Raw genomic sequence first — 103,438 nt, forward strand, 5'->3', positions numbered from 1 at the left:
TATATGGTCATATATGGGAGTCTCCTGTGCTGAAGAATGGAAGGATTTCTCTCCTTTGAAGCAAAGATGTTACCTCCCTGTAACGGAGTCCTAATAAGGCCAGGAGGCCCAGTGGGGCGTGCACTCAGTATCATCTCTCAATGGGAAGGCCTTTCAGTCCAATTCCTCACCTAAGGATGTATTTAACTTCACCATGGGTTTGCAAGTCCATGCACCCTTCTTATGGGGAGAAGGGGGAAATAAGATTAGAATGTGGTTTATGCCCCTCCTGTAGTTGGTAAGAGAGCCTGGGTCCTCCCACTCCACTGGGCTCCAAAACAGGACCTCTGAGGTTGAGAAGTGTCCAGCACCCTAGAGTGCCCTTAGAGATACCCTCCATGGGTCACTTTCTGACATGTCTCTTTCCATGCTCCAAGTCCAGGATAAGATAACAAAAGAAAAAAGGACAACAAAACTTTCTGCTCCTACTGGGCTCAGCATGCAGTCCTGTTCTTCACAGGGATTCTTTTTCAATACCTTTGTCCAGGAACTCTCCCTGCAGGTCTCTCCTCCCCAGCCTCCTTCTTCCAAGCTGGGTGGCTCCCTTTTAAGCTACCTATTCAGTAGGAGCATGCTCTGCAGGCAGGAGGGGTGGGACTCTTTTTTTTGTTTGTTTGTTTTTTACCACCCTTGGACCACTGTGTTGTTTGTATACCACATCACACTTACAAAAGGATAAGACATTTGATCTTAGGTGGATGGGAAGAGGGAACAGTCAACAATATTAAAATTTACTCCAAAGATTAACAAATTATAGGTCTTGAAACCAAAAGCACATTAGATTGTAGTTATTTGACTCAACTATTAGACATTATTTTGTTTTTATTTGGTAGATGAAATGGAATATTTTTATGCCATATCCACTTGTTCAGGCTTGATCAAGTCCTGAATTATAATCTCATTCCACCTCTGTCATTTCTAACCCATCTTTTTCTTTAACATAAGTCACAGGATGCAATGCTTTATCAGAATAAGAATCTGTGCGAGTTTCTACATTAATTCTAATGCGGTTTTCTGTCTCTTCAAACTTATTTTTTTTTACATTTTGGAATAAGAGCGTCCTGGCTCCTAACTGGATTCCCTTGGTGTTTTGCTGTAAATAATCCTCTGAAGCAGTCTCCACTTTTGGATCATTTTGTAAGACTAACACTGGAGTACTGGATTTACTGAAGCAGTAGCCCATGGTGTAATTACAAGGCAAATCAGAGGAACATTCAAGGAACCATCTTGCAGGTCAAAGGACTGGGTTAGTAAGGACGATTTGCTTCATCCTGATTGTTATAAACATCCTATGCAGAATATTAGAAAAAAAGAAGATAAACTATAAGGAAAAAATATAATGAATACAGGAACTCAGTTAACAAATTAACACCTAGAATAGAAATCTGCTTCTCAGCTGATATTAACGTTATGCTGTTCAAAATATCGATTCACTTATTTTGTTGTAAGCAGAAGAGTTCTGACATACAGTAAATAGGAACTTACAACTGGTATATATGTGATACCCACCTTACATCTTATGTACAATAAAAATTTAATCATCTAAACTAAAGGCATATTTTTAAATTGATTTAATTAAACTATGACAAACCCCTGTATTGACTTCTTAAATGGATTTACACCAGTCAGATATCGATTTGGCTTACATCAGTAAGGGACTGTAGCAGGTTCAACTCACTGCACAGCACTCATGCTGGCCAGTCTTGGGAATTAGCTTTCACTGTCCAAAAGTGCCCTCTTCTGGTCCATGTCTCACCTGCTGTTACCTAACAAAACAAAAAAGCAGTCGTGTAGCACTTTAAAGACTAACAAAATAATTTCTTTGATGATGAGTTTTTGTGGGGCAGACCCACTTCTGCAGATTGGGAGGTAGTGGTGTACTGGAAATGTCATGATGGTTTTATAACACAGAAATCCAAAAAGAAAAAGAAAAAGAAAAAAAACTGACAAATCAGATACATAGGACAGAAGCTGGGGTGAGGAGGAGGGGAGAGAACTACTAACTGTAAGTGTCCTGCCTGAGAGCACTACAAATATCAAAGACGGGGAAGCTCTCTTTGTAATGCATGAGGTAATTGCTATCTCTATTAAGACCAAGCCTCAAAGTACAGAATGTGAATACACATAAACCAATCAGTGAGCATTTCAACAGAGTGGGCCATACTGTTAAAGACATGAGAATATGTGTCTTACAACAAAGGCTACATCTACACTAGCCCCAAACTTCAAAATGGCCACGCAAATGGCCATTTCAAAGTTTACTAATGAAGCACTGAAATACATATTCAGCGCTTTATTAGCATGCGGGCAGCCACAGCACTTTAAAATTGACACGCCTCGCCGCCACACAGCTCGTCTCGACAGGGCTCCTTTTCGAAAGGACCCCTCCTACTTCGAAGTCCCCTTATTCCCATCTGCTCATGGGAATAAGGGGACTTCGAAGTAGGTGGGGTCCTTTCGAAAAGGAGCCCCGTCAGGAGGAGCTGTGCGGCGGTGAGGCGCGTCACTTTCGAAGTGCCGCGGCCACCCGCATGCTAATGAAGCGCTGAATATGCATTTCAGCACTTCATTAGTAAACTTCGAAATGGCCATTTGCGTGGCCATTTTGAAGTTTGGGGCACGTGTAGACATGGTCAAAGAGACTTTAACAGCAGATTACAAAGAGAGATATCTGAACTGCAATTCATGCTCAAATTCAATACTTTGAGGCTTGGTCTTAATAGAGATAGCAATTAACCTCACACATTCCAAAGACAGCTTCCCAATCTTTGATATTCATAGTGATCTCAGGCAAAACACTTACAAATAGTAATTCTCTCCCCTCCTCTTGCTCTTTTACCCCTCTCTTTCTGTCCTGTGTATCTGATTTGTCAGTTTTTATTTATTTATGGATCGCTGGGTGCATCTACACTAGGAACTAACTTCAAAGTTAACTATGAAGTTAGGCAGTACTTTGAAGTAGCCAGCAGAGGGGTCTACACATGTTCCCTTACTTCAAAGTTAACTTCAAAGTAGGGAGCCCAACTTTGAAGTCCTGACTCCATTCCCAGGAATGGAGTAGTGCCCTACTTTGAAGTTTAACTGTGAAGTAGGGTGTGTGTAGATGCTCAGCTTCAAAGTTGCTTACTTTGAAGTCGTACTTCGAAGTAAGCAACTTCGAAGTTATTTTTGTAGTGTAGACACAGCCTCTGTGTTATAAAACTGTCATACCGTTTCCAGTACTGCACTATCTCCAGATCCGAAGAAGTAGGTCTGCTCCATGAAAGCTCATCTAATAAATTATTTTGTTAGTCTTAAAAGTGCTAAATGACTGCTAGTTTGTTTTGTTAGGATACAGACTAACACGCCTATCTCTCTGTTGCTGTTACCTGTCCCTTCACAATTTCCACCACACTGGGACCCACATACCTCCCAGACCATGGTGTCAGTTCCCCGACTACTGCCCCATGACAGTATCCACATTCTAGAGTCCTCCCCACCTGTCCTCTGAGGAGTTTATTACCTTCTTAATGTTGACCCCATATGTAAGAGGACATCCTGTCAATCTTCTACCACTAATGCTATTTGCTTATCTGTGTAGGTTCTTATTTATTTATATTTAATTTTTAATACAATTATTTTTAGGTCATGCTGCTTTCCCTAGTGAGGGTCGCAGTGGTAGAATGGAGAGCAGGGAGGACTAGGCCTCCTTTACCTCTGCAACAGTTTCCAGTGCCTCCTGGGGGGATTCCGCAGTGTTCTCCAGCCAGATGGGAAATATAATCCCTCCAGCATGTCCTGGGTCAGCCTTGAGCCTCTGACCAGTGGAAGTGCCTTGTAGAGTCCCAACAGAAACCTCCCAGGTGGCATCCTTATCAGGTGCCTGAACCATCTCAACCAGCTCCTCTCAATCAGAAGGAATAGCAGCTCTACTCTGAGGGCCTCCCGAATAGCTGAGCTTCTCATTGTATCTTGGGACCTGCAGAGAACTTAATTTCCATTATTTGTATCAGCAACACTGTGTGTGTGTGGTGTGGACAAGATGTCAGGTGGGCATTCCACATACATACACACACATAAGGCTTTTGGTGCCCTAACATGACTAATACAACAACAAACCCCAGCAACTTTAAAATAATAATTCACCTACAAAAAGCTTGTTTACATGTCTTCATCATTCTGGAAAGCATACCTTCAGTCCTTTCCAAACAGTCTTTTCAATAGATGTCTTTTGCAGATCACCTACAAAAGTTGCTAAACTGGGGCTTTTTGGATCAATGTGGGGAGCAAACTCAAATCAAATGGTATCACATCTCATAGAACTGGAAGGGACCTCAGGAAGCCATTGAGTCCAGTCCCCTGCCCTCTTGGCAGGAATAAGCAGCATCGCCCCCCTTTTTTTGTCCCTATTTTGCCCCAGATCTCTAAATGGCCTCCCTCAAGGATTGGGCTCATAACCCTGGGTTTAGCAGGCCAATGCTCGAACTACTGAGCTAGCCCTCCCACCATGAATGCCTTCTGAAAATATAAAGTGTGCACATGCAGAGGTATTTATCTCTTCTCTCCAGTTAGTGGGGTCTAGACTTTGTATGAAAAATCTCTCTCTCTCACTCTCTCAGTTCAATCTTCATATAGGAAGGCACGGTCAAAACCATCACTATGTTTCATCTCCTCTAAAAACAAAAGCATCTCCTGTAAACTGATGCCCTACCTAAACTCAATTCTATCCTCTAGCTTCTCTACCTTCTCAGATCACAACTAATCACACAATTTTGACTGCATCTTTCCCTCTCTTTCGAAAGTGCGGTCAGCGGTTCTTCAAACAAAACAAAAAAAAATCACCTCTCTGCATAGTGCCTATTTTCCACTTCCTCACATTTTGATTGGTGCAGAGAAAATGCTTTCTATTAGCATTATTTCTTTAAGAGACACTCAATTGATTTCACTTAGAAAAAAATGAAAAATACAAGACTAAAGCCCAAATATTTTCCCCTACAAATTAATTTTTCATGGTAAAGAATTTGGAGCAAGTGTATGAAATCCTGTCCTGTAATTTCTTTTCTATTTCAGAGACTAAATAAAGTGTTGGATAATACAGATTTTCTTATCAGACAATTTCTGCTACAGATGATGGCTGACCTGTCACAAGCGAAAACAATGAGAGGAGACGCTTCCTGGTACTGCCTGGAGGATTCTTGAGGTTTAGTCGCTTTGGCTTCCCCAATGCTTGGTGGGTGGAGTAGCAAGCTTTTCAAAGATGCTGTTAGCTTCTAATCCCCTGGAGGGGTGATTTTTGTCTAAATATAGGTATGTGTTTGTGCAGATGCTCAGTAGTGGCTAGTGGCAGACAGTTTGCCCACAGAGCCTCCTGGATACCAATTCCCTGTTCTAAAACCTGCTGAAGAAAGAAATTGAGCAGGTAAGTCTTTCCTATTCTTCCTCAGCTCAGCTCTTGTAATCTCCAAAGAGGTCTCTGTCAGGAGCTCTGCCTCCATGCTTTTCTGGACAATGGCACACATTAATGGTGCCAGAGATCCCAGGGAAATCACAAATCTTCGTGTCCCTTAACATTTGTGAGGGTAGGGGGCAGGGCTCAACAGCCCCAGGGAGCCTGGGACTCATTTCCAACTTAAGTCTAATGTTACTAAAAGTTCGTGTGTTGGGGATTTGGAAGAGATTTTTCTCCCAGTGTATTTGGGGAATGGTTAGTTTGATCTCCTTTCTCTGCAAGATCAGAGAAGGCCATGGCTGGAGATGGGACATTGGGTGAGGAGGGCCAGGGCCCTGAGACGGTCTTGAGCATTCTCTTTCTCACAAGGGAGGAACATGAACCACTGGCTAAGGGAGGCTAGTCCCTGGCTCACCCCTTCTGCCTTCCACCCCACCACTAGAGCCACTCTCCCAATGACTCCCTGCCCTTATCTCAGGTTAGCAGCTCAGCCCTTCAGAGGGCTGGGAGGATTGGTGGCACAGCCACAGCCCCTGCAGTCCTGGAGGGCCAGAAGGACAGGAGGTGCATCTCCCAGCTCCCTCCGGTCCTGGAATACCAAAAGGGCAAATGCACAGCACCAGGACTGTAGCACAGGAGATGCCACCAAATGGGAGGAGGTTAGTCAAATAGAAATTAAAAGGTACAGTGACTAGAGTAAAATCCCTGCAAGCTGCATGGAAACTTTTTTCAAGGACAACATAATAGAGATCCAACTTAAATGTATGCCCCAATTTAAAAAAACATAGTAAAAGACCTAAAAAAGAACCACCATGACTTAACAAACATGTACAAGAAGCCATGAGAGATAAAAAGGCATCTTTTAAAAAGTGGAAGTCCAATCCACGTGAGGTAAATAGAAAGGAACATAAACACTGCCAAATTAAGTGTAAAACTGTAATAAGAAAAGTTAAAAAAGATTTTGAGGAACAACTAGCCAAAAGCCCAAAGTAATAGCAAAATGCTTTTTAAGTACATGAGAAGCAGGAAGCCTGCTAAAGAACCAGTGGGACCCCTGTACAATCGAGATACAAAAGGAGGAATCAAGGATGATAAAGCCATTGCAGAGACACTGAACGATTTCTTTGCTTCAGTCTTCATGGCTGAGGATGCTAGGGAGATTCCCAAACCTGCACCGTCCTTTGTGGATGATGAGTCTGAGGAACTGTCCCGGACTGAAGTGTCATTACAGGAGTGTAATGACCTCTGCCTGTGGCAGTTGCCCCTTTTAGGTGGCTCGGGCTGCCACAGCTTTCCCCTCCATGTCCGTCTGACCCTGGGTCCTTATCCCTTTTAAGGGACAGCTGGAGACAAGCCCACAGGTAGGAAGCCCGGCCCTCAGTTCAGGGCGGGGCAGCAGGCAGACAAGCAGTTTAGAGGCCTGGCCCTTGGTTCAGGGCGGGGCAGCAGGCGAAAGAATGGTTTGGAAGCCCAGCCCTCGGTTCAGAGCAGGGCTGCCCGTAAGCAAACAGTTTGGAAGCCCAGTGCTTAGTTCAGGGCAGGGCTGCAGGTAAGCAGCTAGCCACCAAACAGGGTGGCTTGGGAGAGGCAAGGGGCTGCCCCTCCAGGGAGGTGAGGTAGGGGGACGCAGGCCCTCCCACTCCACAGCACCCCGGCCCAGGTCCCTAATGATTGCTCTCACCCTGAGCTTGGTAGTGGGGATCCAGACCACAACACACCACCATGGGCTCAGGGGAGCGTTCCCCAGGCTACTTTTTACCTTGACCTCCATCAGCACTAGGTACCAGTTGGCTTGGTCGACAGGTCGCGGCTGGTGGGTCTCTTCCAGGTAGGTAGCCCTTGGCAGGTCTGGCCAGTCGGACATCTCAATGTCATTCGGGTAGTCCACAAGAGGCAGGACCATGCTCCCCTGGGACCCCAGGTAACTGGCCATGGTCAGTCTCTCCAGCCCTGGCAGGGCCTCGGGGGAGGGGGCCCACTGCAGGTGTGAGGGCCCCGGTAGATCAGGGAAATCAGGGTTTTGGCCCAAAGGCAGGCTTGGCTGCAGCTGCCCAGGCTTGTCTGGGTAGCTGGGAGGCAGCTCTCTCCATCTGGCTAGTCAGCAGCGGGTCCCCAGGTCCTGGCACCCAGGAGCCTGGTCAGAGCTCTCTGCCCTGCTTGGAGGCCAGGCCTTTAATGAGCCTCGAGCCCCGCCCCAGCCCTTCTGGCCCCAGGTACCGCCCTCTGAGTGGCAGGGCACAATTGTTCTGGCTCAGGGCCCGCCCACTAGGGTCCCTGAGTGGCCTCCTCCGCCTCTGAGTCAGAGGAGAGGCCACAGCACCTCACTACAAGGAGATTTTGGAACAAATAGGAAAACTTAACAAATCACGAGCACCAGGTAGCATTCACCCAAGGGTTCTGAAAGAACTCAAATGTGAAATTGCAGAATTGTTAACTGTGATTTGTAACCTATCCTTTAAATCAGCTTCTGTACCGAAGGACTAGAAGACAGCTAACATAATGCCGATATTTAAAAAGGGCTCTAGAGGCGACCCTGGCAATTACAGACCCAACCCCTCAAAAGCAGATAACCCAAAGGTGCAGAGAGATCATTCTCGGGTTTCTTCCCTGGGGGACAGCTGAGGTTCAAGGGCCACATGATGTCCCCTTAAGTTTTTAAATTACTAAAACAACAGACTGCCTGCAGAGAAAAGACCAGAGGAAGAGCCATGCTGGGTCAGGCCAATAGTCCATCTAGTCCATTAACCTGTATTCCAAAAGTGATCAATGTCAGATGCACCCTCCACTGCCTTCTTACCACCTACCTACTTTTGCTCCACAGGCACAGTTCAATCCATTCACTCTGGCTGTGTCTACACTATAGCCCCCTTTTGAAAGGATGGCTTTCAAAACTTAACGTCAAAAGACAGCCTTTCAAAATGGAGCATCCACACAGGTAAACAGGGACCAAAGGTTCAACCCACCCTTCTGAATGGCCCCCGCCGCACTTTTGAAAGAGGGAGTCCACTTGTCCCAGGGTGCCCTTGTGAAAGTACAGGGACGGGAAGTGCCATGGGCAGGATCACATGGCGGATGAGCCCTTCTGGGGCCGCTGCCTGCCATCCCTTTAAAGGGCACCCCTCCACCCCCACCACACAAGCCTCAGCCTGCACCCACTGAAGGCCAGCTACCTGTCCCCAGGCACGCAGACCTACGGAGAGCAGAGGCAGCACCCTGCACCCCCATGTACCCCGAGCAGCTGTCCCCCCCTCATTGAGGCCATGGCTGGCACGCTGGCTGTGGTCCTGGCCGCTGTGCACCAGCAGCTCCAGGTGGCCACCCAACTAGCCACCCTCCTGAAGGCCATCCCCAGAGCACGACATCCCCACCCGGTCCCCCGGGTCACCTGCCGTTTGTGTGGCTTCCCCACAAGCAGTGACTGTGGTACTGGCTGGTGCTGGAGAACTGGGGTGACGACCAGTGGCTACAGAACTTCAGGATGACCAAGGGGACATTCCTGGAGCTGTGCTACTGGCCCTCCAGCACCACGACACGTGCATGAGGCTGGCACTCCCACTCCACAAAAGGGGGGTCATCGCCCTCTAGAAACAGGCCACCCTGGACAGTCACCAATCTGTCAGCCACGAGTTCAGGGTGGGCAGGGCCACTGTCCGGCCCATCCTCAATGAAGTAAACCACACCCATTTCACACCCCCACCACAAGCAGGGGTTGGGGGCACCCCAGCTAAGGGCACCGTCGGGGTCTGGGGGAGCAGCTCCCCGCAGGGAGAGTGGCAGGGATGGGGGCCCCAGGGAGGCCTGCCCTGCAGGGGACAGGGACAGGAACAAGGACGGGCATGGGCAGGCACGCTGTACCCTGCCCCACACTCACAAGCACACCCCCTCCATGCCCTGTAAGTCGTCCAGGCCATCAACAGGGTCCTCTTTCAGCAGCTGATCTGTGTCAGGGACCTGGATGATGCCATCTGGGGGTTCGATGAGTTGGGCTTCCCGAATTGCTTTGGGGCCCTGGACAGTACACTTACTGCCATCCAGACCCTGGAGCACAGAGTCGGGGCCTATGTGAACTACAAGGGCTATCACACCATGGTCCTGCAGGTGATCATCAATGCCAACAGTGAGTCCAAAGACATCTGCGTGGGCTGGTTTGGCTGTGCCCATGATGCCAGGGTGTTCCAGAACTTGGGGCTGGGCCACCACATGGCCAAGGGGACATTCATCCCCCAGCAGGAGCTCCCCATTGGGGACACCACAATGTCACCCTACATCATGGTGGATGTGGCCTACCCCCTGCAGGACTGGCTGATGAGGCCATACACGGGACACACACAGCCTAGCCAGGACATTTTCAATGAATGGCTGAACTGGGCCTGCAATACTGTTGAGCGAGCATTCAGCTGCTTGAAGGGGTGCTTCTGATGCCTCCACACCAGGCTTGAGGTGGGCCTCCACAGCGTCCCGGCAGTGGTTGGGGCATGCTGCACCTTGCACAACTTGGTGGAGGCAAAGCACGAGCCATTTGTGCAGGGGTGGGCCATTGAGGCTAGGCACAGGTACAAGCAGCCCCCTGCCACCACATGCCCAGCAGGACGGGGTGTGGATATGGGAGGCCCTGCACCAGGCCTTCAAGCTGGGACCGAAGTAACCCCCACACCCTGCACACACACCTCACAACCACCCCCATGCACATGCACCCCCAGCACCACCTCCACACATGCACAGGGGACTTGGGTTAAATTGCACAATAAACCTTTTAATTTCACGTGACAGCAGTCTGTGCCTGTGCCAACTGCAGGGCACTATATACAGGAGGGGAACTGCAAACAGGGGGCTGAGGGGAACTATATACAGGGGCTTTGTGGCCCCGGGCGGGTGCCCTCCAAGCCCCGGGAGGGCCAAGAATCAGGGCAAGGGGCCCTACTTGTTGACAGGAGTCATGGGCTGGGATCCCTGTTGCCTGTGCCCACCCCCTCTCTTGCCATGTCCAGGGGCCCCGTCAGGGCTGGGCCAGGAGTGGCATCATGGGGAGATAGGGGCACAGCTGGGGCAATGCCCCTGCGGGCTCCAAGGGGTCAGCACAAGGGGAGCGAGGGGCTGGGGGAGTGGCCTCTTCCTGGCCAGCCCTGGCCAGCAGCATACGAGCCAGCTGTACAAGGCCGGCCAGAGGCAGGTGGGTCGGGACCAGGGCGACGAGATGGGGCTCGTGCAGGGGGTTGCCGCAAGCCAGTCCCAGCCCTGCCACTCCATGGTGAGCCACTCCCGCAGCACGTCGGTAAGGTGCCACAGGACTGCAATGTGGGCAGCGTCCCCTGCTTCCTCCTCCCCGTCCGAGTGGCACCAGTGGATGGCCTGGCAGCAGCCCCACATATTCCCTGCTCAGGGTCCGCACCACTCCCCCTCACCCTTGATGGTAGGGCTGGTTTGGCTGCTGGCTGCAGGAGATGCAGGGACAGAAGGGAAGAGGAAACAGGCCATTAGTCCCAGATGCAGGACCCCTTGCCCCTGCCCACTCACCCCATCCTGGGGGCCCTGCAAAGCCCATGTCCCAGGGTTCCCCACATGGGTGCCAAGGGCACAGACTCCCCCCACTGCCCCCCAGTCCCTCTATAGGCAGCCAGTCCATGGTGCCAGACTGGCCATGTGGTGCTGAGTGCCACTTGTCAGCCCCCCAGGGCCCGGGGAGCATAGCTGTCCAGGGTCTACATGCAGTGGGGCTGGGGGCCATGTGGGAGGCCTGCAAGCCACCCCAGGTGGAACCCAACCCCCACCTTGGACCCTACCTGTGGGTCCCTCCAGGAAGTCAGGTGAGGCACAGGCAGATGGGGCCTGGCTAGATGGCCTGGACTGGATGTCGATGATGAGGGTCCCCTCTCTTCAGCCCTTGTCATTGCTGGTGGGGTCAGGTCCCCATGCTGTCCAAGGGTGTCTGGTGCTGGCTGCCAGTCCTGGGCATTCTTTGCCTTCTGTGGTCATCTCTGGCTTGGTGTCGAGCTTGGCTGTGTGCAGCATGATGACTGGGGGTCCAGGCTCTTTGGGCCCCAGGAAGCAGTGGAGCTCCTTATAGGAGGGGCAGCTTGTGGGCACTGCCTCCAATGGCCCAGCCACGTCCGGGCCTTGCCATAGCCCTGCCAGAGCTCCTTCACCTTTCATCAGACCTGGTCTTGGGTGCAGTAGGGGTGGCCCTGGCCGTTCAAGCCCTTTGACATCTACTCAAAGCTCATGGTGTTGTGGCACCGGACCCTTGTTTGGTGGAGGGCCTCCTCATCCTCCCATAGGGAGAGGAGGTCCTGAAGCTTAGCCTCCATCCAGGAGGGGGCCCAGTGCTTTGGGGCCTGGCTTGCCTCCTGGGAGGGCTCTCTGCTGTCCTTGGGGGGCCCCTGGGGTGGGCAGGGGTCCAGGTGGCTGGGCATGGGGCTGGGAAGGGCAAGGGGATGACTCTGAAGCATTGCAAGAGCCGGTAGCTGGAAAGCAGCCCATGCTCCCTGCTGCCTGCATGCTCTCAGCTTCCTGCCTAGGGTTTGTGGGAGCCTGCGTCTTTATGCTTAGAGTGGTGCTGCCACCTGCCAGCTGATTGCCACCAAGGAGAACTCCCTCTTTTGAAATAGACATCTGCAGAGCATCTACACTTGCTCTCTTTTGAAGTGGGTCACTTTTCCCACCACGGGAACAGAAGACCAACTTCAACGGAAGTCCTTTGTTCTTTCAATGTTACTTTTTGAAAGATCGTGGGGTGTATGTAGACGCTCCACAGGTTATTTCTAAAGAAGGCCGTCTTCTGACCTCGATTGTGAATATACTTGCTAGCGTAGACGCAGCCTCTGTGTTTTGCGCCTCCTGTTCTGTTGCACCCACTCTTGCTTTGATACCTTTTTTCAGTATTGATCCTCTAATGGTACAGTGGACAGTACCATATGACCCACGCACCTATGTGTGGTTAACTGTCCCATGTAGTGGCACTTAGCTCATGTCACAGAGAAATAAAAAGTGTCCTCTACAGCCTAAAATGCCAGCCTGCTGGCCTTTAGCTCAAGCTGTAACAGTGCCTGCTCTGCGCTCCACAGCTCCTAGGTTTGAGCCTACCTCCGAGAGCAGTTATGCACCCACTAGCTAAGATAAATGTCAAACAAAGGAGATCAGTAGGGCACAACCAGAGCTGTGGTCTAAGCTACATGTGTGCATTGCAAATGCTCTCAGGATGTCGATTTTGTGCCAGGTTGGCTGTTTTTGGGGTGGGGTCTGTATCCCCAATACTACCCTCTGGAGCACTAACAGGACCCATCGCTCCCCTGCCTCCGGGGCAACAATCTGAGCAGACATGCGACTTTCATGGCTCTTAGAGGATTTGTCCTCGGAGCTGAACCGCAACTTCAGCAGGGCGTGCGCTGGCCAGGGCGCCGCGGCAACGGAATCCGCCCTGCGGTAGAAAAGCCCTTGGCCGTTCCCTGCTGCCCCCAGGTGCTGGCGTGCGGCCCGCTGCGCGCGCCCCGAGCCTGAATCAAGCGCGGGGGGGAGCTAAGCCTGGCCGTCCCCGGGCATGAGCGGGCCCGGGTAAGGGAACTGACCAGCGCTGCTCCTGGGCTGCTCCGCGCCGCCCGCACCTCTGCCCGCTTCCCGCACGAGCCCCCAGCCCCAGCGCGTGCGAGGCGGCGAGGGGAGGAGACCAGCGCGCGCCGCGCAGTTCCAGGTGTGCGCGAGCGACGGTTGGGGGGGGCGGGGGGGGGCGGAGCACACAGCTCAGAACGGGCAGGGGGCGGGGCGGGGCCGGGAGAGGAGCGAGGGGGTTAATGCAGCAGGTAACGAGACGCGCAGTTGGTGGGGGGGCGGCGCCGGGGGCGGCTGCAGGGAGCCCGGGGCAGGTGGGGGGCGCTGAGCAGTACCCCTCCCCCCGCCGCTGCGCCCTGGCCCGGTTGGCGGCGGGGGTCAAGTCGACTTGGCCGACTGGGCGCCGCGGCGGGTAAGTGGCCGGGGGCGGCGGAGTCCGGCCAGAGCCGAGGGAGCCGCCGCCATGAGCGCCGGGAAGTCCCCGGTCCGCAGAAGGAGGAGAGCGGCGTGTGCCCCGCAGGTACAGACGCCCCCTCGCCGGGGAGCCGGGCTCATCCTCTCCCTGCCCTGCCCTGCCCGGCCAGGGAGACCCCCTTCCCCCAGTGCCCTCCCCAGCGTGCTCCAGCGCCGCCTGGGGGGCGAGACCGGGGCTAGCCCCGCAATCACCATGGTGACGGCTTGCTGCCGGCTGGCAGGCGGAGGGGAAGGAGAGACGTTGGGCTTTGTCTGAGGGCCCTTCGCCTGCGTGTGGCTTCCTCGGTTGTCCGAAAACACGGGTCGTCCGGTTGCATTCCCTGTCCTGCCCGCCGCCGTGCAGCCCTGCCGCGCGCTTTCTGCTCGTGAAGTCATGATCAGACCTCCACCAGCTTGGCAGAGTGTCAGAAGTTACCAGCCCAGGCACCCAAGCTGCTCGCTCACCGTCAGGGAGGTCAGGGTAGAAAATTCTATGTGCTGTTTAACTCCCAGTTCCTCCCCGCACCTCCACCCTCAGGACCCACTACTGCACAGGCAAAGATAGTTGTAAAAGGGACAGAGAGGTAGTCTGTATTCTATCAAAACAAAACAGCAGTCGTGTAGCACTTTAAAGACTACCGCAGTTTATTAGTGTCAGAGAAGTAGCCGAGTTAGTCTTCATCTACAAAAACAAGAAGTCCTGTGGCACCTTATAGACTAACAGATATTTTGGAACGTAAGCTTTGTGGGACAAAGTGTGTCTTTGCCCACGAAAGCTTATGTTCCAAAAATCTGTTAGTCTATAAGGTGTCACCAGACCTCTTTTTGTTTTTGAACAATTTATTAGGTGATGAGCTTTCATGGGACACAGAAGTGGGTCTGTCTCATGAAAGCTCATCAGCTAATAAATTATTTTGTTAGTCTTTAAAGTGCTACATGACTGCTTTTTTGTTTTGATAGTTCTACAAGGTAATGCCGTAAAGGTCTTCAGATGTATGTATTTTCTCAGGAGAGTTCATTGAATGTTTCCCACAGTGAATCAGTCAGCAAGATGCCTTAAGGGGCTGTGACAGCATCACGTTTTTAAAGGTCAAATAGATGTGAGATAGTTGACTTGTAAAGGCAAATATATTCAGGTTCCATTACATCCCAAATCTGTTAGTTTTCAAAAGTACCTTTTAAGAGAGCAAGGCTATTTTTGCTTTTTTTGGGAGGGGGGTGGAACCAATGATTTTTTTTTTTAAATTTATTACCAACAGAGAATAACCCTTATGGAGTATTTTGTACCTAACATCTTTCATTGTAATCTGTGATAAAATACTATTATTTTACTGTAGGCAACTGATTTTTTTGTGTGCCCATTGCTAGGCAATCAGGGTGCATTTGCATTGTCTGTGATCTACAGAAGTGAGCACACTTTTTCCTTGCTTCCCCCCACTTTTTGTCCCCGCAGTTAGTAGCCCTCCACTTGTCTAATGTCATGAAAACTGATGGAAATTTTGATTATGTTCATATGAAAAATTCCTCTTTCCGCATGTGTAAGAATATAAGTGTATAGAATGTGTAAACTTTATTAATCACTAGATAAATATATTTATAAAAACAGTGACATATTGCAACATTTTTATTGAGATGGATGAGCCTGAGACCCAGCAGCCAGTTGTGCTGCGCCCCCCCTTACAAAATTTCATGTCCCCCAGAGAGGGCTCAGCCCCACTTTGCACACCCAGATCTACAGTATGTCTTGAGATTTCTTTCAAACATGACCACTTTGCTTTTAACTGAAACATTTTGTCCATCATGTTTATGTCACAATCCTTTTTCTTTTAAATTACTGAGGAAATCATGTGTAATGGGAGCAGGATGAGACCCTAAATTACTACCATTTGTTCTATTTTTATTTTCCATTTGTCTTAAAACTGTTTTGAACGTGTTGTGAGCTTTTTCCCTTTCTTTATGACAAGAACTTTCCTAATGCTTTCAGTATGACTCTGTAGAGTCATATTTGTCTTTTTATAAAATTATAATAATTTGTCCAATACTGCCTCAAATAGTTTATCATCTATTTTGTGATTCTTGGGTTTTACTGTTAATCATTCATTATTAAAGCACTACCATGATAAACAATTTTATTAAGTCCAATGAGGCTTCAGAGCAATGGTCTCTCCTTTGAAGTGTTTAAAGTCTAAATGAAAAGACAGTTTTGATTTTTCAGGGCTAGATCCAATGGCTATTTCAGGACTAATCCAGCTGGTAGGAGCAACTGCAGAAGGTGGCACTTTTTGACTTTTAGAGAACGTTTTACATTTTTTGAATGGACCTTCTTTGTTCAGTCAGTCTGTCTGCTCTAAACTCCTTCTCACATCTCTTCAGTTTACTCTTAACTACCCTCTTCTTCCCTGTCCCATCCTCCTCAGCAAAATTTCCTTCCCTTTTCTTTCCATTTAGCTTACCCCACAGACGGTAACTTCTTTAAACGGTTGTAAAACTAAAACAGTATGTCTTCTGCCATCACATTGTTTAGTTTGCTTATGTGATATGCTTTTCACTGTGTGTATCTCTGGCTGTCTTTTTATTTTTTTTACATTTGGCACAGCTGATAGGAGCATGTCACTTCATTGTGCAGGAGGCTCCATTCTCGCAAATACTTAAACACATCAAAGTCAGTGGGATTACAGTAACCCCTCAGTTTAGTGGATCCTGATATAACAGACTTCAGAAATAATGGATGCTGTCTGTCAGCCTCCCCCGCCTTTCCCCAAATAAATTATGGAGACTCACCAGAGCCACCACCAGGACTGGAGGAGCTGCGGGAGCAGCGGCAGCTCTCCTCCCCCAGCCTCATGTGCACGGAGCATGTTGGTGCCCAGCCACTGCTGCCTGCAATGGTGCTGAGCAGCAGCCATGGTAAAGGAGGCTGCTGCCCACATTCTACCTTCATGCGGGTGGCTTGGAGCCAGGTGCTGGAGGAGTCGCAGCACTGAGAGCTGCAGAAGGTGGAAGGAGCCAGGCCAGCATTCAGCTCCTCTCCTGGTAATTGGGAGAGGGAGATGGAGGTGTGAGGGGAAGAATGGGGTAGGAAGGGTGAAGGGAAGTGGGGATGCGGGGGGGCAGAGGACAGGAGTGAGTGATGGTCTGGGAAGGTCAGTGCATCATCATACTGTATAACCATTTGGATATAATGGACTTCTGGCATTAACGGACACCTTTCCCCCTTATTAGTCCATTAAATCGAGGGTTTACTGTATTCGCTAGTAAAGTTATATGCTTGTGGAAATGTTTGCAGAATCAGGGCATATATTTGATATGCACCCATCTTTGTGCATATGATGGGAGTTTTAGCTCAGTAATCAATCTTTTGGTTCTACAACAGGAATGTTTCTCTCCAGTGACTGACCAGTGGATATTTTCAGGATTCTATTTTGGGTGTACTGATTTGTTTTCCCCTTAGTCTGATGCTTTTAGGTATCATTTATACATGAACTATATCTAACTTGTCAGCTCTGGCCCTCCCTTCTTCTGGGGCCCCACTCTTTAAATACCCCTCTGACACTCCCCCCGCCTTGCATCTGATGAAGTGGGTCTTTGCCCATGAAAGCTTATGCTGCAAAATATCTGTTAGTCTATAAGGTGCACAAGACTTCTTGTTATATCCAACTTTTTGTTTCTTTATTGTTTTAGGACAGCAGTTGATTGCTTTTATTGCTTAATATGGACAAAATATATATGCTAACAAGAATTTTTGCTTTCAAACTGAATTCTTTGTTTTCTGCATTAAGGACCTGACCCAGTTCCCACTGAAGTCAGTGGAAATACTCCCATTGATTTCACTGGTGTTGGATCAAGCCCTGATGCCCATTTCTGCAATTTTTGGATTTAATTCCAACTCGTATGTTTTACGTATTAAATCAGTAATTAGAATGTGTGGTTTTTAATGTTTGTCTTTTTTGTCCTTGTTACTAAATCGTTGATGTTATAATTCAGTTATTTGTGGGTTTGAGTATTGTCATGGATTTCTTGAAATATTTTCCACTTTTTCCTTTCAGTATCCAGTCTGTCCAGAAGTACGAAGCTTATTTTTATTATATTCTTTTATTACTCCTTTATTCAGGTCGTGCCTAAACCTAACCCATAGAATTAGGTTAAATGTAAGGGTTTTCTTAATATTTACATTCACTCTTCAATGGGATTTTGTTTATTCTTATTGCAGTTTACTCTCAGCTTCAGATTTGAGTCTTAGTGCTTCTGTGCTACTAGTTTTCTGAATGAAAATATCACACCTTTGTATTGTGGGGCCCTGATAGTATACATTTTGTCTTTTAAAAATGTTTTCTAAAAATTAATTCCATTAATTGTTAAATGCATTTTTAGGTTTTGTCTAAAACTTTTTATATTTGCTTTTTTTGTTTGATATTTTGTTATAACAGTTGGTGGGTAACATTATGAATAATTAAATTGATGCCAATATCAGAGTCAGTTGAAATATAGTCTTCCCCACTTTTGCTTTTTAAACTTGTCAAAGAAATGGAAAAGCTGTATGTTGTACAGATAAGTCCCCCTCCACCAGCCAGCGGAGCAAGAGACTAGTAACAAAATCTAGGTTATCGTAGTTTAGTGGGTTGTAGAACAATTCCACTAGACTAACCTAAAACCTTTTGTTTGTTTTTGTAGAAATGACATAGACAAAATCTTTAGCTTCTCTGGTGCGTTTCTCAGATGATGAACAGTGTTTGTTCAGGATGTTGTTACATGTGCAGTGTTAAGTACCTTAAGGAGAAAAATTGTTATTAAGTATCTGCAGGAGTATGTCTTCTCCCATTTTCAGAGGTCACAGTTCATGACTGCATGCTGAAATACCATTCCACTGAAATATTTTTACACTGTTTTTTCATTCCCCAAAAGGTAAAAACAAAAGAACACCATAGAAGGGATCCAGCATTTGACAGTGGGAAATCTTTTAAATTGGAAGAAAAGGCTAGGAGCAAAGACAAAGTCATCCATCAACTGAATTTAAAGGTTGTTTTATTTTTCTACTTTTTGCTTTGGTGGCAGTTTGTAAGGAACAGGAATTCTAAGAATTGAATATAATGAAATAACTCAGTGCTGACATTAATTTTTTAAATGAGTGTCCCGGGCCATGTCTACACTAGCCCCAAACTTCGAAATGGCACGCAAATGGCCATTTTGAAGTTTACTAATGAAGCGCTGAAATGCATATGAGCTCATGGGAATAAGGGGACTTTGAAGTAGACGGGGTCCTTTCAAAAAGGAGCCCCGTTGGGACAAGCCGCGCGGTGGCGAGGCGCGTCAATTTCGAAGCACCGTGGCCTCCCGCATGCTAATGAAGTGCTGAATATGCATTTCAGCGCTTTATTAGTAAACTTCGAAATGGCCATTTGCGTGGCCATTTCAAAGTTTGGGGCTAGTGTAGACATAGCCCCGCTCTGTAGAGCTAGAAAGCTTTTTCTCACTGAACACAGTTATATAACCAAATCAATCAAGGTGTGATATTCTGACTTTGTTGCATCATTTACGACATAGCATTTTGTCCTGTATGTGATAAAGTTATGTCAGTAAAACTTCTCATGCTTAACTATTGATGGATCTTCACAAAACAAAAACATAATATCAAAACAAAAAAGCAGTCAACTAGCACTTTAAAGACTAACAAATAATTTATTAGGTGAGCTTTCGTGGGACAGACCTACTTCTTCAGACCATAGCCATACCAGAACAGATTCATTATTTAAGGCACAGAGAACCAAAAATAATAATCAACGTAGACAAATCAGAAAAAAAATTATCAAGGTGAGCAAATAATCAGAGAGTAGAGGGACAGAAGCGGGGGGTGGACATCAAGAATTAGATTAAGCCAAGTACGCAGATGAGCCCCTATAATAACCCAGAAAATTCCCATCCTGGTTCAAATCACGTGTTAATGTGTCAAATTTGAATATAAAAGAGAGTTCAGCAGCCTCTCTTTCAAGAGCGTTGTGAAAAGTCCTCTTCAGTAAGACGCAAACATTTAAGTCATTAACAGAATGGCCCACTCCATTAAAATGCTGGCTGACTGGTTTGTGAATCAGGAGTGTTTTGATGTCTGTTTTGTGCCCATTAACTCTTTTGTCTAAGAGAGTTTGAAGTCTGTGCAATATACAAAGCATCTGGGCATTGTTGGCACATGGTGGCATATATGATGTTAGCTGAGGAACATGAGAATGTGCCCGTGATTCTGTGAAAAACCTAGTTAAGTTCAGTGGTGGTAACTCCAGAACAGATACGTGGACAAAGCTGGCAGCTGGCTTGCAACAAAGCCCGCACGTTTGTATCTGCACTCGCTGGCAGCAGCAGGGAAGGCACAGCAAGATGGTCCCAACTCATGCTTCTCTTGAGCCATGTTGCTCTGCTTCCTGCTGGGGAGTTTGGGGGCAGTCCCATTCATTTCCTAGAGTGGCGTGGCTGGAGAACAGCATGATCTGGAGATCCCTTGCCTGCCCCACCACCGCTGGTGGGGAGAGGGATGCGTGGACTTCTGCTGCCTGTGATGGTCCTTCATCCCCACTACTTCTTGAACTGGATGCTGGCTGGCCCCTCCTGCCTTGGGAGAGGCATGTGTGCCCTTGGCCACAAACATATCACCCTTGTTTATAGATCATTATCCTTATTCATGAACCATCAAGTTTCTGTACTACCCTTAGTTTACATCTACACAGCAAAGTTATTCTAAAACAACAGCCATTATTTCAAAATAACTTTGTGAGCATCTACACTATGCACATGCTATTTCAAAATTAATTCAAAATAGCAGGCATGTTATTTCAAATTTCACAAACCTCATTGCAATGCCTATTTTGAAGTAGCTATTTTGAAATGGGCTCTATTGAGACATTGACTAACGCTATTTCAGACTAAGCCATAATATCATCCCATGGCACTATTTTGAAATAGGCACTATATGTCTGGACATGCTATTTTGAAAGTGTTGGGTGCTATTTGGGAATGCATCCTTGTGTGCAGTTGTTATTCTAAAATAAGCTATTTTGGACTAGCTATTTTGGAATAATGGTGCTATGTAGGTGTAGCTCTAAAGACCCTCACTTGTCATAAGTAAAATAGTTTATACTTCATATTTCTAACTTCAAATACAGGAATGATACATGCGCATAATACAATATACACATTCAACAAATTACAAGTGTTCCAATGATACCTTACATGAAATAGTTTGTTTAAAGCAGGCATATTTATAGTCATGTGCTTTATGGAAGTATGCATATGGATAGCCCTGTGACACACATCGCAGAGAGAGGACAACCAAAGAAGCTGTGAAGCTGCTAATGAAAGGAAAACAACTAGGATCGATAAGAGAAATACACAGAAACATGTTGCTTAATTTCACAGTGGAAATTAGGAGCGTGTTTCTCCACTGCCTTTCACCTTGTATAGTCATTTACAGCTGTGCAAAATGCTTCTAGTACAAATTAATGAAAATTTTGGGCTTATCACTGTCTGACTATGCACTCACTTTAATGTAAATAAATATTTCTTCTGTGAAATGCCTCCAGTTTGTCTTCTAAGATTAAGTAAAACGTCTTTGTTCTTTCTGGTCCTCGTAGATTGACGATCTGAAGAAGAAAAAACATGATTTAGAGCAACATGTTATGCAACTGCTTGATAGTAAGCAGGTGGTGGAGACGCAGGTGGACAGTTTGACCAGTAAGAATGAGTATCTGTGTAAAGAACTTTCTGTAGTTGACAAACTAGCTGAACAGCTGGAAAAAGAAAAAGAATTAGTGTTGGATACTGCTGACCAGGAGCTTGAGGAGGCAAAGGTATTTATTTCTAAATGACTTATGTATGTTTTATAGGGTGGTGTTTCTTAAACTATATTCCACGGAACACTTCTGTTCCACGAACAGCTCGTAGGTGTGCCATAAACATTTGGAAAAAGTACGTTGATGGTATATTTTTTTCTGTTATTAAAACCAGACATAATATTACTTCTTCATTGCTATGATACCTGATTAAATTATAGTAAACTCTTTCATATCTGAGAGTCCCAGGACCAGGAGGTTGCTGGGTATTCAAATATTCTGGATAATAGAGATGTATACATAGCAGTGCCTAACACTAAATTTAAAAAAAAAAAGATTAGATATTAAGAAACAAACAAAAAATTATGCAGAGTACTTTATTTACTAACAACAGTAGTATTGTAAATTGTACTGTTTTTACTGTATTTATTTGTATTTACTTTCACTTATGAAAAAATATAATTAAAATTTACTTACGGTTAAAAAGGCAGTTATTTGAGAGTTCCAGATGATAGAATGCTGGATATGAAAGAGTTTACTTTACTTCATTGTGTTTCTGCTGTATATTTTGCTGTTGTTTTTTTTGTGTGATGAAGTCATTTTGAAGAAAATTTTCATAGGTGATCCGCATAAGAAATATTATTGTTTGGTGTTCTGTGGTCTCAAAAAGCTTAAGAAACGCTGTTATAGGGGAGCCAGTAAGCTTACAAAATTTAACCTTTTAAGCTGAAGCTTAATAGCCGTAGTCAAAAGGTAATGATTTTTGTTTGCTTTAAGTTCAAATAGTAATTAATAGTAAAGTAATTTTAAAATGTAAACATTAATAAAGGGGAGAGGGAGTAATGGGTAATAAAGATTACTCTAAAATGATAAGTCTTGAATAAGGCTCCCAATAATGGGTTAGACTGAGGCTACATCTACACTTAGAAAAAACTTCGAAATGGCCATGCTAATGGCCAAATCGAAGAATACCAATGAGGCACTGAAAGGAATATTCAGTGCTTCATTAACATGCCATGTTTTTGCTCTCATGTGGCTCATCCACATGGGGGTCCTTTTCAAAAGGACCCTGCAAACGTCATCATCATCAATAACTGTGGGCTCAGCGCCTGTTGGTGTCTGATGCCTCTCTCGCTATTTCCTTCTATCTTTCCCTATCCAGTGCAGAGGGGCTTAGTTTCTGTAGACTAGCTCCGCACCAATCTATCCATTCTCTGTGGGGTCTGCCTCTCCTATTCGAACCATTCATTATGCCGAATACTAGGGTCTTGATTTTTCATTTGTCGTTCATTCTGCAAATATGTCCAAATAGTTGTAGCTTCCATTTTATAACCTTCTGCAGCAGGTTCTCTTTCAGCTGTATCTTCCCATATAATTCCTCATTGGTGACCTTCTGCATCCATCCTATTTTCAGAATCTTTCTATAACAACTCCTTTTGAACGCCAGTATTCTTCTTTTTGAATCTTTCATTATCACCCATGTCTCGCATCCGTACAAAGTGCTGCTGAATACACGTTTTCAAGATGCCCAGCTTCGTTCTTAAGCTAATTGCTTTGCTTTTCCAGATCTTATCCAAATCCCCTTATTTCCATCAGCTGAATATTCATTTCAACACCTCATTACTATTCTTCAATTTGGCCATTAGCATGGCCATTTCAAAGTTTTTGCTGAGTGTAGACATGGCCTGAATGTCCAAGGACAAGGAATTTTGTTTAAATTAGGGATGAAAGGTCAAGAGGAGGCTGCAACTTAGCTCTGATTTGTGAAAGTACAGCTATATCTGTTAAGACTGTCTAGCCCAATATGTCACATTTGGGCAATACTACTATAGAGCCCAACATATCAAAAACTGGCTTCTCTGACCTCAAAATTACAAAAAAAAAAAAAAAATCCAGTGCAATATCAGAATCCTTTGCTTTCCCTAAATAAATTATTCAGGTATATGCTTGAACTTTTTGAGAGTGTGCATTTTGAATTTATTCAGCAGACGAGGAAAGAGTGCCATTTCAGTCAACTGTAGATGAGTGAGAGAGACTACTAGCATTCTATGGCTTGTTGAATTTATTAAAAAGAGAGCCAGGTCCTCGCATGAAGTAAGTTATTAGAGCTCAACTGAAATAAGAGGCAGTGTCAACTTATGCAAACTGGAGATCTATCCTAGGGTTAACATTTAGAGAATGAGCTTTTACGAGTTAGTAAATTATGATATATTCCCATATATCAAATTAAATTTTGGGCCCATCCACATAAATGGGAGAAGAGTAGCTCAAATGGGAGAAGACATCCGAACTAGAAAATCCCTGAAGGTCCCAGTTGTGCATCATATCCATGTGAGCAGACCCTTGTGTTTGCAACAAGTCCTGCTGGGCTCAGAGATATTTTGGGTGCATATAGGATGACCATATTTCCCTATGCCAAATATGGGAGACTGGGGAGTGGGGGTGGGGCTCTCTGGCTGCGTCTGCCAAGCAAGTGCAGTTCCCTGGCTGCCCTGTGCCAGGGGGCACTGAAACAGGGCTGCCACCCCCCAGGGGAATTCCCTGGTTGTGGGGGCACTTGCCCTCCTGAATGGGGGAGAAGGCTTCACCAGCTGCCCCATGCAGCCGGGCTCTGGGAATGCTGCAGGGATGCTTTCTGGCTCCAGCGGTGGCTGCACTGTGGGGGCTGCCGCCTTGTGGAGGGGAAGGAGATAGGGTGCTCCCTGGCTGCTGGGGGTGGCTGCGACTCTCGGCTGCCTCACACCTCAGAGTGCTGGGAATGGGGCTGCTGCCCCATGCCTCCAAGCTCCAGGAACAGGGCTGCTGCCCTGTGCAGGACCTCCCAGCTGCCCCATGCCTCAGGGCACTGGCAGTGGGGCTGCCGCCCTGCCGGGGGGGCTTCCTGGTTGCAGATGTTGGCTGCCCCAGGCCTCAGGACACTGGCAATGGGGCTGCCACCCCACAGGAGTGCTCCATGGCTGCCCCATGCCTTGGGGTGCCAGCAAGTGTGCTGCCACCCTGCAGGAGAGCTCTCCAGCTGCAGGAGCTCCCTGGCTGCAGAGAGGGCTACCCCACAGGGTGGGGGTGGGGCTAGGTGGGAGAATGTCCTGGGGTGGGGATTGGGCTGCTTCCCCATAGTGGTCTCCCTGGCTGCAGGAGCAGCTGCCCCACAGAGGGGCTGCCATGCACTGCTGGGGCACCAAGTCCCCCTTAAAATCTTGGTGGGGAGATGGACAAACCACATTACCCTACCCCCCAACATACCCTGCTTATGCAGGGCCTCTGGCTCACTCTCCTGCTGCTGCTGCCTGTACTGACGCATCAATACATGCTGCATATGCTGTCAGGGCAGCTCCTGACTGATTTTACCTGCAGCTGCACCAACTTAGGGAAAGGGCAGCTGCAGGTAGTGAATATATGGGACAATTAGCCTTTTCTTTTTTTTTTTTTTCCTTAAAAAAAAAGTATGACATCTGCCTAAAATACAGGAACATCCCAATGAAAATGGGACAAATGGTCACCTTAGGTGCACATGCCCTTAAAAGAGTGTGTCTTTGTGGACCTGATTGCAAGACTGAGGCTGTGATGACTGTAAAATGGCTAGTATGAACATTTTGTGGTGAGTCCTGGGAGGAAGAAAGTAACATACATTCTTGCCATTTGTTTTCAATGGCCACTCCTGTGCTAAAATGTTTGAGGGATGAAAGTTCTGGTAGTTGAAGTTGAAAAGTACTTTTGAGTTTTTCAGCGAGAATGGCTTTTGATTTTAGAATGATGAAAAAAATCACACTTTGCATATGGGTAGTAAATTTATTGTGATATGTTTGCACTATGCAGAGGAAAGGCAGGCTGTGCTATGCACATGTGGTTAATGTAACTATATGCTTATTTTCTTAGTCCACTGGTTTAAAAAAATATTGAAAACACACATCTGGTAAAAGGGGATCCTGCACTTTTCCTGCTCACCCAGATACACACTGCTCCTCCTTTGTTCTGATTCTGTACAATTTATGCATGCAAAATTCTAAATAACTGCATGGTTGTGTTTTACTTAACGCTTCTATGGTTCATCTTAAGTAGTGTGTCTCCAGCCCAACAAACCTGGAAGACTTCCAACTAAATGCTTCAAAATCATAAGAAAGCTGGGCAAAAATGCTGTATTTTTCACATCACTACCTGTAAATAAATAAATGTAATTGTTATTACTTTTTATTCTAGACTCAAATTAGATGCCAGCAAAACAGTATTAGAAAGTTGGAACACACAATCAAAATACTTAGATCTGTAAGTTAAATATGTGTTCTTAGTATTTTTGAAGTTATGCATTTGTGAAGTTTGGCCTTGGCTGTCAGTTCAATCTTTGATGGGGCCTTTCAAGGTTCTATGGCAGGTTAGATTTGAAAAAAAAAAATCTGTCAGGGATGGTGTTAGGTCCTACTGTGAGTGCAGGGGTCGGGACATGATGACCTCACAAGGTTCCTTCCAGTTCTATGAGAGAGGTATTTCAAAGAGCAATTAATGCTAGTGTAAGTGCACTTGTCTTTTTGTTTTTACTGGTTCAGTAAAATAGATTATGGAGAATATTTCCATTTTGTTGCATATTTGTAAATCTCATTCTTTAAGTAGGTTGTAATATATCCTTTATGTTTCAACTCACTTGAACTTTTTGTTACTGGTTTATGAGATGCTCATTTAACTTTTAAATAAAATCCAAATTTTGACTGCTCTGAATACCCGTAAACAGAATTCTGCATGTATATTTGAAATACACACAGACAGTATTTTACCCTTTAGATATTGATTTAATATTCTGTTTTCCCAAATATTAACCACAACATTGAACAATGACATTTGGAAATGTATACAAACATATAAAAGTTCAATACATTTTTATCATCAAGAAAAATTTCTGGGTTACAAAATGTATGTATATAACTTGCTTCCAGATTAAATCGGTGTAATTAGTAGACTCCTTCATTTAACTGGGAAGTAATTTTTTGAAATGTTTAAGATTACATAGACCTCTTATTGTACTATGTATAAAGCTTCTTCACAAGTTTCCATCTTTATAGTATAAACTTTTGGTAATTACACTTGCTTCTTAGACCCCAAACCTTTAATGAAATTCCTTTGGAAGGACCCCTTTCCAGATCTCGCTGTTGGATTAGGCCTTTAGTGACTTTGATCCTGTGAACAGGAGTTGTAGGAATTAAGACATCCTGAACAATGGGACCCCATGAAACATTTTCTGTGATCTTGTCATTTAATATTGGCAAGCAGAATAGCCATTTTGTGTTGTTACAGTTGTGCTAAATTGAGACGTATTTATAGCACATGTATCTATGTACTTGTGTGATAAAATTAACTCATATTGAAATGGCTTTTTCTCAGTTAACCAAAACACAGGAACGGTGCATACATTTTATTTCATGAATATTCAAAAAAATTTAAAGGTAACTCATAAAACTAAACATTTAATTTATCATTCAACAGCAATGAGAGCACATTTAAAACAACCTTTTTAGGCCTTCTTACCTGCTTTGTTTCTTTTCCTTTAGAAAATCAGGTCTTGTCTGCCCTATTTTTCCTGAAGGAATCTGTGGATGACTGAAAATTTAATAGTTTTATAATAACAAAGACTCTAATCATGTCAAACTGGAGTGAAAAAGAAAGTAATTCATTTTGGCTGTGTCTACACTACCTCCCTACTTCGAAGGGAGGATGGTAAGTAGGGTGTTGGGAGTTTACTAATGAAGTGCTCCGGTACATATGCAGGACTTCATTAAGCAAATTCCACCCCCGTGGCAGCTCCGAAGTTGCCCAGGTACTTCGAAGTACCAGCAAGTGAGCCGTGGCTACATGCGAGGTGATACTTTGCAGTTTAATAGTTCAAATTCCCTTTGCTCCTCAAAATTTTGAGGAGCGAAGGGACTTTGAAGTTACCCAGGCAGTTCGAAGTACCGACAGGTTAGCTGTGGCTACACGCGAGCCGACACTTTGAAGTTTAACACTTCGGACTTGCCGCGGGGGAGAATTAGCTTAATGAAGTGCTGCATATGCAACGCAGCACTTCATTAATAATCTCCCGACACCCTACTTACCATCCTCCCTTCAAAGTAGGGAGGTAGTATAGACAAGCCCATTCTGTTTAACATCTATTTAAATTTAAATTCTTTAGAAGCACTTAGGCGAAAAGATGTTGTTCAAGACTCAGCACCCCTGCCTGCAGTCTGCATCTGAGATCTCCAGATACTCTCTCTCTGTTCTAGAGAGGATGTTACTTGATGTTTCTGATCTTTTTTACACTAAAAAAGGCAGGAAAAAATATGTAGATGTTTACACATTATTAAGAAATAAGCAACAACCTATACAGTTTTTCTTTGTGCTTCGTCGTCGTCGTCGTCATCGTCATCAACAGCCACCACCATGGGCTCAGTGCTCATTGCTGTCTGATGCCTCTCTCACTATTTCCTTCCATCTTTCCCTGTCCAGTGCGGATTGGCTTAGTTTCTATAGACTAGCTCCACACCAATCTACTATATCATCTACCCATTCTCTGTGGGATGTGCCTCTCCTGTTCAGATCATCCATTATGCCGAGCCAACTTATCGACCCAACCCTGATCGCTCAATTGGTGCCGCGGATCTTGTTTATCCGTGTGATATCCAAGCCGGCATGTTTTATCAGTTAGTCATGCTGACATCAGATTTCATTTATATTGTTGTTTTATGATCAGCACATCGATACTCATCTGACCAACTCTCCTCCTTTATCCAGGTTTGGAACTGTCATGGAACTCCGAGAGGCTTCATAAGTACCTGTCTCCAGTTTACTGTGACCTTCAAAATTCACCATCTGTTACCCACACCAGACATGATATCCTCATGTTTTCCCTTGTTGCAGTAGTGTTTATTAGACGGTAGTGTCTAATCATTATAATAGTTTAATGGTGCTGCCTCTTAGTTAATCATCACTTCCCCATTTTGTCTTGGAGTTTATTTAGCTCAGGATATATTACCTTTTAAGCAGGAAGCATTCTCAAGTTGCCATCTAAGTGTACAGTCTTTGTTGTAGTTAATATGCTGAAAGTTTCAAAGTTCTTTGTAAAAGGAGAAGTAGTTAAGGGAAAAGATGGAGGAAACTAAATAACTGAACTTCCTGTTAGATCAACTGTAGAATGACTTACTCGTATTTTGGAAAATGTCTAAAAATGTGAAAGTGCAAATATTTAGGGCTTCAAGAATAATAAATCCACATTTAGTTTAAAACAAGCAGTTATTTCACTTTAGTCTTTTGAAGAGTATGTTTATCTACCTAATGTTGAAAAATAAGTTCATTAAATTTTTAAATGTTATATTTTAATTAACATTTTTCATTTTGGCACTTAAAAGGTTATTTTAGAAACAGAAACAGAAAAGCTGTTAGGGAAGTCTCCTTCAAGACTCGATACCTTTATCAAGACATTGGAGGAGGACCGAGATTATTATAAAAGTGAAGCTGAGAATTTGAGGAAGATGTTTCGAAACACGTCAAGTCCTAAACACAGCCCTACTCGGAGCAGCATTTCAAAACATTCTTCATCTATCCATGTAAGCTTTGCATATATTATAATAGTGATGCATTTATTTTGTACTGAAATCCATAACGCCAAACTTTGCTCAAAATCCATGTTCAGTAATAAGATAGTCTACTAGTTATGAACATGGATGTCAACCTGAGGCAATTCCCATGTAGCTAAGCACTGCTTTGTTCTAGATTTACACTTTCTTAAATGCTTCTAAAGGCTTACTGTGATTACATTTAAGTACTTCCAAAGGTGTTTAATAAAAATAGTTTTCTGATAGTTAGACAATTACTTGCTCAAAACAAAGCAAATCAAGCCTTTTAGTTCCGTGGTATAAAATGAATAGAGAGTACTCAGCCAGATTGATCTGAAACTGAGTTTTTGCATATGAAGTATTTCCAGTCTCCATTTAATGTTGTTTAATATGTAACATTTATAGAAATGCATATGCATCTAGGTTGATTGTGTTGAACCTGTTTGCTGAACTTTATACTTTGTGTTTTGTAATAGTAGTAGTTTCAATGCATAAGTTAATGGAAATGTGTACAAATTTTGTTTCTAATCATTACACTTTTTTATATTCTTTAAGGGAATGAGTTCAGATCCAGAAATTATGAAAATATTCAGAGAACGTGAAGAACTTAAGTCAATGCTGGAAAAATATGAGCGTCACATGGCAGAAATTCAGGGTAACATCAAGGTTCTAACAGCTGAGAGAGACAGAATCGCCATTCTTTATGACCGGGTAATTGTATTCACAGGAGACATTGGAAAAGTATGAGCAACACTTTAAAGGAAAAAAAAAATAGTCTTGCATTAGAAATTCTGGTCTCATCTACTCTGAAATATTTTATGGTTGAAGTTTTCGGGCTATGACATCATTACCCACAACATTGTTGAGATGCACTTATAGTCACATCTTGTGATTAAAGCTGGTCAGATTTTTTTTTAACATTGACATTTTGAAAAAATCAGAAACTCAAATATTTCTGCTAAAAGTGACTGGGGCATGTCACTTCAACATCTTATGGCAGTTGTAATTTGTGCTTCTGTACTCTTTTATAGGCCAAGCTTCCTGTTCAAACTGTATTTCTCATAAGGTACCATAGTCTTTGTTGAAGAGAGCTGTTGATGCATCATTGTAATGTTCAGATGCTTAATTTTTCCAATGAAAAAATCTAAATTCTCATCAGATATTTTTTGCCAAACACTGAGCAAACAATCCAATATCTGTTAAAGTTTTGATGGAAAATTTTTGAGCAGCCTTACTTGTAAAGTAGATAGCCCATAGTACAGTGCTTTATCTGTTTGTACATTTCCAATATAATGTGTTTAAAAATAACAGGCACAGGAAGAAATATCCCGACTTCGCCGAGATATTATCAAATCCCCCAAGACTCCTAAAACTACTGTGACAGCCCAGGCTATCTTAAGGCGTGTTGAGGCAGAAAGGGATACAATTCTTTCTGACTTCCGAAGGATGACAACCGAACGAGATAGCCTTAGGGAGAGGTTAAAGGTTTGATTTTTATTCTAATGAATATGTGGTTATTACTAAATATAGGTAGTGAACTTTAAAAGTAACATTTTGTATGCATTTTTTGCTTTTGTATGAAACAGATTGCCCAGGAGACTGCATTTAATGAGAAGGCACACCTGGAACAGAGAATTGAAGAGCTGGAATCAACAGTTCAAAATGTAAGGAAAAATATCTTGTTTAAATAGAGAATTGTTTTTAATGTCATAAAATTGACATTAGTTGTTTATGGGTGCCATTTCAGAAGGGCAGGAGGCCAATGACCATAGGTATCGGGACAACTGCACTTGCTCGTCTTTCCTTTCTCCTGTGTCTCAGGGAGAGCAAGGAAAGTACATGGCTTGCCTGCATGCCTCTCATTCCTGTCTAATGAGGGGAGGGAGCATCGGGGTAATTCATGCAAGCCATGCACTGTTGTTTTACTCCCCAGTAGTCATGGAACCCAGAAGAAGAGTAAGCAGCACCCCTTTGCTCTCCTGAATGGTACTGTTGTTGCTGTTAAAGGTCTGCAGGTATAGTGTTAGGGCCAGCTTTTCTAAAGGTGTATATGAGTTAACTGAGTGTTCCTGAATAGTTAATTTGACTGTTTAAGTGAGTAAAGTGAGGCTTGAGCCCTTAATTTATAAATGAAAAAACATTAATCAAGGAAATATACATATTAAATATTTTGTTTCAGAGATTATAATGTTTGAAGTAAAAACATCAATTCGTCCACATTTAAGAATGTAATGGAAGCTTGTATTGCTCTCAAAGTGAGATTCTAATATACCAGTAACTGAATATGACTTACCAGAAAGGCTTAAATTCAGCCAGAGCCCCCAGAGCTGAGCTCTGATAATATTTTCAAACCCAGAACTTAGGGGTCTTTGGGCTTCAGCCCTATGGGAGATCTTGGGGGTAGGGGAATGGTTTCTGGGAAATAATCATTGACAATTTAAGCCATGATTATAAGTTTAAATAATTGTTCTGTACCTTGTATCTCCTTGGGAATCCCTTTGGTTAAGGGACACCCTTTTCTTTCTGCATCTCACCTGATAAACATGGAAGTTGGTACTTCAATATTCAGATCCGGTAATTTTAATGTTGAGAGAGCTGCTGAATGTACAGGGGTCTTATTGATTTGCTCTCAAATAGTTTGATGATTGATCAGAGTAACTGAGCCTACGTCAGCGGCTGATATAAGATTTTTAGCTATGCCAATTGCATAGATAAAATTGACTTTTCAGCCATCAACTTCTGTGTCAGTCTTCACCAAAGAAGGCCGATGGGAGCATTCGTCCCATCAACCTTCCTTAATCCTCACGGCTTGTGAAGAGTTACAGGGTAGAAGTTGACCCCAGAAAGCTCCTGAGTGGTCAATCTTCCACAGTAATGTAGATGGCAGCTTAGTGTGTCAATAAACTAGGGGAGAGGAGAAGGTAAAGAATTTGTAATTTTATTTTTTTCCCTTCTGTAACCCTTCTAGTAGATGGAGGCAGTAGCAGTCAGGGCCAGGTTCAATATCTGTGGGTTCCTTTCCATCTATACAACAAAGAACCAGGTTCAGCCCCCAGCCAGTGACCTGGACAAGTTAGACACCACATCCCAGGAGTCTCTGAGAGACAATATTTCCCCATTTGCAAACACCGGGGCTGACAGTAAAAAAAGAAACTTTTAGTGAAAGAGGGAAGTCCTCTCCCTGACCAGACTCTCTACCCCAACCTCACTGCTGCATCTTCCCTTCCTTCCAGATCTCCCAACTTCAGTCCTCTCCTGCACCCTCTCTCCTAGCTAGACACCACACCCACAGCTCGTTCCTGCACCCTCCCAACCTTCCAAATACCCCACCCTTAGCCTGCTCTCACTAGCCTTCCTTCTGACCAGACATCCACTCCAGCACCCTACCTCCCATCCAGACCAGTATCCCCACCCTCATCCCTATCCCACTCCCTGGCAGTCCCCTCTCACATGCTGAACCCCTCCTTTTTTGGCCTCTCCCCAGATCATGGAGGGTTCATAAAATCTACTAACCTGGGACCCCAAAAGAGTTAATCTGGCCTATGGGACACTCTGAAGCTTGATCCTCCATACTCCCTCACTCCCCCACCCCTGCCAGAGTGGTTTGTAACCCAACAGCAGCACCAGGGGAGTGAGGTATTTCAGCTGGAGGGGCCACATCAGTGAGTGTTGAGGGGATTTTTGTTTGGTTTTGGGAGAGGTTTCCTCTTGCTTACGTGGCCCTGATTGATTTTCTGTAGATCGGTGGCCCCCAACCCAAAAAAGTTCCCTCACCCTGCCATAAATAAAAGTAAAGTTGAAACCCTTTTTTGTCATAAATTACCATTTTTTAATTTAAAACAAAGTTTGGTAAACTAACATGATAAAGTTTAACTGCTTAATCTGTTTAATTATTTGTATTTTTATTAGTCTTCCTTTCTTACTAGTTACATAGGCCCCCTTATGTTATAGCTCCAATACTGTAATATGAATAATGTAATACTTAAGGTATTTAGAGCATAACAAAGGCATTTTGCCACCATGGAGAGGTTGGCTGGTGGTCCACAGGAAGGTTTGCATTGAGTGGGATAGGCCATGGGACAAAAGTTTAAGAACCACTGTCCTACAACTTCTTGCATTCCCCAGTAGCTGTCAGGGTAATTCTTTCAGACACTCCATGCGTTTCTTAGAATGTTAAATCTTTCAGTAGATCAGAGCGGATGATTTCTTTACATTTTAAGGTGAAGATTTTTACTAAACAAACTGTTTAAAAAATGACAATCTGATTTGAATGTAGGTTTGCAAGAAATCCAAATTGAGATTCTGGAATTATGCTTTGTTTCTGAGTTGAAGGACTAGAGGAATAGCTTAATAAAGCTTAAAATGGAACCTTATGCTCTGCAATAATCTCTCTTGGGGGTGGGGGCTACATCTACACTGGACATAAAAGTTGACTGCTGAATAGCAATTTTAGCTATGCCAGTTGCGTAGCTAAAGTTGATTTTACTGCAGTTGACTTCTATGTCTGTCTGCACAGCGGAAGGTTGATGAGAGTGTTTCTCACTTTGACCTTCCTTATTCCTCTCCTCTTGTGAGGAGTATGGGGTTGATTTGGATGCCTGGGAATGTCATTTCACACATGCACAAAATCAAACCTTGGAAATTCAACTGTGAGCAGGTTGATCTTCCGCGGTATTGTGGCTCTAGCCTATGTGTCTTTGCTCAGAAGAGAGCTATGTCCAGCATTTTTGATGCAGTGATTTTACCGCAGTATGATTCTCTGACTCATTATCATAATCATTTTACAATATGTTGTGTTACATCATCGTGCTCCATGATTTTTAACTTCTTCAGGTATGATAATAACTTCTATGGATGGGCATAGTCACCAAACCAAAACTTCCACTAACAAAACAACCTACAACTTTTACACTTTCTTTCTATGATCTGTCTCAAGCAAATAGTATAGTTTTGCCAGTACTACTCTGTCTCTGGTACAGAGATATACTACAAGAAAGATAAGACACATACTGCAGTTTCTTTTCATTGGTCAGTGGGCTTTGAATCAGTTCCTGAACATAGAAGATGTTATGGAGATCTGCCTTTCAGATAAAAGATGTACAGTACAAATCAGAGTAGAATCAGAAGAATTATTATTTAAAATACATATTTTTGTATTTTTTAATGTCTAGTTGTTTTACTTCTATAGCTTGACAGTGAACGTTTGGAGCAAATATCAAAAATAGCACTGATGAAGGAAACCATAGATTCTGTTGAAATGGAGATGAAAATATTGGCAAGACGGACACTTGATTCAGAAAGTGAACTCAGCAGACAAAAGGCAGAATGTGCTTCACTAAGGTACATAAAAACTACAGCAATTATAAAATAAGCATATATCCACTATTTTTAAAGTTATTCTCTTGATTTAAAGGAGCTCACGACACAGAATTCTTATGAGGGGCCCTCAGTTTTGTAATTAACTTTCCTCCATTCCCTAGCCTTCACTTTGGTGTGATATAACATAGATGCATTTGCCTTCAGAGCATGCTGCAAGGTATATTTATTTTCTCGGGCTTTTCTGAAAGATGAAGTTTGATGGGGATTGTGGTATATGTGGGATTAAGAATTTTTCGAGGAGTTTTTAAGGATTAAGTTTTTTTGTTTGGATAATATTGGATCAGAAACTAATTTTATTTGTTTTGTAACTCCTTTAAGACCTGTGTTTTACTTTTGTAAATCAAAGTAAATACAAAAACAAACGTATTTCATATAAAAGCTAGGTTTTCAGTCTCCTCAAACTATCCTCTCTCTGTCCTTGAGAGATACTCCAAGAGTAAATTATATTGGAGTTTCTTGCAAGACTAGAGCTGCGAGCCTGACTGGAGCTTGTAGCCAATTCTAAGCCACTAGTAGTGGGATGAGGCATGAACCACATTTAGGAGTGGACTAGTGAAGATGACAAGTTATGTAGCATGTATCCGAGGGAGGAAAGATCAACGAACAAGAAGGATGTACAGAGATGTGGTGAGGAAGACTACAAAGTGGCCCAGAATCACATTCAGGGTAGAGTGGAACCCATTGAAAGGAAAGAAACTGTGATTCTTTTCCAAGAGGGTAAAATAACTAATTCCCTTAAACATAGTTCAAATATATGTTTAATGTTACTCTTCTTTATAAGTAATTGCTGTAGTTGCCGCGGTTACAAATAGATTTGTGATGGACAGGGAACCTGCTCCACAGAATTGTGAATGTGAGAGTGGAGCTGGCCCTTGAAATATACTCTTTTAAGATGTGGGCCATATTATGAAAAATTTGAGAAACCCTCCCCTAAATTTACTGCAACTTCCTGTTAATCTTAGTTTTCTGAGCATGAGAAAAATCTGTGTTCTTTACCTGAATTTCAGTTATTTTTAAGATTGTTCTTGTTACACCTCCAAAGTAGCACAATAGCTCTTTCTACTTCCAAAGCACAATATAAGTGGGTATATAAACAATGCTTAGAAAATGCCTAAAACTGGTATGGGTAAAGTTATAAACTGCCATAAATCATGAGCAAGGTGCATTGACATTGCTTATAGTAGTAGTAGCATCCTTCAGTCTGCCTAGACTATGGATCGCGCCCTTTACAGTTTCAATTGAGGACTTCATTTACAGCGTCTACTGTGACTACGAAGGCCCACACGAGAGTGACAGTCCTTGCTGCATCTCTTGCAGATGTGGTGGGTGTCTGGCAAGTCCTCAGTGTACTTTCTGTGCGCTCGCTTCTCCTCTGCTAGCTGTCTGATCTTCAACTCGCCCTTCTGAAGGCCCTTGTGTAACCCCTGCCTCCATCTGCTGCGGTCGTCTGCTAGTTCTTCTCAATTGTCCAGCTCGATGTCTACCTCTCTGAGGTCTCTCTTGCAGACATCTTTGTAGCGCAACTGGGGGCGTCCGGGAGGTCTTTTGCCAGAGGCTAGCTCACCATACAGGATGTCTTTTGGAATCCTTCCATCATTCATCCTGTGGACGTGGCCAAGACAGCAGAGCCGACGCTGCCTGAGGAGGGTGTGCATGGTGGGGATTCCAGCTTGTTCAAGGACGGCGGTGTTGGTCACTCTGTCCTTCCATGATATTCCAAGGATGCACCTGAGGCAGCGCAAGTGGAAGACGTTCAGCCTCTTTTCCTGGTGGGCATACAGGGTCCAAGTCTCGCTGCCATAAAGGAGGGTGCTGAGGATGCAGGCTCTGTAGACTTGCATTTTCGTGTGAGTGTACAGCTTGTTGTTATTCCACACTCTCTTGCTGAGTCTGGACGGAGTTGTGGCTGGTTTTCCGATCCTCCTATTTAGCTCAGTGTCCAACGACAGGGTGTCAGTGGTGGTGGACCCGAGATAAATGAACTCGTGGATGACCTCTAACGTATAGTTGTCAATGCTGATTGATGGGGAGTCAGCAACATCCTGACCGAGTACGTTTGTCTTCTTTAGGCTGATGGTAAGCCCAAAGTCCTTGCACGCTTTGGAGAACCGTTCCAGCAGTTTTTGAAGCTGGTCTTCTGTCTGAGACACTACAGCAGCATCGTCTGCGAACAGCATCTCTCTGATGAGGACTTCCCGCACCTTAGACTTAGCTTTCAGCCTTGCAAGGTTAAACAGTTTCCCATCAGATCTTGTGTGCAGCAAGATGCCCTCTGTTGAAGATCCAAAGGCATGCTTCAGGAGGAGTGTGAAGAAGATCCCGAGCAAGGTCGGAGCAAGCACGCATCCTTGTTTGACGCCGCTCCTGATTCTGGAAGCATCCGATAATGCGCCGTCATATTGGATGGTTCCTCTCATGTCTTCGTGGAACGACTGGATCATCTTGAGTAACCGTGGAGGACAGCCTATCTTGTGGAGCAGTTTGAACAGACCATCCCTGCTGACCAAGTCAAAGGCCTTGGTCAGGTCGATGAAGGTTATGTAGAGTGGCTTCCTCTGCTCCCTGCACTTCTCCTGCAGCTGCCTCAGAGAGAAGACCACGTCAACGGGATGATTCCAGTCATTGAAAAGAAGTGTGCTGCACTCCTGGAGTACAAACGCTCACCGAGCCAGAGTACCCAGCAAGCACTTAGAGCGGCCAGAAGAACAGTACAGCAGACAGCCAGGCGCTGTGCCAACAACCACTGGCTCTAGCTATGCAGCAGCATCCAGACCTGTGCTGACTTTGCTAATCTCAGAGGAATGTACGAGGGTATGAAGAAGGCATTAGGACCCACCCAGAACAAGATGGCACCTCTGAAATCCAAATCTGGTGAAGTCATCGCTGACAAAGCCAAACAGATGGAGCGCTGGGTTGAGCACTACTCCGAGCTGTACTCACGTGAGAACGTTGTGGTTGACGCAACGCTCGATGCCGTCAAGCTCCTACCAGTAATGGATGAACTGGATCAAGAACCGACTGTGGATGAACTGAAGAGAGCCATTCACAGCATTGCAGCAGGAAAGGCGCCTGGCCAGGATGGTATACCACCAGAGGTAATCAAGTATGCCGCGGACACGTTCCTGGAACCCCTACATGAGCTACTGTGCCTGTGCTGGAAAGAGGATGAGGTTCCACAGGATATGCGCGACACTAACATTGTAACGTTGTATAAGAGCAAAGGAGACAGAAGTGACTGCAACAACTACCGTGGAATCTCCCTCCTAAGCGTCACTGGTAAACTGTTCGCTCGTGTCATCCTTGGCAGACTCCAGAAGATTGCTGAGAGGGTGTACCCCGAATCGCAGTGCAGATTCCGCACAGAGAGGTCTACCGTTGACATGGTCTTCTCTCTAAGGCAACTGCAGGAGAAGTGCAGGGAGCAGAGGAAGCCACTCTACATAGCCTTCATTGACCTGACCAAGGCCTTTGACTTGGTCAGCAGGGATGGTCTGTTCAAACTGCTCCACAAGATAGGCTGTCCTCCACGGTTACTCAAGATGATCCAGTCGTTCCACGAAGACATGAGAGGAACCATCCAATATGACGGCGCATTATCGGATGCTTTCAGAATCAGGAGTGGCATCAAACAAGGATGCGTGCTTGCTCCGACCTTGCTCGGGATCTTCTTCGCACTCCTCCTGAAGCATGCCTTTGGATCTTCAACAGAGGGCATCTTGCTGCACACAAGATCTGATGGGAAACTGTTTAACCTTGCAAGGCTGAAAGCTAAGTCTAAGGTGCGGGAAGTCCTCATCAGAGAGATGCTGTTCGCAGACGATGTTGCTGTAGTGTCTCAAACAGAAGACCAGCTTCAAAAACTGCTGGATCGGTTCTCCAAAGCGTGCAAGGACTTTGGGCTTACCATCAGCCTAAAGAAGACAAACGTACTCGGTCAGGGTGTTGCTGACTCCCCATCAATCAGCATTGACAACTATACGTTAGAGGTCGTCCACGAGTTCATTTACCTCGGGTCCACCATCACTGACACCCTGTCGTTGGACACTGAGCTAAATAGGAGGATCGGAAAACCGGCCACAACTCCGTCCAGACTCAGCAAGAGAGTGTGGAATAACAACAAGCTGTACACTCACACGAAAATGCAAGTCTACAGAGCCTGCATCCTCAGCACCCTCCTTTATGGCAGCGAGACTTGGACCCTGTATGCCCACCAGGAAAAGAGGCTGAAAGTCTTCCACTTGCGCTGCCTCAGGCGCATCCTTGGAATATCATGGAAGGACAGAGTGAACAACACCGCCGTCCTTGAACAAGCTGGAATCCCAACCATGCACACCCTCCTCCGGCAGCGTCGGCTCCGCTGTCTTGGCCACGCCCACAGGATGAATGATGGAAGGATTCCAAAAGACATCCTGTATGGTGAGCTAGCCTCTGGCAAAAGACCTCCTGGATGCCCCCAGTTGCGTTACAAAGATGTCTGCAAGAGAGACCTCAGAGAGGTAGACATCGAGCTGGACAACTGAGAAGAACTAGCAGATGACCGCAGCAGATGGAGGCAGGGGTTACACAAGGGCCTTCAGAAGGGCGAGATGAAGATCAGACAGCTAGCAGAGGAGAAGCGAGCGCACAGAAAGTACACTAAGGACTTGCCAGACACCCACCACATCTGCAAGAGATGCAGCAAGGACTGTCACTCCTTGTGTGGGCCTTCGTAGTCACAGTAGACGCTGTAAATGAAGTCCTCAATTGAAACTATAAAGGGCGCGATCCATAGTCTAGGCAGACTGAAGGATGCCTACTACTACTATAAGCAATGTCAATGCACCTTGCTCATGATTTATGGCAGTTTATAACTTTACCCATACCAGTTTTAGGCATTTTCTAAGCAGAGCTTTTCGCTGATTAAAAGCTTTTTAATCTTATTCTAATCCTTTGAACTGTTTGTTCTCTAGAAACCCCTCTAATTCTGGGGGATTTTGGGCAGGTATGGATTAGCCTTCATAATTAAAGGTAGACTAAGATACATGTAGGTGTAATATGTGAGATGACTTGAAATATCTCAGAAATTTCTGATTTACTTCAGCATTTGTGGTGACATTACAAAATGTGAGAAAAGCCATATTAATATAGCGTGTTTGCATTAAAGCTGTCGCTCTTGATACTTCTACAGCTTATTAAATGAAAAGACAGAACAGAGTCTTTCAGAGACACAGCGACATCTTGCTAAAAAAAAGTATGAATTACAGCTTACCCAGGAGAAAATTATGGTTTTGGATGAAAAAATTGGTGAGTTATATGTTAGTTAAAATTAAAGGTAGCATTGCTTTCTCTCTCCCTCACTTCTTCCACATTATGTAAAATTAATGTTTACTCAAATTTTATCTTATATTAAAGTGTTCTAGTAGTAGAGAGGCAAACAGTTAATTAATCACCAGAAATCCAGAATTAAAATGGTTTTATATTTTATGGTTAGATGAAAACACATGGGAACCTCAAAATGCTATTCTTGTCAAGTTCATCAACAAAGCAAATAACCATATTAATTAAGCCGATCTTGGACCGGGAAAAAAACTCATTCTAAAAACTGAAAATAAGTTCAATAAAGTTGTTTCATATAAAATGCTCATACTGTTAGGGTATGTCTACACTACCAGGTTCTGTTGCCCCAAACTTCCTTTTGGCGACAGAACTGAGAGCATCCAACACCCTGTAATGGGACTTTTGTTGGGAGAAACACTCAGTTTTGGCAACAAAATCTTCTACCTGTTGTGGGAGACTTTTTTTTTTTCTTTTCCCCTCTTTTTGCAGATAATAAAGAGACAGTGTAATCACCTGTTGTTTGGTTTGCATACAAACTGGCCTCCTCCAGTATCCCACAGTGCCTGCACTGATGGCTCTGCTCAGTGTGTTGATCTCTGCTGCCCCTCAGGCATGCACTCCTCCCATTTCAAAGCTCTGGGAAATATCTGACAGCTGAGTGAACTGCTCCATTTGGATATCAAACAAATCATTGGAATGCTCTTCTTCTGCCCTGCACTAGGAATACAGGGGCAGGCAGACCCCTGCTGCAGGGGGAGGTGGACAGATTTCTGTGATCCTTTGCCATTCCTTAGCACAGAGAGCTCACAGACCTAGTCATGTTTCTGTTCTCCGCATCTGAGGATGCTGTGGGAAAACTCTGAAGGAATTCCAAGATACACAGGCTCAGCTCTGCCTTCCCACAACACTGTATGGTGGGATACATACCCACCGGGCATTGCTCAAACAGTCAGTGATGATTCTCCCCTCCCTCTGCTCTGCGGCCCAAATGTGGACATGATCTGTTGTTTACAGAGAACAAATCTGAATGCTCTCTGTCGATTTTTGTGTTTCAGCTTTTAGGTGGCAACATAAGTTTTGTCAACAAAATTTGGTAGTGTAGACATACGTACTGTTGAACAGTAAGTTTTGTTACCCATCTGATTTGTTTGGACTCATCAGTAATATTTGTCTAACCAAATCAGGTAGAGCTGTCAGCATCCAGGGCCGGGTTCAACATCTAGAGATTCCTCTTCATTCATCCAACACAGAACCAGCTTGAGCCTCCTTCCAGTAACCTTGGAAATTCACACAATGCTTCTGGGTGCCTCTGAGAGGCAGTGCTCCCCACTCACAAGCACAGAGTCTAAAGTGTAGAAAATAAACTTTTAAGAAAAAGGAAGGGAAGTAACTTAGAATTGATTATGGGAAAACACCACAAACAAAGTTCTTAAACGAAACCATGAGCAGAAGTCCCACCACAAGTAAGTTGGGCAATATCCTTTTCTTCTCAGGTTTTTAAGTCCAGCAACATAAATGTCCCTTTCACATGCCCAACCTTTCTCTGCCCCCCACTCACAGTTGCTGCCTTTGGTCAGGGCAGACCCAGTATTCAGAGATGCATCTTCAGGATTCACCTCCCATCCTGAGTAGGAAAGGTAAAGAAACATCTTACTCACTCGACTGGTCATTTGCCATACACCTGCTCACTACTCTCCGTTGATGCCCTGTTGGCCACTTGTTATGCTGTTCCCATTCTCCTGCTCCTTCCAGTCACTCTGCTACCGCTTCTACTGGCCAGCAGGTTGTACTGGCTTGTGGTAGATCTCTGGACAAAACCCAGTGATTTCAGCTCTTGGCCCAAAGCACAGTCCAGCCACAAGAAATTTCAGTATAAAGTAAAATGAAGTAAAATTAAAATAATAAGACTCCTTATGGAGCCTATTTTAGCTCTGTCATTGAACCAGTGTTACAGCTCATACCTGGAGGACATGTAGCCTGCTGACTCAGAGATCTGCGCTCCCCATTCATCTTTACAGAAATCTGTCAGGGGATCCCTTGTCTATCTGAAAGTGGACAGTGTCTCTCTCCTTTGTGGTTGCTGGGATATGAGTGACCTATCCCTGCCCAAACCAAAATTCTGGGGACAACAAATGGGGTGAAAAAAACCCTCAGATACAGGAGTGACAGTCAAGTCCTAAAAATGAGGGAAACTGAAGGGGATATAGTGCACAGAAGTCCTGACAACATTCATTGTTTGTGTGTCAAAAACATTACTACTTTCTTAACTACTAGAACTTTTGATACTTTCTCACAATACACCAAAGCAGAGTGCATATTATAATTTGCACTCTGCTTTGCCTCTGTTTTAAATCTATTCCTAGGCACTTTGATTTCCACTACTGAGTTGTTGTTGTCTTATTGGTCTTAATATTTGCAATTAAAACATCTAAAAGTGTGTAAGTTTGCATTTGAGTCTTTAATAACTTAGGCCCTGATCCAGCAAATCACTCAAGCATGGGCTTTGAGTATGTTAGTAGTCCCATCGTCATTAGTATGATCATTTCTGTGTCCTGTATTATGTTTAACAGTTTTGTTGGCAATGAGCCTTAGTTGTGTTCTCTTGTGGTTTGGTAGTATATCAAACTATGTGAAATGGAAAATGATTAAACACTGTTGATAAAAATGAGCTTTTATGATTTATATTTGCAGATAACTTTTCAACACAAAATCTTGCACAACAAGAAGAAATCCGTATTCTCAAAGAAACTGTTGCTGAGCTTGATGCAGAAAAGGACTCTTTACAAGACTATGTGGATGAAAAAACTGAAAAAATTGCTTCCTTTCAAGAAACCGTGGCAATTAAAGTATGTTCTTGCATGCAAATTTCTCTATAATTTATTATTGATTTGTTAGTGTTACAACATTTTTCACAATAGTTATATATGCAAATGATCCTTTAGGTCACCTCATCACTGGGATCCTCAGAATTGCTCCCTGCCAAATTCTGCTCCCCATTAAAGTCTACTAAAAACTCACACTAACATAAAAGCAACTGACTTAGGCAGTATCTGTAGTGTTTTGTACAGCCTGATTTTGAAAATGACTTTCACCACTTTTTGGGTGACAAACTAAACTATCAGGCTAATAAGTTTAGCATTCTGAAATTTCTTCTTTAAATTCAGATTTAATTTTCTCTAGGGCCAAATTATCTAACACAACCAAATTGGAGATGGAGATGTAGTTACAACTTCATTATCCCTTGAAATGGTTACAGTGTATTTCCAGTTTGTAGCACAAATGGGCTCTTCACAGGGCTCAAGCATTCAACATTTGTCCTGAGGATGTGTCTTTTACTACAGTCCAAGGGGTGGTTTCAACCCAGGTAGATATATGTGTGCTAGCATTGCTAAAAGTAGTAGTGTGGGTGTGACAGCAAACAGCTTGTGCCACTCTCACAGCAGGTGACTTCCAACAGCTCTCCCTTCTCCCCCCTGCAAGGTAGGGACCTGTCTCTTAAAGTACTTGGAAAGTGGAGAGCTAACACTGCCCCTACCAAAACCACATCAAAGAGGAAGCATTCCCTACTTCATCCACCACACTGGTACCAACCATGCCGCAGCTTAGTACCTTTGAATTGGCAGGGACCTCTGATACCAGCAGTATTATTACAGCCCTAGATCCCATGTGGCAAGTTGTAAAAAGGAGTGCAGGCAGAAGATTGGTGCTGGGGTGGAAAAAACAGTAACACAAAAAAGTGCTCAGAACGGAGCAACTCTGCAGTAAAAAAGGCAACAGTCTGGTACCGCCACAATTCTCTGTATCACCTCTCACACAGATACATCAATCAGTACCATGATGTCAACAATTCCTTGTTCCAAAGCATCTGAAAATTGCCCTGGTACCAGAATTACCTCTTTTCAGTGTCAATGCTGTTTCACAACACTGCTTTGCTACCACTCAATCCACTAACAGAGCTGCTTCTCCTTTCTCTGTGGAGGAGGATGAAGAGGAAGAAGGGGAGACTTTCTCCTCCCAGCACTCTTCACCTATGCAAGGCAGCAGGTGCACCCTAAACCTCCACTAGGGTCTGAATTGTAAGGGTTGTATGATCACCCCTAGGAACCACCACTTGTTCCATTCGTACCTCGAACATTTTGGGACCCACAGACAACTTATAGACAGTTTTATCCCAAACCCCAAAAGAGACACCGTGGAGATACATTGGCACTGTTCACCAAGAATCCACAGTGCCCTCAGCTGCCCCTCCCAAGCAGAGCATTGAGGAGACGAAACAAGTTTTAACTCAGGTGGGGGTTCATGCCACCTTCACTTCAGTCTCGCCAGATGAGACTATTATTCCCCTTATGCCTGCTGATGGAGATGATTTCAGGATTTCTAGGAGCTCTTCAAAAGAATAGTTGAAGTGCTCCAGGTAATCCTGGAGGAGGTCTTTAAGTCATGTCACAATCTCATTAACATGCTTCACATGTTCACCTTCTCCAGAAATATCCTTCCAATTAACTCAGCAATCATAGAACCTGCAAAAAACATCTGGCAGCCCCTCACTACCATTCTACCCACATTTATGAGAGTGGACAAGAAAAACACTACATCCTTTCAAATGGGGTAGAATTCCTTTTCACACATCCTCGGACAAATTCATTTGTAACCAGAGCAGTTAATAAATGGGGGAAAGAACATTACTCCAGAACCACCCCTTATTATGAAGGGTGGGAAAGACTGGACTTATTCAGCAGCATGGCCTATTCATCAGTCACACTACTCTCCCAGATCACCAGTTGTGAACCCCATATGGCAAAGTGTGATCATATAAACAATTACAGATTTTGTGACTTTGTTGAATTCATACCAGAGGACAAAAGAGAACAGTTTATACTATTCATTTCTGAGGGTCACTTCTTGGTTAAAACTATCTTCCAGCTCTCTTTGGACTTGCTGATACAGCAGCAAGGACCAATACCACTTCCATAGTACAGTAAACTTGTTCATATGTGGCATTCTATCATCCAGAACTCTCCAATAACCAGCATTTTAATAAGTAAACTTGAGATACATTTTCCATAAGTTTCAATATAGTGAAAGTAAATACAAATTAATACAGCAAGTACAGTATAAATGTACAGTGTGCAATACTACTGTTGGTAAATAAAGTACTCTGCATACATTTGTTTGTTTCTTAATATCTAATCTTGTTTTTCTTTAGTGTTAGATATGCCTATCTATTATCCAGAATATTTGAATATCCAGCACCCTTCTGTTCCGGGGTGGCTGGAGATGAAAGAGTTTACTGTAATATGCTAGGGCTTCTTGGCTTCATCTGTCAAACTGCTCAGGGAGGTCCAAGTTATAGTAGAGGACCATCCATTTAAGGATCCAAAACAGTTTGCTGCCAAGACCAATGAGTAATTCTATTAATTGAAAGATTCAAGGTTCACACTCAGGTCTGTTGGTGTGTGTGTGTGTATGTATATATATATATATATATATATATATATATATATATATATATATATATATATATACCTGCAACAAAATGCAAACAAGGCAGGGTTTGTATGTTCTAGCATCCCCTATAAGCCCCAATATATACAGCAGTCCAGACAGCCTGCTAACCAGAGGCATCAACAGATACTGCCCAGACACAGACCAAGATCCTCCCTACCACTGCATCTTAACAATAAACCTGTAAACAGCAGATTTGAAGGTTTGGTTGAGGTTTTGCCAGACACAAGCTTTTGCTGTGAACACTACCTCCCATGAACTGTCCCTTTATTGATCATCTAATACTATTCTATGCAAACTGGCAAACCACCTCTTCCAGCAGATGAGTATTGAAAATCATCAAGACCAGCTGTGCTATCCAATTCCTCATCATCCCTCCTACCCACGCTCCCTTCTTGTTCTTCATCATGGACCCTGGCCACAAGCCCCTCCTGAGACAGGAGTTGCAGCTTCTATACAATTGGCATGGTAGAGTCAGTTCTGCTACATCACAGAGGGAAGGGCTTCTGTTTTCATTATTTTTTAATCCAAAAGAAGTATGAAGGATAGAAATCCATTTGCAATGTCAGGAAGCTAAACAAATTCATCAGCATACAATGATTCAGGATAGTTACATTACATAGAATCATTTTAACCTGAGAATAGGGGGATTGGTTCACAGTTCTCAACCTGCAAGACTCATATTTTCACATTCACTGTACATGCTATGCATAAGGAATTTTTTTTGTTTGTACTGGAACAGAAACATTTGTAACACACACTACTACCCTTTGACCTCTTCATGCCCCCCTGTATGTTTTCTAAAATCTGTGCTGTGGTGGCAGCTCTTCTTTGCAAGGATGGGGTCATGATATATGTCTGCTTAAACAACTGTCTATTCAAGGCTCACCCTTGGGCAGATGCCATTGAAGCCATGCACCAGACAATGTCATTCTTCTCCAGTTCTTATCTACAAAATGTTCAGAAGTCCACACTAGCAATAGACCAGAAGCTGGAATTCATAGGACCATAGCTAAGTTCTCTAGAAGCAACTACACACAGTTTGCAGTGCCTTTGCACACTTCATGCCTTAGATCAATACAAAAATATACAGACAGACAATGTAGCCTATATGTTCCACATAAACAGGAAGGAGTGTGATCCCACTCCTTATGCGGGGAAGCCATAAAACTCTGGACCTGGTGCACACAACACAAAATCACCATATCTGATCTTTATCTTTCAGAGTCTCAGAATATGATGACTGACACATTAAGTTGAAGGTTCTTGACTATGATTGGGAAATCAATACCGTTTCTAAGCAGAGACTTTCCAAATGGATTTTGGGTTGCATTTAGCTCTGTTACCAATAGCATGACATACAGCACCCCCATCCCTCCCAACAGAGATTAGAACACACTCCATAAGATCTGTAGCTACATCAGTTGTCCTGCTGCATAATGTGCCTGTTACCAACATATGCAATGCAGCTACTTGGCCATCTCATCACAGATTCATTCAACAATACATCATTGGCTGGGAAAAATGGCATTATCATCCATTCAGACCTTACTCCAAAGTCCCTCCTTTCCCCTGAAGGGTAGTGCTCTACAGTTGCCTAAAGTTGAGCCTCTACAGCGACTCCACTCAGAAAAAGAAGAAGAGAGGATTACTTGTGCAGTAACTGAGGTTCTTTGAGATGTGAGTCCCTGTGGATGCTTCGCTACTTGTCTTCCTCCTCTCTATTTGAGTTCTAATTAAATCCTCTGTGCTAGATAAGGAACCGGAGTGGGGAAAACAATCGCCTAAAATGAAGAACGCACCAGGATTGCACATCTCAAAGAAACTTAAGTTAGTGCATAAAGTGGGGCTAGTACAGCTTGCAATGAAACCCATACCACCACCTCTACACTTTTACTTCTAGAAGTGCTAATCACTGGTGAAGCACTCATGGGTACGTCTGGATTATAGTCACATACACTCAGATTTATGTAACCAAGGTTGTGTCTACACTAGCTCCCAACTTCGAAAGGAGCATGGTAAGTAGGGTGTTGGGAGATTACTAATGAAGTGCTGTGGTGCATGTGCAGCACTTCATTAAGGTAATTCTCCCCTGTGGCAACTTTGAAGTGGCAAACTTCAACGTGCCGGCTTCTGTGCTAGCCATGGCTGCATGCAATTTTGAGGAGTAAAGGGACTTTGAAGTACCCACGGGTTAGCTGCGGCTACACACAAGCCAGCACTTTGAAGTTTGCTGCTTCATTACTAATCTCCTGCCACCATATTTACAATGCTCCCTTCAAAGTTGGGAGCAAGTATGGACACAGCCCAAGTGTTCTATATTTATCTATTTTAGCTTTTCTTCTAACTCTTTCCAGCAGACTAGTCATTTTGTTTCTCTCTTCTAAACTCCTTCCAGTTTTGCACTCTTCATTACCAAAAAGATGACTGATGAGCTGAAAACTTTTTCTGCTTTGTTTGTATCTTCTTAGCAGTCACTCGATAATGAGTAGGACATCTTCATGTCACCCTCCTATTTGTGAGTCTGTTGATGGCTGATCAGCCCAATTCTGGAGCTGCAGATTTTAGGGGGTTGGTAGCTGTTGGAGGGGGTGGGGCAGTTTTTGGTGCTCTTTTCTTCTCCTCCACCTCTCCTCGTCTGCACTGTGGCAGGACCTCTCAGATTGTGCCACCCCCTCATGGATTACCATTCTCCACTGGGGACGGTCTTGAGTAAAGTTCTCCCAATTGTCGACGCCCGTGCTGCACTTTTTCATGTGTGCCTTCAGCATGTCTTTGTATTGCTTACGCTGGCCCCCAACACTCCTCTGTCCTTCCTCCAATTCAGAAAACAGAATCTGTTTTGGGAGGCGCAGATCAGATATCAGATCCACGTGACCAGTACAACGAAGTTGTTGAATGATAATGGCTTCAGTGCTGGTCATGTTCAACTCTTCCAGGATTCTAGTGTTCATGTGCCTATCCTCCCAAGAGAGACTTAGGATTCTCCTGAGGCAGTGTAGATGATATTGTTCAAGTGCCTTCAAATGACACTTGTGTGTTGTCCAGGTTTCACAGGCATACAGTGGCACAGGAACAACCACAGTACAGTATACAAGGAGTTTTGTCTTGGGCTAGATGTCCCAGTTCTCAAAGACACTTTGCCTCAGGCGGGCGAAAGCAGAGCTTGCACGGCTCAGATGATGCTGGATTTCCACATCAATGTCGACTTTAGTGGAGAGATGATTTCCAAGGTATGGGAAGTGCTCCACATTTTCCAGTCGTTCTCTGTTGACTTCAATAGAAGGTGCTTGAGATTGGTGGAGAACCTTGGTCTTTCTGATGCTCAGTGTTAGACCAATATTGTCATATGCTTCAACAAAGACACTTAAGATGGTCTGAAGGGCTGTGGGGGAGAGAGCAGTAACCATATTCTCATCTGTATACTGGAGCTCCCTGATCGAGGTTGTGGTGTTCTTGCTTTTCCTCCATCTCCCATAAACTGGGGCTTTATTTATTCATTCTAAAATTGCATTGCCCTTTTTTTATTGCAGTTGGGTCTGAATGACAATGTCCTTGCATACTAAGGGGTTGTCCACATAAGAGAGTTTCATTGGTTTAATGTAAGATAAACTGGTGGAGACCTCTGTGTGGATACTTTCTTTTTTCAGTTTAAGAGTATTCAATTTAAATTAAATTATCTGAATATTCTGAACTCTTAAATCAGAAAAAACTTGTCTACACAGGGATTTGCACCAGTTTTAACTCAGTCATTTTAAGGATGCTCTGTACCTTGCTGAATGGCCCAAAAGCTAGCAGCATAGCCAGGATAGGCAACAACTTTCCTGATATAAAAAGCTTTAAAAAAATAATTTTTCTTTCATTTTTCTTCTCTTTGTGGTTAATGGGCCCCCTGAATCATGAATGAATTTGTGCCAGTTAATCAGCAGGCCAAATCATCCTGTTTTGCTCCAATGGGAGAAAGGATCCTCATTCAGTCTTGGGTCTTCTTCCTCACCTTACCTCTGCTGTTTTTTATAGCGTTCCTCCAAAAGGCAGCAAAACAAAATAGATTTTATTCTCACAGGTATCCCTGCTTTGCTGTCAGCAGAATTAAATGGCAGCAGTAAAAGGCAACAATCTAGTTAGTTTTCGTTTAGCTGTATTATAGGAAAGATATGGGAAGATAGAACTAATCCTTAGCAGTCCAAGGAAGACAGCACTGTGTCTGTTAGCATTGGGTTCCTATTCAGGAGATTATCTTTGTAACCATGAATTGAAGTCCTATTAAAAAAAAAAAAAACACTTAGATTCTGCAGAAGTTAACATGATTGGTTCCTCCACTCCCCAGTGGCAGGTAGGTAATTAAACTTTTATATGTTCTGGCCATAGTTATTTACTGCCTTTAAATGAAAGTACTGTATAATATTGGCTCAGTGATTCTCTATACAATGGATGGTGAAGTTTTGCAAAATCAGAATGAGCTTTTAAGTTTCAATATAAACAATTAATCAAGCAGTGAATTATTGGAGAGCCTAGTGAGCCAGAAGAAGAGCAGTATTTCTGATTTTGCTCAATCCTTTTCATTTATTAACTGAGGAGAAACAAGTTTTACTGAACTTTTTATTTCTTTTCAAGGAAGAGACAATTTCAGGTTTAAAGGATCTAATTTCTGAAATGGAGCAATCATCAAAGTAAGTCTCAGATTCCAAGTACAGCATCATAGAAGTTTTAGTTTTATGTGAAAATATTGCATTGTTAAGCTATATACTGAAATTTAAATGTTAACAAATTATTTCCAGTTTATTGTCTTATTATATGTCATTTTTTATGTTATAACTGCTTTTGCTTAATATTTATTTATAAACTCTTTAGCTCCTTGAAAGCTACCAGTCTTGTTTGGTTAATTATTATTGTTATATTTAAATACTTATATCCCTATCATATCTGCTGCATAGACAGTCTACTGAAGCTCTCTGCATCTGTGAAGAGGATATCAACAGATTGCGTCAACAACTGGATGAAGCCAACGATGAACTTGCTCAGAATGGCAGGGAGAGAGAATCATTAGCTCAAGAGAATGACAGGTTACAGGAGCAACTTCATAGAGTTAAGAAGGAAAATCAGGTATATCTATGTACGAAATCCTAGACTGAAAGGTAAAAATGCATATTTCCCAAAGTGTTGCCTGTAATTTATGTGCTATTCATATGCAAAAAAAAAAAAAAAATTCAGACCTGCTAACTGTTTTCTAATGTTAGCTCTTATATTATCATGCCCTGTTTTCTCCTATACATCAGCTACCTTCGGGAAGTGATGAGAAATAAGCTTCTAGGTCCAGGGTTCTCATATTTTTTCATAGTGTGGATTACAGTGTGTGTCTTCAGGGGTCACTACACCAATTTCTTATATGGAAAACTAATACTAAGAAAGTATTTAAGATTTAATATAAAGTAATATTTTAGCTGTCCTTTCAAGGTGACAAGTGTTCTTCAAGTGCTTATTCATGTTGATTCCAAGTAGGTGTGCATATGCCGCATTCACGATCATCAGAAGGCTTTTCCCTTAGCACCACCCACTGGGTGAACTGTGTACCCCCTTGGAGTGGCATCTCCATGGAGTTCAGTATATCATCATGCTGGCCCTTCCCCTGACCTTTCCCATCTTTAGTTCCTTCTTACTGCCATGAAGGTCATTGCAGTAGTGTTTATCTTACTCATCAAATGCTCCCTTAGAGCATTGGTTGGTTCCATAGTTGTTTCAAGTTTCTGTTTGTTGGTTAGAAGTATATGTTTTGGTTTGGTACCAGAGTTCTACCCCTTCCTTTTCCTCTACTTGGCTCCAGGGCATGACTCAGGAACAGGGGATTTAGCTGTGTGGGACTTGTAGCAAGCCTGTGCCAACAAGCAATCCCCACAGCAGTGTTTGAAGTGCCTTGGAGAAAGGCATCAAACATCTGTAAAATTTGCAGGTCATTTCTACTAAGGACTAAGAAAAAATTGGATTTTAGATTATAACAAATCTTAATGCTCTCTGATTGTAAATTCTGGGTCCAAGTGAATAGGTGTGGAGCACCTGGTGTCAGTGCACAAAACGGCACTGAAGAAGCAGCCAACGGTTCCTCAACACCACAGATTTCCTGGCATTGCTGCCATTCACCAGTGCCAGATAAGTGGAAGAAGACTGAGAAGGGCCTTGCATGAATCAGGACATCTCAGCTTTCTGAGCCAACAGGAGCGCTCAGCATGCAAAACTCAGAGGCCAGGGCCATTGACATCAGTTCCCATTGTGGTTCTGTCAGTTCCAGCACCTAGTCTGCTTGTGGCAGCCAAGGTCAGGTGGAGGATTGGACTTTCCATCCACCCCTCACACTTTGGAAGCTACCTCATTGAGATGATAGTGCTGCAAACCCAAGCAGTTCAGGACAAGCCTCCAATTATGCCATACCCTGTGCTATCAAGAGGGAAGCTGGGTACACTACTCCATTTCTGTAGGAGCCTGTCCCGCTCTCCATCACGTTCCTGGTCACAGCCAGTACCCCAGTGTGGGTAGAATGGCACCATTCTCTGACACTGACAGAGCAGTGTCAATTCCTGGCTCCAGTCAAGCATCAAAGATAATCCCCATCTGTGCACCATTTACCCATTCAACGGGGTCAGCACCTCCATTGTCTTCCAGATCCAGCTGGGGTCCTTGGTATCAAGGTGGAATCAGTTTACTGTTGTTCTCATAGACACAGGAGTGATAGGGCCACTTCATTAGCAACTCCAGATGCAATGGCCCTTCTGGACTGCTTTCCAGGGGCTTACAATCATTAGTCTTGGAATCTAGAATTTCCCAATCACATAAGGAGCAACAGGCCCCTTGGTATCAGAGGCAGCACTATCCTGCACAGTCACATAGGCATTCTCTCCAGTGGCACAGGGGCCAGTCCAAACAGTCACCACCACAACCACTAATAACCCACTGGCACACCCAGCCAAATGCCAGGACATCACAGACCTCAGAGGGCCAAGAGGACCCTGTCTGACCTGGAAGATCATCATCCTTGTCACAAGATGGGGCAATAGTGGCAACCTTGCCTTCAGGGCCCTCCTTCAATAGATCACAAGCCAATCAGGACCTCTTCTGCAAGGCAGCCCACAATATGGGGCTGTAGACAGAGGAGGTGACTGAACCTGAGGAACCTATGGTAGACATTCTCACACCAGAAGGTCAGCCTATGCTAGCCCTGCCACTGATAAGAACTATTCAGAGCAACGCTAAAACGCACTGCCAGACCGCTGCATCAATCACTCCCATTGTGAGGAAGGGTTGAGCAAAATCACTTTGTCTCTTCAAAGGGATGTGAGTGCTTATTTTCACATCCCCACCATGCTCACTGGTGGTCATTGCTGTTAATGAAAAAGAAGGGCCAGGACAAAAGGGAATGTCTCTGAAGTCAAAGGAGTCCAAGAGGTTAGACCTTTTCAGCAGAAAGCTCTATTTGACCAGAGGCTTACAGCTTAGGATCACTAATTAAATCACAAGTAGGCTATCCTGAGCAGGATGGGCCTCTATGTTGAAGTTCAAAGACCTCATCCCACCAGTGTCCAGGGCCAAATTTGCAGCTATCTATAAAGACAAAATGGTAGCAAGAATTTTCCTTCAAGCCTCCTTGGATGCAGCGACTCAGCTGCCCAGACACTCTCATTGGGCATATTCATGAGAAGAGGGGCATGGTTATAATCCATCTGGTCTTCCCCCCAGAGGAGACATTGCAGGACCTTCCATTTGAAGGCACAGGCCTGCTTTGGGGCCAGACTAATTCTAAGTTGAAATGTATACACCAGCACCCCAGAGAAAGCAGTTTTTTTAGCCTCAGCCTCAACATCAACAATTGTACCCACTGTGCTCTAGGTAGGAATTTTATAGGAGCTCCAGATGAAAACCAGTACAGTGCCAGTCAGGGCAAGGATGTGGCCCTAAAAAGCCTTCTTCAGAACCCAAACAAAGGTTTTGAGGGTACACATGAAGAGGGTGTATCCACCACAACTCTGGATCCTCTCTTAAAATTCTTGAACTGCCTATCCCACTTCTACCATGCCTGATCCCAGATAACATCAGTGGGTTTATTGCACGGTAGAAGTGGAATATTCTTTCCAGTTTTGTTCCTTCCCTCTCGCCCATCCCCCTTCCCCATCCCTCTTCAGGGACCCTCCTTATTCAGGAGGTTAAATTGCTCTGCAACAAAGGGCCAGTGGAGGTGGTTCCTCAGAACCAGAGCAGTAAGGGATTCTGCTCTAGTTATTTCCTAATCTGCATGACAAAGTATGATCTCAGGCTCATCTTGGACCCTTGTGGACTCAATAAATTGATGTAAATGCTGGAAGTTCCACATGGTCTCCCTGAGCATAATTATCCCTTCCCTGGATCTGATGGATATGCTACCCTTGACACGAAAGATGCATACTTCCATATATCCATTCTTCCTCAGCATAGACACTTCCTGTGCATTGTTATCAAAAGGAGACATTTCCAATTCACAGTACTACTATGCAACCAGTGCACCATGTCCCGGGTGTTCATCAAGGCTGCATCTACACTGAGCTGTAGTGCTAACAGCTTGATGTAAATGAGTGTCTCAAAAATGTAAATGGCTGCTTGTTTGCATATTCACAGGGATTATTTGCATATTCACATAGTAGTAGAGGCTGCTGCTTCCACAAAACAAGCAGTGTAGACATGATTCTGCCAGCAAAAACCTCCTTTGTCAGCAGCCCCTTATCCCTGATTTTTTTCAGGGCAAAAGGGGCTGTCCACAAAGGGGGGTTTTGCCAGCAGAATCACATCTACACTGCTTGTTTTCTGGCATCAGAGGCTGCTGCCAGCAGGGTGATCTCCCATGAATATGCAAATTAGATTGCTCATTTACATCAAGCTGCCAGCACTACAGCTCAGTGTAGATGCAGCCCAAGTGTGTGTCTTTGGTAGCAGCCTTCCTTCGCTGGAGGGGCAGGCAGGTATTCGAGGGTGGATTGATTTAAATCAAGGCTATTAAATCATTGATTTAAATCATGATTTGAGCCACAAAAATCACAGCAGAAAAGTTTGAGTTTAAAATATTTTGCATCTGTTAACCATAAAAATCTGTGCATCAAAGCAATATTTACCTTCTTGTAGAATGAAATAAGGAACTAAAGATATAAGAATATGTTTAACCTTGTGGAAAAAACTATTTTCACAGATTCTACACCAAAAATTTGCAAAGTGTCAGAATGAACTTGATGATATGAAGTTGAAAGTGCAGGATTCAAGCACAGATATTGCCACACTGAAGAGCACATTGAATTCTATTGTAAGTATTTGCATTTAGCTGAGACAGCAAAAACTACACAGGTAACAAAAGCTAAGTTGTGGCTTTAATTCTTTTATATTAGTCAAGCAAGGGAGAAGTGTGCCAATTTTGTGGGTTCATAAAATGGGGTACTAGATGATAGTTCAGGGTGGGTAATTTTTGATGAGGGGAGCACTCCAAGATTTTGGCAAGTGGTCAAAGGCTACACTTTTCAATGAAGGTGGGGTGGGGTGGGGTCTGGGATGGAGTTTGGGTGCAGAAGGGAGCTCATGCTAAGAGACTGGGGTATGGAAGAGGGTGTGAGATCTGGGATGGAGTTTGGGTGAAGGAAGGGCTTATGGCCTTGGGCAGGATATTGGGGTGCAGGGTTTGGGAGGGAGTATGACTGCAGGAAAGGATTCTGGCCTGGAAGAGAGGTGCAGGATGGAGTGTTGGGTTTGAGAGGCAGTTAGGGTGGAGTTTCGGATGTAGGCTCTGGTCAGAAGGCACTTATCTAAGCAGCTTCTGGCTAGCTGTACTCTCAAGCAGGCTGAGAAATTGGGCTACACTTCCCCAACCCCCAGCCACATCTCTCAGCTCCCATTGGTGAGAAACTGGCCAATAGGATCTGAAAGATTTTGTTGGGGGTAGGGAGTAGTGTGCAAAGCCCTGCCCCAGCAGTACAGAGAGCAATAAAGAGTGGGCCAGATAAAAAGGCTTGGTGGGCCGGAATTAGCCCACAGGCTGTATCTTGCCCATCTCTTTGATACAAGAACTGGGTGTCTCATCTCCAGGTCATTGATGTAACGCCAGATTGGATCAATAATGACTGAAATGTATCATGAATCATTTGTTTGCTACCATGGTGTTCTTTGTCTTCATTGATTTGGGAGGTAGCTATACACAACAGAGTGGGCACACAACTCCCATTAATAGTTGCTGAAACTTCCAGGAAGTGGTCACAATTCACCAGATTTATTTTCAGTAAGAACTATTCCAAGTAGATTTCAATCTACTATATATTTGTGAGAGGTTTTTTTTTTCTGTCCATCCATTTGTCCGTTTCTCTGTACAAGATCTTCTTCTAAATGGTAATTACAAGGACCACCAAATTAGCTATACAGCTGCCTCTTATTATAATTGAAAGCAACGGAAGGGTTGGTTGTGCCTGGAAAATGGGATGTACCTGAAGTGGGACTGCTTCTCATAACATGGAAAGGGAAGACTCTGCTATATAATAACCATATGGGGACAGCAGGGGACATGTGATGGAAAGCAGGGACAGTTATACTGTACAGTGACCCGGGGGAGGGGGAAGAGGATGCAAGAAAGTGGGTTGGTAGTGATAGGATAATGGGATGTGCCCAGAATGGGATTGCTTCTCATAAAGCCCCACAGGAAAGAAACAGAATTACCAGGCAGATGAAGGGGCTGGCTGGGTGCATGCACCCTTCCTCTGGCGGTGCCTGCTGGAGCTGCACTAGCCATGGAAAGATGTATGATTTTTATCTGGCTGCAAGCTGCTATAGAGGGCTGGAGTAGTCCTCTCTCCCTGGGGGGGCAGCTTGCATAATGAATCCCTCATCACAAAACCCACCTCAAAGCAATGATTTAAATGAAGAAAAACAAAAATTAATTGAGTGAAGAACCCAAGCAAGACTGGTTGAATCTTTTAGTAGTGTCTGTAAATGTTAGAACTTGTAATTTAATGGTATTTCTAGGATTTAGTACACAGAGTTGACATTCACTTATCTTCAAGAACATTAAATTATTCCAATCATTTATGTGCCTGGACTGGAATTTTTAATTTAAAATATGAATTAAGAATATCGCTATATTGAAAAAATTAATTTTAATCATTTAACTTAAAATGTGGATAATAGATAAGCCCATGTAAGAAGATACAAAACATTCTACCTCTTAAGAAATGTTTTATTTGATGTTCAGTCTGAAAGGGCAGACTTCTTTGTGTCATCCCTGTACACTATGCTTTCTATTTATTTTGTCTGTCTTAAAGCATAAGATCAATTTTTTTAAAAATTCAGATTCTGTATTTTAGGAGAGAGAGAACCGTGAACTTTCAGAGAACTACCGCAGGGCCAATGAACAGGCAGAAAGCTGGGAAGCAAAATTCCACCAAGCGGAGGGAGATTGCAGCTCTGTCAGACTGATGCTCCTCAATACAGAGTCTGAGAGCCACAGGCTGAAAGAAAGAATGCAGTCCCTTGAAATCGAGATTGAGCAAGTAAGTTGGCATAGTATCCTCATAGATCACCTTAATCTAAACCTTGCCTGGTAATATCTTAACTCTACAGTTGTTTAAAAATTTCTTGCAATACCTTCTACAGCACAGGATGATAGAGAACAAAATTTTATGAAGAATACTGGACTGTGGTGCATCTTATAGCAGCATGGGTTGGAATTACGTTAGCCACTGAATTAGGAGGCCGTTGATGGAATTTAGACTCTTAAATGCCTAATTCCTATTTGAAAATGAAATTTAGGCTTGTGAATCAGTTAGGATTGCAGTGCTGAGCACAACACCATCTAAATACTTTTAACATTGTGGGACCAAATGTTTGGGGTACCCAGTAAAAGTAGGAAAACCTCAGTTTCACTAAAACTGGCCAGAACACTGTCACTGCCTCTTTAAATTGGAATATACCTGGTAAAACAAGATGTGCTTTCCCTAAACAAGAATGTCAGTGAGAAAACCCATGGTTGTCACCTTGGAAGTGCTGCTTTGGGCTGATTTACTTTTGGTCACTTCCATAGAATACCTCATGTTACAAGTGACAGCAATTGTAAGTATTATTCACAATTTCTGAGAACTTGTTGATTGTTTTCCTTCTCAGTCTCTGTTTTCTGTACATAGAAAGAGAGGATTTATTTTATTGTTCAGAAAAGTAGTTCTGTTCTGAAACTAAAAATATTGACCTGAAAGCAAAATTATGAAGATCATCCACTCCACAGGCATTGCAAAATCCCGAATGGATTCCAAAATGTCTGTGACAATTTTATGATCAGAAACGAGAAAGAAGAGGTGTGGAAAGTTTTATTTTAAAACTTACTCAAGATTATTTCCAAAGTTATAAGTTTTACAAAAGAATGCACAAAGATTTTTTTTTTTCCCCTTCGAAGGTTTCTCAAAAACAGTATGGATTGTTTTCCAACTCTCAGATTTTTGGATAATGTTAAATAAGTTTCAGTACAAGTTGTTATTTAACTTAGGCAATTTGGTTTTGGCAGCACTTATCAACTGAAAAAGCCTACAAGTCACAGATTTCTACCTTAAACAAGTCTCTTATGAAAATGGAAGAGGAGCTTCAGAACGTGCAACTAGAGAAAGTCTCTGTACTTGCAGATCTCACGTCTACACGAGAGCTATGTATGAAATTAGATTCTAGCAAAGAACTATTAAATCGGCAGTTAAACTCTACAGCACAAGAAGTAGAAAGGGTATGTTAAATAATATATACTGGAAGAACAGCCTACATGTGCAAATTATTAAGTTTCAATTTATGAGAGAGATTTTTTTTTTTTGGTACTTTGGGTCTGAATTTTCAACAGGATTGGCAATGATGAAACATACCTCAAAGGGGCCTTTGAGCTGTCTTAAGATGGATACCTCAGAAATCAAGGAAGCTAAAATTACTAGTCACTTCTGACAATCTTCAAAAGCTTCAGATTGGTTAAGGTCTGAAGAACATGACTGCTTACTCATACTCTCAAATATTTTGAGTATAATTCTTTCTCTGTCATTCCCTGTTTCAATCTTTATATTTCTTTTGTCTGTCCTCCCTACACAGCTAGATCCTTCCTCTTTTCTTTCCTTGACTTCCAGCCTTACACTTTATCTTTCCCTGCCTCTATAACGGACCTGCTACTTTGACATTAACATTGAGAGTTCTGGTAATGCCTTTGTTGGGCAGTTGGGCAGTCGTTTTAGTCAAATCTTGCGTATTCTGTGGGCTTTTCATCTCATCAATATGCAGTTCTAATAGGTGAAGCCACCGCCTTCTTTCGTACAAAGACCTGGGGCAGGTATCAAGAAATACAAGTTTATATCTAAGTTTGATAGTCAGCATATTTCTGCATAAGTGCATCTTGTGAATGTTTTTGGACTCCCCACCCCTCAAAAGATCAAACAGGACACTCAGGCATGATATGCAGAGGAAGCCTTAAACTGTATGACAGGGATAGTCAGTTATTTTTTTGGACAACATCTGGACTCCAGAGAGAAATAATACAAAACAAAACAATATGATAAGTAAATAAAAAGCTTCTAGAGTTCATTCAAACCTAAACAAAAAAGCAGTCCAGTAGCATTTTAAAGACTAACAAAATAAATGCTACTGGACTGCTTTTTTGTTTTGAGAGTATATAGACTAACATGGTTATCTCTTTGTTACTTATCTGGCAGTCTAGGTTAGTAGAGCCCCATGCAGATACAAAATTTGTATCTGTATCTGGTCTGAAATATTTTGTTCAGTCCACAAAAATGGTCCATGGATATTATGCAATATCCATGAATTTGCATGACTCTGTGAATTATGCCCATGATCTGCCCGTTGACTACCTCCTCTATACAGGGTCTGACTGAAGCTGTCTGAAATGCAATGTGAGATTACCAGACTTGCTGGATACTTTCCATGCGCTCATCAGATAGGCTAGCTGTCAGTGATCGTGGAGAGGGAGGAGGGTTGCAGAAAAGAAGGAAGCACTTTGAATATATATTAGATATATTTTAATATATTCTGGGAAGGGTGTTTTTTTAAGGACTAAAGTTGGGAAGCTGTCTCTAGTTTTGCACATTATTCAGGTATGCTTTACCCAAAACTATTTGTACTCTCCCACACAAGCCCCTACTTTCTATAGCATTCCATTAAACAAATCAGCAACAAACTGAAAATTCTATGGTAGCATGAAGTATATTCAAAATTAGACATTTTATATGAATTAAAGTTGTTATTAATAATACTGTTGTTATAGCATTCCTCGTTTCCTCATGTTCCAGTATGCCGTTTACCATTTATTTCAACTTTATATGGCTTCCAAACTTTAAATTTTCAACATACTGCAAATATTTATATTGACCCCTGTAGAACTGTAATCTGAAAATCATTGAAGGGAGAAAGAATTGGAGTTTTTGATTGCTGGGTAGTAGAAAGTTGGCCATCTGAAGGATGATTTAGGTTTCAGCTGCCAGCCTGCAATCTGAAATTGACATAGTACATTAAAAAATGGTCGATGGGCTAAATAGATATAAATGGAAAACCTGTAAATCTTTGTCTTTCAGCTGCAGAGTGAATGGGAGTCTTCTCGGTCTGAAGTAGAACTCCTCAGAAAACAGCTAGCTAATGAGAGGATCTCTATGAAAAACCTGGAATCTTTGCTGGCATCTAACCGAGAGAAAGAATTTCAGTCTCAGATGTCCAAACAAGAAAAGGAATCTGAAATTCAGCTCCTTAAAGAGCAGCTTTCTCTGGCTGAGAATAAACTGTGAGTAACTACTTGATTTTCTGAATAGAAGTGATTTTTGTCTGAGTTCAGACATACATACATGTATTGATTATTTACTTGCATTTTTGAGCAGTTAGAGAATGTGAATAATTGAAGAAGTCAAAGAGTTGATCCCTCCTTTTGATTCAGCAGCTGTACCATATGTTTCCCCTTTAGTTTTTTAGTTGAGCTCTTGTTTTAAACTGTTAATGTGAACTGCACTCCAGTGCTGCCCTTGATGACTCAAGTTGTGTATATTGATGTAACTAGCAGGTTCTAATAGCCCATTTTTTCTTAATCACATGACAGTTTTGTGTCTTTTACAGTGCTATCCAGAGTCGAGATTTTGCCCAGCTCAGAAATACAACAACTCAACTAGAATCTGAGCTAGATATCACCAAAAGGCAGCTGGGGACAGAGCGGTTTGAAAGGCAAGTGTATGTTTTCATACTACTCTTAATTCCCTGCATTATTTTAGATGAAGTATAATACAGTTAGGCCGTGTCTACACTACAAAAATAACTTTGAAGTTGCTTATTTCGAAGTACAACTTTGAAGTAACAGACTTCAAAATTGAGTGTCTACACACACACTACTTTGAAATTTAACTCAAAGGATGGAATAAGGACTTCAAAGCTGGGCTCCCTTACTTTGAAGTTAACTTCGAAGTAAGGGAAAACTTGTGTAGGTTCTCTGCGGGCTACTTCAAAGTTAGTTCCTAGTGTAGATGCACACTTAGAGTAATAATTGAGAAGAGAAATGGTCAGGTATTTAAGGTTCTACTGGGAGATGTGGGTTCAGTGCCTTTTTGATGCCACAGTATAATTAATTAATGTAATGCCCCTCTGCAAATTACATTGGACAAATTGAACAGTCTGCATGTCAAAAGATGAATGTTATTGATGATGAATGATGTTGCTATAATCCAACATCAGGAATTGGAATACACATAAACCTATAGGGGAACACTTTAACCTCCCTGGACATTCAATAAAGGATTTGAAAGTAGCCATTCATCTGAAAACGCTTTTACCACAAAGTTACAGAAGGAGCCATCTGAACTGGAATTCATATGCAAGTTTGACACATTTAACCTTGTGCTTAACACAGATCTCAATTGTCTTAGTGCCTTAGAAAGGTAATTTCCCCACATTTTGATATTTTCAGAATTGACACCCATCCCACTTAACTTCTTCCACTAGTCCTATTAAGGACAGGTGACTCCTCCCTAACTTTTTTTTCTCCTCCTCTTTCCTTCCCCCACTCTCTGCTATATAAACCTTGGATTCTTCTTATCTACTCCAATATCGAGTGGGTCTTACCCGTGAAAGCTCATGACTTAATAAATAAATTTGTTTGTGCTATAAGGTGCTATAGGGCTGCTTGTTTTTGTGATACTCTTAACTTTACCAAATTATATTCTCTGCTATAACAGAACAACCCCCTCTTGGCACAAGAGCCAATTTTCTTTGGCACACAGTATGAGCTCAGCACCCCCCCCACCTCCTCCTCCCATGTAGCTCACCACAGCGGTGCCCTGCTGGGGTCAGCAGCAGCTGCCCGCTTGAGGCTAGCAGGGACTGTAGTGCCCCGGGCTGCCTGCGGCTGCCCACCAGAGGCTGGCCAGGGCTCTGTGCCCTGGGCCATTGGTGGCTGCCCACCCGGCTCTGTGCTCTGGGCTGCCGACAGCTGCCCACCTGGGGCTTTGTGCCCCTGGCTGCCCTTCCTGCCCAGGGTTGACCTGCAGGGGCCAGCAGTAGCTGTCTACTTGGGGCTGGCAGTGGCTCTAGGCTCCTGGCTTCTGGGGATCCCCAGCCGAGGCCACTAGTAACTCCATATCCCTGGCTGCAGGGGCTCCCCAGCTGGAGCTGGAGGCAGCTCTGCACTTTGGGCCTCCAGGGTTCCCCAGCCAGGGCCAGTGATGCCTTTCTGCCCAGGGCTGGCTGTAGCTCCGCACCCCTGGTCTCTGGGGCACCCTGCCTGGGGCCAATGGTGGCTCCCTGTCTGAAGCCAACAGATGGACAGACAGACACAGGTGTCTAAAATATATATACAAATATCAAAATATCCTGATTTTTGTTACAACAGAACGTTTCAGTTTTATAATATTTTTCATAGTCCATAAAATTAAGTGGTTTTCAAAGGAATGTGTTAGAAATACCTGTGGCATTGTCCATTGGGAATTGGAACAGCTATAATGCACTCTTGCAGAACCCTGAAGAGTACAAGAAAGAAAACATTGGCTAAGAGAGGTATTGGGATTACCCTCACTGTTTGGGAATTCTTAGCTTTGGCAACCACCGGAGAAGTGCAAAAGAATCTTCTGCTTAGTATTTCTTCTATGATATATTTCTAAGAGTGCAGAAGAGTCTGTCTTTAGGGCATTGGATATGTGTCCTAGCCTTGTGCATTATAGAAGAACCCTGTTTATCAGATCTAACTGGGTATCGGTGCCAAATCAGATAATCAAAATTCTTCTGGTGAAGTCCCTGTGGATGCTCCACTGTTTGTGAGGGGTGATCCCTGGAGCTGCAGTTCAGAGCTTTCCATAGCAGTTGACAGTTGGGCTGCAGACATTTGGTGCCTCTAGAGGCAGCCCAACCTGCCCCTTCAATTTCTCTTCAACCACCTCTCTACCCTCAGGCTTGTTCCTCACACTTACTTGATACTTAATTGCTTTCACTTATGGGCTAGTGCCCTTAGTTGACCAACTGATACAACTTCAAAAAGAAAAACAAGACCATTCCCTTCCAACTACTTAGCTGCCTGCTTAATTCCGTTCCCCACCCCCACCCCCGCTTCACTCCCCCAGCTAGGAAAACAAAGAAGCAGTCAAGTAGCACTTTAAAGACTAACAAAATAATTTATTGGGTGAGCTTTCGTGGGACAGACCCACTTTTTCAGTGGGTCTGTCCCACGAAAGCTCACCTCATAAATTATTTTGTTAGTCTCTAAAGTGCTACTTGACTGCTTTTTGTTTTGATAGTGTATAGACTAGCACGGCTTCCTCTCTGTTACTATTCCCCCCGCCCCCCCCATAGGGTTTCTTTTTTTTTTTTTTGAAGGGTAAGGAAGACAAAAGGAGGCACCCAAGCCTTCACAACACCTGACCATGCCCAGCCCTCAGGGTTTTAAAAAGTGCTTTACAATGTAAGGAACTCATGCCAGCATTAGATGGGCATGATTCTTGCATAAGATGTTTGGGGGAGGCACATGTCCCCCAGAAATGTGATGCTTGCAGGAACCTCATGGCCAGGGCCAGAAAGGACAGTGAACTGTGGCTCCATGTGATCATTTTTGAAAGGGAACTGCAGCCCTCACACTAGCCTGAACTAACTGTGAAACACAGAGACTTAAAACACAGGTCTGTGTCACCATTTCGCCAGAAGCAGCACAGGACAACTGTCACTTGTCAGATCACTGCCTTGGAAGCCTTCCTTCAGGCTGACCACTGGGGATGTACTGCATGCATCAGGGAAACCAGCAGTAAAATCCTAATCAGATGTCGCTGTTGCCCCAACCTGCACCAATTTGGGGTCAACATGCTTGTCAGCAGCACCGGAAGGGCTGGGCTGGCAGACCACAGAACTGCACAAACCAGCCCCACATCTTTCAGGGCTGAGAGGAAGAACAGAACTGCCCCGCCCCCGACCCTCTGCAGAGCTGTATATGATCAAGGCAGTATTTTTCTTCTTCACAGCTGTCTTTTCCAACTACAGCTCATCAGTTTCAACAATCATCTATCCTCAATGGTACTGAGTGGTAGTATCCACCTCCCTACTGCCCCCTCCGGTGGACACTGTGGCGCTGTTGGGAACCCCGCAGATGCCAGCCCAGGAGCACATCTGTCTCACCAAGGAGGCTCCCTTTTCGCTTTTCTAGCCCACCCTTCCATAGTTTCAGAGGAGGACGTAGAGGGTCAAATCCTGGATGGTGATAGTGTTATACAAGAGAGGCAGGCATCTGAGGACAATTCATCTTCATCCCTCAATGAGGCTGTGACACCAGAAGCATCAAATTCTGTCAATAACCTAAATCAGTCCCAAGAACTCTTTAACAGAGTAGCCGCTAGCCAGGAGATTCAACTCCAGAAAGTAAAAGAGAGACATGATTGCCTCTTAAAGAATATTCGTCTGTCCTCTCAAAGGAAGATCACTCTCCATCTTGAGCCGCGTCTACACGAGCCGGCTACTTTGAAGTAACCACGCCAACTTCGAAATAGCACCCTCCACGTCTACACATGGCGAGCGCTATTTTGAAGTTGAAATCGACGTAAGGCGGCGAGACGTCGAAGTCGCTATCCCCATCAGGAGATGGGAATAGCGCCCTACTTCGACGTTGAACGTTGAAGTAGGGCACGTGTAGGCGATCCACGTCCCGCAACGTCGAAAGAGCAGGGTCCGCCATGGCGGCCATCAGCTGAGGGGTAGAGACGCTCTCTCCAGCCCCTGAGCTCTATGGTCGCCGCGTGCAGCAGCCCCTTAAAGCTCCCCTCCGCCTGCTTTCCTGTGCAGGAAGCTGAGAGCGCATGCAGGCGGCAGCACAGCCACGCGGCCAGCCTGCACATCCTCCCAGAGTCCCAACCTACCACCCCCACAGCAATGGCAGCCAGCCAGCCCCCCAAGCGCCCCCCAGGGCACCCCCCCCAAGGGGAGCCAGGGCTCCCAGCCAGCCAGCCAGCCCAGGAAGAGGCAGCGGGGCCCCTCCTGGATGGAGGCAGAGAGCCGGGACCTGCTGGGGCTCTGGGGCAAGGAGGAGGTGCTCCAGGTAATTGGGACCAAGAGGCAGAACACAGGTGCGTTCGCTCAGCTGGCCGCGGGCCTGGTTGCCCGGGGTCACCCTGCCCACACTCCTGACCATGTCAGGAGTAAGGTTAAGGAACTGCGGCAGGGTTACGCCTGGGCCCAGGATGTGGCCAGCCGATCTGGGGCCGCCCCTGCCACTTGCCCCTTTTACAGGGAGCTCAGGGTCATCCTGGGCCCCCGGTACACTTCCTCCCCCTGCAGCCACTCTTGACACCTCGGCCGACGAGCCCCAGCAGGCCCCGGAGATGGAGTCTGCCCCGGAGGCAAGCCCTGCACCCCAGGAGCCCACCCCTGGGATGCCGGAGGAGGAGGAGGGGGAATCCTCCTCCAGCGACTGGGGGCTGCGGATTGCCATCCCATCCCGGAGCTCCAGCAGGGCGTCCGCCCAGAGGGTGTCCCCCAACCGTGGGAGCGGACCGTCAGGTATGTACCCCGCCCCCCCCCCCCCCCGGTGCACACCCCCGGGGTTAAGGGACGGGGACAAGAGACATGACCAGGGCCCTCCACATGCCCAGATGACCATGGCCCCTAGGACAGCAGTGGCATGTCCCTCAGAAGAGTGCATTAGCCCCTGCCCCCCAGCAGGACAGCACCATGCCCCATCCCTGGGGATGGGGGGAGCGGAACCTAGGGTCCCCGGGGTGGGGGGACACCCATCAGCAGCAGCAGCATCTCCTGGGGACGGGGATGGGGAACCAGCAGCAGAGGGGTGGGGGGACAAGGGCCACGGACAAGGGCCACAGACTAGGGCCCACACTAATGGTTGTCTCCACTCTTCTTCCCCTGTGTTCCGCACCTGCACCATCAGAGGGCCCGGAGAGTGCCGGCGAGGTGTCAGTGGTCCCGGAGAGCCCACCGGGGCCATCCCAGCAGGCCAGCTCCTCGGCGGAGCAATGACCAGCCCCAGGACGAGGCCGACGGCGGAGCCACCACCAGAAGATGGCCGCGGACCCCCAGCTGCTCGCGACCCTCCGGCGTCAGCTGGAGGTGTCAGAGCGGCGCCTGCGGGTGGAGGAGTGGCGGCTCGAGCTGCAAGAGCAAGCACTGGCCTGGCACCAGGAGGCATGGGGGGCCTTCATGCACACATTCGCGCGCATAGCGGAACACCTGGCCCCCCATGCCGCTCTGCCCGCCGCTCCAACCGCCGTCCGCCACCCTGGGGCCTGCAGTCGAGGGGGACCTGGGGCCTGCTGACACCCGCCGGCCGTATCTGCCAGTTCACCCGGCCCCCACCCAGCCTCGGCCAGGGCTCCGGCCGAGGCGAGAGTCACGCCCTCCAACCCCAGGCGCCGGACAGTAGGGGTGCGGGGCCGAGGACGTGGCCCCCCGTCCGCCTTTGTACATATCCCCCATTATTTGTATATAGTTTGTGTTGGACCCCTGTTTTGTTATGGTACCTGCCCCCCCCATGTAAATAGTTCCCCCCTTTTGTTATCTATATATATATATTGTTGTATTAACAATAAGACATTTCACTGTTTGGTTTAAAAAAACAGGTCCATTTATTTGCAAGAAAAGTTGGGGGGGGGTGCTCTTGGGTGGTCTGTGGTGTGGGCATGGGGGCAGGGAGTGTTGTGGAGGATGGGGCGGGTGCAGTGGGTGGCCCGCCAGCGTTCACCCCGCAGCCTCATTAAATGGGCCTTCAGGGCCTCCCGGACCCGGATCCCCTCGGGGTCGACCTGGCGACTGGGGGCAGTGGGTGGCTGCACGTCGGCCCTGCCAGCCTCCACAGCCCAGCCGTGGAAGAAGGCCTCTCCCTTCCTCTCCACCAGGTTGTGGAGTGCGCTGCACGCGCCCACAACCTGGGGGATGTTGGGGAGGCCTGCATCCAGGCAGGTGAGGAGACGCCTCCAGTGCCCTTTGAGGCGGCCGAAAGTGCTCACGACCACCTGGCGCGCATGGCTCAAGCACATGTTGAACCGCTCCTGGCTGGCTGTGAGATGGCCCGTGTAAGGGTGCATGAGCCAGGGCCGGAGGGGGTACGCCGCGTCTGCGATGACGCAGAGGGGCATGGTGGTGTCCCCCACAGGGATCTCATGCTGGGGGATGTGGGTCCCCACCTCCAGCCAGCGGCACAGGCCCGAATTTCTGAATACCCGGGCATCGTGGGTGCTGCCAGGCCAGCCAACATAAATGTCCAGGAAGCGGCCCCGGCTGTCCACGAAGGCCTGGAGGACCACCGAATAGTATCCCTTCCTGTTGAGGAAGCATCCTTCGCTGTGCTCCGGGGCACGGATGGGGATATGGGTCCCATCCAGATCCCCAAAGCAATTTGGGAAGCCCAGGCTGGCAAACCCCACGATGGCAGCATCGGGGTCCCCAAGCCGCACAAGCCTGTGGAGGAGCAGGGCAATGATTGCGCGGACAACCTGCAGGGGAAGGACATGAGCGAGCACCAGTGAGGGATGTGCAGGGTGTGTCTGGCCCTCCACCCCAGGGCTCCCCCCTCCCAGGGCTCCCCCCCCGCCGGGTCCTCTTACCTCCATGAGGACAGCCCCGACGGTGGCCTTGCCCACGCCAAACGGCTGCCCTACAGATCGGTAGCTGTCTGGAGTAGCCAGCTTCCAGACAGCAATGCCGACCTGTTTCTCGACCATGAGGGCCCGTCTCATGGAGGTGTCCTGGTGCCGTAAGGCAGGGGTGAGCCACTGGCAGAGCTCCAGAAAAGTCTGCCGGCTCATGCAGAAATTCTGGAGCCAGCGGTCGTCGTCCCACTCGCCGAGCACCAGCCGCTTCCACCAGTCGGTGCTCGTGGGGTAGCTCCACAGCCGGCGGCGGGGGGGCACGGAGGGCAGCAAGGTCTGGGGCTGCTTCCTCTTCCCCTGGGGGCAGCTCCTTTTCTGCGAAAAAAAGGTGGTCAGCTGCCTCCTGCATAGCACTGAGCAGGGCAAGCACTGCTCCTGCAGGGGCGGGTGTGTGGACCTCTGGCGGCTGCTGCTGCTGCTGGGGGTCCATACTGCTTTGACGAGGTGTGCATGCCTGTGGCTCTGCAGACCGCGTGCTGTGCAGGCTGAGTGTGTCTGGGAGGGGCCCTTTAAGGGAGTGGCTAGCTGTTGCTCTGGAAGTGCTAGTCCGCCCTGTGACCCTGTCTGCAGCTGTTCCTGGCACCCTTATTTCAATGTGGGCCGCTTTGGCGTGTGGATGCTCCCCTGCAGCGCCTACTTCAATGTAGTGCTGCCCAACGTCAACGTTGAACGTCGACGGCACCAGCCCTGGAGGATGTGTAGACACTATTCATCGAAATAGCTTATTTTGATGTCGCTACATCGAAATAAGCTATTTCGATGTAGCATCCCCGTGTAGACATAGCTTTGATGATGCAGTAATGGAAGTATCTGATGACATTTGGCAGACAGCCGCCTCAATACAGCCTATTTGCAAAAGCTGTTAAAAAAAGTACTTTTGTCCCTCCCAAGGACCTGGAGTTTCTCTTTTCCCACCCCCAGCTGAACTCACTGGTGGTGGATGCAGTGAATCAATGCTCCAAAGCCCCCCAGATGAGATGTGCAAACAATGACAAGGTATAGGTAATCCGTCATGTCCAACAATGACGTCTTGAGCTTGCGCAGGCTCATCGGTTGTGGACTCGCATGTGACTGAGGAGTCCCAGCTTTGAATGGCATGGGCATTCACAGTGGGGGCGAGGAAATTATCCTGGCTCTGTTGGTGCAGCTGCTGCTGTTGCTTTCTATTTCTCACGACCGTCAGTGAGGCATACACGTCACTGCTCTTCAAAGTTGTCATGCGCATGTTGTACGAGAGCACACCAGCCTGTTTGGTCTTTTGCATGCTGCTCTAGCTGATCTGGTTTTAAACCAGCATGAGCTGTGTTGGCCTTCACACAGTCCTTATACCTCTTGCAAGGCCTACCTTGATTTCTTTTGCCCTGCAAGAGTTCACTGTAGAGGAGCTGTGTAGGGATTCTCGACTCCTCCATTCGTATGACATCCTGTCCAGCGAAGCTGGGCTTTCAGAATCATGGCTTTGATGCTCGTGGTTCCTGCTCTGTCCAGGACTTCCAGGTTCATAACTCTGTCTTGCCATCGAATGTGCAGTATTGACCTCAGGCTGTGTGTGTGGAAGTGCTCCAGCAGTTTTATGTGTTTTCTGTACAAGGTCCAGGTTTCACAGCCATACAGGAGACTGGTCAGGCCTACAGCCTTGTACGCTTTCAGTTTAGTGGATTGTCAGATACTGTGCTGATTCAACACTTGTGCACTCAGACGTCCTAGTGCCCAGCTGGCCTGGCAGATTGTGGTATTGATTTCTTTATCAAGGGAGCCATCATTGGCTATCACACTGCCAAGGTACTTGAACTCCTCTACTGTTTTATCTCTGAAGCGGGGAGAGCAGCAGATCCTGGAGCAGGTTGGAACAGTACCTCCGTCTTTCCTAGGCTGATGGTCAAACCAAAGAGGCGAGTGGCTTCAGCAGCCGTGTTGACGATGAGCTGGAGATCAGGTTCCGTGTGTGCCGTAAGTGCACAGTCGTCAGCAAAAAGGGCTTCAAGGATGAGCCTCTCCAGCATCTTGGTTTTAGCATTCAGACGACGAAGGTTGAAAAGTGACCCATCAACTCTGTATTTTAAGTAGACTCCACGGTCCAGGTCCCTAACTGTGTGGCTGAGGACGCATGTGAAAGAGGTTGAATAATACTTGGGCCAGCACGCACCCTTGTTTCACATCATTGGATATCCCAAATGGATGTGAGGACTCACCATTTGAAAGAACAAAGCCAGTCATGTCATTGTGGAACAGGCGTATGAAGTTAACGAATCTTCTCAGGCAGCCAAGTTTTGACAGGATAATCCACAGGGCTTCTCTGTTGATGGTGTCAAACGCCTTGGTCAGGTCTATTAAGACAGCGTACAGATCCAAGTTCTGCTCTGTGCACTTTTTCTGGACCTGGAGAACAGCAAAGATCATGTCAATGGTGCTGCAGCCTGGGCAAAAACCACACCGTGCCTCTAGTAGGTTCTCCTCTGAGATGCTGGTGATCAGACAGTTGAAGATGGCTCGAGCCAAGATCTTCCCAGCAGTACAGAGAAGGGAGATGCCCTGGTAATTTCCACAGTCAGCTTTTTTGCCTTTGTTCTTGAAGAGTGAGATGATTGTGGCATCTTTAAAGTCTTTGGGCATGTCTTCTTCTTCCCAGATGCTGATCAAGATGTTGTGGAAGGCTTCAAGTTACACTGGTCCTGCCGCACTGAAAATTTCAGCAGGGATACCGTCCATCCCAGGAGCTTTGCCAGCGCTGGTCTGGCTGATTGCCTTTTTGACCTCATCCATTGTAGGGGGCAGGTCAAGACTGCCTATTGTGGGTTTCTGAGGGGTCTGGTCTAGGGCCACAGGGTCGACAATGGAGGGTCTGTTGAGAAGGTAGCTGAAGTGCTCTCTCCACCTACTGTTGATGCTGTTCTTCTCCCACAGAAGGGTCATGCCGTCTGCAGACAGGAGAGGTGTGGTACTTGGCTTTGAAGGTCCATATATAGCTTTGATAGCACTGAAGAACATCTTGGAGTTCTTGGCGTCAGCATAGTACTGGACTTAATCAGCTTTACTCTCCCACAACTCATCTTGCATTTTGCGAAGTGCTGTTTGTGCCTGGCTCTGGAGGTGTTTGAAACAATCACGTTTGGAGATTGAGGGCTATCGTTTTGCCATAGCAGTAATGTGTTCTGTTTTTCCTCTAAGATCTTCATGATGGCTTCATCATTTTCATCAAACCGGTCTTGGTGAACTCTCTTTTTCAGTCCTAGTGTTGACTTGGCTGACTCCGTCACCAGGGTTTTGAACTGGTCCCACTTCTATTTTGGGTCTTCAGTCAGAGGTCCATGGGACATCAGCACTTATCAAGGCAGGCTGCAAATTTCTCATGATGTCTAGTATGTTGCAGCTTCCTGATGTTGAAGAAAGGTCTGACAACCTTGAGCTTCTTGCGGTGCAGTGGTGTGATGTGCAGCATAAGGACTGATCTGACAAGTCTATGATCAGTCCAGCACTCAGCTCCCCGCATGGCCCTGGTGATCTTAACATTTTGAATGTCCCGCCTGCGACTGATGACATAGTCAATCAGGTGCCACTGTTTTGATCTCGGCCTTGTATTTATTGTCTTGCCTGAAGAGAGTGTTGGTAATCGTCAGGTTGTTTTCTGCACACCTGCTCAACAGAAGGCGGTCACTGGCATTCATGTTACCAACACCATGATGCCCCAGCACCCCTTTCCAGCTCCTACAGTCCTTGCCAACCCTGGCGTTGAAGTCACTCAACAGGAGAAGCTTGTCACTAGGAGGAGTTTCTTTCACAAGATGGTCATGGTCCTCATAGAAACTTTCTTTTGCTTCGTCACTGCTAGTCAGTGTGAGGGCGTAAGTGCTGATGACTGTAACATGGCGAGAGGTGTTGAGGGAGAAGCAGAGCTTTGATCACTCACTGATGCAAGTTGGTAGGTCAGGAAGCTGGTGCAGAAGTGATGTCTTGATGGCAAGTCCCACTCTGTGGATTCTGTCTTCATTTTCTGTCCTGCCTTTCCAGAAGAAGGTGTAACCTCCTTTTGGTTCGCAGATGGATCCTTCCTCTGCCAGTCTGGTCTCACTCAGGGCAGCTATGTCAATGTTATAACGTGCCAGTTCTCTTGCTATAAGGGCCGTTCTTCTCTCAGGCCTCACAGCATTCTCCCTGTCCAAGAGGGTCTGAACGTTCGGTGCTGCAATAGCATCTTTCTTTTCGCTGTTTTTCGACCGCTGGGAGGGTAAAACTGCCAGCTGCGGCATGCTGGCCATTTTGGTTGGGACAAGCAATTTTTGGGACACCTTTTCTAGTCCCCTCCCTCATTTTGAGGGTGAGCAGTGCTGTTCCTAAAAAGGCCTGCTCAGTCGCCTGGGATGCTGCCCAACTCCTCTGTCGTCCCAGGGTCAGAGTCAAGCGATCAAAGTCCACAGGCTGCCTACGTGCAGGTTTGGAGCTATGACTCCCAGTGGTCACCTCCCCCTGTTGCTTCACCATCACCGTAGGACTTTGAGGTAGACAGAAGTGATGAGAATGTGCAAAGAACCTGTGCGGCAGAACATTTAAAGTGGAAAGCCGTCACACAGGGGCAGTTCCATTCTCTCGACCTCAGAAGCCTGGTTCCAGTGGTACAAAAAGTCGTCACGACTGGGACATCCTAGGTTGCAGTGGATGGCCATGCCGTCTTTGGTGCCTTGTCATGCCCTTCGCTCTCCACAGAGCATTGCAGAACCGCCTTCCTGGTCATTGGATCTTGCTGTTGATTTCATCCGCCCAGTCCATCGGGGCCGACTGTGCATGCTGAGATAGGCAATTCCCTATCTTACCACAGGTTTCAGACCTGCAAGCTACCCTCACCTGGTTTAGCCCGCCTGTCGAAGCAGGTTATCAGAGTGTGGTTGCTGTATGTTACAGCTTCTTGGAGCCACAGGTGAGAGCTGGGTGCCAGGTGGGGACCAAAGGTGCACGAACCGCCCCAAAGAAACACAAGTCCCTACATCAAAGATGCTACCCCTCTCTGGACACCCCATACACAGTGACAAGGAGTACAAAGCATACTTACCAAACCCATGATTCAATGCATTCTGGGACTTAGTGACTTCCCTAATCATGAACCCATTGTCAACCCATACATACATGTCTTCAATTGCTAAGCCACATGGCAGCCGCTATTAATGTTGTCCAGTATGTGCGTCTCCATTTCTGTGTGATGCAACGTTGGCTGACTTCTGTCTACAAACATTCCTGACACTCTTGGGAAGCAAGTCATCATTCCAGCACACGTACTAGACTCCCTCAAATGGTGGACTTCACACCACAACCTCCTTGTGGGAGTTCCCTTCCTGCAGCTTGAAGCATCAGTACAGATTACCACAGATGCCTCACTTATAGGATAGGGAGTGCACATCCAACAGCACAAAGTCCAGGTCAGATAGTCAAAGCATATAACTATGTTACACATCAACCTCCTCAAGTTTCAAGCGGTCAGAAAACTGCATGCAGACACTTTGCTTCTGCCATTGCAAACCAAACTGTATGGATCCTAATGAACAACACAACCACTATGTTCTACACAAACAGGCACAGTGGTGCTCATACTCAATCCCTCTGTGCTGAAGCCTTCTGTCCCTGGAGCTAGTGCATCCAAGGTGGAGTTGAGCTCAAGGCATCATATCTACCTGGAGTCAAGAATGTCATTGCAGGTACTTTGAGTCAGTTTTACCCCAGACCATGAATGGGAACTGCACCCAGTGGTTATGGAGTTCATCATCTGCATGTGGAGGTAACCAGCGATAGACCTTTTTGCAACCAGAGACAATTCCATGGCCCTCCCTTTCTCCCCTCTATTCGGAGTTTTCAGTTACTTGGGCATAGATGAGGAACTGAAGGTGGGGGGTCGGGCTGTCATGCAAGGCACCAACTGTCAGCAGCATGAGGTGCTTCCTATGCATGTGCAGCCCAGTTGTCAACTGCTATGAAAAACTCTGAATTGCAGCACTGGGGATCACCTGTCACCAAAGGTGGAGTGCCCATGGCGGAACCCACCTCAAAGAACAGTTGTTACTGCCCAAGATGAGTAGCTTCCTTTTTTAATAATCCAGAGAATGGGAAAGTGCAAGGCCACAGCACTATCCAGTGGCTACAGAACAGATTATCTGCCTTTAGACCTGAGTGAACTGGTTGTTCAGAAACACAGAGCCTGATAATGGAGGGTCAGATAAACAGGATTCAACTGCATTTCTGTCTACAACTTTCTGGTTTAGACATTGAGTTCTATCCATTGAGCTGTACTGCCTCAACATTTGTATACCTTTTCATTGCACTGCATACTGTAACATAAGACTACTTTGGGTCTAAAGTAGAGTCTTACGGAGAGGCTTTGTTTCTTAACTGGTAATAGCTCTTTTAAAATTAACATTTTGATTTAGGGAACGTGCTGTACAAGAGCTTCGTCGACAGAGTCTGACTACTTCATACCAATTAAGTTCTACTCTACGGACATCATCGCCTGAACGTTCCCTCCATCGATCTCCTGATTGGACTCTGGACAGGTCCTTGGAAGGGTAAGTCATTCAAGAACATCCTGATTCATGGTGAGATAAGTGTACAGATTTAAAACTGAACTTTTGGGAGACTGAAGACGTATCATGGATCTGTTTCCACTCGTGGCTGAAATATACAGAATTTCACTACTGTAAAAACTGGTATGAGTGAAAGGAGAATCAGGCCCAAAGTGTCCACTAATGATAATAAAATTTTGTATTCAAGTAATATCATGCATACACTGCATATATGTATGCTCTGTAATTGCTATGGTTATAACATGGGAAGTACTGTAAAGACTTTCCTAATAATCTTAAATCAACCCCTTGTCCAAATTTTTGGCATAAAATAATTGACCTTGCAAAAAACTGGTCCTCTCTGTAACCCTTTCTGTACCTTTTCCAAATCCAAATATATCTTTTTCTTTCATAAGGGGCAACCAAACATGCATGCAGTATTCAAGATGTGACATACTATGACTACAGTAGAACCCTGAGATAAGCGCATTCAACTTGTGTGTATCTCGGGTTACTCGATTTAGAGCGGCAGGGAGCTGGCACCTAGCTCCAGGTTGCAAGGTGGCAGCTCACCATCACTCTGAGGAGCGGGGAAACTGACCAGCTGCTGCACTTATCAGTTTCCCAACTCCTATTAGGGGCAGCAGCCGAGAGCATTACTCTTGAGTCATCTTGACAACTTTCTTTTCCTTTCCTACCACCAACCACAAGCAGCTGTCCTAAATGGTAGTTCCTGAATCTCAATTTTAAAAAAAAAAATTGCAGGAAGGGATATTGTTTGTCCAATATGAATGTCATTAAGATTTTGATTTTGGAGTCTGCTTCTTTCTTAAGCACTAAGAAGTAGAAGGAATCTTTCTCTTCCCTTTTCTAATTGGACATGTCCTACAACCCTTTTTAGGATGAGTACCTAAGAATATATGTTAAATCCCAGTGAAATCAAGAAGATTCAAGCACATGCTCCAAGTCAAGCATGTGATTATATGCTTTCCTGAATCAAGGCCTCCAATGTGTTTATGAAACTATGGGGTAGTGTCTTTCTTAATGTATGGTTGTGAGTAGTTGGCATATATAAACTATAATTAGGCTTGGAAAGATAAGATTTAATTGGTTAATGACAATAAACATTGATTTACCACACACATACAATGAAAAAAATGTTTCCATCTGATAATGTACAACAGTGGTCACCAACCTTTTCATGCCCAAGATCACTACCTAAATTTAAGAGCAACTTAAGATCAACCTTGTCCCTTCCTCAAAGCCCTTCCTCACTCACTCCGTCCCTCCTCTTTCAATTGCTGGCTGTCCCCCAACAGTGGTAAATGTCACTAGAAAGGACAGAGCTTAGCTAGAGCTCTCAACATTTTCTCCAATGCAAATTAATATTGGGAAGTTTTTACAAGCTTTTCTGAAGAATTGTAGGTGCTCCCGCCATCACAGATTATCCTATGTTGATATTTTCATTACAGTAACTGTATATGAATTGTTGAGCTTCTAGAGGGCTGCTAAGGGTTACCCCCAGGTAAAATCTGAAATGGTTCCTGATTTATATGCTGCCAGATCTAAAACAACTTGGTCTTAGCAAAGCCACCTGCTGGGGACTGTCGTTTCCCAGGCTTGCCTTATTGCCTCCCTTCTCCCATTCTGCAGCCTCAGAATCCTTTTTGAGGAAAGAAAGCATATTGAAAGTGGAAGTCTTTCTGGGCAGACACAAAAATCACACAAACATCCAGGAAGGTTTTTTAGGAATCTGGGAATATTTGGTCAAAGATATTCTACCCAAATGTAATTTGAGGAGTTCCAAAGAAAGAAGAAATCCCTGGTGTTCAGAAAGTGTAGTGGTGGATATAAGTGACACCTGGGGGATTCACAGGGGGCCAAATAAGAAAAAATGTTATAATTGTTGGTAAATCACACAGAAAAGCAAGAGAGGGGGGTGAGGGGTGGAGAAGTAAGTGTTAGAATAATCAGACATCAAAGTATGTAAAAGAGTCCTTTTAATGGGTCAGGTAATTGCTGTCCGTATTCAAACCAAGTGTTAATGTGTCAAATTTGAATATGAATGTTAGTTCCGAACATTCTCTCTGTAGACGGTTGTTAAAGTCTCTTTTCTGGAAAACCCATTCAGAACACATGCCAACAATTATAATAATTTTTCTGATTTGTGAACCTTGATAAAAGTTTTTGGACCTCTGTGCTTTATATATTGAGTCTGTTCTTGTAGGGCTGTAGATCTGAAGAAGTGGGTCTGTCCCACGAAAGCTCATCACCTAATAAATTATTTTGTTCGTCTTTAAAGTGCTACTTGACTGCTTTTTTGTTTTGATAGGATCCAGAAATGTATTGTTTTTGTCAGTAGTGTCTCAAAGAAACTCTAAGGCTGAGTCTACACTATGAGATAAAAGCAAATTTAAGGCATTTGTACCGAGTGCCTGTCTTCACTATAAATACCATTAGCTTGGTTTATGGAGTGCTAAAATTGATATAACATCGATACATCCTCAGAACCTGGTGGGTATAGCATTCAGGTCGAATCTAAAATCCCAAATGAAGGGTAGCATGGAAGCTCCATGTCTTTAAATCAATTTCTTAGCCTCCAGAGATGTACCATATGTGCCTCACAATGCTCCACTATTCTCCACTCTGGCCTTTTCCATCTTCACTGCACAGGAATTAGGCAACAGGAAGACAGTTTCAATTCGGCACCTGGAAGCTTGTAGCTGTAGCATCATGCTTGTATGAGAGGCTGAAAAACTTCTTTCTTTGCTGTTAGCACAGCTGGGTGTGGGTCTCTGGTTCTGTGTCTACCTCTGCCAGCTGTCTTTTTTTTTCTGTGCTGCCTGGCACCAGCCGCTGCCGCCGCCGCCCCTGCCCCCACACCACCTGGCAGCTAGGGCTGTGAGTGGGGGTCATGCTTGTATGATAGGACAAGAAACTTCTTTTCAGCTGTTTACGTTTTGTCCTGTCCCCAACACCCCCTCCTTTCTCTCCCTCAGAGGTGCCACACAGTCTGGAACTTTCCCTCACCCTGCCGCATCACATGGCTTGACCCCAAACCAATAAAAGGACATGCTGAACATGCTGCCAGGCACCTTGCGCTTGGTGAGCGTCCTGGAGGGTCAAATAAGATACCTGGGGGCTGGCAGCTATTCGAGGCCTTGCAGCTGACCAGGGGAGAAGTCTCTCTTGGGGGCTGGCTGCTATCTGGGGACCTTGCAGCCAACTAGGGGGTGGGGAAGTCTCCCTTGGTGGCTAAGGTATTCAGGGGCTAGCTGCTATTTGAGGGATGTCTTCCTCAGCGGATAGGAAGTGCCATCGAAAGCTGAGAGGGCAGACACTCAGTATGGGCTTGATGCAAAGGCCATTGAAGTCAATGTATTAGGTCTACAATTACCACAGTTAACTAAGTAAGGCTTGTAGCGACCAAAGGAACCAGAACATTGCAGGTCTCAGGGAAACGTGGCGTCCCACAATACACTGCTGCAACAGTCGATGTTTGACTTGTGTGTGGCAGCAATAAGTCAAATTTGTGGGGAGCATGTGGGAAGGTGAGGATGCTCTCATTTGAATTTATAAAAACCAGCGTTAAAAAATCGATTTTAGTAGTCAATTTTAGCTCATAGTGTAGATGCAGTCTGAGGTTTCAGGTAACAGGTGTAATTACATGGTTTAGGACTTGTTTTGTATGGTTGCCAACTTATTTTCTCCTTTGTAACTTGCATGAGATGTCTTTCTTCCCAGTTCCTAAACTTCCGGGAAATTCAGATAAGTGTCCTGTAATTCAAAAATTCTAAAGGAGACATCTTTTCTTGCCCAGTAGGATATAAAACCAAAACTAAAATCCTTCTGCAAATTGGAGCACAAATCAATCCCTCTTCCCTTAACTAACTCGATCCAAGTAAATCAAACAAACCCATCATGGTATTTGGTCATTATTGCAGGGGAAGATACAGTTCTTTCTTCAGGGTTATTTACATATAAAAGTTCCACTGGTATAAGTTACTGAATTAATTTAAATTAATATAAACAACAGTAAACCAGTTTGTTTGCCACTTCAGCCTTTCTACTGATTTAATTAAATTATTTGTAAAATTGTTTTAGCTAGACAAAAGGGTGTGCATACAAAATCCTCAGTTCCCAAAGGAATATACTTCCTCAGCAGTTTTTCCTCTTTCCTTTTGTTTTTTGGGACTTGAAAGTAGTAATTAGATCATTGTTCCTTGCCCAGTTCTTTGAAAACTTAAACTGGAGGGAACAGAAGCCACGGTAGTTGAGACTAAATTGAAGGAGTTAAAAAATAATGTAAAATATGTGTCCTGATCAAATTAATAATGAGATATTATAGAAACAAAATATACCAAGGTTATTAAAAACCAGCAAAGTAGAAAAATTGCTTACGGTGGTTCATACAGGTACAATTAGAAATTAATAAAACTGTTTTCCATCTGTAAGATCATCTTATACAATAAAATAGTCCAACAGAAGCAATGGAATCCCATTTATTATTTGAATATTCATAACTGGACAAATCATTGGCCATTATCGACACAATTCACCATTAAAAAGAGATGCCCTTTTTCATAGTTAAAATCTGGTTCTATGATACCTAAAATATATTGGTAGCCAACACCAATGCTGACATTATCAACGCTGTTCTTTCATTCTGCTTACCTTCCTGCTTTCCTGCCTCTCAGGAAAACAGAGTAATTGGACTGTGAATTGGTTGGTGACTAAATGAACCCATTAATGTCTGTAAATCAGACAATAATTGGCTTCTCTCTTATTTTTTCATCTTCATCTCTCCTTTTCTCCTATCTTGTTTTCATAATATTTAGTGCATTTGTCTCATGAATTTCCATTCCCCCTAAAATGGTACTCTGTTTCTTTCAAGTGATCCCAAATGCTGTGTACCTACTCTCCAGTTCAGGAAATAGGAAAGAAAATTATAGCCTGATTTGTCAGCGATGGTGGGCAAGTCCATAGTCGTCTTTGACTTCAGTAGGTATTTTGGGTGCTCCTTGCTTCTGAAAATTAGGCTATTAATGCCTAAGCCTGTGTACATGGAATCCCTGCTGAAGTGAATGGGCACTACACACAAAGAGGTCTTGCAGGATTAAGCAAGTATAGCTTACACATGTAGACTTCTGAATAGATTTCTATATTAAGTGACTACAAACAAACTTCACACTTGTTCTTCTCTTGTAGGAATTCAACATTCCGGGACTTCTAACCTTACTCGGGATGATGTGAAAAGAATCAGCGCATTCTCTAGAAAGCTGCAGGTTTAAAAATGAACTCAGGGATTGTTAAACAATTTTTTTTTCCCTGTTGACTGCTAAATTACGTTAAATATACTTACTGAATGTAAGAGAACATATACTCTGAATTTTTGTTTTTAGTCAATGGAAAGAAATCATTCCATATTTTGTATTTTTATATAACTAATCTTTATTATTTAGTGCCATATCACAGTGACCCATTTCAGGAAGCAAGGACAAATGCACACAGCTGCATCTGTATGGTGACAGAAAGCAAAGGAAGCGTTTGTATGTTCCACTATTAAAAATGTATGCTGTAGTAGTGAAAATGAAGAAGAGTGTAACAATACAAAACTTTAAAAGTGCATCTATTTGCAATTCCAAATATCTGTTGTAAATTGGATTGTGTTTTTGCCCAAGTTATGCTGTGTTTTTATGTAAAAGCTTTCTCTTCAAGATGAGGCACATTCTTCTCTTAAGTCTTTAGTTTTTCATTTTGATACCAAGTTTTATTCACTTTTATTTTAAATCTAGTAAATCTTTACCCATCTGAGAAAATAAGTATGTCAACAGTATGATTGGGAGGAATATTTAATGAATGAGCATATTATAAATGTGCTAAAGCGCTTATTAAAGTGTATTAATGAAGATAAATGTTATTTGTAAAGATATCTGTATTTAAAATTAACTTCCTTAAAATTTCACAGAAAACTAATACAAATCATAGGGGTTAGGTGATGTTTGTTAAGCCACATCAGATTCTTGCACACTTCAGATGTGAGGGGAAGGCTTGATAGGTTTTATTAAACTCATCCAAGTAATTTTATAAACCTGTTGCTACATATGGAGTTTATGTAACTTTCAAAGGCTTGGTAAAGCTTTCTCCCTGATATAACCTGGTAGTGTTCATTACCATTTTTATAAATAGAAACAGTGAAAAATAATGCCAGTTATTTTCTATTTTGTCCTTTCTTTTAATTTTTATGGGGACTTCTTCACCCTTGGGGCCACAGTAACACAGGGAAACATTTTGAATTTGTTTTTTTTATACATAATCTGCCTTTTCTTTGGGGGCAAGGAGAATCAAGTCATTCTATTGGTTTACTGTGATGGGTATTATATACATATACATGTCCTTCCTCTGGTATGTGTTACATACATATTCATATATGCATCACTTGTGGCGACTTTCAAATGCCACTCGTTTCTCTGAAACCTGCTGGTATGTGTAGCACAGATCAAAGCTTTTGCAGTAAAAGAAAGCATTATTTTAAAACTTATAAAAATATTTGAGTAATAATGTGCACAAACAATTCCTTGTAAGGTGCTCTGTGCAGCAGATCGGTGTTAGTTTTTGAAGCTAATTCTTAGTACCTTTATTTAAGTAACAAGGGCCACGTCTACACTACCAGATAAATTCGAATTTAAGCCAGTGAGCTCAATTGTACCAAGTGACTGTCTTCACTGTAAATACCACTAGCCCGATGTAGAGAGCTCTAATATAGATATCATACCATTGTTGAAACTGGCTGGGTGTAGTGTTAAGTTCGAAATTAAAAGTTCCAATGAAGGCTGGTGTGGAAGCATTATGTCTTTAAATCAAATTCATTAGTCTCCAGAGGCTGAGTGGCACTGCTGCACCTGGCTCCCAGCTCCCCGCCGCTTGCAGGGTCCAAGAAGCTGAGTGGCACTGCTGCACTTGGCTCCCCACTGCGTCTGACTCCTAGCTCCAGTAGGCCAGGCGCAGCAGCACTGGCCATTTTCCCAGCTCCCCCAACCTGCGGGAACCCAGGAGCCAAGCAGCAGGGCCCGGGGGAGGTGCAAAATGCGGGGCTGAGGAAACTGTGGGTTAGGTTTCCACAATGCTCTGCTGCAACAGTCAATGTTCGGTCATTCAGTGTGGCAGCACGAGCTCGACTTTGTGGGGAAGTGAGGATACTCTAAATCCTATTTCTAAAACCCAGTGTTATAAAATCAAATTTATCTGGTAGTGTGGATGTAGCCTATGGTGTTTCCCAACCTTTTCCAGACAGGGACCCATTCTGACCATTCAGGAAGAGTTGGTGACCCAAAGCAGTTCAAAAATGGGTGGGAAGGGGCAGAGCCATAACTAGCTAATTTTGCACCCGAAGCAAGAATATAAAATTGAGTCCCTCATGTTTATATATTCATACTAGTTATTTCATAGAAAAGGAGAAAATACATTAATAACAAAATAATAACACATTTATTGTAGTTAATCTGAGTTGTGATGGGGTAAAGACACTCATCCCGAAACAACTCCCCCTGTCTAAAACCCCACACTGGGAGGCTGGAGGTGGAGTCACACTCAGTAGCAGATTTAAGGGTGACAGTTCTGAAACAAACAAATTTCAAAAATCAGATGGAGAGAGAAATCTCTGAGCTGCAATTTATTTGCAAATTTGACTCCATTAACCAGGGATTAAACAGAGACTGGGAGTGCCTCGCACCTTACAAACAGAGTTTCTCTGCCCTAGGTGTTAACAGCTCCACTTTAGACTGACAATGAACCATATCCCCCCTTGTTCCCCCAATCTTATCTGACCTGCTTTTTCCTCTCTTCATACCTATTACTATAATGGGCCTTTTCCACCCTGACAGAATAGACCTTGTCAGCTCTGGCCCTCCCTTTTACTGGAACCTCACTTGTTAAATACCCCTCTGAAACCAACCCCCGCCCCCACTCATGCATCTGATGAAGTGGGTCTTTGCCCATGAAAGCTTATGCTCCAAAATATCTTAGTCTATAAGGTGCCACAGGACTTCTTGTTGTTCACTCAGGGGCTGGAGGGGGCTGAGTCACAAAGAACCCCAGCCAGTGTCGGGGGCGGGGCTTACCCCCAGCGCCTGGAAGCCAGCCAGGACAGAGTCCTGGCCAACTATCACCAGTCATGGGAACCCTGGTTGTCGGGGGGACCCTGACCCCCTGCAGTTGGAAGCCGACTGTGGCAGAACCGTGGCTGGTAAGTGCCAGCTGCAGGAACCTGGCCAGGGGCACAGGAACCATGGCTGGGGGCAGGGCAACCCCAACCTCCTGCAGAGGCTAGAAGCTGGCTGGGACACAGAGCCCTGACCAGCTCTCAGCACCCCTGCTCCCAAGCTTAAGCATCCCAACCCCCCCACCTACCTCATCTGAACTGGGCACTGCTCCTTCTCTGGCTCTCTGCCCTATACCTTTTTCCCACGCAGGCAGGCAGGCAGTTCCCTGCCCTGCCCTGCCCTGCAGCACTGAAATGGTGTTCAGTTTAATTGACTGATTTAACTGCCTGACAGCTGTTAAACTAAGAAGTTGAGTACCACTTCAGCGTGAATGGTTCCTTAAGGGCCACCTGTGGAGCTGCCCAGCCCAGACAGTGACCCTTTTCAAATGTAATTGCAATCCATGTTTTGGTTGTGACCCATAGGTTGGGAAACCCTTAGCAACATGAGTAGTCTCACTAACATTACTGTCGCTATCGGTGTGAATAAGGGCTATGGGATCAGATCTTGCTATTAGCCTTTTGCTCATTGGGCTGTTAATAGGCTAGGAATTCTGCACACAGCTGCAGAATAAGAGAGAGAGCAGGAATAATCTGTGCCACTCAGCAGTGAGGCTGCAGTTTGATTTAAAAAACATAATTGATGGTGGTTTGAAGGTAATCTGAATATCCTTTTCTGTGAGACTAGTGTCTATAATTTAGGCCATGAAGAGAGAGATGTTAAATAATAAAAGTTTTCCTCAAGAACATATATATAATATACAAAGGTCCACCCCAAGACACATAATTTTTTAAAGTATGTATGTTAATGGAAACAATGCTGCGTGGGTATGTAGAAAAATCAGTTAATTGTTGTACTATCCAAAAAAAGACTACAAGCTCAGAATTATTTTAAGAAACTTGTTGATATTGCCTTTTAAATGAGAACTGATTAGGGAATTAAGGGAATACTGCTTCCAGATAACAATATTAGATTTGATACTTCCATAATGCTCAGGGCTGACCTTTGTTTAGAAAACACTAAGTAAACCTGAATTTGATACTCCCTTATACACAGAACTCTTATTACAATACAGAATGTACATAGAGACAGACCTAGAGATCTCTGAGGTGAAGTGGACTGGCCTGGAGAAACATAACGGAAGACTGCCTTTCATCATGGATTTGGGAGTGGTTTAGGCTTGGTTTCCAGGAGAATTTAGTTGCTCTATGTTTGTTGAATGTTAGAAATTAATTAAAGTATTGAAATGAGAGAGCTTTGACAAGATCTATCGGCTGGTAGTGGCACCATCGCTGCATTTAATGGAAACTGAGATCAAAGAATGAAAGGGAGGAGCGGAGAAAAAAATGTACCTGAGAAGTAAACTGAATTTGCTTTAGTTTGTGAATCATCAATGTAACATAAACAAAAATCTCCAACTGACATTCTTATTCAGCTGTGAGGGGAGATGAGGGGATTTGGACCATATTAATTCACTGAGCAGTGTATGCTATAACAATATATTCTGTAATTCTTCAGACTGTTATTTCATTCTAGTATGTTAACCTTTTTGCTTTAATTCCTAAGTGAAAACTGTGTAATGAATGAAATCAGGACAGAGTTTATCGTTTTCTCCTACTTCTAGCAGCAGCTTTTAATCATTTTAATAATTTATCTCTTTTCACCTCTTAAAAATAGGCAAGTATGGTAAACATATCCACATTGAAATGTTTATATAACATTTTGCAATGGTTTATCTTTCCTTATACTGTGGGATCTTGGTGGCAGGGCAGTTTTCTTCTTATTTTATTATAGTATTTTTAAATATAAAATAATCCATTGATTTATGATTTGCTTCTGGTTAGTATATTTGACATTTAGGCACACTAACTACTGTAATGTTTTTATGCTGTCAAATGATTTTTTCATTTTTTTATTTGCAAATAATCTGATGAGTAATTTGTACATATCTGAATTTGAGAATCTAATTTTGTTTTCTAGAATGAATAAAATCATACTAAATCCATTGAAGTTTTATTTAACTGTTCTCAACTATTTATGCAATGCTATAAAGGTTGCATATGTGTAACAAAACATACTGAAGTATTTAAAATTAAATTTTTGAAATATGTGATCATCAGTCATTCTCGGTTCATCTGTGGTTAATTTATCCAGTGATTTGTGTTTAACTGGATTCTGCTTACTCAACGTTGTGAACACACTTTCAGGGTAAGCCAACAGAAGTTTTTTTTATGTAAACGTCACTTACTAGTAACAGGAATCACAGTAGCAGTAGAGTGCTTCAGTTACTCTCTCACATTAGGCCACAAAACAAATAAAGGAGTCCTGTAGCAGCTTAAAGACTAATCATTTTATTAGGTAATGAGCTTTCGTGGGTGTCTTATTACCTAATAAAAGGGTTAGTCTTTAAAGTGCTACAGGACAGCTTGCTTTGTTTTGTGACGATACAGACTAACACTCTACCTCTCTGAGACATTAGGCTATGTCACATGCTTCATCTGTGTTCCTTTGTCAGAGGAAAGTGACTTATGCAAAACACTGTTCCCTTTATTTTTATAGTTCCAATAACTCAGCAGGAGAAATTCATAACGCTTGCTGGACAGAAACCATTTCATCATGTTTTTTAACGATTCCTGCTAGCAGCCTCTTATTAAGTGCAGGGAATTATAGACCAGTCAGCCTAACTTCTGTACTCGGAAAGGTGATGGAGCAAATAATTAGGCAGTCAGTTTGCAAACATCCAGAAGAGAAAAAGGTGATAAGTAATAGTATAGATTTGCTAAGAACAAATTGTGTGAGTGATTGGGATGGTGTTCACTCATTGCTAAGTATGATCACCATCCATGGGAGCTGTAGATCCTCAGGTGGCTGATAAGATCTGACCTTGAACCACAAGTTCTATTACAGTGAGCACGTGTGTTTCCAGATACGACAGGAGGATGTTGATCATGACTGAAATCCAGTCTCTCTTTCCTCCTGAGCCTCTTGTCCTCAGTTTGTCAGTGGACAAGTTAAAAATACAGGGGACCAACATGTATTACTTCTCTCCATTTTGAGCGATCCTGGGAAAGTGTCTCCAAAGTGTGTGTGTCAATATTACATTTCTTTAAGTTATTCTCAGTAAGTTTTTTATAATGCTTCCGTTGGTCTCCTACGTTTTGGTACCCTTCTTTCATTTGACAGAACAGGACCCTTTTTTGGGAAGCGATGGTTTGGCATCTGGACAATGTAACCAGTCCAACAGAGCCTTGCATGGTGACAAATATCAGAGAGGTAGCTGTGTTAGTCTGTATCTTCGAGAACAGCTGATGAAGCAGGTCTTTGCCTATGAAAGCTTATGCTCCAAAATATGTTAGTCTATAAGGTGCCACAGGACTTCTTGTTGCAGAACAACAGAGTTCTTCTTCGAGTGTCCCCGTGGGTGCTCCACAATAGGTGACGGGCTTGCCTGGCGCCGCAGATCAGATCTTCCAAGCAGTTTCTGCCGGACCGCGCATGCGCTGGCGCGCGCCGCTCCCTTGCACACTCCTGGCCATGTGCGCGATCCGGTCCCCGCCAGTTCCTCTTAACCGCCGTCGGCTGCAGACGGAATCCGACTAGGCTAAGGCCAAATAGCGTATTCAACGACTTTATCTGTTTTTCTTTCAAAGTTTTTCAGATACTTAGGCTACTACGAGTTAGCCGGTTGTTATTTTGCAAAAAAAAAAAAAAAAAGAACAAACAACAACAAACAAACTACGAGCGGGACAGCTTCAGCCAGTCCCAGTAACAAGCGCCGGAGGCCAGGAGCTACGGCCATCAGCCCTCCTGCTGAGGCAGGCCATCGGATGGGGAAAACAGCACAAAGAAGGTGCTAAGTACCCACTTAACAAAACTCAAAGACTCACCAACAACGTCCTCTTCAGGCTTTAAAAAATGTGAGTCCTGCCGAGAGGCGATGCCAGTGTCCGATGGGCACAGTCTATGCATAAGGTGCCTGGGGGAGTCCCATGTGGCACAAAAATGCGCCTTCTGTGCTAAATTAACAACCAGAGCACGGAGAGACAGGGAGATGCGCATTAAAATGCTGCTTCTTGATAAGGCCCTCCAGCCAGATGTGCTGGAGCGGCCGCAGCAGGAGGGACCCTCCGGGGCCCTTAAAAGGAAAGCTGCCTCCCTCACTCCATCAGCGCAGAAACGGAGGAAAGTCTCTCCAGCCCGATCCCTGCCGGCAGCAACAGTGAGCGGGACGGGAGGAGCACGCAGCCCCCAGCCGCAGCAACAGCTGATCGGCGGCGGCATGGAGAGCCACGTGGAAACGGCTCAGCCTCCGATGATCAGCCAGCCGCCCCGCACCGCAGGCAGGGCGGCGGCTAAACAAGCGCCGGTACCGGCGGCACCGCAGGCAGCGGCACCGACCCCGAGGGAACCGGCGGTGCAGAGCGCGCAGGCACGTAGCCTGCAGGTGCAGAAGGACACCGCACGTGCGGCACCGCCTTCGAGCGTGCCTAGCACGGTGCCGACGGGGCCGGGATCCCCCGCGCGTCAGGGGGCAGAGTCACCTCCTCCAGGGAGGGGGAAGGCTGCACACAAGAGGAGGCATTGCAGCCCCTCTCTGGACAGGGCTGTGGAGCTGCTTTCTCACAGCCCTCCGCTTACGTTGCAGACTCCAACCAGAAGGCAGGGGTCCCCCCTAGCCTACCCGGAGCCCCCTTCTCCATTTTTACAACCAGCCTCGCCATGGCTGGCACCACCTTCACCATTCCTCGGGTTTGAACCACTGGACTATTATGCGAAGTCGCTCTCTCCAGTGTCTCGACGATCTCCCTCCCCCAGACGCAGAGGGTACACACCAAGGGAGTGGTCTAGGTCACCCTCACAAGAACAGTGCCTATACTGCCATGGTCGCCCCTACCACGCGGGGCATAGACACCATCGGCAATCTACTAGGGACAGATCCCCACAAACTATCTCGTACCCCCGAGGGCAATCGCGACCGGGGACAGAGACTCAAGCATCTCAAGGGGGACTGGTCATGGAACCCCGAGATTTTCCCTCGCAAACCTCTAGCGAGAGGGTGTACCATCACCAGCAGGAACCGGAAGGGTCCCAGAGAGATGTACCCCAGCGGTTCCTCACTCTCTTCCCCGGACGAGGCTACGGCCCTGGGGGACGTCCATCCTACGGACGATCTCAAACAGTTTCAGGAGCTGTTTAAGAGGGTGGCCTTCACGCAAGGCATCCAGACAGCAGAGGTGCAAGAGAAACACCATAAGCTCCTCAAAAATTTGAGACCTCCGGCCTCTTCCAGAGTAGCAATACCGCTTGATGAAGCGATCTTGGAGTCCGCCACTACGATATGGCAGACCCCTGCAACTATTCCGCCTGTCCAAAAGAGAGCGGATAAGAAATACTTCATGCCGGCGAAGGGCATGGAGTTCCTGTTTAGCCACCCACAGCCAAACTCCCTGGTGGTGGAGTCCTCGCAACAAAGATCAAAAACATCTCAATTTAAAACAGGGGGAACGGACAAAGATGCCAAGAAGCTAGAGCTGTTCGGCAGAAAGGTCTACTCCTCCTCCACTTTAACGTTACGAATGGCAAATTACGCAGCGCACTTGGCGAACCATAATTTTGACAACTATTCCAGGTTAACTTCCCTCATGGACTCGCTTCCAGAGGACAAAAAGCCGGTCCTCAAGGCCATAGTGCAAGAAGGCTACGCGGCTGCGAGGATGGGAGTTCAGATTGCTTTGGACGTTGCGGACACGGCAGCACGTTCCACAGCAACCGCAGTGGTGATGCGAAGGGAGTCCTGGCTCCAGACCTCGGGTATACCGAGGGATCTGCAGGCGAAGATAGTTGACCTTCCCTTCGACTCGCAGAAGCTGTTTGCTGAATCAACTGACTCGGTCCTTCATTCCAGTAAAGATTCAAGAGCCATACTCAGGACCCTGGGGATTTACACCCCTCCATACACAAAGAAAAGGTACTACCCTCAGCAAAGGCGGTACCAGTACCAGCAACAGCGCCCCCAGTATCACAGGGGTTACGAGCAAGGGCGACATCAACAGCACCAGCAGTACAGAACTCCCAGGCGACGCTCACAACAGAGCCGGGCGTCCTCGGGGCGGGGCCAAAGGCCACAAGTTTGACATACAGATCCAGGGCTGCGCCATCACTACCATCGCACAAGGTCATCCGAAGCAGCTGTTTCACCATCGCCTCCGACCATTCTACGACCAGTGGCAAAGGATCACCACAGACAAATGGGTGCTGGAGATCATAGCCACGGGGTACGCCATCCCCTTCCAGTCGCTCCCACCGTCACGACCTCCACCCAAGCCCCACCTCCAGGAGGCCTCCCAGGTAGCAAGGCTCAGGCAGGAGGTGGACCATCTCATGCTCATAGGGGCGGTGGAAAGAGTGCCGGAGCAACTGCACGGGAAAGGGTTCTACTCCAGGTATTTCCTCACGGAGAAAAAGACAGGAGGCTGGAGGCCCATCTTAGACCTTCGCGGTCTCAACAGGTACCTGCGCAAGCAACGTTTTCGGATGACCACGATCGCCTCCATCCTTACCGCTCTGGACGATGGAGACTGGTTCGCAGCCCTCGATTTACAAGACGCGAATTTTCACATAACTATCCATCCGGCTCACCGGCGATTCCTCCGGTTCATGGTAGGCAAAGAACATTTTCAATACAAGGTCCTACCGTTTGGCCTCTCCTCGGCCCCCAGAGTCTTCACCAAGACCTTGGCAGTGGTGTCAGCCTACCTGCACAGACAGGGGGTATTTATTTTCCCGTATCTGGACGACTGCCTACTCAAAGGGGCCTCGAAAGGAGAGGTTCTGCGCATGATATGCGTCACAGCAAACACGTTCTCCTCACTTGGCCTGGTTATCAATCTGGCAAAATCACAAATAGACCCCACACAGGACATAGAGTTCATAGGGGCTCGCATAAACTCGGTTGCAGCGAGAGTATACCTACCAGAGGCTCGCTTTCGAGCCATCGGTTCCCTCGTGCAAGTCATCACCTTCAGCCCTACGGTGCCGGTCTTGACGTGCCTGCAGCTGCTGGGCCACATGGCAGCGGCGACGTTTGTAGTGCAGAACGCCAGGTTACACATGCGCAGCATGCAGCACTGGCTGGCGAGTGTATACAAACCGGCAGTACACACCGTTCACAGGGTGGTGTCGCCCACAGCCGGGGTGCGCAAATCACTGCAATGGTGGGTAAACCCCAGGAACTTGCTAACAGGGGTACCCTTCCACCAGCCGCAAATATCGGTTTTTCTCACTACAGATGCCTCCCTCATAGGGTGGGGAGCGCACATGGGCGAAGAGGTGACTCAAGGACTGTGGTCACCCACGGAACAGTCACTACACATCAACGTACTGGAGCTCAGAGCAGTGTTCAACGCCTGCAAACACTTTCGAGACCACATACAAGGCAAAGTCGTCGGGATCAGTACAGATAATACCTCCACCATGTTTTATATAAACAGGCAAGGAGGAGCTCGATCCCGTGCCTTATGCGCGGAAGCAATCCGCTTATGGAACTGGTGCATCGCCCAAGATATAATCTTGAAAGCCTCATACTTGCCGGGTGCGCACAACGTGAAGGCAGACCAGCTGAGCAGGCGTTTTGCGCTCACACACGAGTGGCAGATCCGTCCCGATCTGCTACGGCCGATTTTCCACACATGGGGTTTTCCCCAAATCGATCTGTTTGCCACTCAGCACAACAAGCAGTGCCCACGATTCTGCTCCAGGGCAGGACTGGGATGGGGGTCCCTGGGGGACGCGTTCGCGATCCCGTGGGGGGGCCCCCTGCTTTATGCGTTTCCTCCCACAGTGCTGATCCACAAAGTTTTGCAAAAAGCCAGGAGGGAAAGAACCCGGATGATCCTGATAGTCCCAACGTGGGATCGCCAACAATGGTTCCCCCTACTCCTGCGCATGTCGGACCGTCCACCGATGCCTCTTCCGGTGGCGCCGGATCTGCTCACGTAAGCCCAGGGGTCCATAGTGCATCTGCACCCTCACAGCCTGCGACTGCAAGCGTGGTTAATCCATGGCTCAGCTCCCTAGAGAGCACATGCACAGTGGGAGTACAGCAAGTCCTAGAAAGTAGCAGGAGGACTTCCACTAGGAAGACCTACAAACAAAAATGGACTCGCTTCATGGCTTGGTGTTCTACCAAGCAGCTGGCCCCCCTTTCGGTGCCTATACCTACAATTCTAGAGTATTTACTGGACCTCAAGAGAGGAGGACTCTCGCTATCCTCGTTAAAGGTCCACCTTGCCGCCATCTCGGCGTTCAGACATGAGGAGGAAGGGCACACAGTGTTCGCCCACCCTATGGTTACCAGGTTCCTCAAAGGGTTGATAAACCTCTACCCCCCTCGGAAACCGATTCCACCTTCGTGGAACTTGGACCTGGTGCTTACCACACTGATGGGACCACCATTCGAGCCCTTGGCCACGGTTCCCCTCCGCCTCCTTACAATTAAGACGACCTTTCTTCTCGCAATTACGTCAGCTCGTAGGGTGAGCGAGCTCGCGGCAGTCATGGCAACGCCACCCTGCACTGTTTTTTCCAAGGAGGCGGTAACCATACGGCTGCATCCAGCCTTTGTCCCCAAAGTTTCTTCCGAGTTTCACATCAACGAACCTATTGTTCTACCCTCGTTTTATCCAAAACCTCATAACTCCAACGAAGAGGCGCGCCTACACCTCCTGGACGTGAGGAGGGCGCTAGCCTTCTATGTAGACAGGACCAAGTCCTTCCGGAAAACGGATAGACTCCTAGTCTCCCTCGCTCCCAAATCGAAAGGAGAGGGTCTCTCCTCGCATAGAATCTCAAAGCACATTGTATCCTGCATAAAAATGTGCTACGAGCTCAGAAAGACTCCTTTATCGGCCACTCCCAGGGCTCATTCCACCAGGGTGGTGGCGGCATCAACAGCCTTTTTCAAGGGCGTTGCGTTAAAAGACATTTGCAGAGCGGCGACCTGGTCATCCTACGACACCTTCGCCAAACATTACGCCCTTCACACGGTATTCCAAGAGGATACCCGTCTCTCTGCAGCAGTCCTCTTGGGGACAAGCTGCACATAATCCGATTACCCACCTCCTATCTTGGGTTACTGCTGGGTAGTCACCTATTGTGGAGCACCCACGGGGACACTCGAAGAAGAAAGAGAAGTTACTCACAGTAGTAACGGTGGTTCTTCGAGATGTGTCCCCGTGGGTGCTCCACTACCCGCCCATCCTCCCCGCTTCGGATCTCTGTTAGTGTTTTGCAGGGGCACCCGAGGCGGTTGGTCGAGGAACTGGCGGGGACCGGATCGCGCACATGGCCAGGAGCGCGCAAGGGAGCGGCGCGCGCCGGCGCATGCGCGGTCCGGCAGAAACTGCTTGGAAGATCCGATCTGCGGCGCCGGGCAAGCCCGTCACTTATTGTGGAGCACCCACGGGGACACATCTCGAAGAACCACCGTTACTACGGTGAGTAACTTCTCTTTGTTGATGGATGATCGTTGCCTCAATACTGGTGATCTTTGCCTCTTCCAGAACACTAATGTTGGTGCATTAGTCTTCCCATTTGATTTTCAAGAAGCTTGATGTCTGCTCGACTATCATGATATTCAAAAACCCTGTGCCATAAACAAGCAACAGCTGCACTAGCATAGCTCTGACATTTCTGCATCAATATCTAACTTGGATAAGAGATGACTTCCATAGTAGAGGCAATGGTCAATATCTCCAGTATCTCTCCATTGATTTTAATAGATGGAGCGTATGGTATCTCATCTGGAGAGGGCTGATGGAGCACTTTAATCTTCTTGATGTTGAGCATGAAACTAAGACATATGTAAACATCGTCAAACACGTTCAGGATAGTTTGAAGATCTTCCTCAGAGTGGGCAAAAACTGGGCTGTCATCAACGTACTGCAGTCTCCCAATAGATGTTGTGGAATGATGGAAATAAAAAATACAAACATGGTTCAGGCAGTGATGCAGCCTTGTTTGATTCCTGTTTGGACTTTGCAAGATTCACTCTGGAAACCAGTACTATTCAGAACAGTCACATTCATGTTGTCATGAAGTAACTTTACCAATTTTGAAAGTACAATCCATAGGGCACTATGCTTCACTGAATCAAAGCTTTACTTAGATTAATGAAAACCATATACAGTGGTCGGGTTTGCTCCCAACACTTTTCTTGCAGCTGCTGTGCTGTGAAGATCATATCCCCAAACCTCAACATGGTTGGAAACCACTCTGTGACTCTGGTAACATTTCTTCTGACGGGCAGAAAGTGAGTTGCAGGGATCCGTGCCACAACTTTGCCTGCAGTGGCCAGGAGAGAGATACCATGATAGTTGCCACAGTCCACTTTATCCCCTTTCTTGAGGGGTTACAATCCGGGTGTACCTCATTTCACTTGGTATTTCCTCCTTTATCCAGATTTTAAGGATGAGTAGATAAAGCTGCCAAATTAGTTCTGATCCACCATCTTTAAAGATTTCAGCTGGGCTCCCATCTGGACCTGCGGCATTGTTGTTCTTCATCTACTTAATAGCATGATGTGCCTCATGCAATTTGGGAGGGTCATTAAGCTCATCCAAAGGAGGTTGTTGGGGGATTTGCCCAAAGGCTCCATCTACAACCATGGAGTTATTAAAAAGAACTTCAAAGTGTTCTTTCCAGTGAAAATTGATGACTTGATTGTCTTTCAGAAGTGTGGTTCTATCCTTAAAGGGAAGGGGATTCATGCCATAATAAGCTGGCCCATAGACAGCCTTAATGGCACTGAAGAAACCACATGCTGTGGACACCCATGAGATGTTGGAGTCCTTGCACTTTCTCAGTCTACCATTTGTTCCTCAGTTCTTTTTACATTGGACATCCACCTTCACCATTTATGTAATTCTTCCAAGCTCAAAATGCCATTCTCTTCTCATTGATGAGTTCCTCAGTTTCAGCATCATTCTTGTCAAACCATTCCTGATGTTTTCTGGTTTGATAGCCCATGGTTTCCTTACAGGCATTGATGATTACTGCTTTCAGCTGGCTCTAGAGTTCCTTGATATCTTCTGGAAACTATGATGGAAGCTTTTCTTCTAAGACTCCTTGGAAGTGGTCATGCTTTATGGGATCCTTCAGCTTGTGCCTGACTTGCTTCTTTTATAGCATTCATTTGGGGGCAGTCTTAATTTTTATTATGGATCAAATGAGGTGATAAACAGTCCAGCAATCATCGGCACTTGTCTTTGTTCTTGCAAGAAGTATGTCTCTGCGAAGTTGGGCACAAGCTATGTTGTTGTTAAGAAGATGCCAGTGCTTTGACCTTGGATGTCTCCCAGACGTTTTGAACTTGTCCTTTTCTCTGGAAAAAAAAAAGTGTTTTGCAATGATAAGTTTGTGTTCAGCTCACTTGATCAAAAGCAGAATTCCATTTGATTTACTTTTCCCAACTCCTTCTTTCCCAGTTGTTCCTTTCTACGGATCCCTGTCTCACCCAGCATGTGCACTGAAATTCACCAGAAGAACGATCTTATCTTCTTCAGCAAGAGGCATCCCTGTGGGTGCTTCATTTATGGTTTTGTGTGTCTTGGTGCCCAGACTGGAAAATTTGCTAGCAGTTCCTGTGTGAGCCTTGCATGTGCACGATTGAATTTTGGAACAGCAAGTGCACAGCCTGTACCCTCAGTTCCTTCTCAACCACCCCAGCCCGAGATGGAGCTCTGCAGTCCTACGAGATAAGAGGATTTAGTTAGTTAGCCTTTAAAGTTAGCATTTAGCATTAGTTGATTTTTACAGTTCCAGTTTTTCATTCATGTTAAAAAAAAAAAAAAAAAAAAAAAAAAAAAGTTGTTCCCTCAGTAGCATGCCGGGATCTCCATGCTTTAAGCACTGTTCTACATTAACGAATGCCATGCCTGTCTCCAATGGACACTTGGAGTGTGTACCCTGACCTGGAAGTTCCATGTTGCTCAAAAGTGCCCTCACTTCAGCAAGCTTAAGGCCAGGGCTCACTGAGACAGAAACCTTAGGCTAAGGCTCATACTGATAGAGAAATTGTTGACCCCAGCATCGGATCCTGAGCAGCCTACTTGGAGTTCTCCACCTTCATCTCCTCAACCCAGAATGGCTTCAAAAATTAGGAATGTTTCTGTGCCTCACAGTGACCAGTCTGCAAAAAAAACAAATGGTCATCAATGTGGTCTGCCTCAATGGCTACGAGAATGCTCAGGGTGAGCACTTACGATGCTCACAGCACCTCCAGTGCTTGTTCAAAAGAGTAGTCACAGACCTTAAGATTGCCCTGGAAGAAGTTGTTGAGAAACATGAGCTCACTGACATCTTATAGATAGCTCAAACCTCCAAAATAGCACTTCTCATCAATCCAGGGATCATGGTCGGTGGGCAGGTGGAGCCCCATTGGGCCACAGGTTGTCCACCACTGGTCTAGATAATACTTAATCCTACCATAAGTGCAGGGGACTGGACGAGATGTCCTCTCAACATCGCTTCCAGTCCTACAATTATACGATTATCATGTGGAGAATCCAGCTCAATGGGGTTTGTTCTATTTCAAGGCAAATTGAACAATTATCATATTTTTTTTTCTAATTCTCTTGAACTCGCCTGCTGTTGGTTGCTTCTAGAGGGAGTTCAGATTCTCCTGCCTATGCTCATCTAGCTTCTTTTAGCTTCGTCTTTTCACCAGATAAAATGCCCACAGTTGGGGCATTACTCTTGTAAGCAGTATTCTGGTAGCAGAAATACCCTACTTCTTACCAATTAGTCCTATCAAATTTTAATGCACTCTTGCTTCTCAGTGTAGGCTGTAGAGTGTTACATAACAGTAAAGCCTGCAGCAGCAAATGCTGTTAAGCCTACAGACAAAGAAGAGTACCTACTTCAAAATAAGATGTTTCAAGACTTGAAAGATGTTTTTGAAGAACACATTCATGAATACACGACGAATGTTTTTAAATAAACTATTAAGGGTCAATATGATATGGAAGGCGATGCTATCTCAGTAGGAATAAAAATATTTTTACAAAAATATCCAATTGGTACCTAGCATCCAGAGGACTTAAAGAAATATATACACCGTCTCATGCATCTGTAGTGGAGAGTCTGAGGAAGTAAATATGTAATTCACACCTATTTTAATTCTACAAGAAGTAGGATATTTGGGGAAAGCATATTCTTAAACAAATACTTTTTATGTGAATCTCTACACATATGAGTTTATCCCCATGAGACAAAAGGGAAGTGAGAAAATTAATAACTCTGTGAAGGCAAGACTTGTAATTGCCTGAGCACATGGAAAAGAATTTCTACAGAAGAAAGTTCAAGATGGGTTTTGAGTTTAAGACAGATTTTCTAAAAGGAAAAATATTATTGTCTGAATGAGTTGAGAAAAATATTTTAATATTTTTATGTGATGGCATGTGTACTTTGGGTTGGATTGAGTTTAAAAATATGTATCCTCAGCTGATATATTAAATCAATGTCATCAGGGCTTTGTTAATACAGTTATGTCTTTCAGAAGGTAAAAATAGTCTGAATACACAGTTAAGAATTATAATTAGTCAAATAGAACCATTTTCAAATTTTTCTGTCACATTTCCATCTGAAGACCTTCACTGCTAGCTTATTTTCCTTTCTGCCAAATTGTAATTTGGCTCTGTCTAGACTGTCTGCAGCTTGAGGCCTGATCCTTACTTCCTCTGAAGTATATGAGACAATTTTACAACTCATGTCAGTAGGATCAGGATCAGTCCCAAAACGAGTATCAGCTTTCCTACTTCTCCCTTCGCATATGCAAATAGTTGGCAACAGTCATTCCCAGTGCTTTTTTTCTTTGAAACATGAGGAAAAGTATTCCAGGGCATAGGAAATAGGGACAATTTTGTTTAAAGGCAGGTGCCCACTGGAATAGCCATATTTAAAATCAAAACAAAAAGCAGTCAAGTAGCACTTTAAAGACTAGCAAAATAGTTTATTGGGTGAGCTTTCATGGGACAGACCCACTTCTTCAGACCATAGCCAGACCAGAACAGACTCAATATTTAAGGCACAGAGAACCAAAAACAGTAAGCAAGGAGGACAAATCAGAAAAAGATAATCAAGGTGAGCAAATCAGAGAGTGGAGGGGTGGGGGGAGGTCAGGGATTAGATTAAACCAAGTATGCAGACGAGTCCCTATCGTGACTCAGAAAGTTCCCGTACCGGTTTAAACCATGTGTTAATGTGCCTAATTTGAATATAAAAGCCAGCTCGGCTGCTTCCCTTTGAAGAACAGTGCAAAAATTCTTTTTCAGTAACACACATACCTTTAGGTCATTAATAGAATGCCCCATTCCATTAAAATGTTGATTAACTGGTTTGTGGATCTGGAGTGTTTTGATGTCTGTTTTGTGCCCATTAACCCTTTGTCTAAGGGAGTTAGAAGTCTGTCCAATATACAAAGCATCTGGGCATTGTTGGCACATGACAGCATATATGATGTTAGTAGAGGAGCATGAGAAAGTGCCCATGATTCTGTGAGTAACCTGGTTAGGACCAGTGATGGTATTTCCAGAGAAGATATGTGGACAAAGCTGGCAGCGGGCTTTGTTGCAGGGAAAGGTTCCAGGACTGGTGTTCCTGGGGTATAGACTGTGGCTGTTAGTGAGGATCCTCATGAGGTTGGGAGGTTGTCTGTAGGAGAGAACAGGCATGTCACCCAGGGCCTTCTGGAGTGTGGCATCCTGATTAAGCATAGGTTGTAGGTCTTTAATAATTTGTTGCAGTGGTCTGAGTTGGGGGCTGTAGGTGATGACCAGTGATGTTCTGTTCTTGGCTTTTTTGGGCCGATCTTGGAGTAGCTGGTCTCTGGGTATTCGTCTGGCCCTGTCGATTTATATTTTTACTTCTCCTGGTGGGTAATTCAGGTTTATGAATATTTGGTAAAGATCTTGTAGTTTTTGATCTCTGTCAGTTGGATCAGAGCAAATGTGATTGTATCTAAGAGCTTGACTGTAAACAATGGATCTAGTCACGTGTGCAGGATGGAAGCTAGAAGGGTGTAGATAAGTATAGCGATCAGTAGGTTTTCGGTACAGTGTGGTACTGGTCAGGCCATCCTTGATTAGTACTGTAGTGTCCAGGAAATGTATCTCTTGCATGTTGTAATCGAGGCATAAGTTGATGGTGGGGTGTAGATTGTTAAAGTCTCTGTGGAATTCTTCTAGAGTCTCTGTACCATGGGTCCAAATCATAAAGATGTCATCAATGTATCTTAAGTAGAGGAGGGGTAATAGGGGACGAGAGCTGAGGAATCGTTGTTCCAGGTCAGCCATAAATATATTAGCATATTGTGGGGCCATGCGGGTGCCCATAGCAGTTCCACTAATCTGGAGGTATAAATTGTCCCCAAATCGGAAATGATTGTGTGTGAGAACAAAGTTACAGAGGTCAGACACCAGATTGGCTGTGGTGGCATCAGGGATGGTATTCCTGATTGCTTGTAATCCGTCTTTATGTGGAATATTAGTGTACAGGGCCTCTACATCCATGGTGGCAAGGATGGCGTTATCAAGAACTTTTCCGATGTTTTGTAATTTCCTCAGGAAGTCGGTGGTATCTTGGATATAGCTGAGAGTGTTGGTGGCATAGGGTTTGAGGAGGGAGTCCACGTAACTGGATAGTCTGGTGGTAAGGGTGCCAATACCTGAAATGCTAGGGCGTCCAGGGTTTCCAGGTTTGTGGAGTTTGGGAAGTAAATAGAATAATCCAGGCTGCGGCTCAGATGGTGTGTCTGAGTGAATGAGGTCCCGAGTAGCAGCAGGGAGTTTCTTCAGTAGTTGTAATTTCCTTTGGAATTCCAAAGTGGGATCAGTGAAGAGAGGTCTGTAAAATGTGGTATTGGAGAGTTGTCTGGCTGCCTCCTGTTCATAGTCTGACTTATTTTGTTACAGCAGTATAAATAGATTAGCTCTTCCACATTTAGACGAATTTTTGCCCCAAAAGGCCTGACAGCCTCTTTCTCTACAACAAATATTTTCACAGCAGATGAAACACCCCCATGTACTTACATATAGAACACTAAACAAACTTTTGTCAGAGTTGCCCTGCAACTTGGCTGCTGAGCAATATGTTTCTCAAGTTTACCTTTCCCTTAGCTGCTCTCCTACCAGGTACAGGACAATCAGGTCTAGAGAGAAGGGCAAAATAAACAGATGAAATTAAAAATAGCTGCAGTGAAGGCTCTCTGGAGTCACCGTTCAGGGTGATTTTTTTAAAAAATAATTATCCTATTGTACCTTTGCTGTTATCTTTGTCAAATTTGATTTAATTGACAAAGCTAGGGTTTTTTTGTTTGTTTTTTGTTTGTTTTTTTGAACAAAGGGATATAAACTCAATCCTTTTTATATCTTTTCTGTTTAGGGAAAGAGGCTATCTTAGGCCTTTGGGGGCAAAATTTTGTCTAAATATGTAGGCACTAATCTACTTACAATGCTGTAACATTTCAAATGTGGCTATTTCAGTGGGCACCTGTCCTTAAAATTGTGGCTGTTTCCTGTGCCCTGGAATACTTTTCCTTTTTAGAATATGTGGTTAGAAAAGTGGTTATGTTAAAAAACAACCCTACTCCTTAGTCAGCATAATTGCTCCTGGTGTAATTTGGCTCATCTTTTGATGTAGTAATAGTGACTCCACAGTAAAGATTGGAGTTAAGAATTGTTATGACTGTGTTTTAAATGCTCCCTAATTTTCCCAGAGAGAAAACAATCTCCCAGGAGGCAGAACTGGGAATGGGAGGAGAAGCTGTGGCTGAAGGCAGAACTAGCCAGGGGGAATGAAGCTACAGCAGAGCATGAAACTGTTTGGGGTGAGAAGGGGAACGAGAGAAGAGCCTAGTATGGAGATGGAATTGAGCTGTAACTTGAGTTAGTGCTGGGGGGGTGGCAGGAGAGGTAATGAGGGCAGAGACAGTCTGTGGGAGGAGTACAGGCAACGAGGGGTCCTGTGGCACCTTATAGACTAACAGAATTGTATGAGCATAAGCTTTCGTGGGCAAAGACCCACTTTGTCAGATGCAGCTGGAGCTGGTTTGGGGAGGGAATGAGGGGAGATCCCAGTAGGGGGAGTGTAATGGAGCTGCAGCTTGGGACAGAGAGGGAATGAGGACACAGGCTAGGAGTGGAGCTGTGTGGGGGACGAGAGAGCAGGCCTGGAAGTGTGGCACTCCCTTCCCAAACTGTGGGAACGGGCTGGGAACCTCTGATTTAGGTGGTGCAGCATGCATTTCTCCACCCCAGAAATCTTCAGCATTGGATAGCTTCTCTTTACTCACTGTTTCATCTTCACATGAACAAGGTGGTTCAAGTACCTGCTCAGGTCTTGTCCACCCTGGATTGATGGGGAGAGCTTACGAATGTTGTGAGGGCATTCAGTCATGTCATCACGATGGTCTCTTTGACCTGACGTTTCCAGGTTCTCCCACTGAGCATGTTTGTCTTCATTCCTCTCCTATATAGACTGAAGTCTGGTACCTTGAGGGCTTTGTTTGATCACAACTGCTCCTCTGTCATCCCAAAAGATCATGTCCTTTTAAAACTACAAAAAAAAAATCGAAGCCAACACTCTAAATTGCACCCAGATGCTGTTTATTACTTTTCAAACCAACAAAAATTGCCCCTTAACTTGAAGAATCCAGAGCAGGGGTGGGGAAGCTGCAGCTTGCCTGGACCGCACCTGTGAGATAGGGACACAAGCCAGCGCTGTGGCTTCAGGCACACAGGGGGGACATGGCTAAAGCATCAGCTCCAGCTGGCTCACACTGCTATGGGAAAGAGAGCGTCCTAAGTCTTATGGGCATGATCCAGGAAAGCTATGGTCAGATTTGGCCATAGAATGGCAATCCTGCCTTCTAAATCCCCAACCCCCACCCATTCCTGTAACTTCCCTCCCTTCCAGGCCCCGCTCCTGCACCTTCTCTCCTGCCAAGACCCATCCCCAGCCCACTCTTGTACCCTACTTCCTGCCTAGATACCCCACCTCGAGCTCACTCCTGCATTTTACCTCCTGTTCAGGCTCCACATCCCTACCCCAGCTTTCTCCCTATTAGCCCCCTTGTGAACCGCTTGCCTCTGCCCCGGCTCCTGGGGGCCACAAAATCTATTACCCCCAGTCCTCCTAGGCTCTGGGGTGGAGCTAGAGAATAGTGAAGTGAATGTCTTTTATTTCTGTTTCTCAGTTGGGGACCACATCTGTGTGAGAGATTTATTTATTTGCTTCTCACTTGCACGTGGCCCCCAACTGATTTTTCTGTGCATCAGTGGCCCCTGACCCAAGAAAGGTTCTCCATCCCTGATCTAGACTTGTATTTGGCTGTCCGAGGTCAGCACAATTCTTAAAGGGCCAAGAACCAGAATGTCTTTAATGCAGAAGTTACTGACACTAAAATAGGGAACATCCATCATCACCCTTTTTCCAACAGCTATTCAGACTCCTTCCACATTGTAAGAAACGAAAGATTTTTAACTGCTGGAAAGTGTACTAAAGTCCTTCAACCAAAGAAAGATGCTGAGCTGAATAAATCTCCCAGGGGAGCAAATTGGTCATTTATGGACTTTTTTGCTCAGCTGCCACCGATGGGTATCAGAAGAAGTGTTTTCTTTAAATGGACATTTGTCTTCTAGACTCTGAACTGAGTAGTAAGCTACTGAACAGCTATCAGTTGATACTGAATTAGATTCCAGCCTGACTATATGGATTCCATCACCAGCCCCGACCCAAATTATTTTTTAAACACCATTTTAGGGGCTGAAGGGTTTCACTCTACACTCGCTGTAGCAATCCGAACTCCTTGGCTTCTCATTTGATATGGATGGTCTCCAAGAGCAGATAGCAGCTGCTGCTATGTGCCCCAGGCAGGCAACCAGCATCCACTACACAAACTCTAACTCAGATTGACCTCAAAAAAAGTCTCAAACATGAGAGAACACAAGACAAGAAATTGTGAACTGAATCAGCAGTAGGAGCCATGTAGGTTCGACAGTAAGAAAAACTCTGGGTGATTACAGCCATGTCTATATGAATGGCTTTTCCTGGCAAAACTAGGCTTTTGTCAGAAAAACCTGCAGAGCGTCTACATGCAAAATGTGCTTTGTCGACCGTTTGTCGACAAAATGTGGCACATCAGCCGGCAGCATTATACCTCTCCCTGTTCCGGTATAATGCCTTTCTCAACAATGTTCGGTTGACATAACAGCCATGTAAACTCCCTAGGACCCTTTTGGTGACAGACAGAACTTCCAGTTCATCGGGCAGTCCTGTTTGCAGATCTTCCAGTCAGCCATTCTGCCAAGAGAGCACCGAGCAGTCTGGCTGCTCTCTGTTGACAAAGCGGATTGCGCTTTCTGTCTGCTTTCAGCTGGGTCTACGTGGAGATGTCTTGCCCGCAACTTCATGCTCATGAGCAGTCTTGCAATTGCAATGTCTGCTCATTAGCATATTCCCATGGCTCATTACCACAGCCACGTGAGAGCTCACAGCTGGCAGAAAATAAGCTGTGTTGACATTCCTCTGACGGTAAAAACCCTCTTTGTCGCCAGCCCCTTATGCCTGAGTTCAGGGTTTGGCTACAAAGGGAGGTTTGCCAGTGTTTTTCTACACAGCAACAGAGGGTGTTTTCTACGTGGCCTGTTTACTGCCGGCAGCACCCTCTGCCAGTAGCAAGATCTCATGCAGTTATGCTAATGAGCTGCATGAATATGCTGATAAGCAGCCATTTTCATTTGTGAGACTGCTCATTAACATGATGCTGCCAGCAGGATGTCTCTGTGTAGACCCAGCTAAGGGTCTACACTACAGAGTTTTGTCAACAGAAGAGGCCTTCTGTTGACAAAACCAGGAAGTGTCCACACTACAAACATGTTGTGTCGAGAATGTTGGCAGAACGCAGCAGTTTTCCCAGCAGAGTTCAGCTGTGAGCACAATAGGTATAGCGCCTCTGTTGTCAGTCAAGAGCTGCGTCTACACGTGCATGCTACTTCGAAGTAGCGGCACCAACTTCGAAATAGCGCCCGTCGCGTCTACACGCGTCGGGCGCTATTTCGAAGTTAACTTCGACGTTAGGCGGCGAGACGTCGAAGTCGCTAACCTCATGAGGAGATAGGAATAGCGCCCTACTTCGACGTTCAACGTCGAAGTAGGGACCGTGTAGACGATCCGCGTCCCGCAACGTCGAAATTGCCGGGTCCTCCATGGCGGCCATCAGCTGGGGGGTTGAGAGATGCTCTCTCTCCAGCCCCTGCGGGGCTCTATGGTCACCGTGGGCAGCAGCCCTTAGCCCAGGGCTTCTGGCTGCTTCTGCGGCAGCTGGGGATCTATGCTGCAGGCACAGGGTCTGCAACCAGTTGTCAGCTCTGTGTATCTTGTGTTGTTTAGTGCAACTGTGTCTGGGAGGGGCCCTTTAAGGGAGCGGCTTGCTGTTGAGTCCGCCCTGTGACCCTGTCTGCAGCTGTGCCTGGCATCCCTATTTCGATGTGTGCTACTTTGACGTGTAGATGTTCCCTCGCTGCGCCTATTTCGATGTTGGGCTGAGCAACGTCGAAGTTGAACATCGACGTTGCCGGCCCTGGAGGACGTGTAGACGTTATCATCGAAATAGCCTATTTCGATGTAGGCTTCACGTGTAGACATAGCCAAGAAAACAATAGCGGAAATGCTCCAGGTGTGCCCTCCGTGGACAGAGAGGGCTTCCGGTTCACTGGGCTGCCCTGTTTACAGAGCTTCTGTTTGGCTTTCCTGTCAACAAACGGCTGGGCAGTCTGGCCACTCTCTGTCGACAGAAGGCATTGAAGGGACCCTGTATTAGGTGTGGACGTGTTCTGTAGACAGAGGTTCTGTTGGGAAATATCTGTTGACAGTGACCTCTGTTGACAGAACTGCGCAGTGCAGCCCCAGCTCTGGGCTGCAGGCCACATCTGGGGACAGAGCTCCTGCCAGGGAAGACAGAGGCTTCTCCTGGAGACATGGCCAAAGTAGTCAGACGGGGTCTCCTCACGCCAGCGTCCCCGCCCCTGCGGAGCCGCCACGCCCGGCGGAGATCGGAGCGCGCACGTGCCAGCTCCGCTGGGGCTCTCCCGCCCGGCGCCGGGGCTTGCAGCCGCTCGGCCGAGTAAGCGGCCTGTTGAGCCGGAGCGCAGCCGCCCCCCGGGGCGCCGTCCGCAGGCGGCAGGAGCCCCGAGTCCCCGGCCGCGGCCGCGCCCGGAGGTGGCTCCCCTCCGCCGGCAGCTCCCCAGCTGCGCGGCCGGGGCGGGGCGGGGCGGAGCTCCCCTCCCTCGCCGGGCGGGCGAGCCCGAGACACCGCTCTGCTGGCCCCGGGACCGGGTGTGGTCTCTGGACGCCGCGGCTGGGCCGGCTGCAGCCTCGGCTTGCCAGGCAGGTGAGTCCGG

The 103,438-nt window shown here is 45.3% G+C and overlaps 1 protein-coding gene across 2 annotated transcripts; it reads left to right on the forward strand.

Moving 5' to 3' along the window:
* The first annotated feature begins 13,459 nt into the window (after nt 1–13,459).
* TSGA10 (testis specific 10) lies at nt 13,460–84,044 on the forward strand. Of its 2 annotated transcripts, XM_074991633.1 has the most exons (20): nt 13,460–13,529; nt 18,365–18,478; nt 21,079–21,294; nt 25,474–25,539; nt 28,647–28,844; nt 29,409–29,564; nt 30,165–30,338; nt 30,440–30,517; nt 34,042–34,193; nt 39,400–39,515; nt 42,240–42,394; nt 49,671–49,726; nt 49,991–50,159; nt 54,259–54,369; nt 56,408–56,593; nt 57,598–57,807; nt 59,648–59,850; nt 60,177–60,281; nt 73,591–73,725; nt 78,931–84,044. In XM_074991633.1, exons 1-20 carry the CDS (start codon nt 13,473–13,475, stop codon nt 78,953–78,955), a joined length of 2,682 nt encoding a protein of 893 aa, XP_074847734.1. In that variant the 5' UTR covers nt 13,460–13,472; the 3' UTR covers nt 78,956–84,044. The 2 variants fall into 2 exon arrangements, with proteins under 2 accessions (XP_074847734.1, XP_074847743.1); XM_074991642.1 differs by lacking the exon at nt 57,598–57,807.
* The last annotated feature ends 19,394 nt before the right edge of the window (nt 84,045–103,438 follow it).

Source organism: Carettochelys insculpta, chromosome 1 (assembly GCF_033958435.1).
Source record: "Carettochelys insculpta isolate YL-2023 chromosome 1, ASM3395843v1, whole genome shotgun sequence".
Lineage (NCBI taxonomy): Eukaryota > Metazoa > Chordata > Testudines > Carettochelyidae > Carettochelys > Carettochelys insculpta.

Excerpts from the sequence above, each read along its gene's own strand:
- TSGA10 (XM_074991633.1), top strand. The coding sequence starts at position 13,473 with ATGAGCGCCGGGAAGTCCCCGGTCCGCAGAAGGAGGAGAGCGGCGTGT. Across the intron at positions 30,339-30,439 it reads GCCTTAGGGAGAGGTTAAAG|ATTGCCCAGGAGACTGCATT; the intron begins GTTTGATTTTTA and ends TGTATGAAACAG. Across the intron at positions 56,594-57,597 it reads TTGAAATCGAGATTGAGCAA|CACTTATCAACTGAAAAAGC; the intron begins GTAAGTTGGCAT and ends TGGTTTTGGCAG.